The sequence below is a fragment of the Rosa chinensis genome, chromosome 5 (assembly GCF_002994745.2).
Source record: "Rosa chinensis cultivar Old Blush chromosome 5, RchiOBHm-V2, whole genome shotgun sequence".
Taxonomy (NCBI): Eukaryota; Viridiplantae; Streptophyta; class Magnoliopsida; order Rosales; family Rosaceae; genus Rosa; species Rosa chinensis.
In genome coordinates this window covers 25,633,041-25,760,676 of record NC_037092.1, presented here as the reverse complement: position 1 = coordinate 25,760,676, position 127,636 = coordinate 25,633,041, and the positions used below count along the sequence as shown (strand labels likewise).

At 38.8% G+C, this 127,636-nt stretch overlaps 10 protein-coding genes, 1 long non-coding RNA gene and 5 pseudogenes across 12 annotated transcripts; 11 read left to right on the top strand and 5 right to left on the bottom strand.

Moving 5' to 3' along the window:
- The first annotated feature begins 20,447 nt into the window (after positions 1-20,447).
- On the top strand, positions 20,448-21,263 carry LOC112202418. Its single transcript, XR_005800375.1, has 4 exons — positions 20,448-20,515; positions 20,655-20,699; positions 20,779-21,009; positions 21,136-21,263. It is a non-coding gene; the product is annotated as an uncharacterized LOC112202418 (long non-coding RNA).
- Positions 21,264-27,139: 5,876 nt separating this feature from the next.
- LOC112203521 lies at positions 27,140-28,460 on the top strand (annotated as a pseudogene).
- Positions 28,461-29,304: 844 nt separating this feature from the next.
- LOC112203520 (reticulon-4-interacting protein 1 homolog, mitochondrial) lies at positions 29,305-30,557 on the bottom strand. The gene is made up of 3 exons (XM_024344480.2): positions 30,431-30,557; positions 30,240-30,348; positions 29,305-29,595 (listed from the first exon to the last, which is right to left on the bottom strand). The coding sequence occupies exons 1-3, from the start codon at positions 30,545-30,547 to the stop codon at positions 29,435-29,437; spliced, it is 387 nt and encodes a 128-aa protein (XP_024200248.1). The 5' UTR covers positions 30,548-30,557; the 3' UTR covers positions 29,305-29,434.
- An 11,233-nt stretch (positions 30,558-41,790) lies between these two features.
- On the top strand, positions 41,791-45,811 carry LOC112203519 (annotated as a pseudogene).
- Positions 45,812-46,328: 517 nt separating this feature from the next.
- On the top strand, positions 46,329-48,143 carry LOC112166401. Its single transcript, XM_024303243.2, has 2 exons — positions 46,329-47,587; positions 47,857-48,143. Exons 1-2 carry the CDS (start codon positions 46,786-46,788, stop codon positions 47,919-47,921), a joined length of 867 nt encoding a protein of 288 aa, XP_024159011.1. The 5' UTR covers positions 46,329-46,785; the 3' UTR covers positions 47,922-48,143.
- Positions 48,144-51,194: 3,051 nt separating this feature from the next.
- Positions 51,195-53,473, top strand: LOC121049433 (annotated as a pseudogene).
- A 1,033-nt stretch (positions 53,474-54,506) lies between these two features.
- LOC112166402 lies at positions 54,507-59,837 on the bottom strand (annotated as a pseudogene).
- A 3,354-nt stretch (positions 59,838-63,191) lies between these two features.
- Positions 63,192-69,472, top strand: LOC112167675 (annotated as a pseudogene).
- Positions 69,473-70,250: 778 nt separating this feature from the next.
- Positions 70,251-73,421, top strand: LOC112166403. The gene is made up of 2 exons (XM_040506799.1): positions 70,251-70,720; positions 72,713-73,421. Exons 1-2 carry the CDS (start codon positions 70,503-70,505, stop codon positions 73,326-73,328), a joined length of 834 nt encoding a protein of 277 aa, XP_040362733.1. The 5' UTR covers positions 70,251-70,502; the 3' UTR covers positions 73,329-73,421.
- A 2,793-nt stretch (positions 73,422-76,214) lies between these two features.
- LOC112166399 (L-type lectin-domain containing receptor kinase IX.1) lies at positions 76,215-78,355 on the top strand. The gene has a single exon (XM_024303240.2). The coding sequence runs from the start codon at positions 76,215-76,217 to the stop codon at positions 78,279-78,281; it is 2,067 nt and encodes a 688-aa protein (XP_024159008.2). The 3' UTR covers positions 78,282-78,355.
- Positions 78,356-84,430: 6,075 nt separating this feature from the next.
- On the bottom strand, positions 84,431-89,158 carry LOC112166400 (reticulon-4-interacting protein 1, mitochondrial). The gene is made up of 7 exons (XM_024303241.2): positions 88,782-89,158; positions 88,065-88,292; positions 87,292-87,365; positions 86,551-86,710; positions 86,305-86,424; positions 86,088-86,196; positions 84,431-85,118 (listed from the first exon to the last, which is right to left on the bottom strand). Exons 1-7 carry the CDS (start codon positions 89,010-89,012, stop codon positions 84,937-84,939), a joined length of 1,104 nt encoding a protein of 367 aa, XP_024159009.1. The 5' UTR covers positions 89,013-89,158; the 3' UTR covers positions 84,431-84,936.
- A 1,254-nt stretch (positions 89,159-90,412) lies between these two features.
- LOC112165042 (protein SAWADEE HOMEODOMAIN HOMOLOG 2) lies at positions 90,413-96,024 on the top strand. Its single transcript, XM_024301427.2, has 9 exons — positions 90,413-90,774; positions 92,007-92,092; positions 92,178-92,223; positions 92,358-92,523; positions 94,050-94,125; positions 94,272-94,323; positions 94,575-94,718; positions 94,865-94,984; positions 95,416-96,024. Exons 1-9 carry the CDS (start codon positions 90,721-90,723, stop codon positions 95,815-95,817), a joined length of 1,146 nt encoding a protein of 381 aa, XP_024157195.1. The 5' UTR covers positions 90,413-90,720; the 3' UTR covers positions 95,818-96,024.
- Positions 96,025-96,328: 304 nt separating this feature from the next.
- LOC112165043 (transcription elongation factor 1 homolog) lies at positions 96,329-98,714 on the bottom strand. Its single transcript, XM_024301428.2, has 5 exons — positions 98,568-98,714; positions 97,843-97,969; positions 97,485-97,555; positions 96,782-96,803; positions 96,329-96,677 (listed from the first exon to the last, which is right to left on the bottom strand). The coding sequence occupies exons 2-5, from the start codon at positions 97,953-97,955 to the stop codon at positions 96,617-96,619; spliced, it is 267 nt and encodes an 88-aa protein (XP_024157196.1). The 5' UTR covers positions 97,956-97,969; positions 98,568-98,714; the 3' UTR covers positions 96,329-96,616.
- Positions 98,715-99,469: 755 nt separating this feature from the next.
- On the bottom strand, positions 99,470-103,444 carry LOC112201913 (RNA exonuclease 4). The gene is made up of 8 exons (XM_024342835.2): positions 103,214-103,444; positions 103,009-103,081; positions 102,138-102,219; positions 101,819-101,927; positions 100,721-100,809; positions 100,583-100,647; positions 100,411-100,492; positions 99,470-99,861 (listed from the first exon to the last, which is right to left on the bottom strand). Exons 1-8 carry the CDS (start codon positions 103,341-103,343, stop codon positions 99,694-99,696), a joined length of 798 nt encoding a protein of 265 aa, XP_024198603.1. The 5' UTR covers positions 103,344-103,444; the 3' UTR covers positions 99,470-99,693.
- Positions 103,445-108,528: 5,084 nt separating this feature from the next.
- Positions 108,529-112,228, top strand: LOC112166574 (28 kDa heat- and acid-stable phosphoprotein). Its single transcript, XM_024303449.2, has 8 exons — positions 108,529-108,748; positions 109,503-109,540; positions 109,991-110,056; positions 110,161-110,244; positions 110,384-110,418; positions 110,996-111,081; positions 111,760-111,825; positions 111,983-112,228. Exons 1-8 carry the CDS (start codon positions 108,682-108,684, stop codon positions 112,015-112,017), a joined length of 477 nt encoding a protein of 158 aa, XP_024159217.1. The 5' UTR covers positions 108,529-108,681; the 3' UTR covers positions 112,018-112,228.
- Positions 112,229-116,436: 4,208 nt separating this feature from the next.
- Positions 116,437-120,625, top strand: LOC112164807 (probable E3 ubiquitin-protein ligase ZFP1). 2 transcript variants are annotated; one of them, XM_024301127.2, is made up of 7 exons: positions 116,437-116,576; positions 116,823-116,876; positions 117,776-118,637; positions 119,164-119,561; positions 119,669-119,758; positions 119,891-120,058; positions 120,191-120,625. In XM_024301127.2, the coding sequence occupies exons 3-7, from the start codon at positions 117,794-117,796 to the stop codon at positions 120,335-120,337; spliced, it is 1,647 nt and encodes a 548-aa protein (XP_024156895.1). In that variant the 5' UTR covers positions 116,437-116,576; positions 116,823-116,876; positions 117,776-117,793; the 3' UTR covers positions 120,338-120,625. The 2 variants fall into 2 exon arrangements, with proteins under 2 accessions (XP_024156895.1, XP_024156896.1); XM_024301128.2 differs by lacking the exon at positions 116,823-116,876 and having other exon boundaries at positions 116,444-116,576.
- The last annotated feature ends 7,011 nt before the right edge of the window (positions 120,626-127,636 follow it).

Sequence of the window (127,636 nt, the reverse complement as noted above, 5' to 3'; positions counted from 1 at the left end):
TCAGAGCTCCCTTTGAAACATAATAGACCTTCCCTAGTTGAAACTTTTCAAAAAACTTCCTCGCAGCTTCATTAAACATTGTAGCTTGAAGTTCAGCTCCCTACACCAGATTGAAGAAAGTGAGAATCACTAAGCCACATATATAACTGAGGAGCATTGGAACATGTAAACAGAATCTAATGAGTCTTTTGCTTACATCTTCATCTGTTAACTCCACATTGAAGACACGGCCTTGACCTCTAGCATTCGTGTAAGTATGCATGGTTCCCTTGTTAAGGAATATAGAAGCTGGTAAATGTTGAATGGTGGATCTTGAAAGTACACTAGAACTTGAAGAGAATAGCCATCTGTTATATACAAAGAAATTACCAAGTAGCCAAACAATATCAAAAATAAACCATCTAGCCAATACTATAACTCTATGTACAATGTTTGCAGAAATGTTGTTCATATTTCCAGTAACAAGTACGATAAGATATTCAATATTAGGGATTTTTTTTGCCACAGAAAGGTTATTGGAGAACCTAAGCCTTGAACATTTTAAACAAATGTCACGATGAAAATAAGTATATGAAATTACTAAATAATTAACCACCATGGAAATAACGATGAAAAAGACACAAAAATCTCTAATGGCATTGGACAGTAACCATTGCTATAATAATGGAGCGTGTTTAAAACATTCAGAAAAAATGTCCACTATTAGTTACCCATCTTGAGAGAAAATAAAATATTATAACATAGCTGGTGAAGAGCAATGAGCATAGTACCATGTGAAATAAATAGATTGAGATAATTTACCTCAAATCTTCCGAGGCTTGTGAAAGGCTTTTGGTCAAAGTCTCAACTTCCTTTAGCAGACCACTAAGCAATAATTATCAACTTTAACATCTGAAACCCAATACTTCAGAAGAAATAAACCGAGAGACATAGAAGTGATCACTTATTGGGCATGTTTGGAATGTCATTAATAGTGTAATCAAGAAGACGAATGAGGCCCATGTTCTGAATACTCCCAGAGATAACATAAGAACTCATATGTGAGTTGAACATCGCCTTTAGCCTCATCTTTCCATCACTAGCAGTAAAACTACTCAACCAAATTATAATTAATTAGATTCTACTTTCCTTAGGGTTTAGGCTCCATAGAACAATCTACTATAAAGAACTGAATTTGCTGAGAAAACCAAAGCAAGAAGCAAATGCAAACAAACCTAATTCATGGTGTTGTTGCCAGAACCAAATGCCATTGCTAGATAATGCAAATTAGGTAGCACCATGGCAACAACAGCTCACATATCTAATTTGAAACAAGACATACCTGCTCAATTCAAAAGAATAATTCTTAACATTTGCAATCATTGCAATCTTTGATACCCATCGAATAATTGTTGATCAAAGTTTAATATATCAAAAGCTTCGAGTAAATGTTAAGATTGCAATCTTTGCAATCTTAACACATGTTAACATTTACAATACCCACCTACAAGTCTTAAAACTTTGATTAACAATTACTCGATTTCTACACTAAAAAGCACCTTGACAGAGAGTTAAAGCTTACATCGATAGTTTGCTATTTGAGATGGGCAACAAGGAGCTATTCCTGGGTCTGAGCAGTCATGCCATATATGCACAATTGTAGAGTTATAAAGAGAGAGCTAATGAGAGATTGCGTCGTCTTGCTGAAAACCCCAAAATCCTAAAGTCTACTTTGCAGGGCCTAGATCAAAATGGAACGAACACAAATCTAAGCTCAACAACAACAACATCACATCAAAAACATCATATCAAACACAAAAACCACAAATCAAATAGAATCGATTCCAGTAATAGATCCACTGCCAAATTGAAATAAGGATTGATAATCGCATACGGTTGGATTAAAGCTTTGATAAAGTGGAATCTGAGGCACAAGTTGTGAGATAGATTCTGCTGAAGCTGCCATTTATGCATTTCAGGTGAAAAATTAAGAGCCCTAATTTGAAAATTTGGGAGATTCAAAAAATCGAAACCAGCGGTGGAAATTGGAATGGTTTTAGGCAGGGGCTAGGCAGTTGGGTGGAATTGGCTGGCGGTGGTGGTGACCTACTTCGGCATGACGACAAGGGTTGTGTTCTTTAGTCATTGTTCTTCTTTCGCCACTCTCTCTCACTTACCCACACTGACAAGGACCTGCATCTTCGGTAATAGCTTGCGGGGCTTCGACACATGCTCCCATGGAGAGGTGGTGGTCTGCTTCGATAGGATGGCAAGGGATGGGGTGCGGTGGACCTAGGAGCAGAGGAGGCGGTGAGAGAAGGCTTGGCAAGCGACGACATCTTCCTGGAAAGGAAGGTGGTGAAGGTGTGAGGGAAATGATAGAGTGGAAGAGATAAGAGAGTATTGAGAGAGAGAGTCGGGGAAGACATAGAAAAGTTTATTGAAACGTGGTCGTGGGCAAGCTACTGATTTTTTTTTTTTTAAGTCTGTCAAACAACGTATACTTAAGAATCTGTTGTATGAATGTATATAGGTAAAATTTTGGACAAACAAGGGGAGGGAAAATTGCCGCCTATGCCTACATATGTTTGATTTAGGTGAAACTTTGCCGCGCTCTGTAACCAAGTTCCATGATTAGACAAAAGATCTATAACAATCTGTTGTGCATCTTGCACAAGGTACACCTAGTAGGATTTTTCAGACTTCATACAACATTCAATCATACAACGGATAAGAAAATACTGTTGTTTATAGAGTTCAAATTCCATATTGGTGAGCTTGTTTTGAGAGGGAATTATGAGCTCGAAATGGAGGGAAATCAGCTTCCCATTTACACAACAGAAACGTCTTAACTCAGTTGTGCAATATCTTCCTAAATTTTTTTTTTCAATTTGCTTACATTCACAAAACAGAAACAGAATTGTATCGTTGTCTGACAGAGTTAGTGTTAACACACAACAGCAGATTTATGTTCTGTTGTGTGATGAGTGTTGTGTGTTTCATTTTTTGTAGTATGTTGTCAAAAATGAAAACTATTAGCAGGTTTCAACTTCATATATGTGGAGCAGACCAATATCGAGTTGATCCTAACTATGAAGACATTCACTGGCAATCTTAGACTACCAGTTCCACATTTAATGAATGATATCTTTTTTTTTTTTTGAATTAATGATAATTTCATTGATAGAACTCATGCCAAGAATGCTATTACATACTCACCCGCTGCCTCATCACAATGGACAGAACAAGGATTCGTGGTAAAACCATAGTGGTACATAGGATAGACCAACCATATTTGAACTTTTCGCTCACTTATTTAAAGCGAGCCTATAACTATGACCAACTTTTACATAGTTTATAGGCAAAGTAAATAAAAATTAAATAAGACCTAGCCCTACAAGGTTGACCCACTCCTTATGAGGCCCAAGATAAGGCCCAAAGACCTCATCCCAGTCCCAAAAGGAGTAAGCCAGCCCAATAGGCCTAGGCAAGCTTGAAGCCGTGCAATCGTGACCCAACAACGACCAAGCATCCCCATGCAATGGACTACGCTGCCGCAAGAAGCTGCGAAGACCACCGCAATGAAATAGTTGGATTATGAATCCAATTAGCCAAACCAACAACTCCAGCGCCGATAGCATCAAAACCATCCACCAGAGCAGGATCCAGCCACCACTTTGCATAACCGCAGCCAAAAGCCCCACTCCATCATTAGAAAACTGCCAATTTCTATAGAAAGGGAGACACCGCTCAAGTCTTGCGGAACTCTTCCCTAGACCACTGACTTATCCCCGCAATGGTTGTAGCCCTAAGCCTAGCCAATCTACCCACTCTGCCAAGCAATTCGCAGCCTAGACGTCCTCGCAACAAGAAGTGAATCGATCTACCGACTGGCACGATCACTGAGACAAAGAGGTGATTGGAGACGACGGAGGTCTCCTTTGCAGCAGCCGTAAGGAGGCACCTGTAGAGTGTCGAGAGAAAGAGCTCTCCACTTTCATTGGAGATTTTTTTAAGATTTTTTAATGAATGATATCCTATACTTGGACCAACTATAAATATAAAATAATTACAATATGAGGCTGTTATGAAGATCTAACTTAGGCCTCATCAAAAAGCCCGCGGATCAAGTGGGATTATGGAGTCACGCCGGCCCGCAGGGCCAAAAGCCCGGCTCGGCCAGTCAAAAAGCCCGCAATAGGCCAGGCCCGGTGGGTAGAGGCCATCGTGTTTGTAATTAAAATTGAAATTTTTATCTTATGTCCACGCACATCCATCGATGAAATATTTACAAATGTGATGTGAAAAAAAAAACACGTTTCGAGGTCGTCACGCCATCGGTCAACCAAGAAGACATACAAGTAACGACGGTTATCCAATTCGATCGGATTCGAAAATATGGTGAAATTGGCTAAATTTTTTACCACACTTATAATTTATTGTAATAATCACATCTAACGGTCGGTTTTCCCATTTTCTTTGAATTGATAGAGGTTGCTCTTTGGAGTGTATGATATATAAATATAGGTTTATAAAAAAATTAGTAACTTTAGAGATTTATTTGTAAATAAAGCCCGCAAGACCCGCTTTATATGGACAGGCTTGGATCTTTCAATTTACAATAAAACCCGGCCCAGCCCGGCCTGTTATTATTTATAAATGTAGTCAGGCCTGGCCCAGGCCGACCCAAGCTCACTACGAATCCGGTTGGGTCCGTTGATGAGGCCTAATTTAAGTATTTAATTGGACTGAAAAAAAAAAATTACAAAAAAAAAAAAGGTTTTAACTGAATTAACTTAACATTCTCAAACATTTACATCAAACTGGATAAAAAAGATTTCATGTTTTTGAACTTATCCTATTATGGGAAAATTAATAAGGAGCTTTGTCATTTGAGATCGAGGACCCAATAATATCACCTAAGTTAGTCGTGGACTCGCGACGACTTAGTTATCTCCAATTCTTTAGTGGAATAAAGTTGGTTCCTAAAGGTTGGGTCCTAAAGTTGAACAGAAAGTAAAGAGAACAGAGAATCTTCCCCTTTAATCAAAAAAAAAGAAAAAATTGAAGCAGCAGCTTTTGCGTAGTGCGCGTATGTGGACAGCCGCTGGCCCGGTTCGCAACTTCATAGTTTCTCTCGAAAGAACACAAAATTGGAGATGGCTGTCAACATAACAGCACTCCAGTTCTCACCAGAACAGCTTCAGTTCCTTCTTCTTCTCTTGTTTGTTTTAACCTTGTCTGCAACTCCATTGACTTTCAACTTCTCCAGCTTTCTCGCCAACACCAGGACTCTATTTCTAGAGGGAGATGCTTTCACCGACGGCTCCCTCCGACTCACCAAAAGTGCTCTTGATGACGTAATGAACGATGGCACCGGTAGAACCACCTTCGGTGAATCCTTCCTCCTCCGGCAGAATGAAAAACTAACTGATTTCACTTCAAGTTTCATATTCTCCATTAACTCCACCAATGACACCAACTGCGATGACTGCTTGGTGTTCTTCCTTGCTCCAAACGGCTCCTTACTCGACCAGGACTTAGGGAAAGGTAGCAACCTTGGCCTCCCTGTCAACTCTACGCTGCCAAAATTTACCACTAGGTACTTGTTGGTGACGAAAAATTCCGTTGAGGAGTTTGACTCACCAATTAATGCAGACTGGAGCGGGAGCTGACCGAGAACAATTGAGAAGCTTCCTTCGAGCGTTGACTCGAAGTTTGACTGTCGGCTCGAGGAGGAGAGGGGGGGGGGTACCTGCAGAAAACTCTCCAATGCCTAAGTCAGTACGTTTCTTAATTGAATGGGGGAAAACAATGTTGGAGTTCCATCCCTTACCTGGTCAGCATGCCCCCTATTTATAGGTGAGGGAGAGCTTGCCCCTCAAGTCGTGTTTAAAATCGATAATTGTACTCATTACCGCCATAACTCATCGGTATTAAATAACGCCATCACTTCGGGTTATTCAATAATGCCATCAATAACGCCATCACTTCGCGTTACGGCGTTATTGAATAACGTCATCACTGCGTCGTTATACCATTACTTCTCGTTATTAATAACACCATTACTCTGCGTTATGGAATAATGTCATTAATCCGCCGCGTTATGGAATAACACCATCGCGTTATGGCGTTATTGAATAATGCCATCATGACCGCGCCTCCATAACGCCATTTTCATTGTGGCGTTAATAACGGTATTTGCCACTGCATCTACAATTGTCATTGTCCGCGTACTTATGGCGAGGGTCAATTGTCATAATGGTGGGTCAAATTCGTCGATTATCCCCACAATGCCCCCAAAATTGCCTCTTTGAATGTCTATCCTAAGAGAAAATTTCCATGTGTTCATACCGCTATGATCATCTTAAGCTTTCACTTCAAACTCTGCCGCTGTGTATTCTTCAAATATTGAGCCTAGTTCAGGCCTATATATCCAGCAAGGGTCAACACCTTGACTCTAGGAGTAGCCCAAATACAACAAAACTAGGTCGGCCCCAAGCCCACGCCTTCTTCTCGTTCTGACAAAAAATCCACACCCATCATGAATCAATGCTTGGTCCAATTTCAGCTATGCCTGGTCTAACTTGAACCCGATTTGATGCTAACCCGACCCGGTTGTCCCCCATCTTTGTTGCGCACGATTCCGACTTGATTTCCTAGAGTCCCACATGCAATCTTCCCCTAAATTATCTCGGATAACAGCCCTTATCGTTGTAACTCCTCTATATAGGAGTCTCTGCTGCCGTTTTGCCTCATACCCACCTTGTGACACCGCTGTGAACTTCACCACGACCTGAACGTCGACCCTGATCCCTACTTGCAATCATCGCTCTCAATCGTGGTCTCCTTACCGCGCCCTTCCAGTTCGCCGACGTTAATAGCCGCGCCTTGCTTAGAAGGCCAGCGACGGTAAGACGTCGCCCTGTTACTTGTTCTGTTTGGGTTCGATTTCCGACGGCGACAAGAACTCTATTTTTTTTTTTCCGTATTCTGTCGTTTTTGGTTTGTCCCTATTCTGTCATTCTCCCCCTGCCTAAGGGTTCGACTTCCAGGCCAGCATAAGTTTAGGCCCTTCTTTTTTGTTTGTTTGTTTTTTTTTTTTTCAAACCCTCTGATCCTAACCTTGTCTTTGACATGATGCAGGTCCTCCAACCCCCCGCATGACTCGCATTAAGTATACTGATCTAACAAAATCTCAGAAAAAGAGTCCGGAGCCAATCGATGAGCCTGTGCCTTGGAAACCAACCGCTCAGGAGGTAGAGAGGTACGCCAAAGTGTATTCGGTCCCGAAATTCGTCAAAATTTCTTTGATTCCTGATGGCGCTGACATCTATTCAGGCGAGAATGTACCTAGAGACTCCTTGGTACTGTCTCTTTCTCACTTGAGGTTCATCAGATTTCCGATTCACCCTGTCTTCCAACTTGTGTGGGGGGTACTCGGCTTACACCCAATGCAACTTCACCCGTATGCTTATCTTTTCTTGTCATCTTTCTTGATCATAGGCTAGAGGTGGGGAGTTTCCTTGGGTCTGTCAGATTTCCTTCATATCTTCAATTGTGTCAGAACGGGCAAGCTTCATTATTTTAACTTTTCTCCCTACCCAAAGCTGAAGATGTTCGCAGGTGTGACGATCAGTCATCCAGGATGGAGGTCTAAAGCTTTGATGATCTCTGGTAAATGGCGGTCTCCAGAATTGGACCTCTTACCTCCGCCTGCTTTTGCGGATGACCTTGGTACTTACCCCGATTATAGTTCTGTTATACTTGACACATCTCTCCTGCCATATTACGTTGGTCCCGACGGTGCTCCCCAGCCATGAAACTGTCCGACTACTTCGCGTCAGCTGCTTCACTCCATCTTTTCCTTTGGTACTTATGTAATAATAGCCTCATGCTAGAGACTCGCCGTTTCTGTTTACTTTTTCATTGCCGTTTCCGTTTTTCTGTGTAATCTGAGGATAAAATTTGTTTGTTATGAATGACTCACCGCCGACGGCCGTCCTCGTCGAGGATATCCTTACACTGGTTCTTTTCGGCTGTACACTTGGGTACACAAGATGAAAAAATAATAGTGCTGCATGCATGATATCGAAAATCGGCTCAAGGGAGTCGGGAAGGAAGAGAGCAACCAGCCACCGACCACTGGTCTAGATAAATGCATGTGTTCCTACAAATAGTTGCCCCCGTATTTGCAAATTCGCAAATGGAGGGCACGTAGCCTTACCTGCCACCGGCTCGTGTAACTGCTGCAGCCACTGGCTTTACCCCTTACGGCCTCAGGCCTTATATATCTACGTTGGCCACCGGCCGTATTGATGTATCTGGGCCTCCGGCCATATATACAGACTTGTTGTGGCCACTGGCCTCAACGCGAAATCCAGCCCACCGGCCCTGTACATTATGGCGACCATCATGCCATAATGAGGCCTCCGACCTTATACATACTATTCAGCCATCGGCCATATACATAACACGCATACGATATAATAATGAAGGAAAGCGCCTCTTTATTGATTCTGGCCACCGGCCAAAAATACATTTTGCTTGTACGGAAAGAAGAAGACTAGAAAAAACTAGAACTAGCATATAAAGCATCTTCCTAAATTACCTGGGTTGTTGCCCTTATTTGCATGTCATCTCACTGATAATATTTTTTCAAGTAAATCACGTTCCATGGTCTAGGGAGATCGTGTCCCGTTGCCTTGTTACGGAGTCGATATGCTCCCTTACTGTAAACCTCGATAACTTCATATGGCCCTTCCCAGACCGGTTTGAATTTCCCAGCGCCATGATCTTTGATGTCTTCTACAACCCTCTTTAGGATAAGGTCACCTACCTTAAACGTGCGTGGTCGGACCCCCTTGTTAAAGTACTTTGCCACTTGACTCTGATAATTGGCAAGATGAATCGCTGTGGCTTCCCGTTTCTCTTCGAGGAGATCTAAATGCCTTGGGATCTGCTTCTCAATGTTTCCCTGTTCCACCGTGAAAGTCCGAAGTGTTGGCAGGATAACCTCGGTGGGGATGACAGCTTCCATGCTATACGTCAGGGCGTAGGGGCTCTCATTGGTAGGCTTCCTGTGGGTGGTTCGATACGCCCAGAGAACGTGCTGTAATTCTTCGCTCCACTTTCCTCTCTTCTGTTCTAATTGACGTTTGACGCCGTCGAAGATTGTTCAGTTTGTTATCTCGGCTTGTCCATTGCCTTGCGGATAACTCCTCGATGAGAAATGTAAAATGATCCCATGCTTATCACGAAAGGCTTTAAATTTCCTATTGTTAAATTGTGTCCCATTATCGCATACGATATATCTTGGGATGCGGAATCGACAGATGATGTTTCTCCACATGAATGCTGCTACGTTTTCCCCTGTGATAGCGACGTAGGACTCTGCTTCCACCCACTTTGTGTGATAATCTGTGACCAGCAACGCATATTTGTAACCGCCAGGTGCTGTCGGTAATAGGCCAACGATATCCATGCCCCATCTAGCGAAAGGCCACGGACCGGTTACTGCGTGAAGTTCTTCTGCTGGTGAGTGGTTTACCGGCGCATGTTTTTGGCAATTTTTGCACTTCTTGGCATATTGGTCGGCTTCACGCGAGAGGTACGGCCAGTAGTATCCTTGGGATAATATTTTATGTGCAAGGCTTCTGCCCCCAACGTGCGCTCCACATGACCCCTCATGGATTTCCTCAAGGACGAGTCTGGCTTGAGAAGGTCCTAAACACCTAAGATGGGGTCCAGAAAACGAGTGCCGAAAAAGTTCTTCTTCGATGATGAAGTATCTCGTGGCCTGCATCCAGAGCTTTCGTGCCTCAGTAGGGTCTTCTGGCTGGATTCTAAATTCGAGGTAATTGACGATCCTCCTTCGCCAGTCATTTGGTATTGATTCAACAGGCCATAACTTGTCATCGGGGCCCACTCCCGTCAATGCTAGGGGCTTCAAGGACTTCAATTTTTACGACATTAATGGCTTCTATGCAGCCTGACGCTGCTTTCGCTAATTCATCCGCGCAGGAGTTCTTCTCGTGCGACACTTTCACCAACGACAATTGCTCAAATCCCCGTATCAACTCTCGCACCAAATCACGATACTTGGTCATCCGCTCATCTTTAGCTGTGTATTCTTCGTTAGAGAATCCGATGACTAGTTGGGAGTTTGAGTATACTTGTAATCGTTGGATGTGCAGTTTCTTAGCAATGTTTAAGCCAGTGACAAGCGCTTCATACTCCGCCACATTGTTTGATGCTGGGAAGGCGAGATGTACAACACACTCAATCTGTAGGTCCTCAGAACTTTGGAGGACAATGCCGGCTCCTGCGCCGGAGAAATTCGACGCGCCGTCGACATGTATTTCCCACGTGGGGTCTCTCCACTCAGTTTCAGCGATGTTCGTTGAGAAATGACATTCGACTAAGAAATTTGCTAGTGTTTGCCCTTTGAGCGCCGATCTTGGTTTGTACTTGATATCGAATTCGCTCAGCTCAATGGCCCACTTGATCATCCTTCCAGAGGAATCGGGCTAGGCGAGGATGGCGCGGATCGGCAAATTCGTATATACCATCATTGCATGTCCCTCAAAGTAGTGTCTGAATTTATGCTTAGCAGTGACTAGGGCGAGTATGACTTTCTCGGACGGTGAGTATCGTGTTTCGGCGTCGAGTAAACTACAACTTGTAAACGCCACAGCCTCATGTCGATGTGTTTCCTCTCTAAATAGTACCGCATTGGTGGCAACATCGGAAATTGCCAAGTAAAGGCACAAAGGTTCCCCTTCGCGTGGGACAGATAAGAACTGCTTGCTAGACAAGTACCGTTTTAAACTGGTGAGGGCTGCTGACTGCTCATACCCCCAAAAGTCAGCTCGTTTATTCTTCAGTGCTTGAAAGAATGGTTTGCACCGATCAGTCAACCTGGAGATGAAGCGACTTAGCGCAGCAACGCGGCCCGTCAACACTTGTATGTCTTTTTTAGTTTGCGGGTCACACATCTGTAAAATGGCTTCTACTTTTCCGGGATTTGGTTCAATGCTCCTCTTGCTCACGATATGACCCAAAAACTGCCCAGAAGATACGGCGAGTAGGCAGGGTTAAGTTTCATTCCATACCGCCTCAATATTGCAAACACTTCCCTCAGATCTTCGATGTGGTTTCGTCGATGTTTACTTTTGACCACCATGTCGTCGATGTACACTTCCATAATCTTCCCAATCTGATCTTTGAACATCCGGTTGACGAGCCGCTGATAGGTTGCGCCGGCATTTGTGAGCCCAAACGGCATGACAGTATAACAGTAGAGGCCGCGTTCTGAGATAAAGGCGGTTTTTTCTTGATCTTCCAGAGCCATTGGTATCTGATTATAACCAGAGTATGCATCAAGGAAAGAGAGGCGTTCATACCCGGCGGTAGCGTCCACTAACTCATCAATCTTTGGAAGTGGGTAAGCATCTTTCGGGCAAGCTTTGTTGAGGTTGGTATAATCCACGCATACCCGCCACTTCCCATTTTTCTTGGGTACGACAACAACGTTGGAGATCTAGGAGGGACACCACACCTCCCGGATAAAGCCCACCTGCAGGAGGCGATCGATTTCTTCGCTGATGATATGATTTCTTTCGGGGACGAATCTGTGCTGTCGTTGGTGGTGAGGTGGGAAACGCGGATCAAGGTTCAGCTTGTGGCATGCCACCGTGGGGTCAATTCCAGGCATGTCCTTATGTGACCATGCAAATACATGCTGATTTTCTTTGAGGAATTGAATTAACTCGAGGCGTTCCTCCTCTGTTAGGAGGGTTCCTACCAGAACTTTCCTTTCCCCTGAAGGGTCGAGAGCTTCTTCACTAAGGGGTTCAGTGGTTGTTGGCTCTGGTTCAGGTTCGGGTTCTTCTTCTTCTTCTAGTAGGCCCTCCATTAATTGCTATGCAGGCTGTTTTTGAGTCCCTTTCTCCCCCTTTTGTTGTGGGTGAGGACGCTTGATTTCCATTGCATACAACTTTTTGGAAAGTAGTTGATCACCCCTCATTGACACAACGCGTTTACCATCATCAGAAATGAATTTGAGTACCTGGCATCTAGTTGAAGCTTCAGCCCCCATCTTATGCAGCCAATCTCTTCCCAGTATGGAGTTATACACTGATGGCCTCTTGACGATGACAAAATCGACGATGGCCGTCTTCTCTCCGGTGGTAACTGGCAACGAAATCTCGCCTACCGGCCACGTTTTCGTTCCCTCAAATGCCGTTAAGGGTGCTCTGCTGGGTAGGATTAGTTTTCTATCCAACTAAAGTTAATCGAATGCTTCCCAAAATATCACATTAGCGCTGCTGCCCGCGTTGACCATGACTCGCCTTACAAGGGCATCGGCAAACTGAGTGGATATTACTAAGGCATCACGATAAGGGAATTGAACGCTGATGGTGTCTCCCGCAGAAAAGGTGATGACTGGCGGTGCAGAAAAGGAGCTCTGTGGCGTAATGGTGGCTCCAGCTATCTTGCATACTCTGCGAATCTTTTCCGCCTGCCTGGTTTCTGACCTAAGTCGGACCTCCTCCTCCGCTGTCGTGCAAGGGGCCCCGTGTATGGCTAATATTTCTCTGATTATCGGCCCTTGAGGTTTTTCCGGTTGATCTGCAACCTTGTCCGTTTCTTTGATGGTGGTGGTTTGGAATTATCGTAGCTTCCCTGCTTTCATAAGATCTAAGATGGCTGGTTTCAACGCTTCCCACTTATATAGCCCATGTCCGTGCGCCTCATGTAACGGACAATACTTAGCCCGCTCTATTGGATCTCTAGACTCCGCTTGGGGTGGTGGTTTCACAAAATCCCTTCATGCTGGTGTTTATTATAGATGATGGGGGGACTAATAGTGAGCCAAGCCTCTGAATGGTTTGGTCGGGTTCATGCGTCGTTACGCCTACCGCTATTTCGCCCACCATTGTCATAATACCTGTTAGACGCCCTGAGACCATGATCACCTCTTCTAGCATTCTCTCTGTCCCCCCCCCCCCCCCCCCACTAGAGGCGATAGCTGCGGTGATTAGAGCTTCCTGCGCATCCTTCGCTCGTTCAATCCTGATTTCCCCTTCGACCCGTGTGACAATGTCATCCATGTCCCGTGGCGAGTCAAGTAACAGGCTGTCATGTAGAGGTGTGCCCGGAAGGAGTCCTTCTCAGAATGCAACTGCTGCGAATTGTGGGTCACAAACATGTCGCATTTCTGACTTGAATCTTTCGAAGAATTGACCTATTTTTTCCCCCGTTTTCTGCTTGGTGCTGAATAAGGTCGCCATATCCTTCTTTTGTTTGCGGCTGCAGAAATATTGGGAGATTAAAGTCCTGCTCAAAGTGTCAAAATCCGAGATTGACTTAGGCTGGAGATCCTGAAACCAAGCCGAGGCTGGTCCCGTGAGACTTGATGGGAAGAGCTTACACATCAGCTTCTCATCTGTTGTCTCGATGGACATCTGTTGTTTGTAGCCTTTGACATGGTCTACGGGGTCAGTGGTCCCATCATATTTCTAGAAATAGGGGTTGTGAATCATCGGGGCTTTGTCGCATTTAAGATGTCGTCAGTGAATGGGGATTTTCTGACGTCCCTCGCGATCTCGGCCGCCAGCTCTCGGGGGCCAGTGCGCTTGCACTGTTCGATCATCTTCTCCATTTTCTCTCGCCATTCTTCATTGCGTGGTCGCTTGTGGCGTCCTGCCCCGATTCTACCATTATCGTTTAGCGTGCCACCCAATCTCTCAACCAAGGTTTCTCCTGCGCCACCAGCTATTGTGTTGGTTAACCTGTGGTTATGTTGGGCATCGCTGATCTCTCCATCCGAAGACTCGCTGCCGAGCTGGAGGAGCCTTTCGAGCCTTCTCCGTCGACCAGCTTCTCGGTCCTGTTTTTCCTTCCAGAGTTGCTCAAGTTCTTGTCTCAGCGTTTGTGTCTCGTTAATTGGAGGCAAGTTTAGATCGCCGACCAAGTTTAGGAGTGGCTCATTCAGGGGCTGGTCAAGGGGTTGGATTTCGTCGCTCCCAGTCCTTAGCAACAAAAAGGGGATTCCATCAGGCACAGCTCCCGCCATCACTTTTTAGGGATAAGTGTTCCCACAGATGGCGCCACTTGTTGGTGATGAAAAATTCCGTTGAGGAGTTTGACTCACCAATTAATGCAGACTGGAGCGGTAGCTGACCGGGAATAATCGAGAAGCTTCCTTCGAGCGTTGACTTGAAGTTTGATTGTCGGCTCAAGGAAGAGAGGGGGGGTACCTGCAGAAAACTCTCCGATTCCTAAGTCAGTACGTTTCTTAATTGAATGGGGGAAAACAATGTTGGAGTTCCATCCCTTACCTGGTCAGCATGCCCCCTATTTATAGGTGAGGGAGAGCTTGCCCCTCAAGTCGTGTTTAATATCGATAACTGTACTCATTACTGCCATAATTCCTCGGTATTAAATAATGCCATCACTTCGCGTTATTCAATAATGCCGTCAATAACGCCATCACTTCGCATTACGGCGTTATTGAATAACGTCATCACTGTGCTGTTATACCATTACTTCTCGTTATTAATAATGCCATTACTCCATGTTATTTAATAACGCCATTACTCCACGTTATGGAATAATGCCATTAATCCACCGCGTTATGGAATAACGCCATCACGTTATGGCATTATTCAATAATGCCATCATGTTACGTCATTATGACCGTGCCTCCATAACGCTTTTTTCATTGTGGCGTTAATAACGATATTTGCCACTGCATCTACGATTGTCATTGTCCGCGTACTTATGGCGAGGGTCAATTGTCATAATGGTGGGTCAAATTCGTCGATTATCCCCACAGTACTCGTTTGTGGCAGTCGAGTTTGATATCTACCCTAATAATAGGCATACTTCACGCCAACCAAGAATCGAAGATCCTGATTACGATCATGTGGGGATCGACATCAACTCTGTCAAGTCTAATCTTACCACGGAATGGAGTGGTGGTATCATGGAAGGAAAACAAAATAATGCCACAATTAGCTACAACTCTAACTCAAAAAATCTTAGTGTTGCCTTCACTACGTTCGTAAATCGTTACAGCAAAGTACAGGTGATCAAAAAAATTTATTGCCTGATTGATCTGCTTCAATACTTGCCCGATAGGGTCATTGTTGGATTCTCTGTAAGCGGAAAAATAAACTACACATGAAGTTGCACAAATAATAAACACAAGATGAAGATCATGTATATAGCATAACATAGCAAGATAATAACAGAATCGGTTATGAAGATGAATCATACCAGCAGTGGTAGAGAAGGCCATCGATCTTGCAACAAGGTCTTCTGTGATCCTCTCAACTTAGAAGCTACTATCTACTGGGCTAGAACTGTATGCTTGCGTATTTTGAGAGGTTACAGGGACCTTGTATTTATATTGTACAGAACAATGAATACCTGCCCATAACAGGTTACTTAATAATATCATTATTACTGTATCTAACCAAATATATCCGATATATTCTTGCTTGGTTACCAAGCCATTTAGATTCCCAATCGTAAATATTAGATTCACAAATAAATACGAATATCATGGAATAGGTTTTCTCATATTATCTCAGATTACTTTCTCTTTAGGAAACAATAGTTATTACACTTAATATGCATTCATTAGATGTTCATATCAAGTCTTACAATCTCCCACTTGAACACCTAGTGAATCCATGTAATAAGAATATTGCTCAGTATAGACATAGTAATCAACCAAAGTGTGCACAGAGATAAAATAAGTACCTTGATCTAACCAAATCTCTGTCAATGTACAACCATGTTGAAGAACCACAAAAAAGATTCAAAATTGTAAAAATTGATCCCTCTGCAATTACAAAACCCCATAATCATGCATCACATGAGACACTAGAATTATCACTTAATATGTACAGTGCCAATGAATGTGAATTTTAACTCTTGATGCATCTGTACATGGTCCTCTTAATGGTTCAATGTGCAAGAACCTCAACACTCAGTCAATGATTATAACTGATCATAATGTGTTATCAAAATTTTGATCCATAATAACTAATTGCCGAATGTATACATATATGGTAAAAGTTAGAAACGGATCAAAACATAATTCAAAAGAAAATGCTGCAGCAAAACAATATATAACTTAAAAGCCATGGAAAAATTGAATTTTATTGACTTGTAAAATTCAAATGTCAAATACAACTTGATAAGTTCTTAAGAAAAACTCAATCAAAATACAAAACTGAAACATAAATCAAAAAACTTAAAATCAGCTCAAACAAAAACAGAACTCCCACTGAATTTGGCAATACTCCCACTAGACTTTAGTATCCAAAGTAGGCAGAATGCCAATACTTCGTGCATGTGTTTGGAAAGCTGCAACAGCTAAGGGTTTTGTGAATGGATCAGCCAACTGGTTCTGGGTACTAATCTTCACAATATCAAGCTCCTTATGCTTCACCCTTTCTTTAACACTATAATATTTCAAGTCAATATGCTTAGAGTTGGTTGATCTGTTATTGTTCTTGGTAAAGTAAATTGCAGCAGAGTTGTCACAGTGTACTTTCAATGGTTTAGAAATAATTGAATTCACCAACTTGGTCTGCTGCAAGAAATTCTTTAGCCACAAGCCTTGACATGTTGCTTCATAGATGGCAATGTACTATGCCATCATAGTGGAGGTTGCAGTCTGCGTTTGCTTTACACTTTTCCATGCTATAGCCCCTCCAGCAAGCATGAATACATAGCCAGAAGTTGACTTTCCAGAATCATAATATTGCCCTGCAAAGTCTGCATCCGAAAAGCCCTCAACTTCAAGCTCATTCACTCTTCGGTAAACCAAGCTATAACTTTTGGTTTTCTGCAAGTACCTTAAGATTTTCTTCCCAGCTATCCAGTGTTCATGTCCTGGATTGGATTGAAACCTAACTAACATACTTACTACAAAAGCCAAATCAGGTCTAGTACAGACCTGAGCATACATCAAGCTCCCCACAAGCCTAGAATATGGTTTGCTCTTCATGTCTTCTTTCTCAATATCATTTTTGGGGCATTGACTCTTGTTCAGTTTATCACCCTTAGACATAGGCACTTGTCCTGGAGAACAATTATGCATTTCAAATCTCTTCAATATCTTTGAAATGTAATTCTGCTGGCATAGTCCCAGCAAGTGCTTGGTTCTATCTCTAGTGATTTCTATTCCCAGAACATAGGAAGCCTCTCCCAAGTCTTTCATAGCAAAATTACTTGAAAGGAAAGACTTGGTTTCCTGCAGCAGCCCCTTATTAGTGCTTGCCAATAAAATATCATCCACATAAAGCACAAGAAAAATAAAATTCCTACCACTGATTTTCATATACACACATTCATCAACCAAATTTTCTACGAAACCAAAAGAACTCACAACTGCATCAAACTTAAGGTACTACTGTCGTGAGGCTTGTTTCAAACCATAAATTGATTTATTGAGTTTACAAACTAAGTGTTCAGTTCCAGGCTCAATAAAACCTTCATGTTGTCTCATGTATATCTCCTCATCTAAGTCTCCATTCAAGAAGGCAGTCTTCACATCCATTTGGTGCAATTCCATGTCGAAATGTGCCACTAAAGCCATAATAATTCTGAATGCATCTTTTGTGGAAACGGGTGAAAAAGTCTCATTAAAATCTATTCCTTCTTGTTGTGTAAAGCCTTTGACTACTAGCCTAGCCTTATATCTCTCAATGGAGCCATCTGCACATCTCTTGGTTTTGTAAACCCACTTGCAGCCAATTGCTTTATGATTCTTCACAGGTTCCACCAATTCCCAGACTTGATTATCATCCATTGATTTCATTTCAGCTTTCATTGCTTCCTCCTATTTTAAACGTTGATCACTTTCAATGGCCTGCTTATAGCTTAAAGGGTCGTTATCATCAGAAAACTCCAAATCTGCCTCCTGCAAGTACACTTCATATTCTACAGTATTAATTGTTGGTCTTCTAACCCTTGTTGATCTTCTTAAAACCTGGTTATCAGCAGCAAGCTCGTTTTGAGCTTCTCCTGCAACTACATTTTCATTTTGTCCCTCCCCCACAACACCAACTTGAGGTTCTACTTCAATATCTATTGGATTTGGCAATTCAACATTTTGAGTTGGTTGTTGAACTTGTTGCACAACTCCAAGTTGAGGTTCCAGAACAGGTTCAGCAGGGATATTGAAATCAAGTGGTGTGCTTGACATTTCAGTTTCATTGTCAGGCAATTCTTGAAACTCAAGCTCAAGGTCTTCGAAAGCATGGGAATGGTTTATTTCATCAAGGAAAACAGCTCTATTTGTCTCAAAAATTCTGGTGCTATGATCAGGGCAATAAAATCTGTAACCAAAAGATCTTTCTGGATAACCAATAAAATAGGCTGAAACTATTTTGGGATCTAGTTTTCCAATATGAGGGTTGTAAGGTCTAGCTTCAGCTCTGCATCCCCAAACATGTATGTGATTCACACTAGGCGTCTTATTCTTCCACAGTTCATAAGGTGTTTTTGGGACAGCTTTACTCGGGGTTCTATTTATCAAATAATTTGCTGTTTTCAGTGCATCACCCCAAAGAAATCTAGGTAGTCCAGATGTACACATCATGCTCCTAACCATGTTTAAAAGAGACCTGTTTCTCCTTTCTGAAATTCCATTGGATTCTGGTGTTCCGGGTGTAGTATATTGAGCTTGGATTCCATGTTTTTCTAAATACAATGCAAAAGGCCCCTTTTGTTGTCCTGCCTCAGTGTATCTACTGTAATATTCTCCCCCTCTATCTGATATAACTGATTTAATCTCTTTCCCCAATTCTTTTTTTGCTTCAGCTCTAAAGATAATGAATTTCTCTAAAGCTTGAGATTTTTCAGACAACAAGAAAACATGGCAAAAACGGGTAAAGTCATCTATGAAAGTGATAAAATATCTGCTTCCACAGATGGTGGTGTTTGCAAATGGTCCACAAATATCAGTGTGGATCAACTGAAGTGGTTCAGTGTTTCTATTTGAAGTTTTATTCCTGGATTTAGTAAATTTCCCCTTAAGGCATTCTATACAAGTATCAAAATCTGACCAGTCAAGCTTAGGTAACAAATTTTCCCTTTCCATTATCTGCAATCTTTCTTTGGAAATATGAACAAGCCTTCTATGCCATAAAAATGCAGAATTTTCACTAAACTTTCTTTTCTTACTCAAGTCTGATTCACCATTTTCAATCAACATCACATCTTTAGGTAGAGAGCAATCAAGCAACCAATAATCATTAATGAAAGGAGCAAAGGCGAGAGATTTCGAACCAAAATAAACTTTTATTCCTGATAAGTTGATGAAAAAAGTACATCTTTTCTTGACTAAACACGAAACTGAAATAAGATTCCTTTTCATAGAAGGGATATAAAAAACTTTCTCTAAATCAAAAATGGCTCCAGAGCCTAATACTAGCCTAATTGTCGCTATAGTTTTAACTGCTACTCCAATTCCATTTCCCACAGAGATGTTGACTTCATTTTTCCTTGGTGCCCTCCTTGTTATGAAGCCCTGCAAATTTTTTGCAATATGTATGGGTGAGCCTGTGTCAAGAAACCAGGAACTAGGGGAAAAAATTACTAAATTTACTTCAATAGAAAACACTGGAAACCAAGACTTACCCTTTTTCACCAGCCAATCTTTAAAACCCTTACAGTTCTTTTTAATGTGCCGTTCCTTCTTGCAGAAAAAACACTTAAATGTCCCAGGTTTCTTGCCCTTATTGACACCCTTCTTAGGACCAAGTTGATATGGCTTAGTCCCGCTTGTGCCCTCACCAGAATTTGTAGCACTAGACGCTATAGCTTTATCCTTACCCTTCCATTTTTGCTTGTTAACCAGATTCACAGACATAGTCCTATGGCTCTTAATTAGCTCTTCTTCCTACATACAAATTGCTATAAGCTCATTCAAGTCCCATTTTTCCTTCTGTGAAAAATATGCAGTCTTCAGTGGGCCAAAACTAGGAGGAAGACGGATCAGGGCCAAGTGAACAATGAAGGCATCAGAGAATGCAATCTCCAATTCACCAAGTCTAGTGGTTATGTGAATAATTTTCATTATATGCTCCCTAACACTCTCTAAGGTATCAAACTTCATGCCTAAAAATAGGGGTGGGCTCGCGAAACCGAAAACCGAAAAACACAGAGCCGAAAGCCGAACTGGAGCGGAAAAGGGCCGAACTGAAAGAAAACCGAACCGAAAGCAAAAAACGGAACTGAACCGAACCGGTTCGGTTCGGTTTTCGGTTTTTGGGTGTCAGAAAACTGAAAAAACCGAACCGAACCGAATTTCCTTAAACGACGTCGTTTTTGAGTTTAAGACAGAAACCCTAAGGAGTCGCGAGATAAATACCTCTCAGTTGACTCCAGCCTTTAGTCTTCTGTTCTCCTCGCGAAGCCCAGCAGCAACTCTCCTCTTCCTCCTCAAATCGAACAAACAAAACCAAGACTCTCTTTCTACTCTCTTCAAATCTTCAATCAATTACCATGGGTAATTATCTTAGCTCTCTTATTATTTTGCGTTGTTTTGGTTACAGATCTTGTATCTAGATCTGAGATTTGGTGTTCGGTTTTTGATCTTGTTGTTTGTTTGTTTTTGATCTGACGAAAATGAAATGGTTGCTCTACAGAGGGACGATGTTGATAGCGATCCATTCATTACCACCGACTACATGGTGAGTGTTAATTTGTGATATGAGTTGTTGGTTTTGGATTTTTGAGTTTTGATCTCAGAATATATTGATTACGGTTTAGGGATAGCCATTTTGACGAGGTCACCAGACTATACAATTCTTGCAACGGATGTGGAAACTGGTTCTGCTATCGATCGTCTTGGAAATGCTCAGGAGTCTCTCTCTGCTCTTCTTAATCGGTATTCAAGAGTGCTCATTTTGGTTATATTCTGAACAATCATATCTTCATGTGATGCAGGGATTAAGGTTATAAACTTGACCGCATCTACCATTGCCTTTGGAGATGATGAAGGTTGTATTAAGGTTATTTTCTATTATTTTCTATGACTTGTGGTTCCTTTGCCTTTGTTGTGTTCTATTTTGTTTTGTTTTCCCTAATTATCATTCCTTTGTGGCTTTGCCTTTGTTCATTTTTCAGATCTGGGATACCAGACAACTATGTTGCTGCAATTCCTTTAATGCTTAGGAGGCTTACATCTCCGACATGACTTTTTCAGCTTATTCCATGAAACTCCTGGGAACTAGGTCATCCTTCCATTTTGTTGTTTTCTTTATTTATTCCTCCTTATGTGTAGCATGCTATGATTTGGTATGACCTTGAATTTGTCATTATCTGTAAATGTCATTGTTAGCCTTGCCTTCGGTTACATTACAGGTCATGTGCTTCTGGGATATATTGCTTCTAAATTTTGATAAATGTCTCTTTAGGTGTATATATATGAAATTGAAGTAATGAGAAATATCTATATTAGTGTGGCGTGCTATTGAGAAGGTCAGTAATAAGAAGTAATGTTATCTTTTCTTTACTATACAATCCCAAATTTGCTTGTTAAGTGCTTAAACAAAGATTTGAATTATAATATGTTGGAAGCACTTACACGTCTTTAATATCATAGTCACAAACTGCCATGGCATATGCAAAATTGGCTTGCATATTCTTCGGTGATTGTTTTGCTCTGGTACTTCTTAATAGTTTGTATCAGAAAAACAAAAAATTTGGATGCCTCTGTGTTGCATTATGTGAGAGAAACTGTGTGCAGCGAGTATGTGTATTGTACTGCCAGCATCTCATTGTACATGGTATGATGTGTATTACATATAACAACTCCAGTCTTAAGACTCTGGAAGTTATAGAGTATAAAGTATAAACATCCAAGTCTTCCCTTAGATAAGGGATGTGTAGTTGTTTCAAAGGCACTCTCAAGCATGAAAATAATACTTCTGCATTTTTTCATTCTTCTTCTTCTCCTTTCTCTGGCTCTGGATCATTAATTATTCACCCGCTAATGGCTTTGGATTTGCTTTTTCCTGTTTATGATTTCCCAATTCATCTTTCGTAGCACTTACACGTCTAGTTGTAAAAGAACATTTACCCCATCCCCTTCAATCAAAGTTAGATCTTTCCATTTCCCTTTGATTTGTTTGAGCAGTGGAAGGTTATGTATTATATCATCAAGAGGATAAATCTCTCTAACAGTTCAGTACTAGGGAGTCTTTCTAATGAAGTTGAGTTATTCTTTTCCTTATGAATAGGGTGGCATTCTTGTGCGGGAACCTCAACCCTGGAAGTCTTGTGATATAAATCATAAAGCTTCGGGAAAAATTCACCAACGATGTCTGGACACTTTGGTGACTTTCAGAATGATACCTGAACTTACAAAGTTATCAATGTGATACCTAGACTCATTTTTTCATATCAACGTCGTACCTACGAACAGTTTCCGTCACGGAGCCGTTAAATTTTGCATGTGCAATGCACGTGAGTCACTTAATGAAGATAAAATGACAGATTTACCCTCAAAAATTTTTGGAAAACCAACGGTGTCTGGACACTTAGGAGACTTTCAGAATGATACCTGAACTTACAAAGTTATCAATGTGATACCTGGACTCATTTTTTTGTATCAACGTTGTACCTACGACCAATTGCCGTCACGGAGCCGTTAAATTTTGCATGTGAGTAATTTGATGAAGATAAAAAGACCAATTTACCCTCAAAAGTTTTTTTTTTCTTTTTCTTTTCTTTCTTTCTTTCTTTATTCTTCTTCTTTCTTTCTTCTTCTTCTTTTTTGTTTTCTTCTTCCCCTGATTTGAATCATGAAGATTCAAATCATCTTGCTCGGCCAATTCCCACCGCCGATCACCGATCAAACACCGCTGTTGCGTCTCAATCCACCTTCATGCACCGCAGATGCTTCTGGTTCCTCCCACTTCAAATCTTACAGCAAATTGAAATTGTGCATTGAGGTTTCGCCGCTCACTCTGAGTTCATCCCCGCCGCAGACGACTTAGCCACCACCACTCTTGTTCCCTCCTCCGACCCCCTTTTATACACCATTGATCAGAAACTCAGACCCCACCAGCCCTCCACTCTCAAATCACAGCTCCAATCCCACCCCGCCATCCTCTCCGTCATTCCCGACATGCAACACCACCTCAACACCATCCTCACCTGCAACTTCACTGGTCTAGCCGACAACTTCGGCCTCTAGCCCAACTTCGATCAGAGGCAATTGTAGGCAAACAAAGATTAACATTAACTTCGGCCTCCACACCATCCTCACCTGCAGAAAATTCGAGCTGTTCTGATTCACCAGCTCCGCCACTCCACTGCTGCCCACCATTGTGCCTCGCCGATTAGCAAATAAAGAACTCAGAGCCTCCACCGTCGAGAAATGGAGGCTCATGTTCTGCATGTCCTGCGCGGCGGATATCGGCACCATCGGAGAAGATGTTGTCTGAACAGAAATTGAGTTCGGGTTCCACGGCTACAGCTCGTCGATTGCGGCCTTGGCTTTCTTGATGAGCCAATCGACAGCCATGCTGGGCCAGTCGTATCCGAGCCGGTCTTGCACGTCATAGAATTGAATGGCGGTGTGGGCGGCGAGCCGGACGCGGTGGGCCCTGGGCCCTTTGGCGGTGTAGACCTTGCTGTGGCGGTCCTTCTGGCCGGTGGCCCTTAGAATGTGGCCTCGAGCCTCCACTATTTCGATAGCGGTGGAGGAAGAAGCAGTCCTTATCCCCAAACCCAATCAAGAAGCAGTGGAGGACGATGTCATTGCGCGGTGGTGGAGGTTGTTGTGGCTCTCCCCCAATTTTCTTCCTGCATATTCGATGGTGGGTTCTCCGAAAGCGGTGGTGTTGGCAAGGAGAGAAGGAGAGAATAAAGAATCTGAAAAAGAAGAAGAAGAAGAAGAATAAAGAAAGAAAGAAAAGAAAAGGAAAAAAAAAAAACTTTTGAGGGTAAATCGGTCTTTTTGTCTTCATTAAGTGACTCACGTGCATCACAAGTGCAAAATTTAACGGCTCCGTGACGGAAATTGGTCGTAGGTACAATGTTGATCGGAAAAAATGAGTCCAGGTATCACATTGATAACTTTGTAAGTTCAGGTATCATTCTGAAAGTCTCCTAAGTGTCCAGACACCGTTGGTGAATTTTTCCAAAAAAAATTTAGGGTAAATCGGTCTTTTTATCTTCATTAAGTGACTCACTTGCATCGTACGCGCAAAATTTAACGGTTCCGTGACGGAAACTGTTCGTAGGTACGACGTTGATATGAAAAAATGAGTCCAGGTATCACATTGATAACTTTGTAAGTTCGGGTATCATTCTGAAAGTCCCTTAAGTGTCCAGACACCGTTGGTGAATTTTTCCCTAAAGCTTCTGAGGTAATCTTTCCATCTTTAATTATTTATGTTGTGGGTTTTCAAGAAGCAATTTTGTACCAAGATCTTATAGCTCTTGAAGCCTGTCAGGTCACAACTTCCTCTCTGTCTAATGTATTTTGGCAAAATCATTTTTTTGTCTCACTTTGCAGGCAACAGAACCAGTTATCAAAAGTTACATTCCAAGTGCAGCTATTTCAGGATATACTTCTAGATAATATTTTTAGAAGTTTTTTTTTTTTCTTCATATCAAAAAGGCTCCAATGGCCTTGATTCCTAATTTTTTCTATCAAAAAGGCTCCAATGGCTTTGATTTTTCCTAATTTCCAAAGTAAGTTTTGTAAGTAGATGTGTATTTTTGTTTTTGTTTTTTTTGTCGGGTAAGTAAGGGGCCTAAAAGGCCAGCAAAAAGATTAAAAAAATATAACAACTATCAAATAGGCCTAGAAAAAAGACGTCATTATTAAATAATTTTTATTTGAAAAAAAAAAAAAACCGAACCGGACCGAACCGCTCGGTTCGGTCGGTTTTCGGTTTTAATCTCTAAAAAAATACAGAACCGAACCGAAGTTCTAATCGGTTCGGTTTTCGGTTTTGGCCCAAAACAGAACCGAAGTGAACTGAACCCACCCCTACCTAAAAGCTTATCTAATAAGGCTGAAATCTCTGCTTTCTCATTCTCCTTAAAACTTCAGGCCAATAGTAGTCATAAATCCCAAAGCCGTATCAGGTTCAGCAACACTACCCCTCACCACAGGTGACATGGTTTGTTTCATAATTAGTTTGGCCATTCTATTGGCCCTATGCCACTCCGTGTGTTTCACAATTATCGCCTTAGGACTAGTATCATTCAAAACAGGTTGAGGCTCCCTCAAACACACATCAAGTCCTTGGAGGCCAAGATAAAGCTCAATACGCTCTTCCCATGTTTTAAAATTTGAGCCATTAAGAGGCTCAATGTTGTGCAGAGAATAGCCTGAGTTCATAGCTAAAAACAAAAGAAAGAAAATTTTCAGTTTTCTGTTCAAAATTTTAAAGGCTTTGTTTGAAAAACTTGAATGCAAAATTCATAGCAATCCACAGAAACTTCAAACAAGCAAACAAGTGAAAAATTTCACACAGAAAATAGAAAAGATCCCCAAAACGCACATTTAATTGGAAGGCTTTACCTATCGGCACAAAGACAATCCAATATACTGTATTTCTTAATTGTAAAACTGAAAAATTAGAAGCTAAAATATCCCTGAACTTTCAACACATATTAGCAAGAAGAAAAGATCAGTTCACCAAATATAGTTTCTAAAATTTCATATTACACTGTTGTAATTTCAAGAACATAAAAGTCTAATCCTTCTGTTGAAGATAGAATTATATTCAAAAAAATCAAAGACACAAGTTGCAATTCTATAATTGAATGGTTCTCAAAATAATCAAATGGCAGATTTATGCTACAACATATACCATAAAACTATTTTGAAAACTTAGAACTTGGCATTGTAAAGATTGAACTTTACGATCAGTTTGTTATCAAATTACAAATTAACAAGATACTGAACACTTAAGGGAGACAATCTTGTCAAAAGTAATTCAATCATAACAACATACATACATAATTCATAAGATACAGAGTAGTGAAAAACACAGAACCCATCGCTCAATCACAAGACAATTTCAACAATACAATCAAGAATTCATGATCAAGCAAAACAAAATTTAAATTCCATCCGGTCACCATCTACACTAGCCTAGATGCACGCCGGGAATGCTTCTAAGGTTCTCATTCAACATCAGAATTATGCATATACGTAAAATTCCAAGTTTTTGAAACGAAAGCTTACCGGGACGCTCCTGCGCTGCAAAGGAGGGTTAATTGAAACAAATACACATTCATAGAATCAAATCAAGGTATACCCGTAGCGAAACTTAAAGGAATTTTCAATCAGAAGCATCAAATTCTCAAAAATTGAAATTTTTCTCTCACAAAACCTAAAACCCCAAAACTGAAAACTGAAGAGGAGGGAGCGTTCTGCAACTAACGGTGTATTTTGGGGTAGCTGTACACGCGTATGCGCTCTTGGGCCAGAAAACAGCTTAAAAATTGGTCTGTGAGTATACTTGAATAAAAAGAGCAAGCCATAAAAGGTTTTGGACCTGTTCCGAATTTTATTTTTTATATTTTTTATTTTTATTTGAAAATTTTGCAACACAAAACTTAATATTGCAAAAAGCCTAATCCGGTTTATTATCATGCAACTAAAGCTCTGATACCAATTGTAAGCGGAAAAATAAACTACACATGAAGTTGCACAAATAATAAACACATGAAGATCATGTATATAGCATAACATAGCAAGATAATAACATAATCGATTATGAACATGAATCATACCAGCAGTGGTGGAGAAGGCCATCGATCTTGCAATAAGGTCTTCTGTGATCCTCTCAACTTAGAAGCTACTATCTATGGGGCTAGAACTGTATGCTTGCGTATTTTGAGAGGTCACAGGGACCTTGTATTTATATTGTACAGAACAATGAATACATGCCCATAACAGGTTACTTAATATCATTATTACTGTATCTAACAACATATATCCGATATATTCTTGCTTGGTTACCAAGCCATTTAGATTCCCAATCGTAAATATTAGATTCACAAATAAATACGAATATCATGGAATAAGTTTTCTTATATTATCTCAGATTACTTTCTCTTTAGGAAACAATAGTTATTACACTTGATATGCATTCATTAGATGTTCATATCAAGTCTTACATTCTTTGCTTCCACGGGTGCTGCAGTTGCTCTGCATAAGATCATTGCATGGAATTTTACCTCCACTCTTCTGGAGGATGATAATTCAACAAACAACAATCCTCTGGCTCGCAATAGTGCGACGACGTCCAACAACAACGTAGGACTAGCAGTCGGATTGGGTGTTGGTGGATGTGTTGCCTTGGTTGGTGCATTGGCTTTGGTTTGGTACGTCTTCTGCAGGAAGAAGAGGGGAACAGCTGGGGAAAGTACTGATGATGAATTGATGATACTTTGGATATTCATGATTTGGTTCCTGATGAATTCGAAAAGGGGATAGGCCCCAGGAAGTTTTCCTACAATGAATTGGCCCAAGCAACTAACAATTTTGCACAAGGAGAAAAGCTTGGGGAAGGAGGATTTGGCCGAGTTTATAGAGGCTGCATCAAAGATTTGAACTCATATGTTGCTGTCAAGAAGATATCCCGAGGGTCTAAACAAGGGTTGAAGGAGTATGCAGCAGCAGTAAGTATCATCAGTCGGCTGAGGCATCGGAATCTAGTGCAACTAATTGGTTGGTGCCACGAAAAGAAACTCCTAATTGTCTACGAATACATGCCCAACGGAAGCTTAGATGCTCATCTGTTCAAAGAAGAAAGCATGTTAACTTGGGAGGTAAGGTACAAAATTGCACATGGATTGGCCGCAGGATTGCTCTATCTTCACCAAGAATGGGAACAGTGTGTGCTGCACAGGGATATCAAATCCAGCAATGTTATGTTGGACTCGAATTTCAATGCCAAACTTGGAGATTTTGGGTTAGCTCGACTTGTAGACCATGGAAAAATGTCTCAAACACCGATTGCAGCGGGAACAATGGGCAACATGGCTATGGAATATGTTACAACGGGAAAGGCTAGCAAGCAAACAGATGTCTATAGTTTCGGAGTTGTTGCTTTGGAAATTTCTGCCACAGAAAACCCATTGATTCCAGGTATGAAGAGAAGCAAATCAATATGGTGAAGTGGGTTTGGGAGCTCTATGGAGATGGGAAAATTATGGAAGCAGCTGATCCGATACTGCGTGGAGAGTTTGATGTGAAACAAATGGAGTGCTTATTGATGGTTGGGTTGTGGTGCGCTCATCCGGATTACAATTTCAGGCCTTTGATACAACAAGCAATTCAAGTGCTTAACTTCGAAGTTCCATTGCCCGTTCTCCCACCAAAGATGCCAATGGCTTTTGGTCTTCCATCACTCTCAACGTTGTCCAATTGTGACACTACTGCAGGTCAAAGTGAGCCATCCATCAATTTTTCATAGTTCACCTCATCTTCTACAACAAACTCTAATCCATCAACAACATTTCAGTAAGCAAAGTTACCATTGTTGCTATAGGGTGAGTAAATTTGATAATCTCTATCCTCGAGTTTTTCATGAATTTATATAATAATTGTATTTTCTTGTATTGTAAACCTTAATGTATGTAATGTACTGTGTGCAGTTTCATTTGCTTCTTTCGATTTTTCAAGTTCTCTAAATTTTCTTCTTTCTAAGCGAAATTTTGCCTCAATCTCTCCTCCCAGCAATTCTCATCTCACCCACGAATTAGTTCCAGTTCGCTAAATCCCTCGGATAGACATTCCTTCACCAACATTGCCCTCAACATAAAAAGAGTTCAATAGTCTTGACAGGCTTTCAACAGTTGGAACAGATTATGTGGAAATAGTTGCCATTAGCTTTTATATACTGAACACAAAAAAGTAGATGTCTGAAGCAGCATTTATTTCTGCCTATCAATTACAAATGAACCATTTTAACTGCCTCTCTAAAAACAATGTTGTCAAAAATGAAAACTAGTAGCAGTTTTCAACTTCACATTCGTGGAGCAGACCAACATCCAGTTGATTATACTATCAAGACGTTCACTGCCAGTCTCAGACTACCAGTTCCATGTTTAATGGATGATATCTTAGACTTGGAGTCTTTGACTACCAATAAATATATAAAATAATTACAGTACAAGGCCATTATAAAGATCTAACTGAACTAACTGAACATTCTCAAACATTTACAAATTGCAAACGGGATATAAAAAAGAACTTTTGACCCCTGTACAACTGCTAGTTATTATTGCACGGAGAAGGCCTGGAATGCAGTAACCTCTCTCTCCAAACAAATGGTGAAGAGCAACAACCAACATAGATGCCAAGGCAAAATAGAGTGATGAATGTACGAGAAATAGGATAACCAGTGTGAGCTAGTGCTATTTTCTTTCAGTCAAGTTCGAGCACTACTTAACCATAAATCTGCTTCTTCTCCTTTGCCTCATGAGCCTCTCTCACTTGAGTGATGGGAAATGTTTTCTCCACAGGTATGTTTAACTTTCCAGCTTCAGATAGCCTCCGGATCTTATGTAACCCTTCTGAATCTGCTCTCATGAAGGTCCACCAGTACTCTACACCATCAATAGAAGAAGAAAAAATAGAAACTGTTTAATAACCCAACAATATAGCATTCTGTGTTCCATATTGTATCTAATTTTCTCTTGTTAGAGACTAATATAAATCAGTTAATCTAAACACTGTCCACCTAAAAAAAAAAACTCACAACCTGAAACCTTTTCAAGTATATAGCAAGCATTATTTCTGTATGGGGTAAAGATAAAGGACCAAAACTTATGAAAACAAGCTCCAAAGGTATGATCACAACTGGCAGTTTTGTATGGAAGAGAAAAAGTTGAGGTTCAATGCAAAGCTTTTAGTCTCAATTATCTGTTAGAATTAAACATTACTGTTTCAACTAGCGCAGAAAAACATAAACTAATGACAACAGTCAGCAACAAAATCTATTTCATAAGTATTACATTCTTCCTTAAACTCCTCTATTTAATTGCCTTTACCCTCCTCAGGGCTGCAAAGTGATCAATTAGGTCCCTAAGCAAGCTAAATAGAAAAGAGGGTTAAAAAAGTTCAAACTGCAGATCCACCAACAAATTCACATTTAATCAACCTGTCAAGAGATTCACATTTCCCCTGTTTTAACAAACAACGCACTTAAACTATGCTGAACCATTTACAAATACATAATTGTTTGTTTTACCTATTCCATGAGAAGACCGGTACTGGATCTGTTTCTTCAGTAAAACAGCACTAGCAACTGGAAGCCCAATTGCTGTCCCATATCTATCAGTCAAAGATGCTGCCTCACCCTGCAACAAATCGATGATAACATTATAAATCCTCATAAGCATATGTTGCCCCATTCTGAAAGTAAATAATTCTATGTCTCACCTGAAGTGTCATATAGTGTCTGCCTTTCTTTAACAAACTTACACTTATTCTTTCCGTCTCTGACCCACCAATGGTGTCCAAGACAGCATCAAACTTCCCCTTTATTGTCAATGCCATATCCTTAAGAATTTTCGACTATTAATTATTCTCAGGGTATTACCACCATAGCACATTCAAAAAATTTTCTACTCCAAAGTATCAGCATAACAAATATATGGAACAAGTAATAGCTGATTACATCATCACCTCAGCGGTATAGTCAACAGCCTGCTCAGCACCAGCTGCCAATACTCGATCTATACTTTGGCTTCCACATGTAGTACTGTAGTAGTAACATGGCACCTTGCGGCTACTGCAAGCTGGACTGCAGCAAAACCTACAGCTCCTCCACCACCCACCACTAAGAGCCTTTGCCTATATAGCAAATTATACTTATTTATCTTCAAATAAGGAAGAAGACAATTTATTGGTGAATAAAATGAACAAGAAGTCCACCCAAATAGTAATCATATTCTTTACAACCTTTTCTGATGAGATATTCTTTACAACCTTCAACCATCAAAACTATCAATGATACAATTAAGCCCAGATCCAAACAAAAATACTCAGAAATAGCGTAACGGACATCTTCAACCCAGTCTTTATTCAGAAACAGATAGCAACTCAGAAAATATAACATCACAAATAAATATTGGGGACTAAAAGTTTCATCCTGGCATCTCCAATGAGTCAATAAACAAATTTCAATTTGCCGAGAAATGGCCAGACAAGGACAATCTTTTCTTATACTGATAAGTATAAGCTGGGTGAAAGGAAGTCTTTTCTTATACTGATAAGTATAAGCAGGGTGAAAGGAAGACCATCATACACAATGATAAACCCATGTGAAAATTCAGTCAATACTTTTTTTTTTTGATAGAAACAACCTTTTATTGAAAAACGAAACAGAAGAACGTAACAAAAGCCATGGAAAATTAACTCAAAAAACCTTTTTGACTCAGAACTGAAACAATCAACCCAATCTTGATATATAAGAACATACCCCTCAGATATCCTTGCAGTACCTTTTAGAGCACGCCAAGCAGTCAACGCAGCAAAAGGAATGGCACTTGCTTCCTGGTATCACATAAAATTAAATAGAAGCAAGTTATGTGGTCAGAACCCAAATAAACAGAATGCAAATAGTAAACTCTGATACATTTAACTAGGGCTGCCACTTAGTTTGGTAATTGCCAAACCGACCGAACATCAACCGATGTTTTAAGTTTGGTAAACCGACTTTTTATTAACCAAGACCGATAAAACCAAAATCGAAAATTACCGAAAAATTTGGTTTGGTTTTGGTAAATACTGAATCTACCGATTATCTAAATGTTAGTTTTATATACTATGGTTTTCAATACACATACATGTATATTAAGAAATAAACATAAAATTTTTCATAATAGTATGAACATTACTACATATACTACATTAATAGTTCATGTATTGATGTAGGACGAGAATAGATCCAGTTTAGCCGAAAAACCATAAAAGTAAAGAAGCGGCGGAGAATCAAGAAGAGTGATTGGAAAATAGGTAACTCACGTGTAATGAGATTACCAGCCGCTGGAATATTCAAGAAGATTTGGTTTTGGACTTTTCGGGTTACTCGTACAAAAAGACAGGTTTTGATTCACAATCAGATTTGATCAACTTTTGGCCAGAATGTCCGTTTGAGACGCATGATCCCTTTTCAGAATGTGAACGACAAGATCTTCAAGACTCACTTTAGTGAGCCCTATCAGATTTAGGCCAAAATGTATCGTCTTAATTATTCGATTCATGATTTAATATTTTTAGGCTAGTTTTAAATTCTTTTTATTTTAGGTTTTCTAGTTTATTTTGGATTTGTTTTGTTTTAATCCGTGGGATTTAGGGTTTCATTGTTAGTCGCCCTAGGGTTTCTTTTCCCATATATAACTATCTTTTATAAGCAACCTTAAACGGCTGCAGAACTATCTTTTATCATATTATCAATCAAATTGAGATTATTCTCTTTTATCTCTTGTGGACTCCAGAATCTTTATTTTAGGTTTATTGCTTGTAAACCTCAGGTTACTTCCGACTGCATCAGGTGGTATTAGAGCAGGTCTTTCCTGTCTCTCTTATTTACCTCGATTATCCATGGGTGACGAACGAACTGCCCCAATTACAAAAGCGGATTTGGATGCCCTTACCGCTCAGATGACTGCTGTCATGAATGCTCAGATTGCTGCCATGAACGCTCAAGTGGCAGAATTTCGTGGGTTGTTGGAAGGAAGAAACAACAACAACAACAACAAATGTAACAAAGGCGGGGAAGGACAACGTGCTAGAGCTCCACATGGTGGTGGAAGTGATATTAATTATGATTCCAAGGATCTCACAACCAAAGCTGAAATTCCTTACTTTTCTGGTTACATGAGCACAGAGGAATTCCTGGATTGGCTTCTTGAGGTTGAGAGGTTCTTCAATCTAACAGATGTCCCAGAGAATAAGCAAGTCAAGATGGTTTCTCGGAAGCTGAAGAAAGATGTTGCTTATTGGTGGGATCAATTGCAGAGTTCTCATCAGAGACAAGGAAAAAAGCGTGTTCAGACATGGAGGAAGATGAAAGGTCTTCTTAGTGAAAAAATTATGCCTACAGATTTTTCAATCAAGAATTACTCCCCTAAGGTTTTCGAGGAGAAGTTAAAGTCCAAGGAGTTTTCTTTGCCCATTGAGATTAATAGTTTATCTGAAGAAAGCCAGAAGAATTTCTAATGGAAGAAGCTCCACAAGAAATTATCCATGATGACCAAGAAGATGTTAAAGATGAAATTGTTCATGAAAACATGGTGATTAATAATGAAGAAGTCTTGGAGCCTGAAATAAATCACTCAGAACTAGATGTCATTCAAGAATGCAACCCTGAGAGCCGAGAAGAATATACTAAGGTTGCCTATGAAGGCCAACATGCATATGGCAAACTCATCTTTGGCGTTGGCTTCATGATTGTGCCATCAAAATTTGCAGAGGATCAGGCCAATAATCTACAGGTTCAATTGTCTAATTCTTTCTTAGGTCTTTTGTCTCCCTCTCCTTGTCCTTTATTCAAGAGGAACTCGAGGGCGAGTTCTTTCATAGTGGAGGAGAATGATGTAGGACGAGAATGGATCCAGTTTAGCCGAAAAACCATAAAAGTAAAGAAGCGGTGGAGAATCAAGAAGAGTGATTGGAAAATAGGTAACTCACGTGTAATGAGATTACTAGCCGCTAGAATATTCAAGAAGATTTGGTTTTGGACTTTTCGGGTTACTCGTACAAAAAGACAGGTTTTGATTCACAATCAGATTTGATCAACTTTTGGCCAGAATGTCCGTTTGAGACGTATGATACCTTTTCAGAATGTGAACGACAAGATCTTCAAGACTCACTTTAGTGAGCCCTATCAGATTTAGGCCAAAATGTATCGTCTTAATTATCCGATTCATGATTTAATATTTTTAGGCTAGTTTTAAATTCTTTTTAGGGAAAATCGTCCGTACAGTACCTGACCTTTTCTCCATTCTAAACTTCAGTACCTCACGTTCAGAAAATATCAGAACGGTACCTGACCCCGACCGAAGATCGGTACCTAGTGCCGTTAGCTCCGTTACGGAAACTGATAACTGAAGGATATTTTCGTCTTTTCATGTCTTAATCCCTTATTTTTTCTATCAAAACATTTTTTTCTATTTTTTTCTCTTTCCCTACTGTTCCTCTCTCTCGTTCCCATTCAAACCCAAAATTCTCTCTCTCTCTCTCTCTCTCTCTCTCTCTCTCTCTCTCTCTCTCTCTCTCTCTCTCTCTCTCTCGTTCCAGAACAAAAGCTAGCAGAGAGAGACCAGAGAGAACCCTAAGAGAGAGAGTCCACTCGTCCGGCTGCGCCGCCATGCTTGCCTTGGCCTCTGGCCAGGTCGGCGTGTGTCGAGTGCGGCCGGACGGGATATGTGTGTAGATGATCAGAGATGGAAGTTGGGTGGCCTTCCTTTTCATTGTTTTCAGGTGGCGGCGGTGGTTGCACAGAAGAAAGGTGTGTGGCCGAGGGTGGTTTTCCGTCGTGTGGCTGAAGGGCGCACTCGGTCTGGATTCCGGGTTTGTGGATGGATATCGCTGGATACGTCATAGATCATGTGGAGTTTGGGTGTGATGTGGTTTCGGATCGCATAACAGCAGGGGGCGGAGGGAGTCACAGCGCAGCGATCGTTCTGCTCTGGCTCTCGAGGGATGGGATTGTGGCGGTGGGCGATCTGATATGCTGGTGTTCTACAGTCGTCTGGGTCTGCAAGCAACGGCGCGGTGGTCTGAGAGGTGCGATGGTGGTGGATGGGCTGGATGTGAAAAATTGTCGTGGGCTGGGGTCGATGCTTGGACCCTCCCGGTTTTGTTCCAAAGGTTGTTTTTTCTGGTGCGGCGACGGAGATTGTCCGTCAAGGGCGGCGTTGGGATGGTGGTGGTGCGTCTGGATCGGGTTTGCCTTGATGGTGGGCTTGGTTGTTACTAGTGTTTGGTTTCTCTATTTGGTTTTCATTGATAAGTCTTTTGTAGGTTATTTAGTTTTAGCTGTCGGGTCGCACTGCAATTGTTGGTATTCTCGTAATAACATCTAGTTTAATCTTACGAGCTCGAAAGATAAATTTTGATGAACTAAAAATTTAAATAATTTTCAGAACTAAAAATAGTTTAAACTAATAGAAAAAAAATATTTGCTTTTTTTCATTATTTATTTTATAAAAAAAAAACTAAAGAAAACAAAAATTAAAGGGTAAATTGGTCATTTGATGGTCAAAATATGCCAGCCGTCAGTTTTTGTAAAGGAACTAACGGCACTAGGTACCGATCTTCGGTCGGGGTCGAAACCTCAGGTATCGTTCTGATATTTTCTGAACGTGAGGTACTTTAGAATGGAGAAAAGGTCAGGTACTGTACGGACGATTTTCCCTTCTTTTTATTTTAGGTTTTCTAGTTTATTTTGGATTTGTTTTGTTTTAATCCGTGGGCTTTAGGGTTTCATTGTTAGTCGCCCTAGGGTTTCTTTTCCCATATATAACTATCTTTTATAAGCAACCTTAAACGGCTGCAGAACTATCTTTTATCATATATAAGCAACCTTAAACGGCTGCAGAACTATCTTTTATCAAATTATCAATCAAATTGAGATTATTCTCTTTTGTCTCTGGTGGACTCCAGAATCTTTATTTTAGGTTTATTGCTTGTAACCCTCAGGTTACTTCCGACTGCGTCATGTATTTTAAGTAACCTAGTCAAAGATGGTTAAATAACCTAGTTTTATTGAAAATGACTCAAACTTGATGTCATATATACAAAAGAAAGCTATAATTATGAGATGAATATAAAGTTTACGACTATAAAATTGAAGAACCTAGTTTTGTTCGTTTTAATTTTAATTACAAAAAATTAGTTGTTCTAAAGTTGATAATACCGAAAACTGAAATACCGAATTCAGTAGTTATGATTAAAAACCGAAAATTTTGGTTAGTAATTGGTAGCTCAATTTTGAAACTGAAAGTTTTGGTTTTGAAGTTGGTAATACCTATAACCGATCCGAACCGACCGAGTGACAGCCGTACATTTAACTCATCATAATGATATTTTTTAATGTAAATTGGAATCACAGTGAAATGATTACAGTAGTTTGCTCATGGTGAATACTATATTGAATTACACAGCATCAGTCATGTCAAATGCAAACCATTTCAATATTTCATTTCTCAAGAAGGCCCAAACCATAGTTAATCTACATAGATTTTCAGAACTCTTCTTACTGCTATTTGCCAAATTTCACAAACCAACTCCTCATGCTTTGTTTAACATTTGTCACTATAAATGACAGATAGGGGTCCATCTCCTAACTGTACAAGCGTCTGTTCTATTAGCTGTACAAAGCCAAATTGTTAGAGCAAGTTCACCGGGCTCTCTTATGCCCGGGCACCACGTCATTTTGAGGCTTGGGTCACCATATATTCACTATTCCTGCTTCCACCGGATTTGGGGCAAGAGCACAGTGGGAGGCCCAGGACACCAGCTCGGGCAGGAGGGTGACTGAGCCCGTGACCCAGGTTACCACGCTGGCCCAAAAAGAAGAGGAGAGGGAGACGCGCTTTGGCAAGGAGTTGCTTTCCAGTTTCTTGTCCTCTAGTGGGGACAACCTTGCAGGCGCGTGGCAGCCCCTTTTTTGTCCTGTAGTGGAATCAGTCCACAAATCTGGACCATGGCTTTTGAATATGAAAATGGATCCTACGGTGAATAATTAAGGAGCAATTGAGGTGAAAAAAAAATCAGTTAAGAGGCAAAGGTTAGATTACAACGGTAATAAAAAAAATAATTACAAAATTTGCTCACCTCCTATTTTATCTCTCACACAAAAAAATATATCATTATATCATTTTTACTTCCTCAGATTTTTTTTGTTCCTCCTCCTCATAGCTTTCATCTTCCGAAATTTTTGTTTCCAATATGAGCGTACGAGCCAAATTTATTTGAATCATATTCAAAGTGTCAGTGGAGTTACAAAAAAAAAAAAAAAAAAAAAAAACTTTTTTGGTAGACATATAATTTGTCTACCCATCAAATTTTCTTTAGTTGCATTTTCAAAATGTTCATCAATACTATTTATTTACATCATACATTTCTCATTTACACTAAAAAAATTAATAAAATATTTCATGAATAGTAACTAACTGGTGACCTTGACTCAACGGGTGGAAGCAAAGGTCTAGTGGCAGTGAACAGTTTCCTGTCCTGGTGACCTGGTGACCCAACGGGTGAACTTGCTCTTAATGCTTCCTTCATCATTTCCCTAGGTCTAGGAAAGCGAACCTTCACACACAAGGTAACGACATATCACCACCCTTAGATCCAAACATTTTTAGTTGATTAAAAACTTTATACCTACTACAAAACAATCTACTAACAGTAGCTCTATTGAAGAGCTGCACTATTACAATATCAAGGGAATGGAGAATTACAGAAGATATGCAGCCAATCAAATTGATGGAAAGCCAAAACACAACCACTAGACCTTCCTTTATAAGCTAGAAGCACAGAAAAAAGTACAAAAATATTTACCACATGTGTAATTGACGCTGGTTTTGGAGCAAGTTCATCTTCTGAAAGAATTGCATAATCAGTATAAGTACCCCTCACAGCAGTCGGATGCAATGCACCAAAAACTTCTTGTCCTACAGTAAGTCCCTTAACTGAAGCTCCCACAGCTGCAACTTCACCACTAATATCACGTCCCAGAATTAGAGGAAGCAGAGGTCCAAATATTGAACGACCATAGCCAGACCGCATCTGAAAATAATTAGACAAAAGGTAGAACGAAAGGTAGCCTACTAACCCCGTAACTCAACTCTTTATATGGTTTTAGTTCATTAAATCATTAGATTTACATTCTGGTACTTAAAGTTCCAACCATTACTGCAATACACCAATATATCATAAATGCAAGCAGTCCACCTACTCCATTTTCATCAACTCCATTTTAACTTAAGAGCTTCTTGAATCCATAGTATTTAAAGCAAACCAGACCATCTTGATTTCCATCAAACCTTCACAAAGATATTTACTATTCCTATAGCTTCCCTCTTGCCTCCCAAAGCCTCATGCCAACCCAAAACTCAACTCCGCTGCCCCTCAAGGCCATAACATGCCTATTCCTTCTAGCTCTTGCAATAAAACACACGACCTCAGCCAGAGTCCCTGATGAGGAAACCGATACGCCTCAAACCCAAATACATGTTTCCACTGTACCTCCTCCTATGGTTGGTACCACGTCAACGGGCCCTCCTCCTGTGGTCGGTGCCGCATCAGCAACCCCGAGCGCCACCACTACCACAAAACTGACCTAACAACACCATTGAGAATGATCTATATTGGATCTATAGACACCAATCATTGGTGTTGAAAGAGCAATAGACACCGCTCTAGTTACTATTTAGTGAATGGTGCCCATTGCTGCCGTGACATATACCTAAGATGCCGCTATTACTTTTTTGGTGACTTACAAATTGTGGGTTCCACAACTAGAAAACAATCTGATGTATTTATTAGTGACTTGATTTTTGCATTGTTATAATATACAATACACCCACCAATCTAAAAAATAGTGACCGCCAATATTTCAAATTAAAAAATATATATATTAAAATGAATATACAATAACAATAATTCTAATCAAACCACTTAATGAGAAAAGAAAATTCTTGGCAGTCTTAATTCTCGGCATGATGTCTGCGTTCTCCTCTACTCCTCAATGGACAACTACAACACATAAAATGAAAACAATATTTAAACAATATAAAGAAGTTACACAGCTCAGAAACTTTAAAACCCTTCAAATCCTTTGAACCATCTCACAAAACCTTTCTGAACCCCTAAATGGTTTGATATATGACATAAAAAGAAGTCAGCAAAGTCTGTAGAATATATGACAAAAAAAAGAAGTCAGCAGATCAATCTCAGGATTCAAGAATTATAAATGGACTGCAGCACTTAACAGTAAGAAATGATCAGGCAAGCTTATATGTCCCAAATTACCCACTAAGCTTGATGTATATTTTGTCCATATTATCTTTATACATAATGGAAAGGGTCATGGAAATCCCTGTTTTGGATTCAGAGCTCAAGAAAGAATATAATATGTGGACTAGTTACAGTATAAAGACTTCTCCGATGACTCCTATCATCCACCACATATGGTAATCAAAGAAAACACATACTTGAAGTAAGCCATGTTACAGAACCCAATTTGCAGGATGCATTCCACAACATAAGGAGTTAAGGACCATGCACTTGAATTCACTCATGTCAGACACTTCTTTGGATACTCACGAATGATGGAGTTCATGGCTTAGAAAGAGTTGATCCCTTATTCTGAGGTATCTTTGGCTTTTCACTTTATGCATATTTCTTTAGGTCAAAAAGATATTAGAGTAAACATGAAAGATGCCCCGAGTTCACGTTATTAGATCACAGTTAACTACTAATGAACACCAAATTGCCATTCAGGTCAATTATAATGGTGGGAGAACGTTAAATTATTCTGGAAGTATATATTGTTTAAGCATTATTTCTTTGCCTTTTTCCTAATCATTCGTCCACCAGCGAATGAGCAAAGTATATATTGTAGAAGTGGCAGAAAAATGCTTGACGATCCTTCTCCGACAGTTCCTTAAGATACTGAGCATAGTTTACACCAGGAGCAGAAGGTTCTGGTATGGCATGGCCTTGCTCCTTGAACCACTCCAAATCTTTTGCCAACTTTTCAGACCTTTTCAATCCAGTATCTCTAAACTCAGCATCTAAAACCAAAAGACCACATAACAACATTACACGTTAGAGCTCAGTAAAGTAACAATGCATAAACACATGATTGATTTCCAAATCAGACATCAATATTGAATCTCTCCACCTAGATTATTAACATTCAAATAAAAGTAAGCGAGCTAAGTCAAGTTGGCAAGCTCTCTGGTTCCCAATTTAATGACAAATCATAGTGAGCATATAAAATTATGAACAAATTCGCTCCCTCTAAGTTCACCTACAGGCATACCAACAATTTAGAAAATCATGCTTTTCAGAAAAATACAAACACATTCTCTGATGTACTAACTATTTGACAGATCACGCATATCATGGATATATCAATACCCTAAGCTATTGTCAGTTATATAACAAATAAATAAATGCAAATGCACAGCAAAAAAGAAGGAAAGCTATATGAGTCATAAAGTCCAATCTCAAGAATATGAAATCAAGCCATATAAAAGGCATATATATATCCTATCCAGAGCGATGCCTCGTTCTGAAATTTCAGAGCGAGGTTAGGGTTTAAGGTTACTTTTCGGTCACATATTTACATCTCGACCGTTCACTTTTTAGCTATTAATGTATAGATCATCTCTGAAAAATTTCAGCCAAATTGATGGTTGTTAAGGCATTGATAACTGCCTTAAAGCTAGTACGGTTCAGGTTGGACAGATTCAGTTCGTCCATTGATTTAAACGGGTTAGATACCTTAAAGATCATCAATTTGGCTGAAATATTGCAGAGATGATCTATACATTAGTACCTAAAAACTGAACGGTCGAGATGTGGATATGCGACCGAAAAGTGACCCTAAACTCCAACCTCGCACTTTAATTTCAGAGCAAGGTCTTGCTCTGGATATAATTCATGTGTGTGTGTGTGTGTATGGTACTCACCTCAAGAACTCTTTCCATTATGACCATGTCCAATATATTGGGTTTGAATCCAACCGCATTTCCAGTAATTGAATGACGACCTATTACCATTGCAATAATAAGTCAAACAGGACAATAGACTTTTACCTCAAAAACTCTACAACCCCCTACTGACTCTTAATAATAGAAAGGCCCCTGAACACTGTACACAACATTTAGGAAAGAAAGAATTTGAAATAAGGTAAAACCAGTAAAATATTATGAAATCGAGCATTGGTCTACTTGGTTTACCACCATTTAGTATATTACTTTTAGCAGGCTCCACTCCATATATATATATATATATATATATATATATATATCATGTCAGAATGAGATTGAACATTTTGTATTGAAGAAATAAAATAGAAGAAAATGAGACACATCACAAAAAGATGAATAAATGAATATATGGATAATGTAACTTAAGGGATTTTTACCTTACAATCAGGGTTTTGAGATTTGAGATATTGTCCAACCCTAGAGACGGTGCCTCCGCTACCAACAAGAAACCCAAGTCAAACACATACCTGTGCTTCTCCTCAAAACTTTCTCGCAAAATCGATGAAAATTTCAGCAACAGCGGAATCTCTCCTCTTCTTTTTCCCACCCCACCGATCTGCGATCAAAATAGAAAATCTTAGTATCTTACATTAAATCCATAATGCAAAATCACAAATGTTATATCAAATCAACCACATAAACTTGATAAACTGAACCTTTCCTATTTCTCTTCAACCCAACCCTTGTAGAAGACCATGTCTGATTTTAAGAGATTGCTGCTGTCTTCAACACTTGAGAGATGGAGAAACAATACAGCAGAGAGAGAGAGAGAGAGAGAGAGAGAGAGAGAGAGAGAGAGAGAGTTTTACAGTTAACACCGCAAAGGAAAGAAAAAGAAAGATAATCTTTAATGGGGAAATAGAACTTTCTAACATTGGTGACATTTCAACAGTATATTGATCCCACGCTGACCAGGATTTTATTTTCGGTACACACATTTGAGAGGATTAGTGAGATAAAAATTATCAAATTGGTTGCTGTCACCATTAACCAAAACGTGGGGGTAAAATGGTATCCAAAGCCCACTTTTGTGGTGGTGCAGAGTGGCCAATGGAGAGGCCTACCATCTGCTTTCATTCTTTCTGCATGATATATCTAATAGGTGGCACCGTACCAATCCCTCAGCGAAAGCTGTGACTGGGATTGAGACCAACCCAGCTGTCAATGGCCAAGTGTCCTTTACCAAACCCAATAAGGCAGTTGTCCAAGGCGGGAATAATGGCATTCCCCAAAACAACAACAACAATGGTATCATCAACAATAACAATGTCCCCTTCTTCACTGGCCTCGAAGGAAACATCAACAACAACCTCAGATAAAACAACAACAACAACTTTATTGGCGGATTGTTCCCCGTTGTGAACAGGGCCCAGCTCCTGCCAGGAGAGTCCCTTCAGAAGCTCATGTTCGGCACATGCACTCACGGTCTTTGACGATGAGTTCACTGATAGAAGGTCATCAGCTTGGCTCTGGCTTGTTGGGCACGGCACAAGGATTTTACGTCGCTAGTTCCAAAGATGGGAGTAGCCAGACCATTGCTTTCACGGCAATGTTTGAGAGTGGTGGGTATGCTGATAGCCTCACATTCTTTGGGGTTCACAAATCGAGTAGCTGCTTCAGAGTAGGCCTCATCATATGGCCCTTGGGCCCTAAGCCCGCCCGGCCCATAGGGCCTGCCTGACCCTTTCTCAAATAGGGTAAGGTAAGGGTCATGCAAATGAAGCCCGGCTCGATTGAGCCCGTTAGGGCCAAGCCAGGCCCGACCCTACCCAGCCCTAAAATTTATATTTTATTTTTATTATTTTCAATTACATAGAAAAGAAAATAAGAAATTTGCATTTGTTTTAGAAAATGGGTATGTCCATGATAAATCCAATTAAGGTCTGAGGCCCAATGGCCCATTTTTGCCCAGATCAGTGATCAGTCCAAGTCCAAGACTAAAGGTCCTTACCTAGCCGTCTAGGTCATCAAACTTCGACCTAATATCCTCTACTCTTAATCATAGCAGCCTTAGCAGCTTAGCTTAGTCCAAGTGACCAAGTCCACGTCGAAGACGACCAAGCCGCCGCTCTCCACTTCTCCATTCTGTTCCCAAACCCTAATCTGGCTCCGCCTCCAACATCGATGCCGCCTTCCTTCTCCAGCATCGATGTCGCCTTTGCCTCCAGCTCGAGGAGATGGTCTCGCCTGATGAAGAAGACACTTCTCCACTGGCTAATCAAGATGAGAAATCAATTGTTTGGATGATTCATATTCAATTATTCATATCCTTGTGTCTTTACTTTGTTTATGATTCAAATGGTATAAACTGGTCAGTATACAGTAAATTGGATTTCTGTGATTTGCAGATTTTGTAGAAGTTCAGGTACTGGAGTAGAAAAGAGAAGAGGACAATCGGTTTGCGTTTGTTTTGGAAAAGGTACACCAAGATATTGATTGATAATACTGATTACAAGAAGTTGAATGCGTTTTGATTGAGTTTTTTTTCTTTTTGTTTCTCAATTTTATGTATCTCTGATTTCTGGAAACTTTGAAATTGGAGACCTTTAGTCCAGTTTCAGAATCCACATTAGTTTTTTCCTAACCAAAGCTTAATTGGAATAGGAACATCTTTGCTTAATCTTAATGTTGGTGGGACCTCATTTGTTTATGTATCCACTTGCTATATATGACTCCACTAAACTACTTTGAATCTGAGATGATATAGAAGATTGCAAAGTTGGAGTTTAATTAATCAGTCTCAAGTGCACCTTCAAATATCTTTTCAACTTGGAAAAAATTGTGACCAACAAGAAGGAGACAGATTAGATTAACAATTAGGTTGGATTCACTTTCTAATTTAATTCACATATTTCTTCATTTACAGGTGCTGGTGGTATAAACATTCACAATCAGGAAGAATTTCCAGGTGGTACAATGACAAGAATGATTGACATAATTGCAGGAATCTTCAACTCCACAAGAATGATTTATTTTGTAATTTTTTGTTTTTAAAGAAGTAATTGATATCATTAGACTGCCATTCATATATTTGTTCTTCTCATTGTTTTTGAAGAAGTAATTGAAAGTTTCAATTTCACATAATGCAATTGATATCATTAGACTTCAAACAAGTTTCTTTAGTTTTAAGGGACTTCTATTTAATTACATATATTTAGGGGTCATCATGGGCCGGGTTAGGGCCGGCCCTACCCTAAATTTTAGGGCTTAGGGTTGGGCAGGGTCGGGGTTTGACTAAGTCAACAAAATTTAGGGTCGGGCCGGGCCGGGCCGAGGCTTCAATATGCAAGTCCTTACCCGCCCTTAAGGCCTATCCGGTAAGGGTCAAAAGGGTCACGCCGGGCCTTTGTAAAACTCACAGAAAACACAATGAAGTGACTCTTCTTCACTGCTATATTGAAAGATCCAGAAGCTGCAAGCAGCAAGAAAAGTCCACATACAAAGAACAAAAATAAAAAGAGAAAAAAGGTACAACGCAATCAAACTGTGCACTTCCACAATGTGGTGCAACCAGCAACTACAATTTGGCAAAGACCAACACAGAAACAATGAACTTGGTAATCTGATCTAATACCCCAACAATAAACTCTCAGTAATCCAACTTTTCCACCAATCCTCTCAGTCAATAACACCTTTCCAGAAACTTTTGCGTATATGGTATTAATCTAACATCAAGAAACAATCAAAATTACATCTTCAGTCAATTCATTCCTACCCATTATCAATTTTGTTGCGAATATCCAACAAATCCCAATTGTTCTATAGTAACAACAGCTGGAATTAGAATTTCTGACCTGCCCAGTAAAGAAGTAGAGTAAACAGGAAAAGCGAACCCCACAGAGCAACTACAATTTCATAATGAGATGATTGAATCTGTATGTCTATGAAAAAACCCAATATTACAATTACATTGAACATTCTGAAATCGGTTAGAAATTCACACATATTTCATCTAGCTTCTTCATCTGATCCTTCCTACGTTAAGCTTTCTCCTCGGAGGCGACATCGATGCTGAAGGCGGAGGCGGCATCTACGATGGAGGAGGCGGAGGTGGCATCGATGCTGGAGATTGGAGAAGAAGAGAGCGGCGGCCAGGTCGTTGGAGACGGAATTGAACAGATGGGTTTGAAATGGGTTTATGCCTTTATGGGGAATATGATTTGTACAAAATTGAACAGATTGTGGTGATAGAGGCTGCGATTCTAATTGGGAATCGGAGGTGTTGGTGGTGGTTGTGGAGGCGGCGGAGGAGTATGGTTCCAGTGAAGGAAGACAGGGTTCTGATAGAGAGGTGGCTGTAGTCGTGTAGAGAGGAGACTGCGATCAGTTCGATGTCTAGGTTTTGCCCTCTTTGGAGACTTGGAATTGGACTTGGAGTCTTGGAGTCGGGCTTCAGACCTGCTAAGAAAAATGGGCCTCAAACGGACAGACTCAATTTTAAGAACCCATTTTCTAGTATAACAGATTCAAATAATTCTATAGATCTATAGCTCTATTTCTATGTAATAAAATGTAACAAAAATAAAATATAAATTTTAGGGCCCGGCCGGGCAGTAGGGTAGGGTCGGGCTTCATTTGTGTGACCCATACCCTACCCTCTTTGAAAAAGGGTCGGGCCGGCCGGGCTTAGGGCCAAAGGGCCATATGATGAGGCCTACATACATTGAAGATTTTTTTTTCTTTCCAAATTGAGTTTATTTTAAGTACAGCCCGACCCTTTTGACCCTTGCGGAATGGGCCTTAAGGGTGGGTAATTGTTTACGTATTGAAGCCCCGGCCCGGCCCTAAATTTTGTTGACTCGGTCAAAGCCCGGCCCGGCCTTACCCTATGCCCTAAAATTTAGGGCTAGCCCTAACCCGGCCCATGATGAGGCCTACTTCAGAGTCTCACCTTGCAGTTATGGGAGGGACCAGGAAGTACTTGAATGCAAAAGGGTATGCTGTGGTTAAGACCATTAATGGAGTGAATGGGCAAAATACTGATGGAATTGACACTGTTCTTCAGTTTACTGTGTATCTTAGTTACTAGTGTGTGCATTAAGGTTTTATAAGTTGTTGTAATGTGTTCAGTGTGAGACATCCTTGTGACTTATATTGCAGAAGTGATTGTATACATAAACTCAGGTGTTTAATTTTCTTTCATATTTAGGTCTCATATGTCTCAAGTTCCATAGTAGCTAGACTAATTTAGTTTATCTCTTTCTAGTTTGCTTGGATATAATATAACCATTGAATAGAACACTTTCCTGGGTTTATAAATACATTGATACTAATCATACTATAGCTCATTTTTCAAGAAAATTTAAAGTGTAAAAGAGACAGAAATTGGAAAACGAAAAGTGTTATTTGAATGGTTGATCCTCAGAAAAGAAGAAAGCACAGTTCCCTTGTTGAGCTAGAAATAATGGAAAGTTCATACATGGAAATATATATATATATAGTTAACCGGAGATTGTCTTTCAAGAAGCGGAAGGGGAAGGAAAATGAGACCTTGACCTGATCACCGAGCAGAGTCGGCTCTCAACATGTGCAACAGCACAGGGCCTCAAATTTGAGAGGGCCCAAAATTTTTTTTTTAAGGTTTTATGTGTATTAAAATAAGTATTAAAAACTGTAAAGAATGTAAAATAGGGCCCCAGATGACCAACATACACTTCTTTCTGCGTTCACATTTTTTTGATTGAGAGAATGAGAGGGCCCAGTTTTCATTTTTTATGGCTTTGTTTTAAATAAATAAATATTAAAAACTAAAATAATAAGAAAGAGGCCCCATCCAACCAAAACTTATGCTCTCCTTCTTTTTTTGTGTTCTGTCTCTCTCCCCTCCTCAATTCTGGACCAAAGCTTATCCTCTCCTTCTTTTTTTACATTCTGTCTCTCTCCCCTCCTTAGTTCTCATCGTCCTCAGTACCTCACTACTCATTCACTAGGTATGATTCTTTGATTTGTTATTTAGTTATTTACAAATAAATTAATGTTTGCTTTAGTAGCACTTTGCTAAGCATGGTGATTTGGTATGAGATGTTGTTTGCTTTTAATAGAGTTAGCAAAGTGTTGCAGTCTAATAATATGCAAATTAATGTTGCTATAGCTGAAGTAAAAGGTCTAATTGCTTGGCTTGATAAGTTTAGAGAAACTGGCTTTATAGATGCAATAATTACTGCTAAAGAAATTGCTGTTGCATTAGATGTTGATCCTGTTTTTCAGGAAAAGCGTCCAATTCAAAGAAAAATATTTTTTGATGAAAGCGGCAGTGAGCCATCTCCATCATCTTCAGGTCAAGAATCTTTTAAAGTGCATTATTTCTTATATATTGTAGATCAAGCTAAGGGATCATTAAATAGAAGGTTTGAACAATATCAACATTATGATGATATCTTTAGATTTTTATTCACTTTAGAAACTTTGAATTCCTTGAATGATAATGATATGAAAATTGCTTGTATTCATCTTGAGACTGTTTTGAGACATGGAGAGAGTTCAGATGTTGATGGGGAATACCTGTTTAGAGAGCTAAAACTCTTATGGGAAATATTACCCAAACAGAGGATGACTACTATTGATATATTGAATTTCTTACAGGAAAGGAACACTTGCCCGGTTGTTAGACTTGCATATCGAATATTGTTAATTGTGCATGTTACTGTTGCTTCAGCTGAGAGGAGTTTTTCCAAGTTAAAGTTGTTGAAATCTTATTTGCGATCAACTATGTCACAAGAAAGGTTAAATGGATTTGCTTTGATTTCAATTGAGAACGAATATCTTGAAAAAATCAATTGTGATAAGCTAATTGATCAGTTTGCAGGTAAGAAGGCAAGGAAATAGATTTTCAAATGAATATCAATCAACACTGTTAGAATGTATTATTTTGAGGGTTTCAGATCAAGTATCTTTTTGTGATTATTTTTTGCTGCAGACTTTACGTTTGTATTGAATATTTAGCCTCTTTTGTAGGCTCTTCTAATGATATTGATCATACATTGTTGGTTATTTGATTTTATATGTGAGTTTGTTCAAGTATAAATCTCATATAAGACTGAACTTTGGAGGGCCGCATTTTAGACTTTCGCACAGGGCCTCCGAAGAGTTTGAGACGGCTCTGTCACCCAGTACTCTTATCCATTATTTTGGGTTTATGAATTAGGGAATATATGCTTGTAGGCGGGTACATAGCTTGAATGCAAGTGATTCAACGGTAGGAGTGGAGTAGATACCGTTGTCTAACAGTTTTTAATTATCTCCAAATTACCTTTTTGTCAAGGGTAAAAGTGTGATTTCCCAACTCAAGTTAGAGTGCATAGTATAAATACATGTAGTCCTGTAATTGACACATATCGATACAATTGCAGCCTTGAAATCCATCTTGTTCTTCAGCTTTCTCTCTGTTTTTTTTTCTGCTTCTCTATTTTTCATAAAACTACACTTTTCCCTTGTTCCAGCATGATCGAATAATTGTCCTTCATTATATTTCTCAACAAGACACTTTCTTCTTTCTTTCTTTTTCCGAAATGTATATGAAAATAAACAGGTAACCAGCTACCAGCTTCATTATGTTTTATGTATATAATACATAATTATAGGTAGTGAACAGGCAAGCAGCTAGCTTAATTTGCAATGAAAAAGCAACACCTACTGTTAATATAATTTGTAAATAAACCATTCTAAAATAACAACACCAACAGTACGCAGCGGGGCTTCTCCATTTTTACATCTTAGCCACAAAGGATCAATAAAGTGACATCAAGAACAATAACGACCTTCGTTATACAACAGATTATCCTAATAAATAAGCAAGTATATCCCAATAAATACTGTTTTTGAATTAATAAAAACAGAGGTAATCGATTAATATATGATTTTGGTCACACTAAACACCCATAAGGGCCCATTAGTTTGTAGGTGTTTGCTTATAACTCATGCTATACACATAATCATAGAATTTTCAAATTGTTTAATCATTTCATTATCCCCAGAGCAATATATCCTTTCACAGTAGGTATGTATGAAGTTACATGACAAAGCATGGAGAAGAACCTACCATAACAATTATTTCTATACTTACCACTATATTAGAAACAACGTTGTGTTTTGCTTTACAAATATTTTTATATTATTTTATCTCATTAATTTAGTCATTTTCATTTGTTCCAATATGTCATCAATCTAATATGTGAAAGGCTACTGAGGATTAATTTTCTGAATCTAAATGTATACATACACTTCATATTCTCTACTCCGATCCATCTAATTTTTATGACAAAATTAACTAGAGCTTCATTTAGTTTATTGCACAGACCAAGAGCACTTGTATGATATGCTTACACAACTTCTTCATGAAGGATTTGCATAGGGCGAAATTACAGATGCAATAAAGAAAATGAATTAAAGGTGATTATACCAAAAGAAACTAAAAAAATAAAAATAAAAGAGTACTTTTTTGAAAAGTGAATTCATTGAAACTTTTAACGATTACAATCGTTTAGAATGGCATCCCGAAAAACATTGGGAGCAGACACAAGCCACATACGGCTTGAAGCTAAAGCTAAGCTAGAACAAACCAAAAGGTGTACTACACCAACAGGTTGTTCATGTACAATAAAATATTGCTCTGAATCACTTATAGAGAAACTAACAGAAAACTGAAGGTAAATTCCCAGCCTCTTCAAGATAATTACCAACAATGAGACCATTGCCATGACCTTGAGATTTGGAGACCAAACCATCAGAATCTGCAAACCGGGCATGCAAGATGTCGGTAGACCAATCAAAACTATATTCGTCCCAGCACAAGTAACATTGTTCGCCAGGCAAGCAATTGTGGTACTCACATCAATATTATACTGAGATCTCTTATAGAATGTAGAGATGAGCAATCTACCTGCACATAAACACGGTATACCTGAAATAAGACGGATAACACAATCGATCAAAAAGATACCCAAAACACCTCTTGGGTCCCAAATCCTTTGAGAACTCAAGCCCGAATGGACTTCTCTACATTGGGCCCAAGACCAAATCATCCACAAGCTCCATTCTGATCTAGACTCCCATCTGGTCCTTCTGGTGCGACTGACCAACACCACCACCGCCATCAGACGCTGCAGCCGCTCGCGCCCGACCCATGAGCAGGCCCTCAGATCGACGATGTACAGGGAACCGTATTGGCCTTGCACCAAGAGCCATACATGCCTCCATAAACTGTCGATCAGGCTCCCCAAACCAACGGTCATCCTTGTTCTAATACACAGCAGCCACCCCGTCTACCACGAAGATACGCCAGAAACCACTCCCAAATAGCCGTGTTTTGCGCGGCCTCCATGCCAAAGCACCGTTTCTCACCATTGACGGCGCTGCCAAAAGACGCGGCTAGGGAGAAACCCAGAAAAAAGAATAAAAATAAAAAAAGCAAAGTGAATTGAACAAGCTTAAAAATAAAACCTGGGTGGGGTGGCTCATAAATGCAAGCCACCACGTTCCCCACCAACTGAACTACAACAGTCCATATAGCAAGTGGGCGAAGAAAAATATATAACTGATTGTTGAAATCTATATTTATATAAATAAAAAACCGCCGGTGGCCTGAGGCGGCCGCCTCAAGAGGCAGCCCTCAGGGCTGGCCTTGCCATTGAGAAGATGGTGTTGATGGCGAATATGTTGTTGAAGGCCAGAGCTAGGCATTCTTCACCTTGGATATACACTTTTGAGAACACCTAATGGAGTCACGTCCCCGATGACTGTAACTTTCTTTGTTGGTCAATCTATACTAAATGATGTCACCCCTACACAAATGACTAAATTATGACCAATTTGAATGCGTATGTGTTTTTAAAGAAGAAATTATATTATCAATACTATTATTAAGAGAAGAGGGTTTGTTAGTCAAAACTGAAAAAATGTACCAAAATAACTTTGAAATATTAGGAAACAAAGTCCAAATTTTATTCTCCAGCAACATAATCGTCAAAGTACTGAAACAATAAAATATTAGTTGTCGTTCTGTTAGACTTTTTTTTTTTTTTGGGCTGAATCAATTTATTTGTTTGTTTTGACATTTGGGGGCTTCTAATTCTTTTCGCCGGCCTATATTTGTATCGAATGATGTGACATAGATTCTGTGGAGCTCCTTATGAATACCTTAGTTAGAGTTTAACTGGGTTACTAGGCTGATAAGAGATGGTTAAGCTGAGTAGGCAACAAATTTCAAGTGTCAAAATTTTATAGGGAGATAGGGAAGGAGATAAGGAAATGGGGACAGAAGATTTGAAGTCAGGCTGATAAGAGATGGTTAAGCTAAGTAGGCAACAAATGCCAAGCGTCAAAATTTTATAGTGTGACAGGGAAAGGGATAAGGAAATGGGGACAGAAGATTTGAAGCCCTAGTTTTGTTGTAGCAAGTTCATAGTTACTCTAGAGACTCGAATGAACACAAAATTGAAGATGGCTGTCAACATAACAGCACTCCAGTTCCTTCTTCTTCTCTTGTTTGTTTTAACCTTGTCTGCAACTCCATTGACTTTCAACTTCTCCAGCTTTCCCGCCAACACCAGGACTCTATTTCTAGAGGGAGATGCTTTCACCGACGGCTCCCTCCGACTCACCAAAAGTGCTCTTGATGACGCAAGGAACTGGAGCACCGGTAGAGCCACCTTCGGTGAATCGTTCCTCCTCCGGCAGAATGAAAAACTAGCTGATTTCACTTCAAGTTTCATATTCTCCAGTGACACCTCCAATGACCCCCTCTGCGGTGACGGCTTGGTGTTCTTCCTTGCTCCAAACGGCTCCTTACTCGACCAGGCCTTAGATAGAGGCAGCAAACTTGGCCTCCCTGTCAACACTACGCCGCCAAAATTTACCACTAGGTACTCGTTTGTGGCAGTCGAGTTTGATATCTACCCTAATAATAGGCATAATATAGGCCAACCAACAATCGAAGATCCTGATTACGATCATGTGGGGATCGACATCAACTCTGTCAAGTCTAATCTTACCACGGAATGGAGTGGTGGTATCATTGAAGGAAAACAAAATATTGCCACAATTAGCTACAACTCCAGCTCAAAAAATCTTAGTGTTGCCTTCACTACTTTTGTAGATCGTTACAGGAAAGTACAGGTGATCAAAAAAATTTATTGCTTGATTGATCTGCTTCAATACTTGCCCGATAGGGTCATTGTTGGATTCTCTGCTTCCACGGGTTATGCAGTTGCTCTGCATAAGATCATTGCATGGAATTTTACCTCCACTCTTCTGGAGGATGATAATTCGACAAACAACAATCCTCTGCCTAGCAATAGTGCGACGACGTCCAACAACAACTTAGGACTAGCAGTCGGATTGGGTGTTGGTGGATGTGTTACCTTGGTTGGTGCATTGGCTTTGGTTTGGTACTTCTTCTGCAGGAAGAAGAAGAGGGGAACAGCTGGGGAAAGTACTACTGATGATGATACTTTGGATATTCATGATTTGGTTCCTGATGAATTCGAAAAGGGGATAGGCCCCAGGAAGTTTTCCTAGAATGAATTGGCCCAAGCAACTAACAATTTTGAACAAGGAGAAAAGCTTGGGGAAGGAGGATTTGGCCGAGTTTATAGAGGCTGCATCAAAGATTTGGACTCATATGTTGCCGTTAAGAAGATATCCCGAGGGTCTAAACAAGGGTTGAAGGAGTATGCAGCAGAAGTAAGTATCATCAGTCGGCTGAGGCATCGGAATCTAGTGCAACTAATTGGTTGGTGCCACGAAAAGAAACTCCTACTTGTCTACGAATATATGCCCAACGGAAGCTTAGATGCTCATCTGTTCAAAGAAGAAAGCATGTTAACTTGGGAGGTAAGGTACAAAATTGCAAATGGATTGGCCGCAGGATTGCTCTATCTTCACCAAGAATGGGAACAGTGTGTGCTGCACAGGGATATCAAATCCAGCAATGTTATGTTGGACTCGAATTTCAATGCCAAACTTGGAGATTTTGGGTTAGCTCGACTTGTAGACCATGGAAAAATGTCTCAAACTACGATTGTAGCAGGAACAATGGGCTACATGGCTATGGAATATGTTACAACGGGAAAGGCTAGCAAGCAAACAGATGTCTATAGTTTCGGAGTTGTTGCTTTGGAAATAGCTTGTGGCAGAAAACCCATTGATTCGAGGTATGAAGAGAAGCAAATCAATATGGTGAAATGGGTTTGGGAGCTCTATGGAGATGGGAAAATTATCGAAGCAGCTGATCCAAAACTGCGTGGAGAGTTTGATGTGAAACAAATGGAGTGCTTATTGATGGTTGGGTTGTGGTGCGCTCATCCGGATTACAATTTCAGGCCTTTGATACAACAAGCAATTCAAGTGCTTAACTTTGAAGTTCCATTGCCCGTTCTCCCACCAAAGATGCCAATGGCTTTTGGTCTTCCATCACTCTCAACGTCGTCCAATTGTGACACTACTGCAGGTCAAAGTGAGCCATCCATCAATTTTTCACGGTTCACCTCATCTTCTACAACAAACTCCAATCCATCAGCAACATTTCAGTAAGCAAAGTTACCATTACTTGTTGCTATAGGGTGAGTAAATTTGATAATCTCTATCCTCCAGTTTTTCATGAATTTATATTATAATTGGATTTTCTTGTATTGTAAACCTTAATGTATGTAATGTACTGTGTGCAGTTTCATTTGCTCCTTTCGATTTTTCAAGTTCTCTAAATTTTCATCTTTCTAAGCGAAATTTTGCCTCAATCTCTCCTCCCAGCAATTCCACCCACGAATTAGTTCCAGTTCTCTAAATCCCTCGGATAGACATTCTTTCACCAACATTGCCCTCAACATAAAAAGAGTGTTGGAGAATGTGGAGAATGTGGGAGGGACTCCCACATCTAAGAAATGGTTTAAGGAATATGTCCTTTAATAAGGGTTCTTAAAACACTTATTAAATGGACAAAGAGAGGCAATGCCCAAAATTGGGAGGATGTAGACCTATGCCCTGTTGTAAATACGTTTTGTTTCTGGTTCTTGTTTGATTTTCGGATAAATATCAAACGTTTTGTTTCTGGTTCTTGTTTGATTTTCGGATAAATATCATTGAGTTTGAAATTGGAACAAACAGTTACAACTGTGAGGTCTATATATGGAACACAAGAAGAAACAGAACGTACGCTTCTCCTCTCCCCTCCTTCTTCTGAAAAGAGAAACACATAGTAAAGTTTGACAGGATTCTTCGACTTGAATCAGATAGTTGTATCCTGCAAGATAGACGTCCAAGGAACTACAAGCACAAGAGTAGGGACGAATTTCTGTCTTAGGAGATTGCTGCAAGCAAGCCTCTATCTATTATCAAGTCAGTAATTCTATTTTTTTTTTTTTTTGTTTAAATTCAACAAAACTTATTCCTTGTGTGTGTACATATATATATATATATATATATATATATATATACATATATATTAGAACTGTTCGTGTATTAGGATTGACTTACTTTGGTAAATTGATTTCATAATTATATCAATATCTATATACAATTCATTGTGGTACACGATCCATTGCTTATTGTGCATTGTTCTAACAAAGAGTTCAATAGTCTTCACAGGCTTTCAACAGTTGGAACAGATTATGTGGAAATAGTTGCCATTAGCTTTTATATACTGAACACAAAAAAGTAGATGTCTGAAGCAGCATTTATTTCTGCCTATCAATTACAAATGAACCATTGTAACTGCCCCTCTAAAAACAATGTTGTCAAAAATGAAAACTAGTAGCACTTTTCTACTTCACATTCGTGGAGCAGACCAACATCCAGTTGATTATAACTATCAAGACGTTCACTGCCAGTCTCAGACTACCAGTTCCATGTTTAATGGATGATATCTTAGACTTGGAGTCTTGGACTAAGTATAAATATATAAAATAATTACAGTGTAAGGCCATTATAAAGATCTAACTGAACTAACTGAACATTCTCAAACATTTACAAATTGCAAACGGGATATAAAAAAGAACTTTTGACCCCAGTACAACTGCTAGTTATTGTTGCACGGAGAAGGCCTAGAATGCAGTAACCTCTCTCTCCAAACAAATGGTGAAGAGCAACAACCAACATAGATGCGCAAAATAGAGTGATGAATGTACGAGAAATAGGATAACCGGTTTGAGCTAGTGCTATTTTCTTTCAGTCAAGTTCGAGCACTACTTTACCATAAATCTGCTTCTTCTCCTTTGCCTCATGAGCCTCTCTCACTTGAGTGATGGGAAATGTTTTCTCCACAGGTATGTTTAACTTTCCAGCTTCAGATAGCCTCCGGATCTTATGTAACCCTTCTGAATCTGCTCTCATGAAGGTCCACCAGTACTCTACACCATCAATAGAAGAAGAAAACATAGAAACTGTTTAATAACCCAACAATATAGCATTCTGTGTTCCATATTGTATCTAATTTTCTCTTGTTAGAGACTAATATAAATCAGTTAATCTAAACACTGTCCACCTAAAAAAACTTCACAACCTGAAACCTTTACAAGTATATAGCAAGCATTATTTCTCTATGGGGTAAAGATAAAGGACCAAAACTTATGAAAACAAGCTCCAAGGGTATGATCACAAGTGGCAGTTTTGTATGGAAGAGAAAAAGTTGAGGTTCAATGCAAAGCTTTTAGTCTTAATTATCTGTTAGAATTAAACATTACTGTTTCAACTAGCGCAGAAAAACATAAACTAATGACAACAGTCAGCAACAAAATCTATTTCATAAGTATTACATTCTTCCTTAAACTCCTCTATTTAATTGCCTTTACCCTCCTCAGGGCTGCAAAGTGATCAATTAGGTCCCTAAGCAAGCTAAATAAAAAAGAGGGTTAAAAAAGTTCAAACTGCAGATCCACCAACAAATTCACATTTAATCAACCTGTCAAGAGATTCACATTTCCCCTGTTTTAACAAACAATGCACTTAAACTATGCTGAACCATTTACAAATACATAATTGTTTGTATTACCTATTCCATGAGAAGACCGGTACTGGATCTGTTTCTTCAGTAAAACAGCAGTAGCAACTGGAAGCCCAATTGCTGTCCCATATCTATCAGTCAAAGATGCTGCCTCACCCTGCAACAAATCGATGATAACATTATAAATCCTCATAAGCATATGTTGCCCCATTCTGAAAGTAAATAATTCTATGTCTCACCTGAAGTGTCATATAGTGTCCGCCTTTCTTTAACAAACTTACACTTATTCTTTCCGTCTCTGACCCACCAATGGTGTCCAAGACAGCATCAAACTTCCCCTTTATTGTCAATGCCATATCCTTAAGAATTTTCCCACTATTAATTATTCTCAGGGTATTACCACCATAGCACATTCAAATAATTTTCTACTCCAAAGTATCAGCATAACAAATATATGGAACAAGTAATAGCTGATTACATCATCACCTCAGCGGTATAGTCAACAGCCTGCTCAGCACCAGCGGCCAATACTCGATCTATACTTTGGCTTCCACATGTAGTAGTAACATGGCACCTTGCGGCTACTGCAAGCTGGATTGCAGCAAAACCTACAGCTCCTCCACCACCCACCACTAACAGCCTTTGCCTGTGCAGATAAGATACATTATCAATGCACTACAAGAAGCAATAATGTTTCTGAAAATATAGCATATTATACTTATTTATCTTCAAATAAGAAAAAAGACAATTTATTGGTGAATAAAATGAACAAGGAGTCCTCCGAGACGGTAATTATATTCTTGACAACCTTTCCTGATGAGATATTCTTTACAACCTTAACCATCACAACTGTCAATGATACAACTAACCCCGGATCCAAGCAAAAATATTCAGAAATAGCCCAAGGGACATCTTCCTAGTTCCTCCTGATTATTATTCAGAAACAGAGAGCAACTCAGAAAATATAACGTCACAAATAAATATTGGGGACTAAAAGTTTCATCCTGATATCTCCAATGATAAACAAATTTTCGGGGAGAAATGGCCAGACAAGGACAATCTTCGGGGAGAAATGGCCAGACAAGGACAATCTTCTCTTAAATTGATAAGTATAAGCAGGGTGAAAAGCAGACCACCATAAACAATGATAAATCCATGTGAAAATTCAGTCAATACTTTTCCTTTTTGATAGAAACAACTTTTATTGAAAAAAGAAACAGAAGCACGAATCCATGCCTTTTGGGAAATTAACTCAAAACCTCTTTGACTCAAAACTGAAACAATTAACTAAATCTTGATATATAAGAACATACCCCTCTGTCCCCTCAGATATCCTTGCAGTACCTTTTAGAGCACGCCAAGCAGTCAATGCAGCAAAAGGAATGGCAATTGCTTCCTGGTATCACATAAAATTAAATAAAAGCACGTTCTGTAGTCAGAACCCAAATAAACAGAATGCAAAAAGTAAACCCTGATACATTTAACTACTAATAATAATCAAATTCTAATGTAAATTGGAATCGTGAGAGAACTGATTACACCAGTTTGCTCATAGTGCATACTGTATTGAATTACACATATCATCAAAGACATGTCATATGCAAACAATTTCAATATTTCATTTCTCAAGAAGGCCCAGAATTTAAAATTTAAAATTTTGGTCTTGTCTGCCCTAGACCTTAGCCTTCACAAACCATAGTTAATCTACATAGATTTTCATAACACTTCTTACTGCTGTTTGCCAATTTTTAGAAAGCAACTTCTCATGCTCTGTTTAACATTTGTTGCTATGAATGCCTGATAGGGGTTCATCCCCTAACTAATCTACAAGCAACGAATTTTGTTCTAATATCTGTGCAAGCCAAAACTTTAATGCTTCTTTCATCATTTCCCTAGGTCAAGGAAAGCGAACCTTCACGCACAAGCTCCAAACATTTTTAGTTGATTAAAAACTTTCTACCTACCACAAAACAATCTACTAACAGTAGCTTTATCGAATAGCTCCACTATTACAATATCAAGGGAATGGAGAATTACAAAAGATATGCAGCCAATCAAATTGATGGAAAGCCAATACACAATCAATAGAACTTCTTTGACTAGCTAGAAGCCTAGAAAGAAGTACAAAAATATTTACCACGTGTGATTGACGCTGGTTTTGGTGCAAGTTCATCTTCTGAAAGAATTGCGTTATCTGTATAAGTACCCCTCACAGCAGTCAGATGCAATGCACCAAAAACTTCTTGTCCTACAGTAAGTCCCTTAACTGAAGCTCAGCTGCAACTTCACCACTAATATCACGTCCCAGAATAAGAGGTAGCTGAGGTCCAAATATTGAACGACCATAGCCAGACCGCATCTGAATATAATTAAAGCCGGACCATTTAATACAAAAATAATCTTATACATTGGCAGTACTGAGCTCCAAACTCATCCCTACGACAACTACATATTACACCAAATAATGTCACATGAGTTGGCATTCTAGTTAGGATAGTTATCTAGGATACTTTGTCACAATTGGAAAAGAACAACTCTAGAAGAATCAGCAAGCTTCTCTATCAAGATTTTTCCTATAAAAAAAAAAAAATTGACAGCTAAACACAGTAATGATTTTTAAAGTTAGAACCACAATGGAGAACAACCATACATCTATAACCAAAAGAAATTTCAGAGTTGAGACTAAATCAAACCTAGTGTACTCAAATTTAGGCTCAAAATGTAAACTTTAAGCAGAAAATTAACCCGGATCGAAACAAAAATGCAAATGCAGCTAAATAATTTAACTTTTTTTCACGAGAGCAACCAAACAGAGGTTAAGAGAGAGAATCAATTTTGCAAAGAGATGAGACTGACTCTGGTATCAAGGGGATTGATTGAGACGGCGCGAGTGCGAACGAGGACCTCATTGGGCTTGAGATCAGGAACGTCGACAATGGGCCGGAGCTCCAGGACCTCGGGCCCGCCGAAGCGCGGCAGCACCACGGCTCTGCAGGCGGTGACGATGCGGCGCAGCCCAACCTTGAAGCCGCCATGTGACCTCAGTATCCCCATCCTCCTCAGTTTACAACTTTACATAGAGTAGAGTTAGGGTTTGGCCAGACACACAGTTCAAATTTACTAAAACACTTTTTATAATATAAAATTTTGACACCCTTTCAAAAAAATAAAATTTTGACACTTCCATTTGTTGCCTACTCAACTTAATCATCTCTTATCAGCCTACTAACCCCGTTAAACTCTAACTCAACTCTTTATATGGTTTTAATTCATTAAATCATTAAATTACATTCTGGTACTTAAAGTTCCAACCAATACACCAATATATCATAAATGCAAGTAGACCTGGCAACGTGCGGGTATAGTGCGGGTACCGTGCGGGTTCTTAACAGGTCGGGTTCTTAACAGGCCGACCCGATAAAAACCCGTTAACTTAACGGGTTTCGCGGGCTAAACCCGACGGGTTTACGGGTTTTCCGTTGGAACCCGTTTAAACCCGTAAATAGATTTTTTTTTTTTTTTTTTTTGTAAAGCAACTTGAATCGGTTAACGGCAAGTGATCGGATCCAATTCCATACGTTCATCCAATTCCATACGTTCAATTCCATACTGTGATCCACTGGCGGATCCAATTCCATCAGCACCGCAAAGATCCAACACCGATTTCTTCTCCGACCCCCTCGACTCCCACCCCCTGGTTCAAGCCTGCGCTCTTCCTCTCCCCGGACTTCGACTCCGAGGCCTACATCTCCGACCTCCGAACCTTCGTCCCCTTCAACACCCTCCGATCTGAGCTCCAGTCCTATCTCGCCTCCCTCAACCACGACCTCATCAACCGCGACTACGCCGCTTCGTCAACCTCAGCACCAAGCTCGTCGACGTTGACTTTGCCGTGGTGCGCATGCGGGCCCCGCTCCTGGAGCTCAGGGAAAAGATCGAGCAGTTCAGAGGCTCCGTGCAGGGCTCGCTTGTGGCGCTGACCAATGGATTGAAGTAGAGATCCGAGGTCGCCGAGGCTAGGGAGATGGAGGCTGCTCGAAGCTGGTTTTGGGTTTGGACGCTGCTCGAAGAAAAGAGAGATGGAGGCTGCTCTTGGTTGCCGAAAGAGAGGAAAATAAGAAAACTAAAACTCATATCGGGTTCCAACGGGTAATAACGGGTTTAGCCCGGCCCGGCCCGTTTATTTGCGGGTTTTTGGCGTGCGGGCTTTTTTCAGCCCGGATTAATAATTGGACGGGTTCGTGCGGGTTTTTACCGTGCGGGTTTCGGGCGGGTTTGCGGATTACGGGCTCAAATGCCAGGCCTAAATGCAAGCAGTCCACCTACTCCATTTTCATCAACTCCACTTTAACTGAAGAGCTTCTTGAATCCATAGTATTTAAAGCAAACCAGACCATCTTGGTTTCCATCAAACCTTCTCAAAGATATTTACTATTCCTATAGCTTCCCTCTTGCCTCCCAAAGCCTCGTGGCAACCCAAAACTCAAATCCGCTGCCCCTCAAGGCCATAACATGCCTATTCCTTCTAGCTCTTGCAATAAAACACACGACCTCAGCCAGAGTCCTTGATGAGGAAACCGATACGCCTCAAACCCAGATACATGTTTCCACTGTACCTCCTCCTATGGTTGGTACCACGTCAACGGGCCCTCCTCCTGTGGTCGGTGCCACATCAGCAACGCCGAGCGCCACCACTACCACAAAACTGACCTAACAACACCATTGAGAATGATCTGTATTGGATCTATAGACACCAATCATTGGTGTTGAAGAGCAATAGACACCGCTCTAGTTACTATTTAGTGAATGGTGCTCATTGCTGCCGTAACATATACCCAAGATGCCGCTATTACTTTTTTTTGTGACTTTCAAATTGTGGGTTCCACATTAGAAAGCAATCTGATGTATTTATTGGTGACTTGATTTTTGCATTGTTATAATATACAATACACCCACCAATCTGAAAAATAGTAACCGCCAATATTTCAAATTAAAAAATATATATTAAAATGAATATACAATAACAGTAATTCTAATCAAACCACTTAATGAGAAAAGAAAATTCTTGGCAGTCTTAAATCTAGGCATGATGTTTGCGTTCTCCTCTACTCCTCAATGGACAACTACATCACATAAAATGAAAACAATATTTAAACAATATAAAGAAGTTACACAGCTCAGAAACTTTAAAACCCTTCAAATCCTTTGAACCATCTCACAAAACCTTTCTGAACCCCTAAATGGTTTGATATATGACATAAAAAGAAGTCAGCAAAGTCTGTAGAATATATGACATAAAAAAGAAGTCAGCATATCAATCTAAGGATTCCAGAATTATAAATGGACTGCAGCACTTAACAGTAAGAAATGATCAGGCAAGCTTATATGTCCCAAATTACCCACTAAGCTGGATGTATACTCTGTCCATATTATCTTTATACATAATGGAAAGGGTCATGGAAATCCCTGTTTTGGATTCAGAGCTCAAGAAAGATTATAATATGTGGACTAGTTACAGTATAAAGACTTCCAATGACTCCTATCATCCACCACATATGGTAATCAAAGAAAACACATACTTGAAGTAAGCCATGTTACATAACCCAATTTGCAGGATGCATTCCACAACATAAGGAGTTAAGGACCATGCACTTGAATTCACTCATGTCAGACACTTCTTTGGATACTCACGAATGATGGAGTTCATGGCTTAGAAAGAGTTGATCCCTTATTCTAGATATCTTTGGCTTTTCACTTTATGCATATTTCTTCAGGTCAAAAATATATTAGACTAAACATCAAAGATGCCCCGAGTTCACGTTATTAGATCACAGTTAACTACTAATGAACACCAAATTGCCATTCAGGTCAATTATAATGGTGAGAGAACGTTAAATTATTCTGCAAGTATATATTGTTTAAGTATTATTTCTTTGCCTTTTTCCCAATCATTCGTCTACCAGTGAATGAGCAAAGTATATATTGTAGAAGTGGCAGAAAAATGTTTGACGATCCTTCTCCGACAGCTCCTTAAGATACTGAGCATAGTTTACACCAGAAGCAGAAGGTTCTTCTGCTCCTGGTATGGCATGGCCTTGCTCCTTGAACCACTCCAAATCTTTTGCCAACTTTTCAGACCTTTTCAATCCAGTATCTTTAAACTCAGCATCTATAACCAAAAGACCACATAACAACATTACACGTTAGAGCTCAGTAAAGTAACAATGCATAAACACATGATTGATTTCCAAATCAGACATCAATATTGAATCTCTCCACCTAGACTATTAACATTCAAATAAAAGTAAGCGAGCTAAGTCAAGTTGGCAAGCTCTCTTGTTCCCAATTTAATGACAAATCATAGTGAGCATATAAAATTATGAACAAATTCGCTCCCTCTAAGTTCACCTACAGGCATACCAACAATTTAGAAAATCATGCTTTTCAAAAAAATACAAACACATTCTCTGATGTACTAACTATTTGACATATCACGCATATCATGGATATATCAACACCCTAAGCTATTGTCAGGTATATAACAAATAAATAAATGCAATTGCACAGCAGAAAAGAAGGAAAGCTATATGAGTCATAAAGTCCAATCTCAAGAATATGAAAGCAAGCCATATAAAAGGCATATATATATATATATATATATATATATATATATATATCCTATCCATAACGATGCCTCGTTCTGAAATTTCAGGGCGATGTTAGGGTTTAAGGTCACATTTTGGTCACATATTCACATCTCGACCGTTCAGTTTTTAGCTATAAATGTATAGATCACCTTTGCAAAATTTCAGCCAAATTGATGGTTGTTAAGGCATTGATAACTGCCTTAAATCTAGTATGGTCTAGGTTGGACAGATTCAGTTCGTCAATTGGTTTAAAGGAGTTAGATACCTTAAAGATCATCAATTTGGCTGAAATTTTGCATAGATGATCTATATATACATTAGTACCTAAAAACTGAACGGTCGAGATGTGGATATGAGACTAAAAAGTGACCCTAAACTCTAACCTCGCTCTGAAATTAAAGTGCGAGATTGGAGTTTAGAGTCACTTTTCAGTCGCATATCCACATCTCTACCATTCAATTTTTAGGTACTAATGTATAGATCATCTCTCCAAAATTTCAGCCAAATTGATAGTCATTAAGGCATTGATAACTGCCTTAAAGCTAGTACGGTTCAGGTTGGACAGATTCAGTTCATCCATTGATTTAAACGAGTAAGATACCTTAAAGATCATCAATTTGGCTAAAATTTTGTAGAGATGGTCTATATATTAGTACCTAAAAACTGAACGGTCGAGATGTGGATATGCGACCGAAAAGTGACCCTAAACTCCAACCTCGCACTTTAATTTCAGAGCAAGACCTCGCTCTGGATAGAATTCGTGTGTGTGTGTGTGTGTGTCTATATATATATATATGGTACTCACCTCAAGAACTCTTTCCATTATGACCATGTCCAATATATTGGGTTTGAATCCAACCGCATTTCCAGTAATTGAATGAGGACCTATTACCATTGCAATAATAAGTCAAACAGGACAATAGACTTTTACCTCAAAAACTCTACAACCCCCTACTGACTCTTAATAATAGAATGCCCCTGAACACTGTGCAAAACATTTAGGGAAGAAAGAATTTGAAATAAGGTAAAACCAATAAAAAATTATGAAATCGAGCATTGGTCTACTTGGTTTACCACCATTTAATATATTACTTTTAGCAGGCTCCACTCCATAAATATATATATATATATATATATATATATATATATCATGTCAGAATGAGATTGAACATTTCGTATTGAAGAAATAAAATAGAAGAAAATGAGACACATCACAAAAAAATGAATAAATGAATATATGGATAATGTAACTTAAGGGATTTTTACCTTACAATCAGGGTTTTGAGATTTGAGATATTGTCCAACCCTAGAGACGGTGCCTCCGCTACCAACAAGAAACCCAAGTCAAACACATACCTGTGCTTCTCCTCAAAACTTTCTCGCAAAATCGATGAAAATTTCAGCAACAGCGGAATCTCTCCTCTTCTTTTTCCCACCCCACCGATCTGCGATCAAAATAGAAAATCCTAGTATCTTACATTAAATCCATAATGCAAAATCAAAAATGTTATATCAGATCTACCACATAAAATTGATAAACCGAACCTTTCCTATTTCTCTTCAACCCAACCCTTGTAGAAGACCATGTCTGATTTTAAGAGATTGCTGCTGTCTTCAACACTTGAGAGATGGAGAAACAATAGGCAGAGAGAGAGAGAGAGAGAGAGTTTTACAGTTAACACCGCAAAGGAAAGAAAAAGAAAGATAATCTTTAATGGGGCAATAGAACTTTCTAACATTGGTGACGTTTCAACAGTATATTGATCCCACGCTGACCAGGATTTTCTTTTCGGTACACACGTTTGAGAGGATTAGTGAGATAAAAGTTATCAAATTGGTTTCTGTCACCATTAACCAAAACTTGGGGGTAAAATGGTATCCAAAGCCCACTTTTGTGGTGTGCACAGTGGCCAATGGAGAGGCCTACCATCTGCTTTCATTCTTTCTGCATGATATATATAATTGGTGGCACCGTACCAATCCCTCAACGAGAGCTGTGACTGGGATTGAGACCAACCCAGCTGTCAATGGCCAAGTGCCCTTTGCCAAACCCAATGAGGTAGTTGTCCAAGGCGGGAATAATGGCATTCCCCAAAACAACAACAACAATGGTATCATCAACAATAACAATGTCCCCTTCTTCACTGGCCTCGGAGGAAACATCAATAACAACCTCAGATAAAACAGCAACAACAACTTTATTGGCGGATTGTTCCCCGTTGTGAACGGGGCCCAGCTCCTGCCAGGAGAGTCCCTTCAGAAGCTCATGTTAGGCACATGCACTCACGGTCTTTGACGATGAGTTCACTGATCGAAGGTCATCAACTTGGCTCTAGCTTGTTGGGCAAGGCACAAGGATTTTACGTCGCTAGTTCCAAAGATGGGAGTAGCCAGACCATTGCTTTCACTGCAATGTTTGAGAGTGGTGGGTATGCTGATAGCCTCACATTCTTTGGGGTTCACAGATCGAGTAGCTACTTCAGAGTAAGCCTCATCATATGGCCCTTGGGCCCTAAGCCCACCCGGCCCGTAGGGCCTGCCCGACCCTTTCTCAAATAAGGTAGGGTAAGGGTCATGCAAATGAAGCCCGGCCCTACCCTACAACTTGGCCCGATTGAGCCCGTTAGGGCCAAGCCAGGCCCGACCCTACCCAGCCCTAAAATTTATATTTTATTTTTGTTATTTTCAATTACATAGAAATGAAAATAAGAAATTTGCATTTGTTTTAGAAAATGGGTATGTCCTTGATAAATCCAATTAAGGTCTGAGGCCCAATGGCCCATTTTTACCAAGATCAGTGATCAGTCCAAGTCCAAGACTAAAGGTCCTTACCTAGTTGTCTAGGTCATCAAACTTCGATCTAATATCCTCCACTCTTAATCATAGCAGCCTTAGCAGCTTAGCTTAGTCCAAGTGACCAAGTCCACGTCGAAGACGACCAAGCCGCCACTCTGCACTTCTCCATTCTGTTCCAAAACCCTAATCTGGCTCTGCCTCCAACATCGATGCCGCCTTCCTTCTCCAGCATCAATGTCGCCTTCGCCTCCAGCTCAAGGAGATGCTCTCGCCTGATCAAGAAGACACTTCTCCACTGGCTAATCAAGATGAGAAATCAATTGTTTGGATGATTCATATTCAATTATTCATATCCTTTTGTCTTTACTTTGTTTATGATTCAAATGGTATAAACTTGTTAGTATACAGTAAACTGGTTTTCTGTGATTTGCAGATTTTGTAGATGTTCAGGTACTGGAGTAGAAAAGAGAAGAAGACAATCGGTTTGCGTTTGTTTTGGAAAAGGTACACCAAGATATTGATTGATAATACTGATTACAAGAAGTTGAATGTGTTTTGATTGAGTTTTTTTTCTTTTTGTTTCTCAATTTTATGTATCTCTGATTTCTGGAAACTTTGAAATTGGAGACCTTTAGTCCAGTTTCAGAATCCACATTAGTTTTTTCCTAACCAAAGCTTAATTGGAATAGGAACAACTTTGCTTAATCTTAATGTTGGTTCATTCATTGAAAATGGAGCAGACTGCGTCCTCGTCGGCGTCGGAGCAGAGAGGACCCCTGAGGAAATATTGGACCAAAATCTGGCATGCTAACGTTCCACCCAAAATTAAGGTTCTGGTTTGGTGTCTTGTGCATGGCATTGTGCCAACCAGGTTAGCCCTTCTTTCACGTCATTTACATATTCAGGATGTTGCATGTGTGTTTTGTAAGTCCACCAATGAATCTAGCTTGCATGTATTTAAAGAATGTGATGCTCTCCAATGCTTTTGGAGGTTGGGCCCACTAAAATTGAAAGCAAAGGAACATGCAGCTGGGGACTTGAAGAATTGGTTATTTGACGTTTTGGATATGTTGAATAGTAATCAGGTTGACTTCTTCTTCATGGCCCTTTGGTCTGTGTGGACTGAAAGGAATAAAATAGTGTGGAATGATGGTTGCTTCCAACCTATGCACATGATACAGTAGTGTACTAGCAGTCTGGAAGAGTTCCAGAAATATCATCAGAAAGTTGCTTGTAAAAAGAAGAGGCCATAACAAAATGGCAGTGCCCCCCTCGGGGTAGACTTAAAATTAATATTGACGGAGCTTTTCAAGTGGACAGTGGTCTTGGAGGTATTGGGGTAGTGGTCAGAGATGACTTGGGCACTGGTATTGCCGCTATTGCTAAGCCTTTTTTGCATGCTCACTCAGCGATTAATATGGAAGCTGAGGCATGCAGAGCGGGTCTTCTGCTTGGTATTCACCAAGGTTGGTCGGATGTAGTTATTGAGAGCGACTCTGCCCTTCTGATTGCTACACTCAAGAGTGAAGAGGATAATTTCTCGGAGGTAAGTCGGGTTTTTGACGATTGTACAGATTACTTATCTGATTTTCAGTCTATTGAAATTCGACATATTTACCGTGAAGCAAATGGTGTTGCACATAGACTTGCACACCTTGCTAGCTATTTGTTGCTTGATGATGTTTGGTTAGATGAGACACCTGCTATTATTCAGGATGTTCTCTACGAGAATTATTGTAATGCTTCTATTGTAGCATGGGGTTCAGGTTTTATGTCCCCCCCCCGTTGCAAAGTACTAATATTAATATAATAAATGAAACCGTGCGTGGGGCTGAGCCTCCCAGCTAGGCTGGGTTCCAAACCCCTTTAAAAAAAAATGTTGGTGGGGCCTCATTTGTTTATGTATCCACCTGCTATATATGACTGCACTAAACTACTTTGAATCTGAGATGATATAGAAGATTGCAAAGTTGGAGTTTAATTAATCAGTCTCAAGTGCACCTTCAAATATCTTTTCAACTTGGAAAAAATTGTGACCAACAAGAAGGAGACAGATTAGATTAACAATTAGGTTGGATTCACTTTCTAATTTGATTCACATATTTCTTCATTTACAAGTGCTGGTGGTATAAACATTCACAATCAGGAAGAATTTCCAGGTGGTACAATGACAAGAATGATTGACATAATTGCAGGAATCTTCAACTCCACAAGAATTATTTATTTTGTAATTTTTTATTTTTAAAGAAATAATTGATATCATCAGACTGCCATTCATATATTTGTTCTTCTCATTGTTTTTGAAGAAGTAATTGAAAGTTTCAGTTTCACATAATGTAATTGATATCATTAGACTTCAAACAAGTTTCTTTAGTTTTAAGGGACTTCTATTTAATTACATATATTTAGGGGTCATCATGGGCTGGGTTAGGGCCGGCCCTACCCTAAATTTTAGGGCTTAGGGTCGGGCCAGGTCGGGGTTTGACTAAGTCAACAAAATTTAGAGTCGGGCCTGGCCAGGCTGAGGCTTCAATATGCAAGCCCTTACCCGCCCTTAAGGCCCATCCGGTAAGGGTCGAAAGGGCAGGGCCGGGCCTTTGTAAAACTCACAGAAAACACAATGAAGTAACTCTTCTCCACTGCTATATTGAAAGATCCATAAGCTGCAAGCAGCAAGAAAAGTCCACATACAAAGAACAAAAAACAAAAAGAGAAAAAAGGTACAACACAATCAAACTGTGCACTTCCACAATGTGGTGCCACCAGCAACTACAATTTGGCAAAGACCAACACAGAAACAATGAACTTGGAAATCTGATCTAATACCCCAACAATAAACTCTTAGTAATCCAACTTTTCCACCAATCCTCTCAGTCAATAACACCTTTCCAGAAACTTTTACATATATGGTATTAATCTAACATCAACAAACAATCAAAATTACATCTTCAGTCAATTCATTCCTACCCATTATCAATTTTGTTGCGAATATCCAACAAATCTCAATTGTTCTATAGTAACAACAGCTGGCATTAGAATTTCTGACCTGCCTAGTAAAGAAGTAGAGTAAACAGGCAAAGCAAACCCCACAAAGCAACTACAATTTCATAATGAGATGATTGAATCTATATGTGTATGAAAAAAACCCAATATTACAATTACATTGAACATTTTGAAATCGGTTAGAAATTCACACATACTTCATCTAGCTTCTTCATCTAATCCTTCCTACGTTAAGCTTTCTCCTTGGAGGCGACATCGATGCTAAAGGCGGAGGCGGCATCGACGATGGAGGAGGCGGAGGTGGCATCGATGTTGGAGATTGGAGAAGAAGAGAGCGGCGGCCAGGTCGTTGGAGACGGAATTGAACAGATGGGTTTGAAATGGGTTTATGCCTTTATGGGGAATATGATTTGTACAGAATTGAACATATTGTGGTGATAGAGGCTGCGATTCTAATTGGGAATCAGAGGTGTTGGTGGTGGTTGTGGAGGCGGCGGAGGAGTATGGTTCCAGTGAAGGAAGACAGGGTTCTGATAGAGAGGTGGCTGTAGTCGTGTAGAAAGGAGACTGTGATCAATTCGATGTCTAGGTTTTGCCCTCTTTGGAGACTTGGAATTGGACTTGGAGTCTTGGAGTCAGGCTTCAGACCTGCTAAGAAAAATGGGCCTCAAACGGACAGACTCAATTTTAAGAACCCATTTTCTAGTATAACATATTCAAATAATTCTATAGATCTATAGCTCTATTTCTATGTAATAAAATGTAACAAAAATAAAATATAAATTTTAGGGCCGGGCCTGGCCCTTACGGGCTTAATCGGGCCGGGCCGTAGGGTAGGACCGGGCTTCATTTGTGTGACCCATACCCTACCCTATTTGAAAAAGGGTCAGGCCAGCCCACCCTAATGCAAGGGCAGGGCCATATGATGAGGCCTACATATATTGAAGATTTTTTTTTTCTTTCCAGATTGAGTTTATTTTAAGTAAAGCCCGGCCCTACCCTTTTGATCCGTGCAGAATGGGCCTTAAGGGCGGGTAAGGGTTTACGTATTGAAGCCCCGGCCCGGCCCTAAATTTTGTTGACTCGGTCAAACCAGGCCCCGCCTTACCCTAAGCCCTAAAATTTAGGGCTGGCCCTAACCCGGCCCATGATGAGGCATACTTCAGAGTCTCACCTTGCAGTTATGGGAGGGACCAGGAAGTACTTGAATGCAAAAGGGTATGGTGTGGTTAAGACCATTAATGGAGTGAATGGGCAAAATACTGATGGAATTGACACTATTCTTCAGTTTACTGTGTATCTTAGTTACTAGTGTGTGCGTTAAGGTTTTATAAGTTGTTGTAATGTGTTCAGTGTGAGACATCCTTGTGACTTATATTGCAGTAGTGATTGTATACATAAACTCAGGTGTTTAATTTTCTTTCATATTTGGGTCTCATATGTCTCAAGTTCCATAGTAGCTAGACTAATTTAGTTTATCTCTTTCTAGGTTGCTTGGATATAATATAACCATTGAATAGAACACTTTCCTGGGTTTATAAATACATTGATACTAATCGTACTATAGCTCATTTTTCAAGCAAATTTAAAGTGTAAAAGAGACAGAAATTGGAAAATGAAAAGTGTTATTTGAATTGTTGATCCTCAGAAAAGAAGAAAGCACAGTTCCCTCGTTGAGCTAGAAATAATGGAAAGTTCATGCATGGAAATATATATATATATATATATATATATATATATATATAGTTAACCGGAGATTGTCTTTCAAGAAGCGGAAGGGGAAGGAAAATGAGACCTTGACCTGATCACCCAGCAGAGCCGGCTCTCAACATGTGCAACAAGTGCAACAACACAGGGCCTCAAATTTGAGAGGGCCCAAATTTTTTTTTTTTAAGGTTTTATGTGTATTAAAATAAGTATTAAAAACTGTAAATAATGTAAAATAGGCCCCCCCAGAGGACCAACATACACTTCTTTCTGCGTTCACATTTTTTTGATTGAGAGAATGAGAGGGCCCAATTTTCATTTTTTATGGCTTTTTTTTTAAATAAATAAATATTAAAAACTAAAATAATAAGAAAGCCATCCAACCAAAAATTATCCTTTCCTTCTTTTTATGTGTTCTGTCTCTCTCCCCTCCTTAGTTATCATCAATCTCACTCAAAGAGGCCCCATCCGACCAAAACTTATGCTCTCCTTTTTTTTGTGTTCTGTCTCTCTCCATTCCTTAGTTCTCATCGACCTCAGTACCTCACTACTCAGCCACTAGGTATGATTCTTTGATTTGTTATTTAGTTATTTACAAATAAATTAATGTTTGCTTTAGTAGCACTTTGCTAAGCATGGTGATTTGGTATGAGATGTTGTTTGCTTTTAATAGGGTTAGCAACGTGCTGCAGTCTAATAATATGCAAATTAATGTTGCTATAGCTGAAGTAAAAGGTCTAATTGCTTGGCTTGATAAGTTTAGAGAAACTAGCTTTATAGATGCAATAATTACTGCTAAAGAAATTGCTGCTGCATTAGATGTTGATCCTGTTTTTCAGGAAAAGCGTCCAATTCAAAGAAAGAGAAAATTAGATAAAAACCCACAAAACAAAGCTCCTATTAAGAAAAACCCATCCCTATATTTTCTTTTAATTTACACCCAATTCACATAATTGAACATTCCTTATAGGTTTTAAATCTATAATTAACATTTTTCACTTTTTTTAGTTTGACTTTTTTGCCCTTCTGATTGAATAAATAAAATATTCCTCAAATATAGTTGTTGACTATTTTTTGAATTTAAATATTTAGAATTTAATACAATCAATTTAATCCTTGATTTTTCTCTTATTTAAAACGATTAATTGCCTTAATTATCCTATATTTCTTCCTTTCCGATGTGATCTATATATTTGCTATTGTGTATCATCAGATTCTGTTATATTCCTATTATATAAATATTTCTCTTTCTCGACATGATTAAACATCCTCTCATTAAGGTATGTTATTTTGCTTATCCGTTCTAATAGGTGTAGTTATACAATCATTTCATATGCATTAATTTTCTAAAATGATCGAGTTAATGTAATTAGTCCATGTAAAATGTACTTGATGTAGATTGATTGCTTTAAGATTTTTTTTTCCCGCCCCTACATTTTTCTCCACATAGGTGCCTGATTCTATGGGGTGGTCAAGGACCACATAATAGTTATGTGTAACTGTAGTGTTTGCTTAATATATAATTATCCCTTAATTTTGGCACATTGAATAATTTTTAATGTGCAAGAGTTTTTGCACTATAATTTAGCAAACTCATTATTATCATTCATTGTTTTACAATTGAAAATGAACTTTACAATATTAAGAAGTTTATTTCTAATATCAAGGTAATTTAAATACACATTCTTTTTGAAGAAATAAACCTAAAAATTTATTGAAATAGGGACAAGGAGTACAACCGTAAATGATGTTCATCCAGTATTGAAATAAACAATTTTAAATTTGTTTTTACAATTGAAATATAAACTTTACATTTTCGAACCTAATATAAAGAACATTATAACACTTCATCTGTCATCTCGACTAGCATTTTGCAATGTAGTCTTCATAAATCTCCCAACTACTAGTGCCCTGCATGGTGTGATTCCTTATACAATTGCAAATTACCTTCATAGATCTATTTCAAAGGTAAAACTCTATTAGGATTTAAATACATATATCCAAAATATATTATCTAAATTATACGTATATTAATTGTCAATACTATAGGTTATGGAATAAACAACCTATGATATAGAGTCACACAAATAATTTAAAACTACAAAAACAAACATCTAAATCATATGTATTACATATTAAAGCAATTTACGTATCAGGTAATTAGGAACAACGATTCTATTTTGAAGGAATGAAACTAAGTTCTGTACCAAATTCATAAATTGAAATTTCTAATTACTAAAAATCCATCCAATTCAAGCTTTACACAAAATCAAAAGATTAACAAAGATATTATACTAAATAAATCTGATGAATAGGTAATTTGAATTACGAATATGATATATGTACCTATTTGAAAGAAAGTCTCTAACCCATAAGAAAATGATGAAATAAACCTCATGAATAGGTCCTTTGAAATCATATGCAACTTTGTGAAAGGTCTCCACCCAAAAAAAAATGACGAATGAATTCACTAGCTTCTATATATAGGAAGAAACATACCAAAAATTCATCATTATATGATAATAATGACATTAATGTAAACATCTAAAATTAAGTACTGATAAAAACCTAAAGTGAAGGTAATACCAACAATAATGTCAATCAAACTCCATAATATTTGCCAGATGATTTTGACTATTAATCCTATTTAATAGGTGAATGGGGAATTTGATAATGGCAGCTTCAGTAATTCTTAACAACATTAGGTTTTAATATTTACCCTATTTAATAGGTTTTTTTATTTTGAATAAACCTAATTAATTGGTTTGGGTGTATATTAAAACACTCTTATGAATGGGTTTATTCTAAAAGGGGTGTGTGAATTTGGGTGTAGAATCAAATTCCCTCAAAGAAAAAGATTTTTTGATGAAAGCGGCAGTGAGCCATCTCCATCATCTTCAGGTCAAGAATCTTTTAGAGTGCATTATTTCTTATATATTGTAGATCAAGCTAAGGGATCATTAAATAGAAGGTTTGAACAATATCAACATTATGATGATATCTTTGGATTTTTATTCACTTTAGAAACTTTGAATTCCTTGAATGATAATGATATGAAAACTGCTTGTATTCATCTTGAGACTGTTTTGAGACATGGAGAGAGTTCAGATGTTGATGGGGAATACCTGTTTAGAGAGCTAAAACTCTTAAGGGAAATATTACCCAAACAGAGGATGACTACTATTGATATATTGAATTTCTTACAGGAAAGGAACACTTGCCCGGTTGTTAGACTTGTATATCGAATATTGTTAACTGTGCCTGTTACTGTTGCTTCAGCTGAGAGGAGTTTTTCCAAGTTAAAGTTGTTGAAATCTTATTTGCGATCAACTATGTCACAAGAAAGGTTAAATGAACTTGCTTTGATTTCAATTGAGAACGAATATCTTGGAAAAATCAATTGTGATAAGCTAATTGATCAGTTTGCAGGTAAGAAGGCAAGGAGATGGATTTTCAAATGAATATCAATCAACACTGTTAGAATGTGTTATTTTGAGGGTTTCAGATCAAGTATATTTTTGTAATTATTTTTTGCTGCAAACTTTATGTTTGTATTGAATATTTAGCCTCTTTTGTAGGCTCTTCTAATGATATTGATCATACATTGTTGGTTATTTGATTTTATATGTAAGTTTGTTCAAGTATAAATCTCATATAAGATTGAAGTTTGGAGGGCCGTATTTTAAACTTTCGCACAGGGCCTCCAAAGAGTTTCAGACGGCTCTGTCACCAGTACTCTTATCCATTATTTTGGGTTTATGAATTAGGGAATATATGCTTGTAGGCGGGTACATAGCTTGAATGCAAGTGATTCAACGGTAGGAGTGGAGTAGATACCGTTGTCTAACAGTTATTAATTATCTCCAAATTACCTTTTTGTTAACGGTAAAAGTGTGATTTTCCAACTCAAGTTAGAGTGCATAGTATAAATACATGTAGTCCTGTAATTAACACATATCGATACAATTGCAGCCTTGAAATCCATCTCGTTCTTCAGCTTTCTCTCTGTTTTTTTTTCTGCTTCTCTATTTTTCATAAAACTCTAACACTTTTCACTTGTTCCAGCATGATCGAATAATTGTCCTTCATTATATTTCTCAACAAGACACTTTCTTCTTTCTTTCTTTTTCCGAAATGTATATGAAAATAAATAGGTAACCAGCTACCAGCTTCATTATGTATATAATACATAGTTATAGGTAGTCAACAGGCAAGCAGCTAGCTTAATTTGCAATGAAAAAGCAACACCTACTGTTATTATAATTTGTAAATAAACCATTCTAAAATAACAACACCAACAATACGTAGCGGGGCTTCTCCATTTTTACGGCTTAGCCACAAAGGATCAATAAAGTGACTTCAAGAACAATAACGCGACCTTCGTTATACAACAGATTATCCTAATAAATAAGCAAGTATATCCCAAGAAATACTGTTTTAATTTGAATTAATAAAAACAGAGGTAATCGATTAATATATGATTTTGGTCACACTAAACACCCATAAGGGCCCATTAGTTTGTAGGTGTTTGCTTATAACTCATGCTATACACATAATCATAGAATTTTCAAATTGTTTAATCATTTCATTACCCCCAGAGCAATATATCCTTTCACGGTAGGTATGTATGAAGTTACATGACAAAGCATGGAGAAGAACCTACCATAACAATTATTTCTATACTTACCACTATATTAGAAACAACGTTGTGTTTTGCTTTTCAAATATTTTTATATTATTTTATCTCATTAATTTAGTCATTTTCATTTGTTCCAATATCTCATCAATCTAATATGTGAAAGGCTACTGAGGATTAATTTTCTGAACCTAAATGTATACATACACTTCATATTCTCTACTCCGATCCATCTAATTTTTATGACAAAATTAACTAGAGCTTCATTTAGTTTATTGCAAAGACCAAGAGCACTTGTATGATATGCTTACACAACTTCTTCATGAAGGATTTGCATAGGGCGAAATTACAGAAGCTTATCTTGCTGACCATTGAGCAAGGCCAGTCCTGACATTGTAGAGGTCTGAGGCGAATAATTAAAATGTGGCCTCATGAATGGTGTTCGATCAACTAAATTTGTTTTATTCAATAATAAAATTTGATTTTCATATAGTATTTTGTTACGTATATATATTATTTTCTTAAATTATAAGGGGCAAAATAAATTAAACTCATATACGTTAGCAATAAAGAAAATGAATTAAAGGTGATTATACCAAAAGAAACTAAAAAAATAAAAATAAAAGAGTACTTTAGTAAACCAGAAAAAAGAATAAAAATAAAAAAAGCAAAGTGAATTGAACAAGCTCAAAAATCGAACCTGGGTGGGGTGGCTCATAAATGCAAGCCACCACGTTCCCCACCAACTGAACCACAACAGTCCATATAGCAACTGGGCGAAGAAAAATATATAACCGATTGTTGAAATCTATATTTATATATATAAAAAAAAAAAAAACCACTGGTGGCCTAAGGCGGCTTCCTCAAGCGACAGCCCTCAGGGCCGGCCTTGCCATTGAGAAGATGGTGTTGATGGCGAATATGTTGTTGAAGGCCAGAGCTAGGCATTCTTCACCTTGGATATACACTTTTGAGAACACCTAATGGAGTCACGTCCCCGATGACTGTACCTTTCTTCATTGGTAAATCTATACTAAATGATGTCACCCCTACACAAATGACTAAATTATGACCAATTTGAATGCGTATGTGTTTTTAAAGAAGAAATTATATTATCAATACTATTATTAAGAGAAAATGGTTTGTTAGTCAAAACTGAAAAAATGTACCAAAATAACTTTGAAATATTAGAAAACAAAGTCCAACTTTTATTCTCCAGCAACATAATCGTCAAAGTACTGAAACAATAAAAAATTAGTACGGTTGTCGTTATGTTAGACTTTTTTTGTTTTTTTTGGCTGAATCAATTTGTTTGTTTGTTTTGACATTTGGGGGCTTCCAATTCTTTTTGCCGGCCGATATTTGTATCGAATGATGTGACAGATTCTGTGGAGCTCCTTATGAATACCTTAGTTAGAGTTTAACGGGGTTACTAGGCTGATAAGAGATGGTTAAGCTGAGTAGGCAACAAATGTCAAGTGTCAAAATTTTATAGGGAGATAGGGAAGGAGATAAGGAAATGGGGACAGAAGATTTGAAGTCAGGTTGATAAGAGATGGTTAAACTATGTAGGCAACAAATGCCAAGTGTCAAAATTTTATAGTGTGACAGGGAAAGGGATAAGGAAATGGGGACAGAAGATTTGAAGCCCTAGTTTTGTTGTAGCAAGTTCATAGTTACTCTAGAGACTCGAATGAACACAAAATTGAAGATGGCTGTCAACATAACAGCACTCCAGTTCTCACCAGAGCGTCTTCAGTTCCTTCTTGTTCTCTTGTTTGTTTTAACCTTGTCTGCAACTCCATTGACTTTCAACTTCTCCAGCTTTCCCGCCAACACCAGGACTCTATTTCTAGAGGGAGATGCTTTCACCGACGGCTCCCTCCGACTCACCAAAAGTGCTCTTGATGACGCAAGGAACTGGAGCACCGGTAGAGCCACCTTCGGTGAATCGTTCCTCCTCCGGCAGAATGAAAAACTAGCTGATTTCACTTCAAGTTTCATATTCTCCATTGACACCTCCAATGACCCCCTCTGCGGTGACGGCTTGGTGTTCTTCCTTGCTCCAAACGGCTCCTTACTCGACCAGGCCTTAGATAGAGGCAGCAAACTTGGCCTCCCTGTCAACACTACGCTGCCAAAATTTACCACTAGGTACTCGTTTGTGGCAGTCGAGTTTGATATCTACCCTAATAATAGGCATAATATAGGCCAACCAACAATCGAAGATCCTGATTACGATCATGTGGGGATCGACATCAACTCTGTCAAGTCTAATCTTACCACGGAATGGAGTGGTGGTATCATTGAAGGAAAACAAAATATTGCCACAATTAGCTACAACTCCAGCTCAAAAAATCTTAGTGTTGCCTTCACTACTTTTGTAGATCGTTACAGGAAAGTACAGGTGATCAAAAAAATTTATTGCTCGATTGATCTGCTTCAATACTTGCCCGATAGGGTCATTGTTGGATTCTCTGCTTCCACGGGTTATGCAGTTGCTCTGCATAAGATCATTGCATGGAATTTTACCTCCACTCTTCTGGAGGATGATAATTCGACAAACAACAATCCTCTGCCTAGCAATAGTCCGACGACGTCCAACAACAACGTAGGACTAGCAGTCGGATTGGGTGTTGGTGGATGTGTTACCTTGGTTGGTGCATTGGCTTTGGTTTGGTACGTCTTCTGCAGGAAGAAGAGGGGAACAGCTGGGGAAAGTACTACTGATGATGATACTTTGGAGTGTTTGGATATTCATGATTTGGTTCCTGATGAATTCGAAAAGGGGATAGGCCCCAGGAAGTTTTCCTACAATGAATTGGCCCAAGCAACTAACAATTTTGAACAAGGAGAAAAGCTTGGGGAAGGAGGATTTGGCCGAGTTTATAGAGGCTGCATCAAAGATTTGGACTCATATGTTGCTGTTAAGAAGATATCCCGAGGGTCTAAACAAGGGTTGAAGGAGTATGCAGCAGAAGTAAGTATCATCAGTCGGCTGAGGCATCGGAATCTAGTGCAACTAATTGGTTGGTGCCACGAAAAGAAACTCCTACTTGTCTACGAATATATGCCCAACGGAAGCTTAGATGCTCATCTGTTCAAAGAAGAAAGCATGTTAACTTGGGAGGTAAGGTACAAAATTGCAAATGGATTGGCCGCAGGATTGCTCTATCTTCACCAAGAATGGGAACAGTGTGTGCTGCACAGGGATATCAAATCCAGCAATGTTATGTTGGACTCGAATTTCAACGCCAAACTTGGAGATTTTGGGTTAGCTCGACTTGTAGACCATGGAAAAATGTCTCAAACTACGATTGTAGCAGGAACAATGGGCTACATGGCTATGGAATATGTTACAACGGGAAAGGCTAGCATGGAAACAGATGTCTATAGTTTCGGAGTTGTTGCTTTGGAAATAGCTTGTGGGAGAAAACCCATTGATTCGAGGTATGAAGAGAAGCAAATCAATATGGTGGAGTGGGTTTGGGAGCTCTATGGAGATGGGAAAATTATCGAAGCAGCTGATCCGAAACTGCGTGGAGAGTTTGATGTGAAACAAATGGAGTGCTTATTGATGGTTGGGTTGTGGTGCGCTCGTCCGGATTACAATTTCAGGCCTTTGATACAAGAAGCAATACGAGTGCTTAACTTCGAAGTTCCATTGCCCGTTCTCCCACCAAAGATGTCAATGGTTTTTGGTCTTCCACTATCACACTCAATGTTGTTCAATAGAGACACTACTAGTGGTCAAAGTGAGCCATCCTTCAATTCATGAATTTATGTTATATTTGTATTTTCTTGTATTGGAAACCTTATTGTATGTAATGTACTGTGTGAACTTTCATTTGCTTCTTTCGATTTTTCCAGTTCTCTAAATTTTCATCTTTCTAATTGAAATTTTGCCTCAATCTCCCCTCCCAGCAATTCTCATCTCACCCACGAATTAGTTCCAGTTCTCTAAATCCCTCGGATAGACATTCCTTCACCAACATTGCCCTAAACATAAAAAAAGTTCAACAAAGTCTTCACAGGTTTTCAACAGTTGGAACAGATTATGTGAAAATAGTTGCCATTTGTACATACCTCCAACAATATGGAGTATTTACTACATCATCAAGCATAAGTAACACCCTCTTTGAGACACCCACAAGCTATGGTGAGGCCCAACCGATACATGCATCTTGTAGCCCTATGTTCAAGCTACGCTACGATATCCGAAAGTCGCAAATCCGTCGCCGGGAAGCCACCTTCCCGGCCTTGCCAACATGCCCTCACAAATAGGCTCTCTAGAACTAGAATAGTTATGGTTGCTTGTCCCACATCGAAAACAATGTAAAGGAGAAGCATTCCTTCACCTATAAAAGGAATGCCTCCTCCCACTTAAACACCATTCCAATCCAAGCCCATTACATCTCTTGTAATCTTGTTAGGCCGCAAGGCTCGACACACTAGTGCACATTCAAGTGGACGTAGTTTCCCGCTAAGGCGGGAAACGAACCACTATACATCTTGTGTCAATCTCTCTATCTCTTTCTTTACGTTAATTAGATCCCCAACGGATCCAAGCATCAACATTGGCGCCGTCTGTGGGAAGCCAACACAAAGGCTTCGTCACCTACCACGAACTTTGACCCGAAAATGTCGAGTTGACGCTCATTCAACATCAAATTGGGGTCGGTCAACGCCCGGCAGGGCAAGTCAACGCCCAACATGGCTGGTCAATGCCCGGCGGGGTCGGTCAGCGCCCGGCGGGGCAAGTCAGCGCCCGGCGGGGTCGGTCAGCGCCCGGCGGGGCAAGTCAACGCCCGGCGGGGCAAGTCAACGCCGGGCTAGCTTGGTCAACGCTGACCATGGTTCAAAACACAAAAAAAAAAAATAATAAATAAAATAAAATTGAAAAATTGGCGGCAAACTTTTCTGGACACCCAGAGATTTGCTCTGGGCACCCAGCCAGCTCCGCCGGACTCTACTCCGCTGACCCGAGCTCCGCCGAACTCCGGGCCTGCTGCAAGTTCCGCCGCCCTTCTTCCCCCGCTGAACTCAAGCACCGCCAAGCGAGCTCCGCTAGCCAAGTCTCACCACCAGCTACCATCAGCGGCGGAGCAGGTTCTAGTTTCCGAGCATCACCGCTGGGGTGGAGCTCATACGCTGCCGCTGGCCCTAGCTCCGCCGGCAACCCCCGCTCAGCCGAACTTCTGCAGCGCCGCTGCGCACCCAACTGCAGCTCCGTCCAACTTCTTCGACCAAACTCGGTCTCCATCACAGAACCATCTCCGCCAGACTTCGGTTCCGCCGAACTCATGTTCCGCTGAACTCCGAGTTCCGCCAGCCACCGCTCCGCTGGGCAACCTCGTCCGGCTTGCATCGTTGGAAATGCACCGCCGAACTTCCCACCTCCGCTACAGTCCACCAGTCCGGTGCCACCTCCGCCGAACTTCCCACCAGTCCGGGTTGCATCGCTGGAAATGCACCGCCGAACTTCCCACCTCCGCTACACTCCACCAGTCCGGTGCCACCTCCGCTTGAAATGCACCAGTCCGGTGCCACCTCCGCCGAACTTCCCACCAGCCCGGGTTGCATCGCTGGAAATGCACCGCCGAACTTCCCACCTCCGCTACACTCCACCAGTTCTCCGCAAAAGAACCATCTCCGCCAAAGCTCCGCTGAACCAAGCCTCCGCTCGGAATCTCCGTCGGGCAAGCACCGCTGGCCATGCTCCACTAAGCTTCACCGCCGGATAGCTTTACATTCGAGCTTCACCGCCGAGAGATTCACCGCTGGCCTTCTCCGCTTGCCACTCACCACTGAGCATCGCCGCTAGCCGCCACCAGTGGCCAAGGCTCCGCTAGGCCACCACCGCTGAGCATCCTCCGCTGAGGTACCACCGCCGAGGAATCACCGCCCAACTTTCTCCGCTGAATCACTCTGGACACCCATATTCGATCTATCCTAGCTTTCTGGGCACTTGAACAATCACTCTGGACACCCAGTGGTCGATTGTTGGCACTCCTCAGCGAACACCCAGGTATTGGCGTCTGGACTCATCTCTTCTCTGAGCATCCAATTTGAGTTTCTTGATTCAAACAGTGGTTTCACCACCAACTTCGCCTGCTATCAAACCAACAAAAGAGAAGAAAGTTAAGTTTCTCTCACCTTATTGATACGAACATCACACACCTCTGTTTCAAACTTCAGCTATTGCAATTTAAGAACAGCAGGCCTCTTAATTTAGCGACATCTATCAATAGCCTGGCGCACTCGTCATACTAGGCTTTGGACTCCTGCTGCCAGCTTTTAGCATGCTTAATTCACATCAATTGGCCGCGTGTCCCAACTATATATATATATATATATATATAGGATTTTTCTCAGGTAAGGATGTCCTTAGTTTTTCTTATGGAACGGATTTACTGTTTTCACCAACTTTCCGATCACATTTTTACATCTTAACCGTTCAGTTTTTAGGTCCTAATGTATGGATCACCTCTGCAAAATTTCAGCCAATTTGGTGATCGTTAAGGCGTCCAAAACTGCAATTTACACGAACGAACCGAATCTGTCGAACCGGAACCGTTCGTTTACATTGTTGTAATTTGCAGTTTTGGATGCCTTAATGATCACCAATTTGGCTGAAATTTTGCAGAGGTGATCTATACATTAGGACCTAAAAACTGAACGGTTAAGATGTAAAAATGTGATCGGAAAGTGAGTGAAAACCGGAAATCCGTACCTAAGAAAAACTAAGGACGTCCTTAGTGTAGCCGGACTGTGTATATATATATATATATATATATATATATATATATATATATATACACCCCTGTGGTACCACATATAGTGCAGCTCTATGCCAGTATATGATTCATAAGTATGCCATGTATTAGAACATCATATACTTTATGTGTGCACACCTACAACACGTGATTCAGCTACTTTACACATATTCTTTATAGTTTGTACACGGCCCACTGCCCAACCAGGGCATATGGCCAATATGGCAATATTCATTACCATGAATCCAAAGTACTATATGGCAGTACACTACAAAAAGTCAGGACGTCATTATCATGAATATTCAACAGATTACTTGTTGCCATGCAATACATATCACCTTTATCTCATGCATCTATGCCATGACAAATTCATTACACATACCATGATCACACCCTAGATCAATTTTCATTTTTTGCTTCACCTAATTCAAATATGATGCAACCTTGCATCTGCACATGCGCATGAAACTCTAGACTTTACATGTCAATTGATGCATGCATATATACGAAGCAACAATATCACTATGGTCACTACTGTGACATTCTAAAACATGTGTACATTAAATATCTATGGCACATATTTAATCAATTGAATTATATGGAAGGAATGCTAATCATTTACCTTATGTTAAGGGGACGCCGTCACTTAGTACCGCATCAATTAACGAGGCTTCTGCTAAGGAACTTCGTCGGAGCAATGGACCGTCACACTCGGCCAACTCCGCTAGCCTCCAAATCGGCATAAGATAAGTCACTATATCTTATCTCTTCCACTCTTGCAATTAGAGCCATGGCCATGCTTTTACTACTCTTAAGCATGCCCACAATGTATCACACTTGATATGCATTTACATGCTTCCATGACCCTTAAGCATGCCTACAAAATGATATTAGCATCCACATTACAAGTATATGCTATACACATATGCCATGCTTCTATTTTAATTGCAACTCAATTAAATAAACATGGGACGCTCATACAAAATATTATTACTTGCTCTGTGTTTATCATTTTTCATCCAACCGCCAGGCGGTAAGGCAACGCCTCATAATGACAATGACCGCTACGCGGCATTGCAGTCAAGTTTCTCATTTGAGAAAACAGCAAGGGACTAGTTAACACAGCCTACGGCAGCCATTGATCCGGCAGTCAACCCCGACGCTTGGGTACCAAAGATTGGGCTCGCTACCCAACACCCTCTGCTCCGCGCAGCTCCCCTCATCAAACAATTTTCCGACCATCCGGAGGTCTATGGCCAGGAGTGGGGACTCCTCGCAGGGCCTGGCAGGGGCCCACCCGAAAGGGCAAAAGTGTTCGCTCCAACCAATTCTAGATGGACGACGCACTCGCACTAATTATGCTTGATATACGGCACAAAGCTACGCTTTGGTATCAACCCGCAAGGACACCCTCCTTGACTGGGGACTTCGGGGACTTGTACATACAGCCCAGCATAATTAGCAACGGTCACGCTCATGCCTCAGGGCATCACCTTCGAGCTACCCGTTAATGCCTTCCCGGCATCCCGAGCTTACCGCTCATGCCTTCGCGGCACCCCCGAGCTTCCGCTCACGAGCTTACCGCTCATGCCTTCGCGGCACCCTGGAGCTTCCGCTCCCGAGCTTACCGCTCATGCCTTCTCGGCAACCCACGAGCTTCCGCTCACGAGCTTCCCGCTCATGCCTTCCCGGCAACCCACGATCTTCCCGCTCATGCCTCAGGGCATCACCTTCGAGCTACCCGTTAATGCCTTCCCGGCATCCCGAGCTTACCGCTCATGCCTTCGCGGCACCCACGAGCTTCCCGCTCATGCCTTCCCAGCAACCCAGAGCTTCCCTCTCATGCCTTCCCGGCAACCCACGAGCTTCCGCTCATGCCTTCCCGGCACCCCCGAGCTTCCGCTCATGCCTTCCCGGCAACCCACGAGCTTCCCGCTCATGCCTTCCCGGCAACCCACGAGCTTTGGCTCATGCCTTCCCGGCAACCCCGAGTGTTTCGCTCATGCCTTCCCGGCAACCCCGAGTGTTTCGCTCATGCCTGCCCGGCAATCCTCGAACTTTACACTCATGTCTACTCGACACACCACACGTTAATGGAACATTGAATTCTTCTACCATTTGTCGCTTGTGACAAATCGAATTCTTTTCACGTTCCATTAATACGAGCGACAACCAAACAAACACAAGCGTTCAAGCATTGAACACTCAAGAATTACAAACGCTTACCTCCGCAACGCTCATACAACTTAAATTTATCGTATGCAATCCATATGCTCACACGACCATACGCGTTCTCGAGTTTGTACGTCATAATCGATCGTACTCGGCGCCACTCGCATGTATACATCAACATGTGCCATGCACCCCGTACGTTCGTATATGCCAACGCATATAATTGCAACTCACATTTGTTGCCCAATGCAACGAGAATCCTACATATGCCTGTTTTTTGTCTTTGTTATGCAGGTTCACGAGTCCCTTCTTGCTTACGGAGTTCGGGGACTTGTAGGGGCTCCGTGTCGCCCGGTTACTTATGCTTGATGACATCGTGGTTATAACTCCCCAACCAAGAAGCTCCTCTTACTTGGGGACTTCGGGGACTTGTACATACCTCCAACAATATGGAGTATTTACTACATCATCAAGCATAAGTAACACCCTTTTTGAGACACCCACAAGCCATGGTGAGGCCCAACCGATACATGCATCTTGTAGCCCTATGTTCAAGCTACGCTACGGTATCCGGAAGTCGCAAATCCGTCGCCGGGAAGCCACCTTCCCGGCCTTGCCAACATGCCCTCACAAATAGGCTCTCTAGAACTAGAATAGTTATGGTTGCTTGTCCCACATCGAAAACAATGTAAAGGAGAAGCATTCCTTCACCTATAAAAGGAATGCCTCCTCCCACTTAAACACCATTCCAATCCAAGCCCATTACATCTCTTGTAATCTTGTTAGGCCGCAAGGCTCGACACACTAGTGCACATTCAAGTGGACGTAGTTTCCCGCTAAGGCGGGAAACGAACCACTATACATCTTGTGTCAATCTCTCTATTTCTTTTCTTTACGTTAATTAGATCCCCAACGGATCCAAGCATTAACACCATTAGCTTTTATATACTGAACAGAAAATGATACTAAAGAAAGTATATGTCTGAAGTAGCATTTATTTCTGCCTATCAATTACAAATGAACCATTGTACCTGCCTCTCTAAAAACTATGTCGTCAAAAATGAAAACTAGTAGCAAGTTTCAACTTCACATATGTGGGGCAGACCAACATCCAGTTGATTCTAACTATCAAGACGTTCACTGCCAGTCTCAGACTACCAGTTCCAGTTTAATGGATGATATCTTAGACTTGGAGTCTTGGACCAAGTATAAATATATAAAATAATTACAGTGCAAGGCCATTATAAAGATCTAACTGAATTAACTGAACATTCTCAAACATTTACAAATTGCAAACCAGATATAAAAAAGAACTTTTGACCCCTGTACAACTGCTGGTTATTATTGCACGGAGAAGGCCTAGAATGCAGTAACCTCTCTCTCCAAACAAATGGTGAAGAGCGATAACCAACATAGATGCCAAGGCAAAATAGTGAGGAATGTATGAGAAATAGGATAACCAGTGCGAGCTAGTGCTATTTTCTTTCAGTCAAGTTTGAGCACTACTTTACCATGAATCTGCTTCTTCTCCTTTGCCTCATGAGCCTCTCTCACTTGAGTGATGGGAAATGTTTTCTCCACAGGTATGTTTAACTTTCCAGCTTCAGATAGCCTTCGGATCTCATGTAACCCTTCTGAGTCTGCTCTCATGAAGGTCCACCAGTACTCTACACCATCAATAGAAGAAAAAAATAGAACCTGTTTAATAACCCAACAATATAGCATTCCGTGTTCCATATTATATCTAATTTTTTCTTGTTAAAGACTAATATAAACCAGATCATCTAAACACTGTCCGCCTAAAAACCTTCACAACCTGAAACCTTTACTATTATATAGCAAGCATTATGTCTCTATGTGGTAAAGATAAAGGACCAAAACTTATGAAAAAAAGTCTTAAAGGTATAATCACAAGTGGCAGTTTTCGTATCAAATATAATTAGACAAAAAGTTGATGTTCAATGCAAACCTTTTAGTCTTCACTATCTATTAGAATTAGACATGGTTATTGTTTCAACTAGCACAACAAAACATAAACTAATAACAGTCAGCAACAAAATCTATTTCATAAATATTATATTCTTCCATAAACTCCTCTATTTAATTGCCTTTGTCCTCCTCAGGTCTGCAAAGTGATCAAAAAGGTCACTATGCAGACTAAATCAAGAAAGTGGATTAAGGGCTAGTTTGGGGTTGCTGTGACTTTTAAAAAAAAACTGCTGCTGCTGTGTTGTGAGAATAATCTGTGAATTAAAACAGTTTCGTGTTTGGTAAATAATATTTTTAAAAGTGATGTCAGTACGTAAAACAACTGCAAAGTGAGTTTTGATCCACAACAGCGTCTAAAAGCAACATCTGGGCTGCTTCTAAAATATGCTACCAGTGACCTATAACTTTCAATTAAACCTGCTTTTTATTTATTTACCAAACACAATAAAATCTAAAATTTTGAACAAAAGCTGATTTTTTTCAAAGCAAAGCAATCCCAAACGGGGCCTAAAGAAGTTCAAACAGCAAAGCCACCAACAAATTCACATTGAATCAACTTCTGAAGAGATTCACATTTCCTTTGTTTCAACAAATAACGCACTTAAGCTATGCTGAACCATTTACAAATACATAATTGTTTGTTTTACCTATTCCATGAGAAGACCGGTACTGGATCTGTTTCTTCAGTAAAACAGCAGTAGCAACTGGAAGCCCAATTGCTATCCCATATCTATCAGTCAAGGATGCTGCCTCACCCTGCAACAAATCGATGATAATATCAGAAATCCTCATAAGCATATCTTGCATCATTCTGAACGTAAATACCAAAGGTCCTTCGAGAGAAGTAATAATTCTATGTCCCACCTGAAGTGTCATATAGTGCCCGCCTTTCTTTAAAAAACTTATGCTTATTCTTTCCGTCTCTGGCCCACCAATGGTGTCCAAGACAGCATCAAACTTCCCCTTTATTGTCATTTCAATGTCCTGTAAGAGTTTTCCACTATAAATTATTCTCTGGGTATAACCACCATAGCATATTCAAATAATTCTACTCCACAGCAAGTATCAGCATCAAATATATGGAATGAGTAATATCTGATTACACATCACCTCAGCGGTATAGTCAACAGCCTGCTCAGCACCAGCTGCCAAAACTCGATCTAAACTTTGGCTTCCACATGTGGTAGTAACATGGCACCTTGCGGCTACTGCAAGCTGGACTGCAGCAAAACCTACAGCTCCTCCACCTCCCACCACTAAGAGCCTTTGCCTATATAGCAAATTATACTTATTTATCTTCAAATAAGGAAGAAGACAATTTATTGGTGAATAAAATGAACAAGAAGTCCACCCAAATAGTAATCATATTCTTTACAACCTTTCCTGATGAGATATTCTTTACAACCTTCAACCATCAAAACTATCAATGATACAATTAAGCCCAGATCCAAACAAAAATACTCAGATATAGCGTAACGGACATCTTCAACCCAGTCATTATTCAGAAACAGATAGCAACTCAGAAAATTCACAAATAAATATTGGGGACTAAAAGTTTCATCCTGGCATCTCCAATGAGCCAATAAACAAATTTCATTTTGCCAAGAAATGGCCAGACAAGGACAATCTTTTCTTATACTGATAAGTATAAGCAGGGTGAAAGGAAGACCATCATACACAATGATAAACCCATGTGAAAATTCAGTCAATACTTTTTCTTTTTGATAGAAACAACCTTTTATTGAAAAACGAAACAGAAGAACGTAACAAAAGCCATGGAAAATTAACTCAAAAAACCTTTTTGACTCAGAACTGAAACAATCAACTCAATCTTGATATATAAGAACATACCCCTCAGATATCCTTGCAGTACCTTTTAGAGCACGCCAAGCAGTCAACGCAGCAAAAGGAATGGCACTTGCTTCCTGGTATCACATAAAATTAAATAGAAGCAAGTTATGTGGTCAGAACCCAAATAAACAGAATGCAAATAGTAAACTCTGATACATTTAACTCATCATAATGATCATTTTTTAATGTAAATTGGAATCACAGTGAAATGATTACAGTAGTTTGCTCATGGTGAATACTATATTGAATTACACAGCATCAGTCATGTCATATGCAAACCATTTCAATATTTCATTTCTCAAGAAGGCCCAAACCATAGTTAATCTACATAGATTTTCAGAACTCTTCTTCCTGCTATTTGCCAAATTTCACAAACCAACTCCTCATGCTCTGTTTAACATTTGTCACTATAAATGACAGATAGGGGTCCATCTCCTAACTCTACAAGCGTTTGTTCTATTATCTGTACAAAGCCAAATTGTTAATGCTTCCTTCATCATTTCCCTAGGTCTAGGAAAGCGAACATTCACACACAAGCTAACGACAAATCACCACCCTTAGATCCAAACATTTTTAGTTGATTAAAAACTTTATACCTACTACAAAACAATCTACTAACAGTAGCTCTATTGAAGAGCTCCACTATTACAATATCAAGGGAATGGAGAATTACAGAAGATATGCAGCCAATCAAATTGATGGAAAGCCAAAACACAACCACTAGACCTTCCTTTATAAGCTAGAAGCACAGAAAAAAGTACAAAAATATTTACCACATGTGTAATTGACGCTGGTTTTGGTGCAAGTTCATCTTCTGAAAGAATTGCATAATCAGTATAAGTACCCCTCACAGCAGTCGGATGCAATGCACCAAAAACTTCTTGTCCTACAGTAAGTCCCTTAACTGAAGCTCCCACAGCTGCAACTTCACCACTAATATCACGTCCCAGAATTAGAGGAAGCAGAGGTCCAAATATTGAACGACCATAGCCAGACCGCATCTGAAAATAATTAAAGCCGGAACATTTACTACAAAACATAAATCTCATAGCATGCCTGTACTGAGCTGCAAACTCATCCCTACAACAAACATATATTACACCGAATAATGTCACATGAGTTGGAAGCCACGGCATTCCAGTTATGATAGTTATCTAGGGCCGTTTGTCACAATTGAAAAGAACAACTCTAGAAGAATCGGCAAGCTTATCAACATATAAAGATTTTTCCTACACAGTAATGATTTTTAAAGTTAGAACCACAATGGAGAACAACTACACATCTATAACCAAAAGAAATTTCAGAGTTAAGACTAAATCAAACCTAGTGCACTGAAATTTAAGCTGAAAATTAACCAAAATCATACCCGAAACAGACTCAGAATCGAAACCAAAAATGCAAATGCAGCTAAATAATTGAACTTTTTTTCACGAGAGCAACCAAACAGAGGTTAAGAGAGAGAATCAATTTGCGAAAGAGATGAGACTGACTCTGGTATCAAGGGGATTGATTGAGACGGCGCGAGTGCGAACGAGGACCTCACTGGGCTTGAGATCAGGAACGTCGACAATGGGCCGGAGCTCCAGGACCTCGGGCCCGCCGAAGCGCGGCAGCACCACGGCTCTGCAGGCGGCGGTGGCGATGCGGCGCAGCCCAACCTTGGAGTGATGGGACTCAAAGATTGAGACTTTGAAGCCGCCATGTGACCTCAGTATCCGCATCCTCCTCAGTTTACGATCAAATACAGATCATTTAGAGAAATAGAGAGAGAGAGAGAGATTTGGGTTTTAAAAGAGGAGGAATCGTGGGAGTGAGAGTGTGAGAGAGAAGAGAAGAGCAGGGAGAGACGTGTCTGTGTTTTGGTCCGCATAGTGTATTAGTTCGTTAATTAGTTATTAGTGTTCTTCCCAAATTTTTGTTTCTTTTGCAAATTTTTCTCTTTTGGTGGGCTTTTGAATAAGTGAGCAGGTTGTTCTTCAATGTATCTTACTAGCTAGGATTTTTTCCCCATTAGCACGATTTATGTTTTAGGAGCTTAGGTTCCAGTGGGTGTAATTTATTGTCAATGAATATGTTCACTCATTCCCCCTAACAAATATATATATCGCTCAAATATAAAAGAACTCTTTTAATTCTGATGTATGATTGTTTATTAATTCTGATGTATGAGTAATTTAAAGTTATAAATTCCTAAGGGACTTTTGGTAGTGAACATGCCTTCTTGAGGAGTTTTTTTTTTTTTTTCAACTCTTGATTTGTTGATTAATGAACTCGTTATTTTAATTATGGGCTTTGATTTTGTTTGTATTATGAAGAGAGCTAGTTCATTTTAGATAAGTAAACGTGTCAACAATGAAATTATCGATATTATCCGAAACTCTTTGAATATAGCCTCGAGCAAATGAATCCATTCAATCCAATACCTAGTCTTCCCCATCAATGAATCACTTTGACCACCAGAGGTGCTTTTGAATCACATATCATAATACCAACATGACTTGGGTGTTTTTTACTTTTTCTAAGGTTTGATTTTTGAGACCTTGAACCACCTAGGGAAAGGACTTTTCTAAAAGTCTCATGACCTCTTCATTGACGATGATTTTGGACAAAATTCTAAAGTCAACACGTGATTTATGAAATTACGAACTTATGATAGATATAACAAAAAAAATTTAACTTTCCAAACTTTTGCAATTCGGTCATTTCAAACAACAACTAGGATAATGATAAAAAGTAATTGAGGTGGGCTTAGAGAAAAGCCATTCCTTGAACAAAAGCACCAACACATTGATTTTTTGTACAACCTCAACAACTATAACGAAATATTTCTCTTGAACTACCCTTCAGCACAACACAAGTGTGACTCGAAAACTTTTCCGCCACATATTCTAAATATTTCGTGACATGCACGTGAAGTTCTATCTACAAAGATTGCCAAAGTAAGAAGTGTCATTTTTAAGTTATTTTTGTAAGATAATTAGAAGAAAAAAATTAAAGGAAAAAAAAAAAAAAAACTGATAAACGGGGTGATGGGTGACATGACCAGTATCAGTTTTTCCGAGGTTAGACGACAAAATAAGCTAAAAAGTTATATCGAGGGTCGCCCCAGATTGTGCGTTTTTTTTTTTTTCTTTCGTTCAAAAACAGAAAACCCTTTTCGGTCCAGATTAGGAATTACAGAAATCTCTATCCTTTCTCCTCTCTAATTCCATTTATGAGATTATTTTTTGTCTTATTTTGGATGGATTCTCTTGTTGTTCTAGATTTCTGATTTAAATTGTCTGTTTCTGCCTCTCACTCACGTCCCTTTCCCAACAAAAACGTTACTTTTCCCAAAACCAAAACCCACTCTCTCCTTCTCCTTCTTCTTCTTCTTCGTCTCTCTCACGTTCTAATTTCACAGAGAGGAAAGCAGAGCAGGGAGCTATCATGGGTAGGCCTCCAAGTAACGGAGGCCCTTCATTCCGCTTCAATCAGACTGAGGTGGTTTTCTCTTTCTTTCTTTTTTTTTTTTTGGCTTTGGTTAATTTTGAGTTGAGTTGTTAATGGCTAGAGTTGCATGCTAAATTTTGAATTGGAGTTGAATTTGGCGAACATGGTTGTTGTAAATTTTTGATTTTTGAGTAGTGAATTGTAGATTTCGGAATTGAGGGTTGTGATTTTGAACTGGGTGAGTTGGATTGTGGGTTTTGTTGGGTTTTTGAGGTGTTCTGTGGTTTGTGGTTCAGATTGTACCTGGTATGATTTTGGTTCTTGGTTTGGAAAAGTTTTGCCCTTTCGGAATTGCTTTGAATTTTTGTAATTTGATAGAGCTTACTGGGGTTAGCCTAGAGTTTGAAACTCCCCCCCCCCCTTCAGATATATGTTTGAATATGAATGGTATCGATGGTTTTGTGTGGTTGCTCTGTTAATGGATTCATTCCATGCCTGCTCTCTTTTTCAGGAATGCTTGTTAGATATTTTCCAAAACTCTTGAAAATGGAATTGGCAATTTCCGAGACCATGCCTCTTTCCGCATGTTTATTATTGCTTAAACTGAAACCAAATAATGATGACTATAAGCATGGCTTGGTTAGTGATCCTGTTGTAGGGTTCAGGATTTAACAATTTAAAGAGCGTCTTTAAGATGAAACTTTTTTTTATTGTTGATCTCTTTCATTTCGGAAACATGACTGTGTAGCTGTCCTTTTCTGTTTCTTTTCCCTTTTGTTTCTTTTCCCTTTTGTAGTTGATGAAATATATGTGCATGCTTTCTGTTTGTCGTAATCTAACTGTTGGACGACTTCGTTAATTCTCGTAACCGTTGGACTTTGCTAATGCTATCTGCATGTTAGGATCATAAAGTCGTTGCCTTTGTCGTTTCTAGTTTGGTTGTAAAACCATAAATAGTTGTGAGTTATTCTCCCCGCTTCTTATTATTTCAATTGAATTAAATCTAGATCCTTTTCAATATTTTGCATACGATCCTCCTCGCATGAATGATTCCTTTGTAACATTCTGCATCTTGTAATATTGCACTATCAATAACATATGGACAATGGTGGTGAAAAAACTATACTTTCATACTAAGTATCTATACGTTTGTAACATATTTTGTATCAACGCATGAACCATCCTTCAGGGGATCATAGAATAATGACTTCAAATTTTCTGTAAAGTATTTGCTACTTTTAAGATCTGTCATGACCCATATACCACATTGCCACATTTTTTAGGTTGCTGAGATGGAAACTATTCTGCATCAACACAATAATACAATGCCAGCACGGGAACTTCTAGTGGCCCTTGCAGAGAAGTTCAGGTTTGCCCAAGTTCTAGAAACTCCTGAATTTGAATAAATTATGTTCTTATGCATTAAATAACTGAGATGCTTATCTTTGGTCCAGTGAAACAGCAGAGCGAAAAGGCAAATTTCAAGTGCAAATGAAGCAAGTATGATAATTGCATTGTTTATTTTCCTTATGGAATATCATTTAGTTCTGTTTCTGTGTTATCATCATTATATAGGCTTAGAATTTATTTGAAAACTCATTCGAATCTGTTTGTTATGTATTATCTTTTCATAGGTTTGGAATTGGTTCCAAAATAGGCGATATGCTATTAGAGCAAAATCAAGTAAGGTTCTTGGGAAGTTAAATGTGTCACCTATGATGCCTCGGGTGGATTCAACTCCAGTGAGAACTGTTCCTCAAGGCCCCCAACCTATAGCTGCTCCTATACATGCTCCTTCAGGTAGAACAGAACCTGCTCTAATATTATTTTTGCATGCTTCCTTTCTTTCTCATTTTCATTTGTTTGGGGCTCACTTATGTGACCATCTTGTTTTAACTTATGTTTGGTAACCTATTTCGAAGTTGTCTACTTGAACTTGTTTTGTCAATCATCAATTGTCTAACCTTTCCCAGTACACTGGACTTCTTAGACTGCATAGTATTTAAGTTGAATGATCTAGCTACAATTAGTTTGTAGCCAAATAGCCATGTAGTGGGTTTATGTGTGTAATGTTCTGTAGTCCTTTAACTTGACTGGTACGTACTGCTGAGTGTTTTTACGTGCATGCATGAATTTCAAAACAGGGCCTTTTATTTGCAGTTACATACATGCATGACCATGAAGGGCCCTTGTCATGAAGGAGAAAAAGGCCGCTTTTTTAATTTTTATGGCTATCACATAAGAATTCATATGCATTAATAGCAGATTAATATATGCATGAAGACAGATTGAGATTTTCGATTCTAGAAATTTTTTGCCAAATTCATTGATCATTGGTATTAAAATTCCTCCCCCCCCCCCCATATAACTGGTATTTATTTCCTTCTATAAAAGAAAAAAAAATAGTAATTCTGCTGTATTCTTTCCATCTATAAAATGCATGGATTGTGTGTGTACCAGCCTTATAATAGTGGCAGACTGGCCAATCTGATATTGTGAGGGAAAACTTTTTCTCTTAGATAATGGTGTTCCTCACCACTAATTGTTAGACTTGACATTTGAGATGGCCTACATCATGTGTTATTGACTTCCCAAGTTCTGGGAAAATGAAGTTTTAACTAACTTTCAGTAAATATTACATTGTCGTTTCAAAGCCACTATAAAATACACAGTAGAGCATCAAGGATGCGATCAATTGTCTAAAATGTCTTGGTGCTGCACACAACTTGATTTACTATTAATTTATTCATCTGCTGTATATTGGTAACCATGGCTGAAGGTCACTGCTGAACAAAAATCCTTCACATTGTAGTTCACAAGCCATAAAAGAACTTGAGACCAAGATAATCCAAACAAGCAGAATAACGATTAATAACCTACTGGAGTTTCTGAACTGTTGTTTGTATTTGTGGAGATGCATGTGTTACATCTGTTTTAAATGGAAGGTATTATGGCATGTGACTTGTCTAAAGTACATGATTCAACTTGGAGAAAGTTTATGTCAAAAGTTATAGTATTGGCGGTGTATTAAAGTTGAAGAAAATTGCGTATGACATCAGTGACCAAGTTTATATCAACTGGTCAGTATATACATCATTTAAACAAGAGACAAGCTTACAGTGCTTATTGTCCAATTATTACTTGGTCAGTTGAGAAGTAATGCAGAGACTTGATTCTCTTTTTCAAAGATCAGTTACAGTTTTTAACAGTCATTAAGAAAGAAACTGAATGAATGTGTTGATTGGTGTTATTGTCCAAAGTCCATTCTGTTAAGTATGTTTTTATTATGATTGGATTTTTGAGAACTTAGTTTTATTTGTAACCAGTTCCAAGCTCAGCAAGGGGTGCTTCTGAAAATCCTATCTTGGAGTTTGAAGCTAAATCTGGAAGGGATGCTGCATGGTTAGTAATCTTTTATGAAGTCTTGTTGCATACTTTCTCGTGTTTCTCTAAAAAAATTTGTTGTTATTTAATTATTCTTTTCCTGTAGAAGTGATTCATTCTCATGCTATTAATACTCATGGGTGAATTATTATTTTTGTTCTCAGGTATGATGTTGCTAACTTTTTATCTCATAGACATTTGGAGAGTGGTGATCCGGTAATTCTCTAATTCAGTTTCTGCATATATAGCATTAAGTTTTTACTAATTATTGATTCTAGGCCTTGCTATTGTTTCTTCAAATGGTGCTTTGACTATTTTTGTAATTGTCTCCTCAAAGTTCTGCTTCAACTTAATTGAACTACGGCTTAAATCCCTAGTAGCCCAGCTATAATTTTTATTGTACTGAGACAAAGTTGGAGGATATAAATTTAAAAAAAAAAAAAAAAAAAAATTGTTGGATATTTCAGGACGTACTGGTTCGGTTTGCTGGATTCGGACCAGAGGAGGATGAGTGGGTTAATGTTCGGAAGCATGTCAGGCAGCGGTCTCTTCCATGTGAATCATCGGAGTGTGTTGCAGTTCTCCCTGGAGACCTCATACTTTGTTTTCAGGTGGCATTCATTTCTTTTTTTCCTCTGTTCTTGAAAGAACCGGTTTGTATAAAGTAGTATAGAGAAGCTAATGCCAACCAATTTTGGAATTTCTGTGGAATTATTTTTTAAAATTTTTTATTATTATTATTATTATTATTTTTCAGGAAGGTAAAGAGCAGGCTTTGTATTTTGATGCCAATGTCCTTGATGCTCAAAGACGAAGACATGATGTAAGAGGTTGTCGTTGTAGGTTTTTAGTGCGCTATGTTCACGATCAGTCCGAGGTATAAACTTCTTTTTGCAGTTTCTGTGTCTCCCTTTTAAATTTATCTCTTAGTGGGATATAATTTTGCATTATGTTTTTTGAAATTTATTCATCTTAGAGTGTTATAGACATAAATCCAACCACTATGTGAATATGATGCAGCATGCTAAAGTAATGATCTCCCTGAAAAGTCTCATCAGAAAGAAAATCATGTCCTTTGGACATCTTTATCTGGGAGAACATTAGCTTATGTTTATAATTGTTATGATTTTTGAAGATGTATTCCTTGTTTACCATACATTTCTAAGATGGGGCATTCTGCACTCTCTCTTTTTTCATATTGCATGCAATGTAGGGGACATGTTTACCTTAAATACTTTTTTCACATTACCGTATTGATTTACTTAATGATTTATCTGACTTTGTCTGTTCTTATGTTCATGTTGCCAGGAAATTGTTCCACTGAGGAAGGTTTGCCGTCGGCCTGAAACGGATTACAGGTTGCATCAACTTCATGCTGAAAACAACACAACAGCAGCGGAGCAGAAAAGTATGGATCATTTTAAGGTGCCTGCTACTTCTGCTGAAATGATACAAAAGCAGCAGAATGCAGATGCCGCGTTTGCGTCCCCAGTTTTTCATGCTAATGCTTCTTTTGCTCCCCAAGCTTCAACTCCGGAACTTAGAAAACCCGAAATGAGCATTGTTCTTAGTGCAGGAAATACTTGTGGTCCATCAGGTAGTGCTGGAGTCACTAGTGGTAGTGCTACAAGTTGTGCTGTACTCACAAGCTGCACTGCTACAGTCCTCCCTCATGGCGGTTCCGTTGGGAACATACCTGGAGGGAATTAGTAGGCTGCTTTGACGAATTTGTCATTCGGTTGTACTGTGTTGTTAGTGTCCTCTTATTGTGTAGGATGATTAGTATGCCGGGTTCGACCTCTTCACAGCACTGGGTTTTCATCAGTGTGAGAATTGAGTATGAGCTTTCCCTTGTATACTAATTCAGAATATGACTATTCAAAGAAAGTGTTGGAGTTTTCAATTTTACCTGTTGAACTAAAATTGTTAAGTTCAGAACTTCAAAATTTTATGTCTCTCTGCCGTTCACATCATGCTCACATTTTGAAAAAGAGAATTGGTTTTTTGAAGGACAATTATGCAGGATGGTTATGTTCGGAAATTGATCAGGGATCTAGCAAGGGTCAAACAAGTGAATGAGAAATGTTCTCATACCAGTTCCATCTCTAACCGGATATCTCTGCCCTCGTACCATAAGTGTCTCATTCATCAGTTTTTCCATTTAAGCAAGCAAGCAATATGATAAATTACTTGAACTGTTGAACCCATCTTATTCTTCTCATCACATCAACATTCAACCCGTTGTCTTAGCTGAGCGTTTATTTTACTAATTAGGCAAGATCTTTAAATTCAAACTAGGTTACACATACATATACATACCAAATTAATAATACAACATGGTGATTATACATGCCTACAAATGTAGGTTTAAATAGACACCGTTTACATTTTACAACCACCACATGAAGAAGATCTAGCCGGTCACTCTTTATTGACTCAAGGACACAGAACTTTCCAGCCCTCTCCTTCCCCTTACAACAAGACTGAACTTGAACCTCCCATCAGCTTCTTAAGCACCATCATCATCAACAGTGTTGACACGCTCGCATTCGTCTATCCATTCACTATATCTGCAATCATATAACGTATGGTCAGAAAGAGACCGCTAAAGAGAGGAACTAATCAAAACCAATTATCTTGCCACCAGAGACAGTTCAGGTAAATTTCTACTTACATGTCTATGGCTTCAGTCAAAGCTGCAAAAGCAAACAAACAAAAGATCAGAGGTTATCAACTGCCAACAAATATTGAAGTGGCCAACACTATAAGAAAGAAAGCAGAGAAGTAATAAAACAAGACAATCAATCAAAATTAGAGGTACATTTGCCACAATATGGGAGCTTCTATCCAGTTTTCCAATTAAAAAGTACATAATCATCTCGAAACTCTAATTTGGTTTCCCACAAAATTCCCTAAGATCATAAGTGGATTGATTGGAAGTGGGCTCTGCACATACATACACCCTTTTCAGTCCACATACCACAATCCACACCTTGTGATTATTACTAAAGGTTTCAGAAGATCTTTTCATGTTCGAAATTAGTTCTCTTAAACCTCCCTACATCCAAAAGTGTTAATTTTCAATTACTACATATCCCCCTCACTCACTACAAAACCACTGAAAAATCATACGTGCTTGCCTGCTTGGTGTTGTGGTTTATGACTAAGCACATCTAAACTTGATATTCCCTTAATAAAATAAACAAAGTGAATAAAACAATAAATGACTTCTAGCTATATAGGGATCCCACGGTTCCCACCACTGGATCACAAACTCATTGAGAAACAGCACTACCTCAGAAATTCTGTGCATTAACATGAACCCAAGCACTCTGTTTCAACATCACTTGCATTCCAAAATAATATGTCTAACATACCTGTGATGGTTGTGCTGAAACTCTCTTGACAGATGTTACATATAGCTTCACCAATCAAGTTCTTCATGTCACTGCAACCAAATTCAAAACAAAATGAGCGACGGGCGTAAGTGCAAGTAAGCTAAACCCAGCCAGATTCTACTTAGTAACATCAACCCTGTTGATTATAAAACTAAAAAGCGGAACCGAACATCTAGTATCATCATCAAAGATTCTCAACGACAAACACCACAATACCAAGCCGTATGCGACAAAACGTACATCTTTCAGTGGCACCCCCAGAACATATAGAGCTCAATGCTTTCCTAAAAAGATAAATACAAAATATATGGGAGCAATGGATAGAACGAAAACTTACATGCGGCACTCGACGCTGTCACCATGGTTGCAAAAGGGGCAAGTGAAAACAGTATCCAGCTTGTCCATTCTCTTCTTAGGCGCAGGCTTTGCCTTCGCCTTTCGCTTGCCCATTTTTCAACGAATTTCTGCCCAATTATCATTTTTACACCCATTAGTTCATGTTTTAAGCAGCCACCTAAACCATTAGTTCGTATGCTATACATAGATCACAGATGCTTTAATGCCTACCATTCTTGTCAAGAATATGCACAAATGCAAAATTACTTTCTAGTCAGTTTCTGCGTGGCTGTGCGTGTACAAATTTAAATTAATTCGAATTAAATGATATCGAAACACGATGCCGAATTTGGTATGCATCACAATTCAGCCGAATATTGCGGGCTAAATATTGCGGGCTATATTAATACATGTATGATTACCAAAACCATACAGAATTATAAGAGTAATTTTCAGTTTGTTAATTGATCTTTACATCGGAACCAGGTTACCGAAACTGTGAATTTCACCACATCTATAATAAGCAAAGAAGTATACAGAAGCTGGGGATGAGGAACCCTAGAAATTGATACAGTGAAAGAAAATGGAAATTGGAGCCGAAAAAGGGAAATCAAGAAAGCGAGGAAGAAGAAACCAAGACAAACAGGATAGAGTTAGAATGAAAGAAAGCCTAAGAGTAGGAACCCTAAAACTGGGGTTTGGAGAAGGGAAAAAGAAAAGGCGTACCTTCAGTGAGACAACGCGCGCTTCTGATTTGGCTTTGGGGGAAAATATGTAGTTGTGCTTGGGCAGAGAATGGGGGGTGGGGGTTCTTTATTTATAGGTGCATATGACTGGCGCGTTGGACCCCGCCAGTTGATTTTTTGGTTTTCTGGGGCTGAGTGTAAATATTTCTTTTTATGGGGGCCTTGGGGTGAGTTTTTTGCTCAATTAGTTTGACTTCGGGGGTCCTAACTGAAGCTGAAGACATAAACTTGTCCAGATATTTCTATTCAGGTTATTACAGAGGCAATTTATGAAATTAAGCCCTAAATAGGCGAGATTGGAGGCGCTGACCTTGTTGACCAGACGACCACCAAACAAGTATAGTAAGTCGTTGGTATTAGTCTTTTCCACATATATATTTTTTTTAATTTAATTTTTTTTTTTTTATGGAGGATCAAAAGATTTCACTCCTAACTCTAAAAACAAGGTATTAGTAGAAGCACCAAATTTGGTGTAATTGTGTTTGATCTCACTTTGCATGGCTTTTTGTTTATAGCAACCAAGATAAGGCCGGGCTATAAACAGTTTGTCTGATCGGCTTTGGCCTCCCATTACAAGCTTTACCTTGCTTTCAGTTTCGATTTATTTAACTTAGGCTGCCCAAGGAGTTTTCGTTTTATTTTTGTTCTGTTTCCTAAAAAAAAAAAAAAAACAAAGGTCAGCTAATAAGGTGTTACGTCACCTACGATTGAGGTGTTTGACGTTTGCAACGAACATGATACCATACCAATGAGACTACACCCCTTGGGAGAGGTATTCTTTGGTACCTTTTAAAGGTTTTAGATTAGGAAACTAACATTGTGTATGAAAGCAGGCATTTTGGATAACGAAACTCGACGGATCGATCATGAATGCACCACTGGTTAGAGGGACAAAATTTTGTATTGGTACACACCAGCAGTCACCTTACAATTCTCTGTCTTGTTTGATACAAAGATTTGTCCTAACAGTTCAACGGACAACAGACAAAATACATGGAGAAAAAGAAGAAACATTTTGAGCAATTAAAAGAATAACAATAAACTAGGACATTGTGTAGTACTGTCTGGTAATGGGAATTGAGCTTCATATCTATGACCACTTTCTGTTAATGCTCGGCATGATCAGTTTTCACATCATCCCCCTCCTTCCGCTTCTTTTTCCCCTTGCCGCGTTTCTTCTGCTTCTCTTTAAGCCTAAGTTGAAGTTTAACGTTCTTTTCCCATACTTGTCTGTTTTTCTGATAAAGCAGCATCGCAGCACGGGCATCTTCTACCTGAAACAACTTTAGGGGTTAGACAAGGTATCTACATGTCATTTCGAAGTTTTAATGAAATTGTTCATGACAAGCTGACATGATATATAAGATGCAAACAACATGCCATTTCATCACATCAGAAGTTGATTATTGTATACACTTGAACAGATGAAAAGTGAAGGCATAAACTACAACCAACATGAAACTAAAACAGGAGTTTATAATGAACATAATCAAGAGGCTTGACAGCCATATATATATACTTCTTCAAGGATCATGAATTTTACAAATTTTGCTTGGACCACTAACAGCTGCTCCTGGAACTAATACCAGGCACATCATTTTACAGGCAAAATAAGTTTCATTTGTATTGAAAATCTCACTCTACTCGAAATTCTGATAAGCCTATCACATTCCAGTGTCTGGAGTTTATGAAATCACCATCCTAACCCCTCAATGCTAAATGTCACAGATGTTGTCTATAACAATAAAATAAAATTTCTGGAAAAAAAACCATAACAACATGAATAATAATCAAAAGTAATCATTGAAGAATCAGATACTAACAGGGCAGTGCTCCCCATTTTGGATTTCAACACCAAGAAACTCAGCTGCAAGATGCCGGAGCGCCCTTACAGATCCTTCGTCCCTGATCCATCAACGGCAAATACCATGAGGACATGCAGAGAGATCTCAACAAACTATTAGTTGTTAAATAGTTATTAAAGACAACAAGTACCTCTTAAAGGGTTGATATACTGAAGTATCTCTCAAGTCTTCCTTGGGGTGACTCAGAAGTAACACCTGTTTCAGTCAAAATTGTCAAAATAAATATTCACATCTATACATGACACAACTGTACTAAATCAACAGATACCTTCAGATCATTGCGTAATGCATGACCCACAAGAATTCGTCCTTTAATCAGCTCTGCCACTCTTTTCTGAACTATCCGAAAATCCTTTGCTGCAAGTACAAAGATTTGAGCATTCTATCACCATAGAGTATCCACAAATATTTTTCTTGGAATTCTAGTTATAAATTGTATCCGTCACTAAATAATCTGTACTACAATATTTTAGCTAAATTTCTGACTAACTAGTCCAGCAACAAGGACATTTCAAAGTATTATTTTGTATTACTACCTGAATTGCACATTCAATAGCATAGATCAGAATAGAGAGGATGAAGGGAAAGCTTATATAAAACACTATGTAAAGAAAGAGTAGATATTTACAATAAGGCCAGTACGATAAGATATACTGAGTGGTTTTATGTAGTACCAGTAGGAAGTTTAAACAAAAGCGGAATTAGGATTTGCAAGATGAGAGTAGAGGTAAGAAAGAAGAAAGACAGCAGAGAACAACATGGTCATAAATCAACCCTGCCTCTCAAAATACAGTTATTAAGTAAGACACCTGAACTATTACAAATACCCAAAATACCCTTATTAAGTTACCCAACAACATAACAGTGATAATTGAGTATTACAAGACTTCTAAAAGAAGCTATGGAGTCTAAAACACTGGTGAGAGATTGATAATATTAGGATGACAAAGTGATAAGTACGAGGAAAATAGTGGAGAGATCTGAGGTTGGCCCTTAGATGAACAAATTAATTTTATGACTTAAAGTAGAACAAGTGAGAAATAAAAATGATTTTCAAATAAAATTAGTGATTAAAAAGCATAAACAAAAACAGTTGACCCAAAAGAAAAACTAATGTTACTGAAGTTGTATTAGTCATTCAGTCTGCCCATACAATATCAGACTGTGAAAGCAGTCTTATTTATTGACCAGTAGAAACCAATATGGAGGAACAGTCTATAACCAGTTAAGAATTGATGACAAGAACATAGTACAGCTCGGTCCAACATTTTTCTTCATTTTAAAAAATTTCATAAACATGTCTGTAAAGCAGATCCCCTACATTCAGAGTATTCAAAACAACAGCAGAAAAATAGATAAAGCCAACCTTTTCGCAAGTCCCAGGAACGAATGCCACTTATTTGAGTTCGGAAATCAACAACACGTTCTACTGGGCGAACAAACTCGTCATATATAACGTTCCCCCATTTATTTATCTGCCATAAAACTGTACCATCAGCAATCAGTAATCCTAACAAGTTAAAGGACCAAGTATAAGAATCTAACAGAATGGAATGTATTAAATACGGAAATAACAGATGCAAAATTGTTTGGGAAAAAAAAAAACCAGCCTTAGAGATCCAATCTCTTAAAAGTACAAGATGACAGAAGGGTATGAGATGAAGGAGAAGGAATGAAGGATATACCAGTGTAACTCGTCCAAGGGCACTTTTATTTCCTAGACCGACACCGACCATTTCACAATCCATGGCTATTTCATCTGTCACACTGTCAAATGGTTTATACGTTAAGAGGTCTCAAAGCAGCTAACAGGTTCAACTTATGGAGCATAATATTTTACAGATCCAAATGAAAAGATCTTGATTTTAGACAGAAACACATTCCATATTAATGCTTCAGTTACTTGATGATGAAATCTAAAACAATGTGTCTGTTTAAGATTTAAACGAGAAATAGAAACAAAAACATTAAAATGTCCCTCGTAAAGTAGAAAATGAAAGATATGGGGACTTTCTGCCTTTAAACCCAATAGAGATACAGATAATAAGCAATCTACGAGCACAAACATCCTTTAACAAATTGCTTAAAAGACTTGCATTTAAACAGCTTAATTGTATGACCACACAGCTCTGCGAGATTATTTAGGGTCAGAACTCAGAATTATAGCCTTTGAGCTTTTGTTGAAACTTGACGAATATGAAGTTGTATGAAATCAAAAGAGGCGAGTAGTAAGACAAACTCTAAGGATCAAACATATTCCTGCTGGCTAAGCATTACACTTCAAAATGGGTGCTACAATTGCATTAGTGAAACCTAAGTACAAATTCATGTAAACTAGTTCATCGAGACGAACATTAACAAACTGAAACAATTAATCTTTTTCCCCTAGTTTGGTGTCCAAACAAGAAAATTTCACCTCTACTAAACTAATATGCCCAATTGCTTCAAATTCACAGCCAAACAAAAATCCAAATGACCCAAGAAAAAAAAAAAAATTTGTCCTGCATTTTCTCAGCAAGCAAAAAGCATGGAATAACATATATCTGAAAGAATCACCTGCAATCATCATTAACAGGTTCTAGAACATTCAAAAGAGACGGAGAATCATCCACTCTCTCTTTCCGTTTCCCTGTAAACAAAACCCAAAAAAGGCGTCTGCTTTATACTCTTTCAAATCAACAAAAACAAAAGGTTCTAAATTTAAACTGATTCAATTGCTAAGCAAGCGAGGCAGCGACTGAAGATGACAAAGAAGTCTTACCTAAGATGGTTTTTGGGGTTTTAGAGTCAGAGTTGTTGAAGGGTCTGGAAGGCTTTGGCTGGCTCTTGAGCGCTTCTTGGAATTGAGCCCAGTTGGGGTTTAGTTGAAACTGCGTAGCTTTCTTTTTCATCTTCTTCTTCTTCTTGTTTCTGGTGGGAGCTCAGAAGCGAGAAAAGAGAGTATTCACTGTGGCAGAGGGCACGTCTGGAACGACGGCCAGGTTTACATAAAAACGACGACGTCCCCCAGTTTATTGTTTTGTTTATTTGTTTTAGCTAATACACGTGGCAGGAGTCCATTGGAATGAGAACAAACTTTTATATATATATATATATATATATATATATATAACTTTGCAAAACTTAATTATTGATGTTTTTTGCCTATCTCTCTCGAAACTAAATCCATGATTGATTTACTCTTTAAAAGTTAAATCAATCAAAAAAAAAAAAAAAAAAGTCAATTTTTGCTCTATTAGGGTTTCTTCTCTAGTCGACAAACTGATCGAGTCCTGCGAAGCGATGGTGGAGGAGCGAGCGGTGGCTACTCTTTCATTATCGGAGGAAGCCATTGTGAGCCTGATTGGGAGTGGTGATGCAATTCGAGACCCTTTCTTCTACCTGTATGGCCGGCTCTTGACCAAGAAACTAGTGGTGGTCCCGTCCCTCTCGGCGACGATCTCCAGCAATCTAGTGCCTGAGGTTTGAAGGAGAGAGTTCTGATCCAGCAAGAAGAGGAGGGAATTCTTGTCTTCCAATTCAATGATCAGGAGGAGAAGAAATCAAGTCCTTAATGGCGAACATGGTACTATAGCAATTCCATGCTGCTGCTTACGGATTATGACAGTATTGGTGCCCTTGAAGAGACTTTGCTGCATTTCCTTAATTGAGGTGTGCTTGGTGATCAAAGAATTGCGCGTAGCCATGCGCAATGCTAAAGCCCTAACCCTACTCGGGAATGCTTTGGGGAGGTTTGTTGAGTGTTCCACGATGTTCGTCGTAGGATTTGAGTTGAGCATACTTTCTGTTTTCCACCATAGGTCTCAGTGGATCTAGATCTCAAGTATGAGAAGTGTGACGGCATTTGTACGGGTTGTGGCTACTTTGGTCATGCTGAGGGAGGTTGCGACAAGGGGCTGCTGGAGGCTATGGCAGCCTGGGGGCTAGTGTTGGAATCTGAGGTCAGGGTTGGATCAGGTCTGGAGCTGGTGTCGTCATCTGTGACTAGAGGGTCTTCGGAGATGACTGAGAAGGCTGGAGGGTCTTCGGTGGTGGCCGGGTTGGGCCAGAGTTGGCTGTAGGTCGGGAAATGGCTTGGTTCTGTGCTTGCTACATTTTTTTCAGTGGAAAACCCTAATTTTGAATTAGTGTCTCCTATTGTGACACGTGGTAGTGGGCCAAGAGAGCTGCTAGGCTTTGGGGCCTTGGTTGTGAGGAGTTTGACTGGGCCTTCTTCTTTTGGGGAGCCTACTAGAGTGTTGGGCATTCGAAAATAGCGAGAGGATGATCATGTTCTGGATGGGAAGCGTCTGAAAGCGATTGTCCCTTTAGAGGTATTGGTTGAGGTAGTGGACGTCTCGGTTGCCTTTGTTGAGAAAGTGGGAAGAAGAAGGGTAGACCTAGCTCATGGTCGGCGGAACAAACTGAAGCTTGCAGCGACAGGTGATGTCCAGTGGTGAAGGGGATGGACCAGAATTCCCCTTCCCAAGAGGGTTAGGTGTTGAGGCCCTACACTTTCCTGTGTTAAAGTGCTTGCTGGGATGGATGCAAAGGTATACACCAATGGATCTTAGGCATCTATGCCTCCATGTTAGCTAGCTACTTGACTCAAGGAAGTGCATGTCTTAGTTTTTTTTTTTTTTTTTCCAGTTTATTTTGGTTTCTATTTTGAATAATTGAGCTTCGCTTTGCTCTTAAGTCCTACTACCTTGAGTTGTAGCTGGTTGCTGGTTGCTGAGTAGAGAGATGTACACCATAGAGGTCTTTAGGCATCAAAACTTGTCAATTCAGTAGCTATGATTTCTGGTAGGATGGAGGTAAGAATTTTTTAGGTTTTGTTTTTCTAGTTTTTTTGTTCATTGGCATTTCTGTTTTGTGCAGTCTGATTTGGGCATTGAGTTGTATTGTAAGAGATTTTCTAGTCCCCTAACTTGACCGAATGAGGTCGTTGATATATTTAATGGAACTTGATTCCGCTTTCCTAAAAAAATCAATTAAAAGCATCTTTTCAAAAAAATTAATGTAAATAAAAATCGCTTACTTATTAGATTGCACAGATTTGCTCATCTAAGAGACAGTTTTAACTTATTAGACGGTTGATCATGAGCCTATTAACTTTCACTATAATTATTCATTTGTTTGATGCAATCAAATGAGTAAATAATTTGTTTTTTACATTAATTAGGTAGCCGACAGATATGTGATTCATATAGGTAATCGGTAAAGGTGTCTCGATGTTTGAATTTTTATGTTTTGTGGGAGCCTTTTTGACTATGGAAATTCATCAACAGGGTGTCTTGCTATTTTTGCTATATTTTGTCGGTGAATCATTTGGGGGCAAAATATGTATCTCATGTTACTTTTTATGGGAATTTTTCAGCAATAATTAGTTCGTGGACATAGACGTGTCTCCATTTATATATAAAGGAAGCCATAGTCTCAAGCCTAGGGTCTCATCTTCAAGGATTCGATATATATCTATGGGGCCCTAAAGATGTTACGACATGAGAACGAGGAGAAAGATCACTATTCATGGTATATTTCACTATGGTGCTCGGGCTATGTTTTATAGGGAGCCTTATGATGGTCTTTCGAATGTTACTTCGGTTCTCCTAATTTTTGATTGGGAGCTTCATGAGTTTCTTCTTCATTTGGCTTAATGTTGGTTCATCCTCTTTTTCTATGGATATTGGGGTTTAATCCTTTGGATACCAACTCGATAGCAACTGAATATTCATGGTTTCATGCAATATTCTTGTTGGTCTTAGACCGTAAAGTCCGTAATTAATCATGTTTCGACTAATTTAGTCGATCCCCTCTATATCTCTAGAGTCTAGACCAACAAGGCATTGCATGCATGAATATACAGTTGTCATCCATCAACTACCCCTTATATATGGTGTGATTTTAAGTCCTAGGACTGACTTATATTCTTGGATGATCATTGCGGAGGAAATCTTAAATTAACTTGGTACTGGAGTATCCAAAATTTATTAGATAACATTTGTAATGTAGTGCCTCAATATACGGATGCAATTAAGTTTGAGAGCTCCAACTCATCATCTCCTACTTGAATCTCTGCATGAGTATGATGATTACAAACATCCCAAATAGCTATGGAAAAGAAGGATCCGGCTCCTTTAAAGTGAGGAGGATGTGAATTTACTTCAATTTAATAAAATCTAGGCTCTCCGTTTAATTTAAAAGTTCTAACAAGTGACACATCACTCTTCCACAAATTTTTGGTTTTTAGTCTAAACCACAGTTAACTTGCCGTTAACCCTAGAAAAAAAATAAATTAGGAATTTTGCGTTTGCTTTCTTTGTGCTTCCATGGCAATTCATGGTTGAAGAAGAAGAAGGAAAAAAGAAAAAAAAACTGCTTGCATTGAATCCAGACCGAGGCCACGATGGTTCACAACTTCAGATAATGGATTACATGCATAATTTTATGTCTTTTAGTGTACAATACATGATGAGGGAAAGCTGATGACTACCTGCATAATTGATAAGAATCTTACATAATCTCTCAGTGGCTCTTTCTTTGCGAGCACATAAGGACCTTGTCAACTACTATTTTAATGTCTTCTTACTTTCTAGAAAGAATGAACAATTGAATGGTAAGTCAATAACAGCTAGCGCGATTTTTTCTTTCTTTCTTTTCTTCAACCATGGATGAGTTGTCATGGAAGAACAGAGAAGCAAACGCGCGCAGCAACTCCAAGCCAAATCTCAATTTTTTTTTCTTTTTTGGCTAATGGCAAGTTAACTGTGGTTTAGACGAAAAATCAAAAATTGGTGGAAGAATAATGTGTCAATTTCCAGGACTTTTAGATTAGACGGAGAGTCCAGATTTTATGAAATTGAAGTAAATTCACACCCTCCTCACTTTAGAGAAGCCGGATCCGGAAAAGAAACATTTCAAGAGTTACCAAACTGGCCTAACTGCCCAACTGGTTAACCAAGGAGTTGTAATCTGGTCACGGCAGTAAGCTTTAGGTGGTATCCGATTCTATAAACAATTGCTGTAGCTAGCTAGGATTTTCATATATTCCTCCATTTTTGCTAATATTCTCGACAATGATTTGCACTTCGACTCCCACCACCCAACCTGCCATAAAATTGAGTATTATGCTTTAGAGGAACAATAATATGCATCGTTCACTTCCTTTTTGTGAAACATATATCTTCTAAAAAGGTATTGACATTTTCAACATTTTTTTCTTCACTTTTGATGAATCGGAGAGCTAGAGTCAAATTTGGAATCTAAATTCACCTACGCAATTAATATATTACTGTGCTGAATTATTATTTGATCTAAATTCAATGATAGAGAATAATTAAGAAATAAAACAGTTTCTAACTTGACATTATTCTCTACCCTTAGATTTAAAATTTAATAATTCAGTACAACTGAATAAATAACTAACAACTGAATAAATAACTAATTCAGTAGGTAAACAAAACTCAAATGTCAAATTCCCCAACACATTTGCACTACAAATAGTCAAATACATTGAAATAAATATCTAGTTCGACCACATGATATAATGCTCCGTGTTTGAGATTGCTTCGATAATTCACAAAAAAAATTCAGACTCTAAAGACGCTTTTGATTTAGTAATAAAAATTTTCAGCCAATGAGAGTTGGTTTAGTTGGCAAGGGCAGACTTGAGGTATAAACCCACACAAATTCGATCCCCGCTACCAACAATCTCTCATTTGGTGGGCAATTTAGAAAATGTCCTGCATAATTCCATACCAATGGGCTGGTCTGGGACACTGGCAAGTTTCATAAGTCTTGTTGGATTGAGGTCGTAGATTTGGCCTGACCCTGATAGTGTAGGGAAGCCTCATTCTTACCTAAACTTTTTGTAACAAAAAAAAAATAAAAAAATAAAATAAAATAAAATAAAACAACTCATCTTTAAGTAATCCCAAACTGAGCCACTCGTAAATAAAAAACTAAAATGTACTAAAAACAAAATATCGGAAGTTATTGGGAGAGCACTCGCGAGAGCGGCGCGTGACATGGTAAATACCATATATGGACGTAAAAGGCTCGGCTCGTACAGTAGGTCTTCAAGTGCAAAAGCCAAAAGCATCAAGAAGAAGAAGAAGCAGCGGCAGCAGCAGCAGCAGCTATAAATTACAAAAACCCTTCCCCTCCTCAGCTTTCCTCCTCCTCCTTCTTCTTCTTCTTCTTCTCCTCCGATCTCTCTCTCTCTCTCTGTTATCTCTTGAATCTAAAATGGGAAGAGGAAAGTTCAAGGGCAAGCCCACCGGTCACCGCCACTTCTCCACTCACGAAGAGATGGGTATTCAATCTCTCTCTCTCTCTCTCATTCTTTCACTTTCCCCTCTATTTCTATGTACTCGTCTTTTCTGTATTCGCAGGTTTCAGCTGCACGGTATTTTCTAGATCTAGATGAATTTGTAAACCTTTTGCGCATTTCTGATTCTGAATTTGGTGCCTTAATCTGAAAGCTCCTAACTTTTTCATGAATTTTTGTTCCTTTAATGCAATTTGGACCGGTATTAACAGTTCAAACATTGTAAGTTCTAGGTTTCTGGTAGTGATTTGGCTTGATATTTGGTCTATTTGATTCAAATCGGCTCAATTCCAATGCTTTAATGGTAATTTTGAATCGGGATTACATGATTGAATTCAGTTCGACCCTTATGCGGTCAGATGCTCAGTTCAATTTGTATTTCCTCATCACTTCAGCTTCGAAAAAAGTACAGAGGGTTGTTTGAAAGTTTCGTTTTATTTTTTTGTTTGTTGATTAGAGGGTATACTATATACCTTGGTAGGAAAGATTGTTTCTTTCTGCTCATTTGATTTTACATTTAGTGGCAAAGTTATGTATATGATAACCTGAATAGTTAACGATGGGAACTGTCTAAACCTAGTAACTTTTGAATTTGTATATCTGGTTGATGGTTAAACAATATTAGTTTCGTGTTGTCAAGTTTGGTAATCTGTAAACTTGTTTCAAACAACTGCTTTTACTATTCATATGCCATGAGCTGACTATGGTTGCCTTTTGTCTATACTTCAAATGGTTGCAGTTGCTGGTACCTCTGCCCGGCCACGTAGCTTTAGAAGGGTAATACTTTGTTCTTCAGTCTATTGGTATAAACTTTTCTCATATAAATTAGTAGAATACAGATTGCTGTTATTCATGCTGCAGTCATGATTTCCAGATCTGTTCTTGTTTTCTTTTAATAAGATCTTCTTGTATACACATGCAGAGTCATATAATGTGCTTCTGTGTGTTTTCTTATTCTAATATATATTGATTCTGTTTAGAGTATGACTTGATCTATTGAGTTGCAGAACCTAGGTGTTCTGGAACCAAATTTTCTGGTTAGTAGGAAGCTTGTGAAGCATGTTTAGTCAATCACAGACACAACTATACATATGTCTTTGATCCTTTAAAAATTAGACTTTCTGAGGATTACCTTGTGAATTTTTCCGTGCATCTCTCTCTCAGACACATGCATGGATTCAATCCAATGCTGTAATTTTTATACCAGTGTCCTCTTTAATATTGTAGGAAGAAGCTGAAGAGGAGGAAGAAGTAGAGTCTGAAGAGGAATCATCAGAAGAAGAAGAAGCAGAAGTCAGTTCATTTACTTTTTTTTTTCCTCTGTCTTCATTCTCTTTTGTAGCATCTTTGTTTTATTTATACTATATCATGCTGAAATTGTGGTCATATGTTAACAGAAGCGGAAGGGTACTCAGGGAATCATAGAAATTGAGAATCCCAATCTAGTAAAGCCAAAGAATGTGAAGGCTAAAAATGTCGATGTAAGCTAATAACCCATTGTTCATAATTGATCTTACTGCACCAGCCAAAGTTTTAACACAGGAAACTTTATGTTTTATCTGATACTAATTGACCATGTGTGTGTGTGTTTTTTTTTTTTTTTTTTTTTTTTTTGTGCAGCTTGAGAAAACAACTGAACTTTCTAGGCGTGAAAGGTATGCAATCTTTCTTACGACTTGTGCATTCAATTTCTATGGGACAAGTTCCGACAAGTCCCTAAATCCCTAAACCCCAACAAAATCTTGCATCTTTATTGCTTCTATCTTATTCATCCTTTTTGTGCATATTCATGTAATTCTTAGTTGCAATCAAACTTATACAGTTATTGTGCACAATAAGCACCGCTACTATCCAATCTATGAGAATGGCTAAAAAAGAAATCTGTTAAAAGCTCATTGAATAATGAAGCCCAAGATAGTCTGAAAGCTGGTTTCCCCCAAACTAATTAGTCTCTTCTCCAAAAGAAGAAAAAAGGAAAAAGAAAAAAAAAACCATTCTAGTAGCTGAAATTACTAAGTGAGGAAAATGGATACAGTTATTGTTATCCTTATTTTTGTGATTCGTGGGTTGTTGAATCTCTCACAGATCTAGACTTCTGTAGTTACAGTTTTTAGATTTCCATAAGATGCTCCAAGGCTTATGACCAATATTATCAAATTGGTGTTGTCTTTTGTACCAAATATTTGAGTGATTCAAGGGTATTCTGTCAGCTTCATGTCTATCTGTTTGCAGGGAGGAGATTGAAAAACAAAAGGCTCATGAGCGATACATGAGGTTGCAGGAGCAGGGAAAAACTGAACAAGCAAAGAAAGATTTAGGTGATATGCAAAATTGACAAATTATAGCTTCATTTTTTACACTTCATTGGAATTCTGTTAAGGCAGGCTATAATATGCGAACTGAATTTTTTCAATTAGCATTCAGAGCTTTTGCTTTAAACTTCATAGCAAGTGTTGCTAGACTTCTCTTTGTGGTTAAAAGTAGATGTATTCTTTCCCAGAAAGAGGAGTTAATTTAGGTGAATGGAATATTGTTCCACCATCTCGTATGTTAAAAAATATTTCAATTTGTAGTAATGCAACACAGTTGTACGTAAGCTAGTTGTACATAAAAAAAATTACAGAGTACACATCATCCATGGTTGCTCCTGAATAGTTATTTCAACTGAGATGGTGAAGATATAGCTTTTACCATTATATTGGGTGCCATTAAAATAAACATAATTTTAATCCGATATCTTTGGTTGAAGCCGATGAAACCAAAGTGTACAATCTGCGGTTGTGGTTGACTAACTTATCATGTAGCTATTCTATCTGCTCAAGTTAATATTACATTGATTGTGCATATTTTGGTTTTCTACATCAAGATTCAGGATACAGATATAATTTCTCAATAGAGATTGTTGAACTTCTTGCCTCCATGTGTCACCTGGCAATAGGTTCTGTGTTTCACCCTCTGAACACCATCTCTCTTTGTGATATTCTTTGTTCATGCAGAACGTTTAGCCATGATTCGCCAACAAAGGGCAGAGGCTGCTAAGAAGCGAGAAGAGGAGAAGGCTGGTATGTACTCTAAACTGTGTGCCTTAAACAATGCCAACCTGTTCTTTTCTCCTGTTCTCCCGGGCTGATTTATTTATTTAAATTTGGAACCGTGCTATCTAGAACTCAATCGTCCTTTTGTTTTTGATTACTAATAGTGATCTATTTTATTTGTCAGCCAAGGAACAGAAAAAAGGCGAGGGACGCAAGTGAAATAAGTTATGGAAAAGCCCGGTATATTGACTTGGGCTGCTGCCTTTTCTTCATGAAGAAAGCCCAGTATTATCTGTATTTCAAGCTAGCTTACATTTCAAACAATCTATGCTTTCTTATTCAACATTAGTGTATGACAATTGTTATTTGTTTCGGTATTCATGGAAATATGGTATGGGAATATAAAAACATATTGTTGGTTATCCATCTAGACAACCCTCTTGATCAGTTAGCATGGCACTACGATTCTGGAGGTGAATATTCAGTTAGCAGTGCATATGTTGTGGCAAGAGAGTTTGATTTCTTTTGGAAGCCTTTCTGGAAGTGTAGAGTGTCTAGGATTCTAGGAAGGTCAAGTTATGCCTGTGGAAGGCCATTCATGATTTTCTTCCGACTAGAGCTAACTTGCTTATCGAACAACCGGAGGTTTCACCATTTTCAATTCCAATTAATAACTTGCTTATAGTTAAACGATCGGAGGGACGCAAGTGAAACGAGTTATGGAGTAACCCAGTATATTGACTAGGGGGGTAGGTGCGTTTTCTTCATGTTTCTGTATTATCTGTGTTTTAAGGCAGCTTACATTTCAAACAATCCATACATTCTTGTTTAACATACAATTGTTATTTGTTTCAGTATTTATGGAAATATGGTGTGGGAATATAAAAACATATTCTTGGTTATCACAAACTCACAAGTTCTTAAAAAATAGGGCTTGCTTGAGGTTCCCATGAGCTTTCGTGCCCATTACTTGTTCAACTCACTCTTCGGCTCTGCAGAAATTGTTTTGTTGGGTGGTCCAGACGCAACTGGGTGTGTTTCAGATACCTAATTGACCCATCTGTCTCTAATGGTTAGCTTTACATCTTATACCCATAAGCAGGTTTTGCATCAATATTATAACCTCATAACACCAAAGCATTTTCTTTAATAATGGAGTAATTCATTGGTCTGAACACAAAGCTTCCGGCAACTGAGCATTGTTGTTTCATAGCATTTCCGGGTCGTATCCTGTTTCCAAGCAAAGATGTGAGAAAGGAATCCAAGAAAGTTTGAAGGAGAGAGGTTTGGACGGTGGCCACCGCTGGGAAAAGCCCGAGTAATATACCAAGGCAGCTACCTCACATCTTCCTTGTCTGAGCTAGGTTATCGAAAGTGATAGAATCTGGTCAGAACCGACTGTTTAAGCAAATTAAACTATGAGCTGGAGCAGGAAGTAGGAAGATACCTCAATGTTTGATAGGGCTTTGTTTACGTCAGTTTGGCGGCTACTTCCAGAAACCTTTAAGCTTTTTATTACGCATGCAAACGAATGCTTCACAAGTCTCTAGTGTTTTTATGTTGACTCCTCGTCTTGATGGTGTTTTCGTTTACCAATTACCATGGTCAATGACGTCCTCCACCGCTCAACCTTTTACTTCTCCTAGAATCAACTCGTAGTTTGACGAGCCTAGGCATTTTAAATAAAGTAACATATCTATGAAAAGAGTCTATTTGCATAGAGATTGTGAGTTGAATCATATTTACAAGCATTGTCAATGCTCTTGCCAACCTAGCTAGGTCTCTTGATTGAGGTTGGGTACCTCCCTTTTTGATGCGACTTCTTTAAGTTGTGATTGGATTCGCTAAACCTCATCCAATGTAGAGAAAACATATTTCAAAACCACTTCTATTATCACACGTATTTTTCTTGTACTCTTTTAAGGCTATTAAATGCTATTATTATGCCCGTTTGACCTCTTTTTAACAATTTGTGATTCTTCTGGTGATAACTGTCATATAGCTTCCGATCTAGAGACTCTACACATAAAAATCGATCTCATAAATTCTTAAAACTGTAGGTAAACTTGATAGAAGATATGTATATCACTTAGAGCAAGTTTACCCGTTAGGTTACCAGGTCACCCACTATTCACTACTTTTTAGTGTTAATTTCACCCTCTGGGTCACCGGCACAGTATATTTCTTGCCCTGGGTCATCATGTACAATGTTCTGGGTTACCATGATGACCTGCACAGTGTATTTCGTGACCACCGGCACATTGTATTTCGTGCCCTGGGTCACCCTGTACAATGTTCTGGGTCACCATGGTGACCTGCACAGTGTATTTCGTGACCAAGAGAATTAAAATATAACTGGTGAACTTGCTCTTAGTGTCAACTAAATGGTGACAAGATGCAAGGGTACATCAAGTCTTCTTACAATTTTAGTAAATAACATATTACTAAAAATTTATATACTATAAAATTAGTAGTTTGTTGGGTGATATTTTTTTGATCATACGAACAAGGCCTAAAACTTTTCCTTCTTATCCAGAATATAAAAGGTTTGTAATCTTTATTTCTTAAGAATTAAAATAAGTCTATGACTATTAAGTTTAGTAACATAAATTCATTCCACAAACGTAAGTTCTTAATTTGATTCAATAAGACAGTTGTGTGGTAAACAGAAAAAATAAGTAAATATATATATATATATATATTTATATAGTAGTAGTAAATTGATGATATGGTACCTTTCATTTATCATCAAGTCCAGTACTTTGTTAAAGCTACAAAGGTACCAAAGCAGTACCATCATCCTTCACCTCAACGGCTCAACTCCAATCCTAGTTCTCTGGGTCATCAGATAATGGACTACATGGCAATTGACAAAAGCCCCACTCTTTTATTTTTTCTCCAATGTAGAAAATGTTATTTCCAACTATAAAATTCTATGAATGGAAGGGGAATATCCTTTTGGCATTTTGAACCTCCGATTTCTTTTCATCTTATAATCTTTGTTACATTATTTGGGTGATGGTGATGTAGATTGTTGACACTACTCTCATCGGCATTGGCTATCCCTTTTCCACAATTGGACACATTCACAATGACACCATCCAAAAACAAAATTGCACATAATGACAATAAGAAAAGGGGGAAGTATTTAGTGCACAATATAAATGAATGGTTAGATTATATTAAATACACTCAGTTGTACTATCGTACATAGAATAATTTCCACAAGAAAAGTCATCTCAAAACCATTTTCTTTCGATGGTAAAAATTGTAACCAAACATGGCCTTATGTTTTCAAGACTCGTTCTTAACCAAAACAACCAAAATGGCGGCTTTAGTCATAGAAGCACAATAAAAACGTTGTGCCTATTTGGGATGTTTAGGTCAACAAGAATTCTTTATTATTGGAAAACAGATAAATACATAGGTTTCTTGGAAGTGGGTTTTATTGGTCACCAAAGAATTTATAATTCTTTTTGCTTGAAAATAAAAAGAGAAGTGGATACAAATCTTGTTCAATGTACCTAATGCCACCTTCAAAGGGTCTACCTTAAATCAATATGAGTTAATATTGATAAAAAAAAAATATGAGTTAATAAAATAACATTGTTCTTGATTTAGACAATAAAAATGTCATTACCACATGAATTGCTCCACATAGTTTTTGTTTTCACATGTGGTATAATGGACCATTATTCAATGTTATGGTGGTGGTGGTTGTCACTTGTCAACTGTGCATAAGATATATATTTTGCTCTTTTTATTTGAGAACAACCCAAATATGAGGCAAGTATTTTGTTAGTTAGTTACCACAGTAAAAACATCCTTCATCAGTTAATTTCAAAGTTTGTGGCTAAACATTGACATTTTAATGTTTTTGAGAAGCACTTAACATGTGGTTTCTCGCGAAGAGCCTAATTGTTTTTACAACACATATTCTAATAATTTCAAAAAGAGTGGTACATGATTACATTACGTCATATTTTAATGTTGCAATTATAAATAGGGTTAACCGTCCTTTACGTTTGCAAATCTATTTGTTTTGAATTCATTACTATTAAGTATGATTCAATTTATGATTGATGTAGAAAAAGACCAACATTTTTTATTCTTCCTCACCTTTAATTTCTTTCTGTAAAAATTAAATGCATCAGTTCACAATGCCATAAAGAAAAAGGAAGTTGGTCCTTACCAGGCCAGGTGTGTAAGTTGCCTAATAGGAAAAGAAAACTTATTAGGCAGGGCGTTGTTGGTTTTGAGTATCTAATTCTAACTTGTAAACAAGACAAAATCTAAGTTAGAAAGGAAAAGGTTTTCGTTTTACACACCGAATTTTTTCCTTAAATTTTGAAAATAAAAACAACCCACAAAAAAATCTTTTGAAAATATCTAGTTTTCACAACACATTAAGAGAACTAATGCAAACCAGAATTAACCAGGATCAGTATTCTCAACCTAAACAGGCGTCAGTATCAACCAGAATTAACTGGAAAGAAAGGAAAAAAAAAAAAAAACTTACAAAATACAAACAGATTTTTATAAAAATAAAACAAAATTAAATAACAAAAAAAACAAACTTAAACGGTCAGAATTAGAAACGCAGAGCCATAAATCCGTATATAAAATAAATACTCTCTCTTTCTATTCTATGTACAAAATAACACAGGATTGCAATTTTCTCTCTCTCAATTATATTTCAAGGCCCAGTTTTTCTCTCCCTCTCTCTCTCTCTTTCTCTACCCTGTAGGAGATCCTTCTGATCTCGCCTGCCTTCATCGGTCAGTTTCTCTCTTCTAATCTGTCATAAATTATCAAACTTTCTTCATCATCCATTCTTCTTTTGCTTAAAGTTTCAAGCTTTTGTGTTTGCGTTCAGTTTTGAGTTTCTGGGATTTTCGTTTTTTTTTGTTTGTTTTTTGTTTCCGATTACAATTTAGCTGATTGCCAATAAACAAATCCAGGTGACCCTTTTGGGTGTTGTTGAATTTAAACCCTGTTTTGTTCTTCCTGGCTTATTTTTGCAGGTTTTTGGTTAGAAAGATTACCCCTTTGGCTGAAACTTGTTATATGATAATAAGGTACATGATTGCATGTTATACTTTTCTTATGATTAGTTCAAATTGGAATTATCTTTGTAAAAGAAATTTGGGTTTCTCCTGGATTTCTTGAAAAGTCAAAGATACCATAAAAATTCAGAATTTCAATATGTTTGTATGGTAATTGAATCGAGAGCAGCACAGATATTGGGAAATTTCTATGTTTCTGACATTAAGTTAGATGGGACTACGTTTGTAGAAGTTATCATGTTAGTATTATATTGTATGGCCTAAATTTTTCTGTTGTTTATCTCGATGATTAAGTTCCTTCAGAGTCTTGCAAATATACGCCTTTTGTTTTCTGTTGATCCCAGTGACCCCATGAAATTTGCAGTTCATTGAATTTCATGATAGTTCTTTGCATGTAGCTGCCATTGTTCCCCATTCTGTTTGTATATTAAATTGTACAGTTTTCGATCATGATATCAACGGTACCATGTACCATGATGGAAGGGATATATTAGGTATGGGGTAGTCATTTATGGGCAATGTCACCTGGGCTGAGATATGATTGGAGGTTCTGTGCATGGCTAGTTTGGACAAAATCATGGGCAGGACTTCTTTGTATTGCCCATGAGATATTGGTATTGAATTGGTCTGCTGAAGTGCTTTGATCCTTGGAACTAGGGTCTTTCAAGTGGTGCCTTTGTTATCGTATAAAGTCATAGAAAAATCTGTAACTACATTGTTTTTTTTTATCAAGTAAGCTCATCTTTCATTTGGTTTTGCTGGTGATTCACGGCTTTCATTACTTCTTTTCTTTTCAATAAAGAAAAGATAATGGTCCGTTAGTTTTTTTAATGTATTTATATGAAATTTTGGCTATAATTATAATCTTGCTCACCTGACTGAATTTAATAAATGATTTGGTTTGAGAACAGTTATAATTATTGGCGTCAATGGGGCAAAGAAATATGCTATGCCCTAGTCAGATGATGGATTTGGAAATGTATCAACAAGGTGAAGCTTATCTCTGTCCGCCACCCTCCATCCATTTTGGCGGCTCAACCAGTATCCAACAACCTAATATTCACACAATGGTAACAGCTTCAGGGAGCAGTACTAATTTTGACACCCAACATTTACCCGAGCGTTATGATAGTGCCCCATTCTACGGAATGACCCAATACAATGGTCAGCATCATCATAATCTTGATTTGGGTGTTGCAACTCCAGCCAACTTTTATTATTCCTACATGACACCTTCATCTAGCTCTGGGGTATTACCTGTTCCTATGAATCATGGGGCCTCTGATTCGCTGCCTTCTTCTAGCAATTATGGAGTCGTCGGAATTTCTGCAGATGAGTATGGAAGGAATAGTCGCATCATGGATGATCTCAGAGGTCCATGCAAGAGAAAGAATCCTGAATGCCTGCCAGGGAATTTCCAATATTTCAATGCCTCTGCAAGCCCTAGTACTTCTGTGCCTCCTTTGAATATGAGGCATCCTGAAGGGGTAGCTGTAATGGATGCTGTAAACTTTTCCCTACCTCCTCAGTTCGTAGGAACTGGCAATCCACCAATTATGGAAGCTGGACCTCAGATTAGCATGAGGAATCGTTCAGCTACAACTGGGTTGGAATCTGTACCAACACATGACCACAACCATCTAAGTCAAGGAAACTATGTGGGTCAGCGCTTTCAGCCGGCTGGAACACTCTGGTTGGACCAACATTTAAGTAGTAATAGTGGAGATGGAGGAGCTTCAGCCTGGAATCAAGTTCCTATTCCTTTTATGCATGGTAGGTGTTTGTCTTTTATTTTCTTCCCTTATAATTGAATTTCTTTTTGTATTACTGTAGGTCATACCTTGTCAGATAGGTCATACTTAAGTTACTTTTGGCCGTTGATCCTACTCATTAAAACCAGAATATTAACTTTTCTGTTGGCATCAAAATCCTATTTGCATGAAAAGTTTCCTTTGGAATACCATTTATGGCACCCAAATGAAGTTCATGCACAAAGTTACCTTGGAAGAACTGGCACTTTGGGCCTGTGAAAGGATCATGTGGCCCTTCTGTTAGGAAAAAACGACTGATCGTTTGTAGTTGTTTTGTAAGAGTGAAGGAAGTTCACTTTAGATATTTCCCATGGCCCAAAACAGCCGTGGGAAATTTGAGAACAACTACAATTTTGTGCCTGTATTTTGTTGGGGTGCTGTTCTTGGAATTACATATGGAGCTTAAGGAAAGCCAGCAATATGTCATGATTTAGTAATGAATGTATGGTACTATAGTATAATTGGATCTTTCTGTCACATTCTTACAGGTGGCAATGTCGGCGGAGGTTCCATGGACAGTGTCAACATGGGTATGCAAAGATATCATGATTCATCTAGCAACAGAAGTTCCTCTATTCTCCGGCATCCTCCTCCGCTCAACCACCGGCATCAAAATCATCACGTAGCTCCACCACCCATGCAAGGATTGAGAGGCCACAACCTGAATCTTCCCCACGTAGCCACAGAACCTTCATTTAGACTACCCTCAAGTTCCTCACGCAGCTCCACCAGGAATCCATCTCAGAATGGTCTGGAGATTGGTCGTAGGCAACCAGGACCCATTCCACAAACCGGCTTTAGGATATACAGGCCTCACCAAGGAGTCATTTCTGAGACAGCTCTAAGACACCACAACCTTGCGCATTGGAGAGTTCTTGGGGTTGATGTAATTCCTCTTTCTTTTTGTGCACACACACGCGCATGCACACATATATGCTCATTATAATCACCTTCCCTTTTATGTTTGCTGACTGGTATGGTGTATTTATTTAGGAGGGTGTCATACTAGATGTTCCAGAATTTGGCAACTTTGGTGACCAGCACAGAGATATGCGGTTGGACATAGAGGACATGTCCTATGAGGTAAATTCAGCAACTTCAATAACTAAATTAAATAACATGATCAGAGGTGTTTAGTTGTATCATTTATATTTAAGTGATTAGACTGTTACCTCCACAAATTTTTAATTTTGGTATCCTCACTTTCAACTGTAGGAGCTTCTTGCATTGGGGGAACAAATTGGCCATGTAAACACTGGGTTGTCGGAGGACAGCATTAGCAAACAACTAAAGACAAGGAGTTATTTATCATCTGGTACAGTTATAAATCTGGAAGAAGCTGGATGTCCAGAGAAGGAAGTTGATTTTTGTATAATATGCCAGGTAGCATACCACTTTGAAATGTTTTCTAAATGTTTTTTTTTTTTTTTCCTTTTTGGTCGTTGGCCAGTCTGTGCCCTTTTAGCAAGTGTACTTATTGCTATATTAATCCTTGTGGCATTTTGGATTTCACAGGATTATTATAAGAACCAGGAGAAGATAGGGACTCTTCATTGTGGACATGAGTATCACGCAGATTGCTTAAAGAAGTGGTTGCTTGTGAAAAATGTCTGCCCCATCTGCAAATCCGAAGCACTGATCACAGGGAAGAAGGATGTATAGAAATGTGGTGGACAAATCGATGATGATCAAAGGGATTCCCCCTTTGTTCTTTTGACCATTTTGCTTTTGTTATGTATTTTGTATATACTCTCGGATACAGAATATAGTGTCCAGCTCAATCATTTGTTGGCTTTTCTAAACATTGGTCCTGTATCTATGAAACTTGTATAGACCTTTTTTTTGTTCATATTTTATTTTATTCCCCCATGATGCTGTAATAACTTGCGGTATTTATGTTCATTTGTGACAATTCTTTGATGACCCTATTCAGAATGAAATTTGATGTCATTTGTTTGTTACATTTACCTTAATAGCTTTATGTGGCATGACATGCATCGATGGAAGAGGTCATGCTTGTCTGCTTCCCCACCCAGAAGTAAAGAACTTGCTTTTGGTTATTCATTAGTTTATATGATATCGCTGTTGACAAGTTCAAAAGTATAAATAATTATTTACAAATATTTATCACATTTCGTTAACTTTTTCGATCAAAGGGGTGTATGGAAAAATGAGGTCAGAAGCTAAGATACAACTAGAAAGTTGATTTTTGTAGGAAATATGCAAGTACAATTACGTAAGATATGAACTAATGAAGTTGAGATTCCCTTAAGGAAAGGCCAGGATCAGGATGCTTTCTAATTTTGAACCATTTGTAATTGTGTATGCAAGTCTTTCATTCTGTGAAAGATATTGCCAAACACATTAAGGTTCCAGTCTTTAGCCAACGCCTGGAAAGCATTGGTTTTAGTAACAAAATTTTCTATAGCATTTCCAGTTGTGGCAGTTAGCCAAGAAGTATTAACAATGGAAGAAAAATCAGGATGATTGATCCACATAGCTTCCAATTTAAACGCTTTACGTTTCTTAGTAACAGTAGGATTAAAAGAAAGATAAATTGGACCATGATCAGAATCATCAATTGGTAAATTAGTTAAAGCTAAATGGGGAAACATATCTTAAGCTTTAGGATTGGCAACACGATCCGATCTTTCATAAATTGTATGATCATCCTGCTGTTTATTACACCAACTAAAATTATTACCAGTAAAAGGCAAGGAGACCAAAGCAGCTCTATTCAAGAAATTTTGAAATTGTACCATATAGCCGTTAGCCATTCTAATCCCGCCCAATTTTTCATCCAAAGAGAGAATGCAATTAAAGTCCCCCATTAGTAACCAAGGAGCATCGAAAGAAGAATTTAAAGGCCTGTAGAGGTATTTGAGGGTACATATATAAATATGTTATCAACCAAGAGTTACTAGTTTTAGGATCAGAGCATAAGCAGTGTATAAACCTATCATGAGAATCAACAACTGAGATATTAAAATTATTTGCATTCCATAACAGCAATAAACCCCCACATTGTTCGTCGGCTGGCACATAACAGAAATTACAAAAAGTCACTGCTCTCAGAGATACTCTTAGTTCAGCTCAGTTTTATAATTTCTCAAAAGTTCTGGGTGGAAGGGGACTCCAGGTTACTTATTGACTACATTCTGGGAAAAGCCTCTGTTCCTTGGAGAATCAAAGCGTTGGTGGTTGATATCAAGACCATTGCTGCCTCGTTTTCTTTCATCAGGTTTAGACATGTATTTAAAGAAGCTAATTTTGTCGCTGACAAATAGCTAGTTTTGATCTAAAGGATAGAGATGTTGCTGTTTGGCATAACTGCCTTTCCCTTTCCGTGTCCCAAGCGTTCCAATTGGATCAGCTGGGTGGGGGAGTAGTTAGGGGCTTTGTTTTGTAGTTTGTTTTCCCTGTTTTTGTTTAGTCATAAAAATAAAATAAAAAAACTAATGAAGTTGAGATATGTGTTAATACAAGCATCAAATTTTAGTTAAACAAAAATGAACTATTTGCCTGAATTTCATCTCTTTTAAAATTCACCTATGTCATGTGCTTAGTATTCATTTAACATGACTTTTTAAAAAATGTATGAACATTCGAAACACTAAAATATTGAACAAATTGTTTTTATGACTTTTCCGTTAGAAATTTCAGTATTTCATCAATTAAAAAACATTCGAAAGTTCATGTTATACGTTGGGATGTGCCATTGGGGCACCCGTGGAATGCAATGGCATGCTGAAACTTGCTAAACCTTGTTGTCACTAATTTTTCTTAAAATTATCTTGTACCATTATTATAAGCTCAATATTCGTAAAGCATGATTTTAGAATGAGTTCAAATTGGTTTTTGACTTCAAAAAATCATAGAAAAAAAATGTGTTATGAATTTTGAGTCCCCTCAATTTGAGAAGTGTTTAAAAATAATGTGCTATAATCTACATTGTTTTTTTTTTTTTGATCGAAAGAATGATTCATTTATAATCAAGTAAACTACATCGAAGAATATATTGTGGTCTCATTAAACCTCCCACCACAATCGGTTGGGAAGAGTACCACACTCCATTTCACAAACATTCAACTACCAAACTCATTGACTAAAATTTGAGCAAACCAATCCGGCGCCATCATCCACCAATAATTAGGGTAAGATAGTGACAAAGTTGCCCTGGCCACACAATAGATAGCCTTATTACACTCTCTAGGGACAAAACCCCAACTCCATGACTGAAATTGACTTAACAGTACCTTTGCTTCATTTACTAAAGCTCCATCCATGCTAAAATCTTCTTGAGTGGTGTCCAAAGTCAAAAAGACCTTCTGGGCATCCCCTTCAATTTCCACATGTGAGAAACCTGCTTGAATACAGAAGTGTAACCCATTGACAAGAGCAAGGAGTTCAACGTCTAGAGGCTCACGTAGCCAACACCCGGCACGGCCAATACCCCAACACAAACTTCTAACTCATTGCGACACACTGCCCCAGTTCCATATGATCCAATTGTAGGGCACCATCAATATTCAATTCGATGACACCATGCCTAGGCTTTACCCACCGCTTCAATCTCAAATTCTTACCTTTAGATAATTCTCCCACTAACAAACTGCTTTCTCTATCACCTTCTCTGGACACAAGGCATAATTACTACGTACTCTATTAATCTTGCATGCCACAATTGCCAGGCCACTACACCAAACCACTCTTAAGTCACTCTCTGGCAACAGAGTCAACATGCAAGAAGAGCTCAAAAAAATCCCTCTCTCGCCACACCTTACACACATCAGCTAAGAAAGTGTACGTGTTTCCACACTTTTTGGGCAACGTGACAGTCCCATAAAGCATGAATCACAGTTTCATCACCAGAGCCACACCCCCACACTGCCCATTATCACACACACTCTTCTTCTTTTCAACGCTGCAGTACAAGGTATAAACTCACTACATGCTCTCCAAAGAAACACCTTGATTTTGCTAGGGAGTCGTAAGCTCCACAATCGTCTCCAGCCTTTTTGGGGACCAGAACCTCCTCCCACAAAACTCCCAGACCCCATCGTTCCTTCCTTCCGATGCCTCTCCTGAACAGCCACCCAATACCCGAATTTAACCCAGAATCTTCCATTCTTATTATTATAATGCCAAATCTGTTTGTCCAAACCTCCATTCCTAGGAAGAGGGATAGAAAGAATCTTCTAAGCTTCAAAATCAAGAAACTGGGTATGTATTAAAGCCACGTTCCATTCACCATTGGGATTGATAAGGTTAGCCACCTTAGAATTCCAAGGCAAACAAATAGGAGAGATTACCTTGAAACTATAAGGTTGGGGAATCCATCTATCATTCCTCAACGAGATTTGTGTCCCGTTACCCACTCTCCACCTCATACCAAGCTCCAAAATTTCTTTCCCCCAAATCAGAGAAACACCCCCTATCTACACTAGCACTTAGCCACTCGGTCTCCGAGAAATATTTCTCTCTTAATAATTTACCAACCAAGGAATGAGGAGCATGCATAATCCTCCAATAAGTTTTCGCTAGTAAAGATTGATTAAACAACTCCAAATCTCTGAAACCCAAACCACCCTCCCATTTTCTGTGACACAACTTCTCCCATTTACACCAATGCAAGTATGCAACCCTTTTCCCCCCCCACCCTTTCCCCACCAAAAGCTTGTAATCTTTGATTGAAAGGCCTTATTAACTCCTTTCGGTATTCTGAAGACACTCATATTGTACGTAGGGATAGGTTGAGCCACAGCTTTGATACTTACCTGCCTTAGACAGAAATTTACTCTACCAACCCACAAGATGATGGTCCAACCTTTCATTTAGACGCTTGTACATTTCCTTTTTATTCCTTCCAGCTAAAGTTGGTAGTCCCAAATGCCTTTCATGAAACGGTACAATCTGAACACCCAGAATCTGTTGTAGCTCAACTTTCACCTCCGCTCTCACTCCAGGTCCAAAAGCAACAGCGGATTTTTCAAAATTAATTTTCTGTCCCGCAGCTGATTCATAGAGTAGTAGGATCTGTTTCAAGTTCACAACCTCCTGCATCTCCGCTTTAGCAAAAACAAGGCCATCATCTGCAAATAGTAAATGGGAAATTGAGGGTGCTGTAGTACTACATTGTTTGTTAAGGTTTTTTTTTTAAAATATTTTTTTATAGAAATTTATGGGGTCCACAGTCTACAAGGTTAGGAACTGAATTATAGTTAGTGAAGAGAATTTTAGGTAAGGCAGATGTGTCGCGTGCTCAACCAATCATGGCCTATACAGAAAGGTAAGGGGGGATGTTTTAGATATTTTATTTTAATAAAATATGGGTAGTTTCGGAGTACAATTAACAGATAGAGGAACATGGTTGGACGTACCAGTCACGTGACATGTCTACCCTATCTAAGAATTTCTCTAATTAGTTTACATATTGCCGCTCAACCAATCATGGCCTATACAGAAAGGTAAGGGGGGATGTTTTGGATATTTTATTTTAATAAAACATGGGTAGTTTCGGAGTACAATTAACAGATAGAGGAACATGGTTGGACGTACCAGTCACGTGACATGTCTACCCTATCTAAGAATTTCTCTAATTAGTTTACATATTGCCACCCTATCATGTACTCAGTTCACCGTACATGAAAAATTAGTCAAAATATTTCTATATTACTCTCTTATCAAAATGAAATAAAATAAAATAAACGAATAAAAAACAATGAAGATAAAAATTACACCTCCCTCGTCGGTGATCCTTGCCTCAACTGTTGCCACCGCCATCAACACCCAACTCATACGCCATCATTCTCTTCCATTAGTCGTTGGGTTGTAAGAGAACATAAGTTCTCTTAATATTAGGGAACCCCTACAACCCATGAGAGCAATACATAAAAACTCATAACTTTACTCCCTAGAGCCTAGACCAACCGTTGAAAGACACAGGGAATTCAATTAGTGGTGACACATTCTATGAGATTGCCAATAGAATGGTGGGTGGTGATCCGTTCTCTACAATGTTTGCATCTTTTTTTTTTGTAACTAAGGGTAGCATTGAAATCTGCGTGATAAAATTTGGATGTGGGGTGAACTGAGCATATAGTAGAGTGACAATGGTTTTATATTTAATATTATAAATTACTAATTAAGTTAACTTAATTAGTTACAAGTTTTTTATCAAAGAATAAAAAACTTAAATGACACCAATAGTTAAGACGACATTATGTAACAGAGCATCGATATATGACGTGCATTGTAGAATTTTTGGTTGTAAATGGTCTCACACAAGAGAGGCCGGTTGTGTGGCTGTTTTCATGCAGAGGAGGACAAAAGGCTGCAACAAACTTTCATGCAGAATAAGTAAAGCTAATTTGATTTTCATATGGCAAATATGCATCTCTCTCATGTAACTTAAGTGAACCAAATTATATGATTTTCCTGTGTTGCTAATTAAGTAATACTCCGACTTCTCTATTTGCTTATTACATTCTGAATGCATATTTTTTTTAAGGATTAAATTCAGTTTACCTTTCTGAGGTTCGAGGGTAATTTCATGTTAGTCTCTATTCTCTCAATTTAATCAGTTTACCCCTCGAGCTTTTCAATTCTCCTCAACCGTGTCCATTCCGTCCAATTTGAAAGTTAAGTCTGAAAAAAAAAAAAAAAAAACCACTTTAAGGGCTAAAATTGTCATTTCAAGAGGAAGAGAATTAAAAAAAAAACCATGACCAAAAAAAAATAAATCTTCTTCTTCTTCTTGAATAAGAGAGAGTTAAAAAAAAAAAAACATGACAAGAAAAAATTCTTCTTCTTCAATGAGAGAGAAATAAAATAAAATAAACCATGACAAAAAAAAAAAGATCTTCTTCAATAAGAAAGAATTTAAAAAAAAAAAAAACACCATGACACAAAGAAAAGAAGATTTTTTTTTGTCATGGTGTTTTTTTCCTTGAAATGACAATTTAAAAAAAAAATTCTTCTTCTTCTTCAATGAGAGAGAAATAAAAAAAAAAAACCATGACAAAAAAAAAAAAATTTGGTCATGGTGTTCTTTTTCCTTGAAATGACAATTTTAGCCCTTAAAATGGGTTTTTTTTGTCAAACTTGACGTCCAAATTGGACGGAATGGACACGGTGGGGAGGGGGGGGGGGGGGGTAAACTGAATTTAATCATTCTTTTAATGAGATATTGGAGGAAAGCTAAAATTTAGCCAAATATACAGACAAACTAGCCAACTAATTCTTAGTAGCCTAAGTAAGAAGAACAAACTTTGATACTTCAAGTTGTTGATAGCAGAATTTTCAAGTTTTTTGAACATCAATTTATTGGGCTTCAATTAATAACTCATGCTCAAGAACACTGATCTCTGGGTTTAGGCCGTTAGAGTTCATATGGTTTTTAATTAATTTTATGTAAATCTAAATCTATATGCAAAGGAATTAATGCAAAGACTATTCATTACTTAGCATATAAAATAAAAACTAGTTCATATTGTTCGATCTAAATCTAAATGTTCTGATTTGCAAAAGATTGTTCAGCACCTAGCATAAAAAAACCAGAACTCTCTTCTATATAAATGTTGCTGGAACCCAATCTTTCTTCACCATAATGTGTTTCTAGCTGCCACCCTACAAATATTTGCCAAACCTATAAATATATAAATATTTATATATATATATATATATATATATATCAAGGCCCTTGTAGTGAGGGATCCATTTTTTGGTCTTTTTTAAGGATAGTGTATTAGATTAACTTTTCGATCACAATTCGGTACCTTAATCGTTCAGTTTTTAGTTCCTAGGGGGGTGTATTGTATTTGGATTTGTGCAGATTTTTTTTAAATGACAGACTTTTTGAAAAGTCCACAGACTCTTTAAAAAGTTGATAGTGTTATAAAGTAGAGAGAATATGGACATCCAAGGGGGAGTGTTGTAAATATTATTATCTATGTGGATGTC

Bases quoted from the DNA above. Each gene is read 5' to 3' on its own strand.
- LOC112166574 (XM_024303449.2), top strand. From the start codon at position 108,682: ATGGGAAGAGGAAAGTTCAAGGGCAAGCCCACCGGTCACCGCCACTTC. The intron at 108,749-109,502 runs GTATTCAATCTC...AAATGGTTGCAG, and splicing joins CTCCACTCACGAAGAGATGG to TTGCTGGTACCTCTGCCCGG. The intron at 109,541-109,990 runs GTAATACTTTGT...TTAATATTGTAG, and splicing joins GGCCACGTAGCTTTAGAAGG to GAAGAAGCTGAAGAGGAGGA.
- LOC112165042 (XM_024301427.2), top strand. From the start codon at position 90,721: ATGGGTAGGCCTCCAAGTAACGGAGGCCCTTCATTCCGCTTCAATCAG. The intron at 92,524-94,049 runs GTAGAACAGAAC...ATTTGTAACCAG, and splicing joins TCCTATACATGCTCCTTCAG to TTCCAAGCTCAGCAAGGGGT. The intron at 94,324-94,574 runs GTAATTCTCTAA...TGGATATTTCAG, and splicing joins ATTTGGAGAGTGGTGATCCG to GACGTACTGGTTCGGTTTGC.
- LOC112166399 (XM_024303240.2), top strand. From the start codon at position 76,215: ATGGCTGTCAACATAACAGCACTCCAGTTCTCACCAGAGCGTCTTCAG.
- LOC112164807 (XM_024301127.2), top strand. From the start codon at position 117,794: ATGGGGCAAAGAAATATGCTATGCCCTAGTCAGATGATGGATTTGGAA. The intron at 119,759-119,890 runs GTAAATTCAGCA...TTTCAACTGTAG, and splicing joins TAGAGGACATGTCCTATGAG to GAGCTTCTTGCATTGGGGGA. The intron at 120,059-120,190 runs GTAGCATACCAC...TGGATTTCACAG, and splicing joins ATTTTTGTATAATATGCCAG to GATTATTATAAGAACCAGGA.
- LOC112166400 (XM_024303241.2), bottom strand. From the start codon at position 89,012: ATGCGGATACTGAGGTCACATGGCGGCTTCAAAGTCTCAATCTTTGAG. The intron at 86,197-86,304 runs GTGGGACATAGA...GATTTGTTGCAG, and splicing joins GGCACTATATGACACTTCAG to GGTGAGGCAGCATCCTTGAC. The intron at 85,119-86,087 runs GTAAAACAAACA...TTGATGGTGTAG, and splicing joins CCGGTCTTCTCATGGAATAG to AGTACTGGTGGACCTTCATG.
- LOC112201913 (XM_024342835.2), bottom strand. From the start codon at position 103,343: ATGAAAAAGAAAGCTACGCAGTTTCAACTAAACCCCAACTGGGCTCAA. The intron at 103,082-103,213 runs GTAAGACTTCTT...TTTTGTTTACAG, and splicing joins AACCCCAAAAACCATCTTAG to GGAAACGGAAAGAGAGAGTG. The intron at 100,810-101,818 runs GTTGGCTTTATC...TTGTACTTGCAG, and splicing joins TTCCTGGGACTTGCGAAAAG to CAAAGGATTTTCGGATAGTT.
- LOC112203520 (XM_024344480.2), bottom strand. From the start codon at position 30,547: ATGGCATTGACAATAAAGGGGAAGTTTGATGCTGTCTTGGACACCATT. The intron at 30,349-30,430 runs GTGAGACATAGA...GATTTGTTGCAG, and splicing joins GACACTATATGACACTTCAG to GGTGAGGCAGCATCTTTGAC. The intron at 29,596-30,239 runs GTAAAACAAACA...TTGATGGTGTAG, and splicing joins CCGGTCTTCTCATGGAATAG to AGTACTGGTGGACCTTCATG.
- LOC112165043 (XM_024301428.2), bottom strand. From the start codon at position 97,955: ATGGGCAAGCGAAAGGCGAAGGCAAAGCCTGCGCCTAAGAAGAGAATG. The intron at 97,556-97,842 runs GTAAGTTTTCGT...ATTTGGTTGCAG, and splicing joins GACAGCGTCGAGTGCCGCAT to TGACATGAAGAACTTGATTG. The intron at 96,804-97,484 runs GTATGTTAGACA...TTGCTTTTGCAG, and splicing joins TTTCAGCACAACCATCACAG to CTTTGACTGAAGCCATAGAC.
- LOC112166401 (XM_024303243.2), top strand. From the start codon at position 46,786: ATGGTGATTTGGTATGAGATGTTGTTTGCTTTTAATAGAGTTAGCAAA. The intron at 47,588-47,856 runs GTAAGAAGGCAA...ACTTTCGCACAG, and splicing joins GCTAATTGATCAGTTTGCAG to GGCCTCCGAAGAGTTTGAGA.
- LOC112166403 (XM_040506799.1), top strand. From the start codon at position 70,503: ATGGTGATTTGGTATGAGATGTTGTTTGCTTTTAATAGGGTTAGCAAC. The intron at 70,721-72,712 runs TCAAAGAAAGAG...AATCAAATTCCC, and splicing joins TTTCAGGAAAAGCGTCCAAT to TCAAAGAAAAAGATTTTTTG.